This window comes from Semicossyphus pulcher, unplaced genomic scaffold (genome assembly GCF_022749685.1).
Source record: "Semicossyphus pulcher isolate SPU_LCO1_2020_fin unplaced genomic scaffold, fSemPul1.0.p SCAF_6, whole genome shotgun sequence".
Lineage (NCBI taxonomy): Eukaryota > Metazoa > Chordata > Actinopteri > Labriformes > Labridae > Semicossyphus > Semicossyphus pulcher.
In genome coordinates, this window is record NW_027211737.1 from 2,857,348 (window position 1) to 3,001,526 (window position 144,179).

Sequence of the window (144,179 nt, forward strand, 5' to 3'; positions counted from 1 at the left end):
GTAGGAGTAGTGGCTATACTCTGAGCGCCCTCCAGATGTCTGAGCTCTGTACCCAATCTGCAACGCCTGGGACACACCGGACGCAGAAGCACCGCGAAGCGCCGCAAAGTGCCGAGAAGCGGAGCCAGTTTCCTTTCGGTGCCCATGTTAACCCATTGTGTCGTTCACACAGGACGCGCTGATCCACGTGTTTACGCAGGAGCCTGCTCCGAATATCTTTTAGGAGGCCTATGTGTGCGGGGTGGAACAATGGGCTCTAGAGACAGATTGCCACACCTGTCCTCTGCCTCCTTAAAGACTGCCTCAAAGTGTTCTGTGTTTCTTTTGGATTTCAAGCTGTCTTGGACCAAGGAGACTGCAGAGAGCATGCCCCCCATTGACTGAGTGTTTTTCTGGAGAGCTGTGTTTAGAACCTCTAGTTCACTGATCACATCTAAAGCAAGCAGAAGTCCCAGTCTATTTTCTTTCCTGCTAAATTGAGAAAATCTGCCACCTTATATATAATACTTAATCATTATCAGTCATTATGATATGATACTGGGAGGGTTGTAGACAATGGTCTGATCACCATTGTCACAGGCACAGGCGCAGCTACCCGTTCCTCTTTAGGACCCTGGGGAGTGAGAGTCGTATTGATGATTACACTGAACAACGTAACCCCAAAGTTCCGACTTTCGTGTACAACTTGAACGCACCATTAGTCGTAGCACACAAACGCCGGGCTCTCAATGCACGCTGCAATGTAGTCTAACTGACGGAACATTACTCCTCTGTTGGAGGAACAGTGGGGGGGGGGGACGGATCGGGGTCACTATGAATCTGAGGGGGTCATGTCCCCCCCGTCCCTAGTGCCATCTGCGCACATGGGCAAGTGGTCTATTTTTTGCGCAAGCCGCGAGCGATCGCGTCAATCCTGGCAGGAAGTCACACATGAAACAACGAGAGACTCCGATCAATTTTCAAAATTAAAAAAATTTGTTTGCAATGTTATATTTGTGTGCTTTTATATATTTGTCAGTATCTAAACAGAGCACGAGAGAGATGAAGATACACGCACACGCACACACACACAGACACACACACACACGCACAAGAAAGAGAGAGACACAAAGTGGGCTGGCTATGGGGGGTGGGGACAGGGTGTTAAAACACACACGCAAACAGAGAGAGAGAGCAAGAGAGAGAGAGCATGATGAGGAGCTGAGGAGTAGAGGCACTTGTCGACCGGCGCGGAGAAATGTATGACTGTATATATAGATGGACAACGCGTCTCCATCTGCTCTCATTGTACGAAAATAGCCCCTGTGATAGGCGCTGCCATCTTACGATGGTGACGTCATATGGAGCCAGAGACTGCACAGTAGAGATCGGCGAGTGAAGCGGCCGTAGCCACTTCCGCTAACCCAAACACACACTTAACTTACCAAAAAAACAGCAAGGATCCCGCACGCCGGCGTGTTTAACAGCAGAACAGCTTCTCTGTGTTGGTCTGAGGTTCACGTTCACAGGTATGGAAACTTCAATGACTGTAGTGATTGTTTTAGTTATGTTTCCTCTCGCGGATCGTTCTCCTGGCTGCAGGAGCCTAATTTGTCAACAGAGCTGTCAATCATCATTTTGACAGCATCAAATAACTAATTAAAAATAAACTTGTCAGAAAAATGAACACTTAGGCGTAAATCAGCATGATAAGAACTAACTATAATGATAGAATGTATGTATGTATTTTGATTTTATAGTTTGACCCATGTCCCATCTGTGAACATTGAGGAGGCGGGCTTTATGACCTATACTGCAGCCAGTCAGCAGGGGGCGCCCGAAATGTTTTGGCTTCACTTTTAGGGAGCTGTCATGTCGTCCATGTTTTTATACAGCCTAGATATGCGGCTGGTGTGAACGGAAGTGCTCCGGCTCGCGCGTGATTTTCACTTCGCTGCACTTCCTCGTCCGGTGTGTCCCCGGCGTAAAGCTGAGCCCAGCTACCCTGCTGAGGAAACTCAACCACTTTCGGTCACTATCCAGAGCTCATGGCCATAGGTGAGGGTTCAAACGCAGATCGACTGGTAACCCCCCCCCCAGCAATCCTGCAAGAGTCCTCCTTCCTCCCACAGTCCAAAGACATGCTCGTTAGGTTCACTAGTGACCTTAAAATTGACCGTAGATGTGAGTGTGTGCATGAATGGTTGTCTGTATCTGTGTGTCAGCCCTGTGATTGATTGGGAAACTGTCCAGAGTGTGCGCCGCCTCTCGCCCAGTGCAGTCCAGCCCCCCCGCGACCCTGAACAGGATGTACGGTATAGATAATGGCTGGATGGATGGACATTTACTAGATTTTTAATTCTTTATTTAAATGTAATGGTGTCTGCCCTAAAAAATCAGTTGAAAGTATCATCAATTACATATCAAATTATTCAATTATATAAGTCTGAGTGATTTCATCCAATAATAAACATAAAATGTTAATTTCCTGCTGCTGAAGGGATGGCCCAGGTACAGCTTCAACAAGTTTCCATTGCTTAATTGCATATATTTGCAAAGGGTCAGGAAAAGGTTTGAATCTGGAATGACAGTAGCATCCATGCCAACATAGATGTGAAGAAGACAAACAAATCTCACTGTGCTTGGTGTATTTCAGAGTGGATAAGTATCATGTGCAAAGTTAAGGAATCTCCTAATAAATCTTAAGGACATTGTAAGTGTAAGCAGATTACCGTTGCACTTTCTTTGTCCTCCAAAGGGTCCAAAGACTCTTAAAAGCAAGGAAATAAAATAATAAAAACATAACACACGTGTTAACTTGGAAAACGGTAGGTGGGATATGTGATTATTTACCAGAAGTCCGTAAACCAAAGTATATTCCCAGGCCTTTGAAGTAATTCCTAACTCATTTTCTGATTTCCCACCCTAACCTAATTTCCGGTCATCTGGTTTCTTGTGCATCATTTACCTTTCAAACATCCTTCCCACAACCGAGCTGTTATTCAACCCCTGTCTCTTCTCTGTTATCATTTGTCACAGGCAAACTTTCTTGGAGGAGGGTACACTGTGGGTTTTTGAGCCTGAAAGCACCTTACTCCTTAATCTGCTCCTCCCCTCCTCACTTCCGTTATGATGTCCATTCTGCACACAACATTAAATTGTTAGATGTTCTGTCTGGCCTGCAGTGATTACTGCACTGATATGGTCCCCGAGCAGGAGGACTCATAAAAAACATAACTGTGTCTTTTATATGGCTATCAAACTACAATTCCACTTATTGCACTTATGACACACATAACACACCCACCCACTGGCAAGCACACATGTTCAGAAAATATGCACTTAGGAATATAAATTACATCTATCATAGACTCACATATTGGCATGCATGCACAAAAAGCCTACACACAGACTGGTACAGACAGAACAAACTGTACTCTCTCGCAGAGCTACACATTTACAGAGGATACACAAACTCACATTCACTTGTGTGTTGTGTTTAAACATACAACATACACACAGAGACTCTCAGAGAGTCTGAAGCACGCTTTGTGTCATTCTGGGTTTTTATGACTCTTTGCATGAGCTCAATGAGACACAGGACAGATTATTCTTCATAGCCTCACCGACAAGTTCAGAAACTCATTATCCTGCCAGGTGTGGGCTCATCACACTTGTGTCAAGTGTCAAGGAGGCAGTGCATACACATCTTTATCTACACAATCAGACATGTACACACACATACACAACAAATTTGCTTGCAATCCTGAACCACCACAAACACCCAGCTGGGACGAAGAGCAGAGCATCTTGTAATATCTAGGACAGACATCATGGAGACTAAATCTGGACAGTCAATCAAAGTGCACACACACACACACACAAACACAAACACAGAATGTATCTGTATCTGTAGTCATCGATCTTTTCTTTCTTTTGTTCATCCATAGTAGATTACTGTTTACTCGCAACACGAATGTCACCACAGACAGCCAGTCTGTAATAATACTATATACTGCAAATGCAAAGGCTTTCATCAGTGGGCCATAGCCTCAATCACCACTGTGTTTCCTCATTCAGAGATAGATAGAGACTTAACATTTATTTAAGTGAAAATCTTGAAGATTATTACTTTAAATCCAAAGTAACTATTTAAAACAGCAGAAGCACTAAACACCCTCACAGCCTGTTTCACAGCTTGTGGATGAGGTAATCTACTGGAGCGATTTTAAAACATTTAATAACCTGTACCTTGTTATGATAATAAAATATATTTAAACCTGTATAAAAAATACTGTTTAAAATAGGGTCCAGGTTTAAAAATTCCCCTGAAAGATATTCTTGTTCTTTAAAGAAAATCTCTTCTTTATCTAAAGCTGGGTCTGCATCGGTGAACATCCACTGATGTAGACCTGATCTGTGTATGTCATGGTGTGTGTGTGGCGGACAGTACTTATTAAATAGAAACTGAATTGTTTTATTACACAAAGCTGGCTTAAAGATTATTTGGAACTGGTATCTATGGAGCACGCAGCATCACTGCTTGAAGGTCTTGGCAGTGGCCGCAGAGGTTTTCTGAGCCTTATTACATCAGCTTTGAATAAAAGGCCTTGGTGGCAGTTATACAGGAAAATGTGTAATGTTTATCATCCTGAGGAGAGTTTTATCTTACTATCCTTTATCTTTTTATTTTGTTTGTTTGTAAAGATACATTTAAAAATATGCACTCCTCAGTCCCTGCCTCACAGAATCTGGCTTCCGCCTTTGTATATTTCTTATTAGGATGTTCCCCCACAGAGACTTGGATCAGCCGGCATATTGTCCTGCAAACAGGAAAGAAATCTTCATTAGTGATCAATTACAGACCATAATAAAGTAGAGAATAATAGTAGAAATAATCTATAACAACATCTATAAACAAGACACCACCAATGTTTCCAGAGTTCAGATCAGCCTGATCTCAGCAGTGTGAAGCTTCTCCAAGACGAACAGGAGAGCACCAGAGTGTCATGGAATGAAGTGAGCCAAAAGAATGACGCTGAGATCCTCGCTGTCAGAAAGCACATTGACGTGCTTCACATAGAACTTGAGAAGGAAGTCAAGTCTCATGCTGACACAGTGTTGGAGAACCAGCAAGTAATTTCTAACCTGAGGGCTGAAAAGGAAGACCTCCAACAAAATATGGCGCAGCAGATAAACATCCTGCAGCGAACTGCCATTGAAAAAGAAAGTGTTTCCTTGACAGAGCTGGAACAGCTAAAGCTCCAGCTTGACTCTGAGAAACAGAGTATAAAAGACTGTGAGGAAATAAATGAGGCCCAGAACGTCCTCCAGGAGAGGCTTACAGCTCAGCTTCAGCAGATGCAGGACAAACACAAGCTTCTCCAAGACGAACAGGAGAGCACCAGAGTGTCGTGGAATGCAGTGAGCCAAAAGAATGACGCTGAGATCCTCGCTGTCAGAGAGCAGATTGACGTCCTTCACATTGAACTTGAGAAGGAAGTCAAGTCTCATGCTGACACAGTGTTGGAGAACCAGCAAGTCATGAGGAATTTGACTGCTGAACATGAAGCCCTCTGTAAGGAGATGGTGGAGATCAGGACCTTACATGAAACCACTCTGGAGAAGGAAAGGTTTTATGTAAGAGAGCTAGAGGAGCTGAAAACTCAGCTCAGCATCCAGACCTCACTCAACCTCCAGCTTTCCAATGAGCGTGAGGCTGAGAGAGAGAAGCATCTGCCTCCCCAAACAGATATCACCAGCTGTGAGGAGAGGCATGAGAGTGATGCACTGACTGTGAACTTCAGGAGCAGGTTGAAGTCCCAGTGACTAGCAGGAAGTCAGCCTGGAAGAGGTTCCGACACTTTCTGGGGTTGAGGAAACCGCAAGGTGGAAGAGAAACTCATCCACAACTGCTGACCCTCACCCCGATCCCTCTGACCCCTCCTTAACTCCCATCTAGTCCCACTCCTATCAAACCTCCCCTAAATATTATATAAACTACATGATATATATATATATATATATATGATATAATATGCTTATTGTTAATTTCATTAAACTTTTTTTGCTGTGAGATATAAGAAACTTTGTTGTTTAAAAGAACAACAGAAGAACCAATAAAATGTTAATTTTAAGTGTTGATTGAACCAAAAAAAGGTTTTCTGATACCTACATAAAAGAGAAGGATAAATTGAAACAGTTGAAAAAACTATGTGAATGTGAGCAGTAATGACTGATAACAATTGGATGAACCAGAATGTAGGGTTCTTTAATGTGTCTAAATAACAATTAAAAGTTACTGTAAAAACAGGTGACTGTGGAAAAGCTGTTAAAAGGAGACAATAGAGTACAACCTGTAACATTAAAATGAAGGGTCGGAATATCTGTAACTATGATACAGTCATCTGGTCTCAAAACTGTACAAATAATAGTTACAAGTATTGTAATCACAATGATTAAATACTTAACTTAATAGTAGAAGTGAAATCAAAATGAATTGTCCCTCAGTAATAACTATGAATTGTAATATCTTTGTAGAAGACATAGGTAAAATGTAAATTCAATGTACAGTATTTTTCTATTACAGCCCCTACTAGACTCCAATGTATAACAGGGGTTGAACACACAGCTGAGTGTGCAGAAGCTTTCAGTAATAGGGGTCTTTTTAATAACATGAACAAGAAGCAATGCAATGCAACTTAAGTCCCTGACCTTTGACCTCTCTGATGCTGGTAACAACGGGAAAACAAAACTTCTCATGTGGATCAAGAAATCATCAGACTACATGATTGTACAGCAGCGTCTGCCCCAGATCCTCTGTTTGATGAGAAGGAACACTGAAACTGTGAAGTGTGTCAACAAGTGTGTGGGTTATATTTGTGGACTGTCAAAATAAAAGTGCAGTAGACTGTATAAAGGCTGTTTTTAGATTATTTAAAGAAATTTAAAGTTGCGGTCACAAAACTGATTTTATAATAAATGTTTTCATAATTATAAAAAATATTTATAAAGTGGTGGTTTTATAAATTTACTGTCAAAAGGTTTCATTATCAAAGAAGAGACAAAGCAAAGTGTCATAGTTGTCATACAGAAGTTACAGTACACAGAGAATTTTCTGTCATTACTGCCAACACGTCAGATACATAATGTGTTTCATTTTGGTTAAAATATTGTTGAATGTGTGCGCACAGATCACCTGGCACATGAAGGTTATCTGGACTTTTCCCTTCCTCTGATGTTTTTCTCAACCCTTTCAAACATGCTTATCGACTGCCTCGGTCTCTACATGTTAACACAATGAGAGAAAAATTCAATCGCTTCAGACATTTGGTTGTAGCTAAGTTCAAGACAAGGCTATTTCTTTATGGAAATATTACCCAAAAAAAGCAGCCACAGCTCGGTGGGGGACATCTAAAGGGGAATCTACGCCGACACTGTAGCATCAGACGATGTAAGCCTCATGGCAGCGTCTACAACAGCTGCAACTACAGCAAAGATGTGTCTCAAGATCCCTGGCCATAAATAGGGGTGGCAGTGACGCCAAAAAGTGTGCAGTCTGCCAGAAACAGTAGACGAAGACAACTTTGCAACCGACTTGTAGAATTATTTCTTAATTGTGCATAAACTCTATATTTATGTAGGATTTAGAAGTCAAATGAGAATGAATTAATAGGATTGGTTTTCCCTGATGTTGAGGAAATGTACACATTCTTCTGTCTAATTAGTCTTGCCTGCTCATCAATAACTTCAGTAGGAAACTGAAATTGAGGTTGGCCAAAATGAAGAGATCAAACCGTTTAACATGGAGTCCCTGGTTGTGGGCATGTATTTACAAAACGAGCAGAGCTGCAGAAAATGACTCGCGTATTACGCCCGCCTCCCTCTCAGCATATGCAGCTGGTGGAGATTGCAGCATTGAAAAACATTGGAGCGGTTCTGTCCCGGCACACGCGTGTAAAAAATAGACAAAGCACACAGAGTTTATAAAGTTCAGTCTAAGGTTCAGTACACAGTCAAATCAGTTCCACAAACAAATCCACAGGAGAAGGCAGAGGCAGAAAACAGGCAATGATCATTTCATAGAAAAACAGTCGTGAGCACTAGGATAAAAGGCCGGACCAGGTGACAGGAAGGAACAGATAACAAACTGTGAACAAGAGGGAAGACACGTGGGGCATACAAAGAGGGTAAGACGAGACAGGTATGGCCAATTAGGACAGGGCTGGCAGGTTGTGGGAATCACGGGGAACAGGAAGTCTTGAAGACAGACACAGGTAAGTTTCAAAATAAAACAGGAAGCAACAAAATGAAAATACACTGAGAGAAAGACATAACCTTAAGGAGTTTGATGGGGTGTGTTAATTGTGTGGAAATCTCAGATCCCATCGGCTATAGTCTGTGACGATAAAGCCTCTGGGGACACCGGTGAACGTCAGGGGCATTTTTAGGACTTGAAAACATCTGGGGCTTAGCCAAACACATCTGGGGCTAACCTCACACCTTGTAGGGGGGTCCGGGGGCAGCCGGGGGTTGTTGATTTTGTGGCCTTAAATAAATTGTTCATCTCATCAGATATAACATATCTCTCTTACTCAATCTCATACTCACATATACATCTCTCTCTCTCTCTATATATATATATATATCTCTCTCTCTCTCTCACTCTCACACACACACACAGACCTGCAGGTGGTTGGTTTTGATTATCATCAGACATGACTCAAGGCAACTATAGGCCTGCACTTCATTTCTGTAAACAATCACTGTGTTTTAAAATACAGTATAAACAATGAGCGCGAAGATGCTTAAACGTTTCATCGAGCGTTTCAGGGGAACTGTGAGAAATAATTCTAATATATTTCATATTTCACTAAAATATTGACTAGTGGAGCTTCATCAGTTGTTTGAGTTGAATGTTATTTTTTCCTGTTTTTCTTTTCCTCGATCTGTAAAATTCAAACACTTTGCACAAACAAGTGTGAAGCCAGAAGGTGGAGATCAGTGGGAAACCTATTTTTGTCCTGTGGGGGAAGAAAGAATGGCTCTTTTGTTTCATTGAATGAATTGTGCTGCTTGACATTCCTTGAAAGGTTAGGCACTGATACACAAAGATTCTCTGCAACACATGCATGCTAAATGTAAAGGTGGCTAGTAACAGATAAACACTTGTAGCGTTTTCAGGTAAATGTACGTACTTCATTCACTTTGGTTTCAACTCTCAGTCTTCCCCCCCGTACTTTTAACAACAAATAACTGTACTTTCTCCTCCTTACATTTTCACAACAGGCACGTTACTTTAGATTTAATGCATTAGAGGGGAATAATCCATTATTTTTATTTTACGTCATTGCTTTTTTTTACATTGCCTTCCCTACATCAAGAGCTTTTACAACCTCAATAGAAGGGACAGTAACACAGAAAAGGCGATTCCAGGGTTAATCCTTCAGTGTATATTTCGCATTACAGAAATAAATCTGCATAAATGAGGTATGAAGACAAAACAGACAGGAGAGTGAGACTCAACTTCGTCAAAGCATCATCTATTGAAAGCGATGTGTGTGACCAACAGGGACAACTTGCAGCAAAATGCAATCATTGCAGACCCCCTCGGAGCAGATTCAAGGCAGCAGGACATTCCCCATCCAACTGATTGACACATATTTGAAGTTGGAATGATTTTACATGAACTTCAAACATGAGGTTTGGTTAGCGAGTAGAGTGTCATTCGCAAAACTACTTTTTCCTTAAATACTGTCAGCACAATTCGGAATCTGTGCTTTTCACCTTTACTTCATAAAAAGGTTCAATCAGTACTTCTACTTTTTCCTGTGGCTTTTTTCCTCTTAAGTATCTGAACCTCTGCTGAAGAATGCATTTACGTTTGTCGCCTCTGGCTAGCTTTCATAACATGCTGAGAAACAACATGGCTTATACTCACAAGCACTATCTATTACTGACATGTTGGCCATGTTTTTCTGTGTTCGCGCTGACTGAACAGTAACCACGGCTTGACTGTCATGTAAAACAATCGACAACAGAAGCACAAGTTAAATGCTTTTAGACCAGTGAGGCATGTTTAAGACAAAGCAATGCAGTCAGTAACACTGAGTCATCTCAACCTGTCACAGAACGTGTTTTCAACATTAAAGTATGTGTAAGGTAAGTGTATTGCCGACAATATTTTTGTTCTGACATTTCTGCTCTAACAGCCTTCATCCACCTCCATCCACAGCAGAACAAGCTGTTGTGGTTAAGCCAACACTGCCACACTGAGGACAGTCACTGTAATGTCTGGCAGCAGCACAGTGAACAGGATGTGAGTGTTGTACTTGTTTTACAGAGGAAGAGTTAAGTGATATCTTAATATACAACGTATTAGTCAAACCAGAAGGAGGAGAAGGCAACAGTTTAAAACGTTTGTCATCGTTATGAATAGGCCTCTTGCCTTATCAGTGGTGACTTTGTTTCATTGATTGGGTTAAACTTCCGAGGCATAGATATGACTGGCTGTAGATTACAGAATGCATGGCTGTCAGGTTTTGTCTCAGGCATTGTTTTAATGTGATTATCATTTAAACATAAACAAAGCCACCCCTCTGAAAAACATGGAATTCTACTGTCACTCACGGATTTCTTTAACAAGGAAACATCCAACCAAGACTTTTTATACAGACCTTTGCTTTAAACGTCCTGCCACTGACAAATTGACTCTTTTTGGAAAATGTGACATTTCTGCCCTTTTTGAAGCCATGATGCTGGCTGAGGATTTTGCCATTGAAACTTTCTGACCCCCCGACAATTCACAGATGCGATTGACTATATGAAGCAAGCAGTGACAATAGTAGGCTACTTAATCCTTGTTATAATGTGTATATGCTCCTAATTCATTTAATAAAAGATATTTGGGATATTTGCAAGGCAAGGATTCTGATTCTGGGGATGACGTAGACAAACCAGGGACGCGTGAGGAGTCAGGTCCGGCATCAGTCAGTTAGACGTGGTCAGCCAGGAGCCAATAAGAAAATCATCTTGTTACTGTTGTCTCAGACTTCTTACTGTTTGGTCCCAGCCCAAATTTGTATATGAAAACCGTATGTGCTGTACCATGGTTGCCCTTGTCTGCCACCATATGGAACATGTGAGCACTGATCTTAGCTTCCATGTCAGTATGGAACATAGTGGGGAATTTATTCATTGAAATGACCTAACACTGACTGGACATTCACGTTAAACTGGGCGAATATTGCCTTTAAGGCCAACTGTAAGTTTCTATTCTTCTTTAATGAGAGGAGAATTAAAACAGCCTGTCATCCTTCTTATCAGATGAAACAAACCCAGAAAACAAAAGATCAGCATCTGCATTATTCATCCTCATCAAGCATATTCTTGATATGCGGATGTTCTGAAGGGAGGTGGAGGTCAGAAGGAGCATGTTATGAAAGGAGCCATTGAATCTTTCATGATCTTTTGATGTGCTTGTTCGGTTTCTTGATGTCAGGCAGGCACTAAACAAAGCACGACAGGCGGTGCATGACTGAGTGTGTGGACAAAATGAAAAGCTGACAGTCCTGAGAGGCAGGAGAAAATCTGAACAACGAGGTGTTTAATGGAGGCTCAAAAGAATGCTTGGCTTTGGTCCTTTAATTGGAAATACGTCTATCATCTTTCCACATTCAATATGATAAAAAGCTTTGCTTCAAAGACACTTGATTAACATGGTCAGCTGCTCATAGGAAGGTACTTACTGTTCCGATAAGCAGGAGAAAAAAAAGCTGATTGCGAACAGATGTTTGGTCAATCCCAACTTTAAAATATTTAATGGCAGACGTTGAAGGTCATGAGCAGCAGTGAGTTATTATGGAAACAATGTCTGGTTTAAAGCTCATGGAGATGGCACCAATGGAGTCTAATTGCACAAGGCTGTTAAACCCATTGAGTTGACTGGAAGAGCTCCACAAGTATTGGACAGATTTACATACAAATCAGTTTCATGTTGCCGATAATTCCCCAATTTTTCAATGTGTTGTGTTTAAATTTTAACTCAGCCGTTATGCCGTTAATACTTTCATGTGAATGACAAAAAAATCTCACAATTGATGACGCAAGAGCATTAATATGACAATGGGACTGAAATTTTATTTTTTCAAAGAAAAAAGGTTACATTAGTTTTCCGTGATGGAATGTAAAAAGCACTTCTGAATGCTGACTCATGTATACAGTCACTCTGAGCAGGTGATTACTTTAAGAATGCAGAGACATGCCTGCATGAGGTTTCATTTTTTTCTGTCCGTTTCCCTTTTCTGTTGAATATGTGTCCTTGTGGTGTTTTTATGTTTGTATCCAATTTACCATCAGTGGGTTTCTGCAAAAACACTAAACCTGTATCTGTAAAGACAACGTATGTTTCTGTTTGCATTTAAAAAAAAAAAAAAAGGGTAAATAATCTCATACAGAAGTGTGTTTATGGGAATTCATTTTCAATTGTAGCTGCCTGAAAAATCAGTGAGACAACACACAAACCAGAAACTAGTAAATACTGCTAAACTTAAAGAATGAACCCAACAACCCTCACCCCGGCCCCTTTGTGAGCAAAAGGAAAAAGCTTAAATATTCACAGGCACAAATTCAGTTCAAAGAAACTTAATAAACTGAAAAATAATGACCAACCCTGACAAAGCAAAAGGAGAAGAGGACATCAAGTTGCGCATATCGCTGAATGAGTCGTTGAGAAATGTATAGTTATTATGAGCAAAATCTACCAGATAACTCCCAACACAAAGTCGATGCATTGAATGAAGTGTAAAGGTGTAAAAGGTGTTTTTAAACAGCTTAAAATAACAATTAATCAGTCTGAATTGTGGTTTTGAAAGTGCAAAATGTTTTCGACCTTGGCATGTTTGAGGTTTCCATCAACCTCTGTTTCTGTTCATAACTTACAAGACAGCTTTCAATGTCCTCTGCTCCCGAGTTACCATGCACTTGTTGCATGTATCCACGGCTGCTCTGCTTTCTGAAACACTTGTGTCCCATCTGTGATGTGCTGTGATCTGTCCCGGTAGAGAGCAGATCATTCTGCAATTTCCTGTTGGAGAACCGCTGAATCAAATCCCAGGCCTGTAGAGTCAAAAGGGACAGGCGAGCAGATAGAAGAAGCATAAAATACATCAACAGACTTGAGCAGCTGTGTTGTTACAAACAAACAACTCACAAATATCCGAGGAAGAAAGAGAGAATAAAGCCGTTTAGTCAAGTAAGATGCTCAGCAAAAAAAACCAATGTGTATTCACTTCTGCGAGTCTAAACTATAGTTCATCTATACACAAATGTGCCAAAGCAAAGTTTCCAATGACAAGTCAGGGAGTTTCCACTGCCCTCCAAAAACACACCTAGTACATCCGCACAAGTCCAGCCAGTGTGTTGTGCAGAGAGTGATGCCACAGAGGGCTGAAGTATTCAGACATATTCTGGCGTTTTGAGCTCAGGTTCAGTCCATCCTCCTGGCCAGACAGTAAGAAAAAATCCCAACACCCCGGTTTTGTTGCTGGAGAGGTGATGAACCCAGACTGACGACTCAGCTCGTATTGACATCAGATTTTTGCGGCAGCTCCAGACTCTCAGCGACTTCTCCCATTTCGTCCAGCAGCTCTGTGAAGGCTGGCCGTCTGAAGGACTCCACCTTAGATCAGAGGAGAGGGGCTCTGTGAGGGTAGGTCTACTCTTAGGAGTTTTTCTTTTTCATAGGTCAGGAAGTGGTGGCAGATTCTGTACTTCAGTTAAAAAGCACTGCAACACTGCAATATGAAGACATTGCCCTGGATTCAAAACCTTACCTAGGTATTAAAAGCAAAATATGTTTTCATGCAGAAAAAGTGAACCAACTGAAATTTAGAAAGGTACAGTCAAATATACAATTTTCTAAATATATCAAATTCTACATTTTATTAATTCTATCAATTCTTTAATATCCATCCATCTGTCTATCCACAACTTGAAGATACGTAAAGGTCTAAAGGTATGAAGAAAGAGATGCCCTTATAATTTCAGTCTTTACATGTACAACTGTTACAATATGTTTTCATTAAATACCCTGTTTTAACTTGCTAACAGACTGTATATAAATATTCAACATTACTTGCTGGTCCAAAAGAGAAGCCAGTGCAATGTGCCTTAGACCTGCATTCCTTTAATGGCCAGCAGGGGGCGACTTGTTGTAAAAAGATATGCAATTGGAAATTCCCTCTTTTTTGGATGACTTCACACATTGGACACCTTTTGATTATTATTGCATTTTCTGTTTGTTTGTATTTTCTGTATGTAAACCCTTTTATTGTCCTACCATACAGCAGCTGGCAGCTAACTCCAGGAGGCGCTGAGGGCAGCCCGTCACCAGCTCTCTGAAAGCTTCCACATCCAGCCCGTAGTCCTGAAATACATAAACGTAATGTACTATAGCACACAATTCACAAGATCAACAAAAGATGTATCATGTTCAACACATCCATGTACTGTAACAGGACAACAAACTTGTATGTCTTTTTTACAGCTTGGGATAAGCTGAGAACATATCAACATAACGTGCTGCTATTCACAAGTTTTTGGAAGAGGAACACATATGTGTTGGCTAATGCATGAGGTAAGGTTTGACTCGTACGTTTTTTCTTATCCTAGTTTCACTTATACACTTCTAATGGCTGACGACCTTATGCCAACACTGACTATTCATACATTTTTATATTTCCATGGGCTGGAATATAGTAAAATCTGGGTGACATTTTATACACTTATTGATTTTTTGTGACAGGGAGAAAGTACTATTTTGAGGTGAGAGGAGTTCATTAACCTTGCTTAGCATAAAGACTGTAAACAGTTGAATCCTGTAAGATAAATGCAATCATAAATGTAAAACTATTTAGAGTGTTGAAAATGTTTCTTTGCCAACAACAGCCAGTGATCCTCTTTTCTTCTCAGTTTTTCTTTTTTGTTTGAAACCTGTTAACTGCTGCCAACTGTGTCCTGCCTTTAGCTTAATTTTTAGGATTCAAGTTTTAATTTTTAAAATTTAAAAATGTACAACCCTAACCCTTTTTCTTAAATAACACTATAAAGTACAGAAATTATAAGAAGATGAATTATAACTTAAACTTAACAATAACAACGTTTATCCATGGTAAAATATTCCTAAGTCAAAGTTCATTTATTAGCCGTTATACAATGTTAAAATGTCCTCCTCATTTCAACCCTTGGTTATCATGTGACTGAACCTTTTGGATTCGGGCTTAGAGCATCAGAGAAACACCGATTTTTAAACAGAAACTGGTTCATTCAGGGGGCGGCCGTGGCTCCCTCAGGCTACAGGTCGAAGCGTCCTTCGGCAAGACACTGAACCCCAAATTGCTCCCGGTGGCATAGCCAACGGGTATGAATGTGACTAGAAAAGCGCAATATAAGTACAGTCCATTTACCTTTTATTCAGTGTTTTTATCACCAGGTCATTTGTTGGAGAGAAGGAGACTTCTGTATATATATCAGCACATGTTAAAATCCTTGTTAACAATGAACAGTGAAGGGTGAGCCATGACTTTTAGAACACTCATTTATCCCAGATCAATTTAAAAAACGTGACTACCAGCTGTTTTTGTATTAGTGTTTAGGTCTGGAACTGTAGCTGGAATTTATCATTCAGGTCTGGGAAACAGTTTGGGGGATTTTGAGACATTGCAGTCTTAGTATCAGGTAAACAATGCCAACATACTGTAGATGAGACATCCTTTTCATGTGTGTGTGTGTATGATTGCCTGCTGTGATTATGCCTTTGAGCTCTACCTGTGTTCGGGGAAGTATCTCTGGGTCAGCGGGGATCCTGGCCAGGATTTCACACAGCACAATGCCAAAGGAGAAAACATCCACCTGAACAAGTAAGATATGATGCCATCATTTAAATGATACCAAACAAATTGGTTCTTTTGAAACAAGTCAGCCAAATATATATTGTATATTCCCTAATGTGCTTTACCAAAGAAAAACATTATTGCCACAAGGTCAAATAAGTCTGAATAATACTCCAACGATTTTAAGCCGAGGTGATTCATCAGTTAACAAGAAAATAATTGACTGTCCAGCTATCTGACGGTAAATAAACCAAGGTGTGGAGAGGCAGGCAACAGGCATCCAAGGCACTCTGGTGTAGAATAAAAATAATTTGTTATAAATTGATTGATTCATCATGTTTTATGTACTGAACAACATCAGGGTGTTTTGTCTTAGGTGTTTTCTAATTTTAGGGTTTCATTTGAAATGATTTTAATCATCAACATTATTATTTACGTAATTATTATGTTTATGTTATTCTATCTACTGAATAACATTTTACTGTTGATCCATATTTTATTTGTTCACATATAACAGTTTTTAAGTAGTTTATATGGAATCAAGTATTTCCTAATTTAACTTTCTTATAATTATTTATTATGTATCAGTTACTTGTATTGCTTGTGTTATCTTTTACATATGAGTTTTAAAAGACAATGGTTTTGGTTGAACACTGCTGCTACATTTAACAAAGGTTTTTGTTGATCCCTTGTTAAACATTACAGCAGGTACCCTAAAAAACATGAATCTATATCGAGCCGAAAAAAGTCTTACAAGTACACAACACTTTGTTACCTTGCGGTCATACGGCTCTCCTCGGAGCATCTCGGGGGCCATCCAAAAGGCTGAGCCCACTAGTGACAGCTTCCTGCCGGGGTCTTTGACTGGCAGCTCCACCACCTCCCGAGCCAGGCCGAAGTCAGTCACCAGGGCCTCCCGACCCCGAGGTGTCACCCGGATCAGACAGTTCTGGAGAGACACAAATGGGCACCATGGATGACAGCAACACAAATTGCACTTCTTTCTTTCACAACAAGCACTAGTCAATAGTGAAGACACTTTTATAAAACACTTCATACAGTCTGCGTGACATCTCCAAAGGTCATTCAAACTATCAATCACTTCATGTATGCTGTAAAAAAAAAGCTCCTTGGATCAAGATACCGGCAACAATTTTTAAGATCAAGATGCCGATAAGGTACAATTCTCAATCAGAGAGCAAACGTTGTCACAAAAAGACACAAGTTTTTTCACATAAATCAGTATATTTACAGAATAATCCCTCTTTTCTGTCAAGGTTTGTTGTTCACAAAAAGGTGAGGACCCAGATGCAGACTTAAATGATTTAATAAAACAAAAATTCAACTGAAGATCCAACAAAAACAGACGAAAACACAAGGAGCCGGGTAATCCAAAATCCAAAATGGTACAGAGGCAAACACAGGAAGACATACGTATGGTTTTCACAGACAAAGACAATGAACCAGCATTGAGACAAGGGAGCACAGAGACTAAATAAACTTAGGAGGTGAGGCTAATCAGACACAGGTGAGACAATCAAGGGGCAGGTGCATCAGGCACATAATCAAACAAGCGGGAAACACAAAGGCAGGAAGTGGACCAACACGAGAGACAAGGTGACAAAGTAAAACAGGAAATGATCCAACCAAAGAGACACAAGTGAAATACTTAACAAGACTAAATACTGACAAGAACACTGAATAAACTAAATGCAAAACTAAACGATGAGAACTCATGACAATAGACAAAGTGACAAGGTAAAACAAGAAATAATAACTGAACACCGAAATACAAGACCAAACCAGAACTAAACTAGAAACTCATGACATTTTCATTAGTGACTGAACTGAAGTATATGTTTTAATAATGAATCAGAAAGGTAGCACTTTGTCTCAGCAGCACTAATAATAACAAAGACAGTCTTGTATATATTGTATAGTATGATTACTTATACTGTGCAGTAGTGTTAGGGTTCTAGTCCTCCCTCTTCCTTTTGTCTGTTTGGAAACACAAAAAAAAAACTGGGAAGGCTTTCAGGTGAAAGTGCAATTAGTTTGGTTTGTAATGATTAAGATTGAATTTTATTATTAATAATCTGCAAAGGTTTTATAAATATTTTGAAATGATCCTAAAAAAATTGTCATCATTCTGTAGTTAATGCAATTAAAACTGCTTAAAAACAGTGTGTGCATTTGAAAAATGTGCTGCAGATATATAATGTGTTGCAGTTTGTGGAGTTCATGGATTTTGAAAAATGTGTTCCTTGAATGCATTTTGTGTGACAGCAAGGAAATATGGTTAGTACACATAGATGTTTTGCTGACTGTGTAAAGAGTTCTAACTTTTCATTTGACAAAAGTACAACTGCAATGCTCCTTTTTGCCACCAGGGGTTGGTGTAAGGCTGTTGACTGAAAAGACAGGGAACATCAACAATTAATTTTGTCCACTTTCAATAGATTAAAAAGTTTTGATCTTTGAATGTTTTCCATTAATATGCATGTGCTCCCAGGACGCTGAACAGCCAGGTACCAGACAAACAGGCTCTCTGAAGTCTGTACACTAGGATCTGCTGACACCTTTCCAGTACACTGAATAATTCACTCAGACCCCCAAGTAAAGAGACTCAGTACACAACAGAGACTCAGCCTGCCACACTGCCTGTGTGGTAACTGACTGGCAAGCTGTTATCTGATTTTTAATGAAACGTTAGTAATCTGTGGAAACCGACTGACCATGGTTCATTGAATTTACAGGCTAAGCTGGAGGTGTGATGAGAGGCAGACTGTGGGAGAGATGTAGTTGCATAACAGTAGTGGGCGGCCCAAAGTGTGTGTATGAGGGTTTTTGTGTGAAATTTATATGGGTGATGCTGATGCATGAGCATCTGTTTGTATAGAAAGTGTGTTGGGGACTGCATCTAATGGATGTGTCAAATGAAATGAGTGTATGCGTGTATGTAAATCTAGGGGGTTTCCATTTCTGCTTCTAAGGGCCTGTGTGTAAGTGTGTGTGGTGAATGTGTGTGTGGAAGTGACATATCAGCATCTGGCTCATATTGCTCCAGAAGCCTTTTCCATCCAGTATAGCCTGTCATTACGAGGCTCTCCTGGGAAAGACTTTAGTCCCAGACCTCTAAATTTAGCCCCGGACTTCTCTGCCAAGGAAAGCAACAGTTTGAGAAACACAAAATGGAGCACATTAGTGAATAAAGAGAGAGAAAAAGCTGCTTGTAAGCACTAATTAAAGGGGCCTCAACTTTTCCAGGAGCTTAAACACAAAGACAGTATTGGTTCAGGGGCTAAGGAATGTCATTTGCCTTTTGGACCTCTTTAAATGTTAGCATCAAAGGCTTCAGCCACTTAAGTGGATTTGCGGTGGATGCAAACAGCAGATATTGTAACAACATGCAGAACATATTGCTAAAACATTCAAAATATACATTCCCCTACTGTCCATATGGTGTGCTTCTGCTACTACCTTTAATCACTTTTCACTGTCTACCACAGTACTTTTCTTTACACAAGACAGCTATCTCACTAACCACTGTGAAATATATGAAAAGGTTTGTCATCACTGGCATCCAGAAGACACCAGTGTCTTTTATAAGGCCAACAATGCTAACAACCCTGACACAAGATCACAGCATAGGTCAGCTTTAGAAATCCCTCATATCTCCAGCCAGCTTCAGTGAAGGAAAAAGTATTTAGTGATTGTTATTTAATGTGGCTGTGTTTGTGTGTGTGTGATGCTAATGTTAAAGTACAAATTATTGATCAGTGCAGCTTCAACAAAATCTTGCAATCAGTGCATCTCATTCAATCATCACTGTTTATCAGTGATTAACCTTATGGAGAGAGAGCGGTCTGAAGGTTCTGTAGCCACAGTGACATAAATCAACGATGGCCTCTGTGGGAATAAAGTGAGCTGATAAAAGGCCAAATGAGTCGCCTCAGGGTGACGTGCATGGTGAGAAGGTTTGGTGCAGGAGAAGGGGGCCCCATTCACACACAAATCTAGGGTGCAAGTGACTTTCAACAAGTTATGTGTGCAGCAACAGCGCCTGGTTAGCAACCATCTATTAACATGACAATAGAGCAACTGTCATGTTGTCTTGTCTCTTTGCATAACAGACTGATCTTCTGTGAAGCCTGGCAACCAGACAGCACCTACAAGGAGTGTGAACACAAGCACACACACATTCACACCAAGCGGCAACCTCCAGTGTTGAAAAATGAAGCCAATGCGGAAGTGCAAAAAACTGCAGTTCCTCGAGTGGCCACTTGAGGCTGGCTCCAGAAAACAAGAAATAACATTACAGCAGGTGGGAAAATGCCCAGTTTTACTGCAGAAATAAACATGCTTACAGCCTGGTACAAAAAACGGTTTTGTTATAAATGGCTAATTTTATTGTTCACGATAACTGTACAGGGGGTGAATGTTTTTATAACACACCAGTTTTAATTATATTAAGCCTTAAACCATAGGGGCCGGATCACTTGATTGACAGGTGGATCCTGCTGGCTGTCTGCTAGACGTCAACACAGACACACAGACACTGAGCTTAACTTCACCTGTTTGTGTTGTTGGAGACTTTTGGGGATTTTTTCATTCAAAGTTTGGACAAATAATCTCTCTGTGGGATTTATGGAACTTAATGGCTGTGCAAGAAGTTACATGTTAGTGTTATTGCATTGAAATATTTGTAGCACTAAGTAGCAGGCATACTGTGCTCGCTTTAGCTGCTTGATAGCCTGTGCAGTGTTTATCAAACATTTATTTAATCGTCGCCAGTAAATAGGAGTCAGGAGTTTAAGAGATTACAGCGGACTGCAGTGATGAGAAGATCGGTTATTTTTCAGTTTCCTGTTAAGTGTCGGCTCGCCGTTCTCTCTCGCTCGCCCGCTACTTCTTTAGTCTGATAACTAAACACCTGCAGTCAGTCACCGGCAGAATGTCCTCCTGGCAAAGTCAAACTAGCTCATTTATTATTTATACAGTCTATGGCTAATAACCGCTAGCTACGCTGAGGAGCATATAGCCTAGCTTCATAGCCGTAGCTGGCTGATTCATGCGGCCCGCCCATAGAGCTCAGCCATAGGCTGTAGCTCGGTCGCGCTCTGCCTCTTTGCCCGTCTCTGGATTAGCCGGCTCTGGCATTTCCAATATGGCGACCCCCAGCGGCGGTGCAATTCGGGCTTCAAAACGCTTCTTCAGAAACAAATGGGTGACGTCACTGAGACTACGTCTGTTATTTATACACTCTATGATTCACACAGACATACATAGGTACCCACATATGACTATGTAAATGATGATCTGCATGATTGTTACAATTTACAAATAAGAAAACTTAAAGGGGAAAAACAGGAATTTACTATATTAAATTATCAAAATCAATTTAATTGTAAAAAACACAATAAAATAGGGAGTAAATCACATATTTTAGATAACTCTAGTTTGGAAGCTTTTTAAACAATCTGGAATATAGATGGAGGTGGATAAGTAGCCCCTTATTAAATGTCTTTGGAAACTCTATGAATAAATGAAGTTATACAACAGGGAAAAGGGGAAAACGAAACAAAGAAAAGATGCTCTATTCTGAATACTCTAATCAGCTGTGATGGTAGATAATCTAACACTACACACTCAAAAACTGTCAATTGTCATCTTCTGGAGAAGCGATGCATTGACAAATTGCACTGACAAATCATTGATTCAACAAGCTAGATGTAATAGAAATAGGATTATACAATAGCTATGTATCAAATAACACTGGAAACAATGTGACAATGCTTTACAGAGCCCATGAGTGGGCAGCCATTTTTGAGGGGGAATTGCTCTGATGAACCCATTGTACATCAATTGTCTGGGGATACAGGGATGGCGCATTAGTGAAGTGAAAGGATAGATACTGAGGGCCTTACCTTGGAGTTCAGGTCTCTGTGGTAAATGTTCTTGTAGTGCAGGTAGATCATTCCTCTGCTTATATCACAGGCCAGGTCCACCTTCTCTCTCCAGCACAGAGGAACGTCCTTCCAGGCTAGAAGCTCCTCCAGACAGCCACCATTTACATACTGAAACAGCCAACATATAACATATATATATATGTATGTATATACACTGTGTCAGATGAAAATTAAAAGACTTCATAGTAGGTAGTAATCCATTCCTTCTAATTAACAGTAACGCATGTAGTGCATACAATAATATGAAGTGGGGCGGCTGTGGCTCAGTGGTAGAGTTGGTCGTCCTTCAATCGAAAGGTCAGAGGTTCGATCCCCAGCTCCCTCAGGCTACATGTCGAAGTGTCCTTGGGCAAGACACTGAACCCCAAATTGCTCCCGGTGGCATAGCCACCGGGTATGAATGTGATAACTGATTGATCGCACTTTACGTAGCAGCCTCTGCCATCAGTGTGTCAATGGGTGAATGTGATATGTAGTGTAAAAGCAGGTTGCAAAGACTAGAAAAGCGCTATATAAGTACAGTCCATTTACCATTTAACAGGCTGACAATACAAAATCCAGCCCAGGGCTAGTTACACAACAAAAGCCTTACTCAACTAGCTCACTATGAACATACACCTGTGAACATACAATGCAATGATGACTCAGAAAGCGCTATAAGAAAAAAAGACAAGTGTAGGGCTCACCTCCAAGATGGGATAGAGTTTGTCTTCTTTGACGCAGATTCCCAGATATCTAGAATGAGAGGAAATGTTTTTATTACTTGTTCCTCTACCTTATATATCACTACTGACTCTGGTTATCCTCTTTACATGTAATTCAATTGTCAGGTACTTAAAATATGCAAAGAAATACTCTTTGATTGCTACAAAAAATGTAAGTGTACTTCACATTTTGCTCTGGATGAATTGTAGCAAAGTTTCATTGAGCATCATCATCTGGTTCTTAATGCAATGTGTCCAGTACTTTGGTTAGGCCCACCACCCTCAACACATTAGAGATTCAATTAGCCGAAGAAACTTTAATGTATTTTAATTGTAACAAGTCAACAAGGGGATATAATCAGTAACACACATTTAAATGTTTAATTAGTTTTTAGTAAGTTGCTTAGAAATATTTAGCTTGAATATCAAATGTAAAGGCTATTTAGTGACCTTTCCCTTTTCTGTTGTAGATTTTAAACGCATGAACAACAATTGAGCTCCAATGCTGCTTTGGCTCCTGGGAACAATGGTTTTAACAAACATTAAGTACACACTTAGCCTCAACAGTGTGAACATGCTGGTGTGTACCAGACACCAACAGTATGGCCACTGCTTTCATCACAACCTGCTGTAGTATGAGCATCTACCTGAGCAGATAAACTGCACTCTGATAACCTACCAACTGTGACCTTGCTAAATGGCTGAAATAAGATTGCTTAGGCAAACATTATGTCTGCCTGGCTTCACACCTTATGTAACTGCTGCAGATGACAGGGCCAGTGTTAAATAGCACCAAGGTGTCATTTTAAAATGCAGTGCAGTCCCAGCACTGAGGCTGATAATTACTTTACAACTGCCAAAAATACATTAAGCAACAATGTTCATGCATGTCATAAAAGTTCTTGAAAATTATTTTACGTGAAGTTTTTTGCGGAATCAATATTGTCATCAATATTGTCATTATAACAGTGGATTACATTACTATTTTAATGTAAGAGGGGTCACTGAGTTTCAGAGACTGCCCTCAGCTTTACAGAGCGTCCGTTTAGCTCAGCCTCTTTCAGCTCATTGTCTGAGTGTCATGACAACTCTACCTTCCAGGTAATTCACCTGAAAACGTCTTATACAACTATTGCACACTGCCTGTCTGATGTTTGGTACTGCATAGGCAAAGGTAGCAACTAGCTACTGTAAATGGCAGATCATTTAGCAACTAGTAAGCTATTTCCCTTAGTGGTGGGTGAAGACCGAAACAGAGCTAAAAGGTGAGTGAATGTATTCATCAGGTGTTCAAAAGCACCGCCCCACTGAAGGCTGTTGTTGCTTTATGTATTTTAGATGTAAAAGAAAGCAGTTTGATAACAAGTAAGTAAATTATAATGGTTTACAGCTAGCAGCTAAATAATTGAATAAAGGTTGCTTTAATGACATTTTCAGAAACTTTATATTCATACAGATTTTGAACAATAACTTAAAAAGAATACGAGTTTCTTCCAAACTACTTTAGCCTACTGTGAAGAGGTTTGTAACCTGTTATGAAAGAGTTTTGAAATTAATACTGAAGCTTAAATATGACCTACAAAGTAAAACCAGACTGTCAGCCAGAAGATTGACCGTATCTAAATAATTATTTTTAATACCTCTCACCACTGCCATCAGGTCGGTGTCATGAGTTTCTAGTTTGTCTTATTTAGTTCAGTATTTCACTTGTGTCTCATTGGTTGGATCATTTCCTGTTTTACTTTGTCACCTTGTCTCTCGTGTTGGTCCACTTCCTGCCTTTGTGTTTCCCGCTTGTTTGATCATGCCCCCTGCCCTGATTGTTTTCACCTGCCCCTTGATTGTCTCACCTGTGTCTGATTAGCCTCACCTCCTAAGTTTATTTAGTCTCTGTGCTGGTTCATTGTCTTTGTTGTGTTACCCGTGGACTTTTCTTATCTTGTGATTTTCCTGTTCCCTTGAGGCTCCCTGTTGTTGTGTGCGTTTCTAGGTTTTCCTTTGGATTATTCTTTTACCTTGACTGTGAGACTTTTTGTTCTACCATTTGGTTTTTTGTTTTGTCTTTTGTTGGATTTAAGATTTTGTTTTTGCATTTTTTGCCTCAGTTTATTAAACTCCTTATTATTGTCTGCACCTGGGTCCTTTACCTTTTTAATTTTACCCAAAACCGTGACAGTCGGATTGTAATAAAGACATTTACAGCACGCAGACCACAAGAGATAAAGAGAAAAGGCGTACCGCTTTGTCCACAGGGACAATCAAAAAGGACACAAAGTGAAAGTTCCTCACAGCTACTTACACTACAAATGAGGTTTTGGATTCTTTTGCTCCATTTATCCATGTGGCTTTGAAATCATATTAAAGACAATCACAATGAATATCAGGTCTACGCTGAGTTTTGTCCAAGTTATATTTGTGGTATGCATCAGTAACCACTTGATCTGCAATCAAATTACATCATCATGCAACAACAATGATGTCACTTTGACAAAAACCAGCGTTTGTTTCGGTTTACTGTTAATCATAATAATACATTTAACTCTGTTTTATTTCAACCTATTGTTTTTACAATTTTCTATTTGAAAGGTGCCACATGAATAAAGTTGAATTGATGTGAGTGAGAGTGTGATGTGACGGAGAGGGAGGCTGGATACATCGTGAGGGAAATGCTCAAGCAGACTCTTTTGCTTAACTAGTATTTTACCTGTTAGACTAACCAGAAAGGCTCCAGTAAGGAGCGGGAGGGAGTGGACTTTTACCTGACGATGTTTGGGTGGGAGAGTTTCTGCAGCAGGCTGATCTCTCGTACGATGCTGTCTTGGTCCACGTCATTTTTGTAGATCTTCACCACCATCACCTTGCGACTGGTGCTGTGCATCACCTTAAGGATGGAAGCAGGGACAGTGAAAGTAGAAGAAGGAATAGCAGCATTAAAAGCGCTCAACTTTGAAATCAGACATGCATTTTTACAATTTCAAAACACATTTCTAGAGGCTTTCAGGTTCAGCAGTTTTCTCTGTGAAATCAATAAAGTACTTCTGATATCAAATACAAAGTTGTGTTTTCATCAACATCAGTTCAAAATCAGGGAACAAATCTCACTTAATCTGGACCCTTCAAATCTCTGACTTCCTCAATCTCCCATCCATGCTGTGTCCTCTTTCTTGCTCATTTCATCAGGGACAAAGCCTAGATGTATGAAAATCTGCTCCTCCTGAAGCTCCACTCATGCACTGCTGTTACATTAGTTATATAAGGTCTCAGCTGGGGATGAGTATCGCGCCCCCATGGTCTACGAAGCTGGTGGGCCAATCGTGGAATGGCAAGAATGTCCCAATTAGTAGCTGAAACAAAGCAGGCTTTGATAGCTGCTCACACGTAGGCTAGCAACACAGCAATGCGTGTGTGTGGGGGGGATTACCTTATAAACTTTGGAGAAGAAGCCACTCCCGATTAGCTCAGCCGTAAAGTTCTCCCAGAACTCCAGTTTGCGGACGGCGGTGCGGAGCTTCTGCCAGCGGTCCACATGATAGTACTTGTCTGAAGACTCACCGAACAGGGTGGGACTGCTGGGCTCCGAGGACACGTCCACATCCACATCCACATCCACATCCACATCCACATCACACATCCTGGAGATGTCCGCTGAGAAAGTAGAGACATTTATTAATCTTCATGACAGAAATAAAATAAACAGCTGTGGAAAAGAAGTCCCAGAATAGAGCTCTGCTCTGAACCATTACAGCTCTGATGAACAAGGTGCACCACAATCATCATAGCAGAAAAATGTGTGATTTGAGGCAAAATCTTGCTGCCAGTGTTGGTGTTCTTACTCTGTTAGGCTCAGTTGTGGTGATACAATTATTTTGCATTTGAGTTCTTATATTTAACCTCCTTTCTTGCCATAGTCCCGTTTGTTTCTGACTACTAAGTGAACATGCCAGAGACAGTTCAGGAGAATCTGCACTGAGAGTCATTTCCTGTAGTTGATCTGTGTGAAGTCGGTTTTGCTGCTTCCCCGCCAGACTACGAGCAGGTCTTATGTCTATTCACTCAAACAGGAGAAGTGAATGTGAGCAAAGTAAATATATGACCCATTTTCAAATGTATGTAGACAAATAAATGTTTACACATGGGTGGTACAAATTAACCAATAAGTTCAAGTAAGTACAAAACGGATCAGGCAGACTGCACCAATCAGGCCATGAAAAGAACCATACACATTTTGTGCACAGCCATTGTATTGATCTGGTGGAAGTCCCAGGTATGGACGCTTTGAAAATATCAGTAGATAATGGCAGTGTCACTTTTTTTCAACTACAGAATACCTGTGACATTTTCACCTGTGAAAAATGAAACATTGATCAGTATTGTTGGTTCAAATCCCAAATGTATATGCCAAAACAAAAACAGGCACAACAACAAAGCATTTCCTTTGAGCTGGAAGTTCCTATTGAAAAAAAGTACAATGGGGGACAATGGGGTTATTTTACAGTATAACACAATGTACAGTCACCAGTGCATGCCTGAACATTGCTGTGCAAAAAGAAAAGGCAAACAATGGGAAATGTCTAAATGCCTCCTAGCTGTCTACTACTATTGCTTTAAGCAGTCTCCTCTTGACTGACAAATATGACCTGGAAATATAGCATGTCTCACAAGAATAAAAATGTCATCAATGTAGACTAATGTGTAGCACAAACAAGAACTGTTTAACCGTAGAAACTCTTGGTTTCTTTCTAAATCTTTTAACACTGTGGAAACTTTCTTTTACGCTTTGCATTAAATCAATGAAGTAATACTGCTTACATTTGTCAGTTTTGTATGTCATACCAAACTACAAACGTTATCAAGCATAAAAATACGTTTCAACTCTGAGACTTTTTTACCACTTGTAGAATAACTGTGCAGGTTTGGCTGCCACCACTAGACTGGCACAAAGGCTAACTGGACCAAAACATCACACATCAATGTGACCGACTTATTGCTCACTTAGACTTTAAGTTCCTGCAGTTCAAAAGCCTAGTAAAAAAGGAAGACAACCTGTAGCACATATGCTTTTATATATTCTGTATCCACATTTATATCTGTATAAATCAGCCATGCGGTGTTTTAGACACAGCACACGGCTGCTAAACTGGTCACGCCAACACAAAAGACAACAGGCACTTTATGCATTCAACAGTATGAAAGCGACCCTGGATGAAAGAGAGGCTCACAAAAGGTCTAATTTCACTCCCCCACTTATTAGCTGCATGGATGAGGGAGAGTGGCTCCACTTTAAAGAGTGAAACAAAGACAGTGAATAATGTGAGGCTTAAAATAGAGGCCGGACCCATGGATAACAGGGCTGGTCACTGAACACGGGCACCTTCCGAAGTGGTCAAGTGAGCTTTTTGTCCACAAGAGAAGGTATAATCTCATTTCTGCTGAGGGATAATACACAACACATTTTGTGAACATAGAAAGAAAGAGGCTAAAGGAAATGTGCGTCTTGTAGGGTCATCAGAGATTCCTTTTTTCCCCCAAACATTTGAAGAACGTTAGTTGCAATTTAATTTTAACAGCCAAACAAACAAAAACACACCTCCCTCCTTCAGTGCTCCTTAGATACAACGCCCCCTAAATTAACAGACACACTTTGCCAGGGAAAGAACTCTTAACAATAAACTAAAGACCAGCAACATGGCTGAATCCAGAGTGTTAGTCAGCTGCAATAAGAGTAAGCAAGTTTTATTTGCTTTCATGGTGTAGCTCTGCTGGTTTTGAGTTTGGATATTGAAGAGGGAGAGGTTGGATCTCTGCACAAACTTATACTACTTGTTGCATATTGCAGCGATTGTGTTGTCTGGCTCACTCCAAGCTACTCTGTTTGTTTCACATGTACTGAGTCAGGGCTTCGTTCTTGGCCCACACGTAAAACAGACAATAATAATATTGACATATTTTCTGAATTTCACAAAAAATGTTTTGGATTCAAATCGCACATCACCTTTAAGTGCCTGCAGAAAGTTGAAGTAAACAAACCATACAATGGTTAAACAGTATCAAAGCTGGGAATGCAACATCGGAGAAACTAGCAAGAGTAAACCAGATCTGGGACATATCTAAACACAAACAATTCAGAATCAGTCCCCACCTGTTTGAGCAACGCCTCACTTAAATGTATCACGCTACCTCTTTCTGTCCTTCCAGCTGCTGTTTCATTAAGAAAGTTAGGAAGCACCAACAGATAAACTGTAAGCAATGCATGCAGGGAATAATTTGGCAGAGCTGATAAATAATTCTAAAATGGAAGAAACATTGCAGACCTCCCAAAAGAGTTACCTGAACTCCAGTCTATTATCCCTTCACCTGGCTTACATACATGAAGATTTGGGGACTTAAAGATGGAGTTAAATCTGGCTGGGCTATAACAGCCATGTGGAATACAATTCCCACAGTACCACTGTTTCATTACATCTCACAAAGGGGGAAGTCCTGACCTAATTCCAGCCACAGAGGACTGGTGCGACAACAGTAAAGATCAGAGTTTGTTTTTTCCATGACAACAGCCTCTTTCGCCTTTACGATGACGCCGGTGGAAAGCACACACTGACACGCTGACACAATTGGCAGGGTTTTGTCAATCAAGCCGGGGAATCAACCCCGGCTATTCATGCTGCTTTTGTTCATTTAGCTTCAGACTAAACAATCACTACACTCTCAGGTCCAACACTGTCAGAGAGAAACGCTTACAGTGCAGCCCTATCATTTAGCTGTCACTCTCTCTGTCTCTCAACTGTCTATTTTATAACGTCTGAACCCTTCATCTCACAGTAGTTCAAAGCTGTAGCTCTTTTTTTGTTCACTCCACTTTGAAAGCAGAAAACAAATAGAATTTCCTCCAACCATTAAAAGCAATAGTGGGAAAATAAATGTCCTACAGTACAGAACAATCGCAATGTATTACAGCAGGTCAGTAGGTTCTTTTGAGTTGAGAGGATGTTTAACCAGAAACAATGATTTTGTAATCAACATCTGCGGTATTATTGTATTACAGCAGGTCTGTACCTGGAGTTGATGTTGGTCATGCTGAGAGGATGAAAAGAGGTGAATAATGTCAAAGTGTTGACACAAGTTTTCACCTCCGTTTAGTTCAGTTTTGCAGCTGAATATAGACACATTATGCAGTTTGTCTCTTTTCCTATTCATCATTTTTTATTTCTCTGCTCTACGTTCCTTTTCCCCACGTCTCCTGCTTCTCTCTTTTTCCCATCCGCTGTTAGCTCCATCCACACCAGCAAGTGGGTCCCTTAATGACCACAAAATGTGGAAACATGGCTACCCTATCTGTTATGTCATTCTGAACAGTTCAAAGCCTGCAGTTTGGGTTAACCACTCGTCCTGATCCTTCACAAGTAAGAAAATCCACATTTAGACGTAACATCATAAGAATCTGGTAACGCATACTTACAGCTCTACCTCTTCCTCTAACTCAGAGACCTTGCACACGAGCCACAACAGGATTCAGAAGTCCCAAGGTTTGTGTTTTTTCCAACATGTGATGGGAAGGTTACAGCAACATGCAGGGAATATTTCTGTAAGCAGTGGAAGGTCATCTCACAACCCGCTGTGAGTTTGACCTGCCACTGACCAAACACACCATCAACAGGAAATCGGGGCTGGCCATCGCCACGCTGACGTCCACACTGTTGATAAAACTGCTTGTGAAAGTTAAAAGTAAAATCCTTAACACCAAAGCGAGATTTCTCTGTCTCTAAGCACAAGCATCACCTGAGGAATGTCCAAAAGATCAGACTGGGATGTGATGTGAGCTCATGTTTGTGTTTGTGCCTGTGAGTCCTTTAACCACAAAGGGCTGTTTCATTTCCCTAAAAGAAAAATGGACATCGTTATGTGACTTTTAGGTGGTGACTCAGTAAAGAGTTCATACATACACGTCTTAATCTGCTCTTTTTCACACCAGCTAGGTGATAATGATCGTGATGACAATCACATCAGCTGTCGAAACTGGAATGAGCAAGAACACGCACAAAGACACACACACAGGTAATTTCCAGGTGCACTCAATGGAAAAATGTTCCTGACAGCCAAATAAGTGAACTAGAAGAATTAAGATCCTATTCAGAATCAGGCTGAGCATTCTCTGAGCAATAGCAACTCAGCTATTAAGTATGTAGACAACACAGACAAATTGCACCACAGCAGAGCATTAATCCGCCTTCTACAGCCCTGTAGTCATGACATTTTCAGCTCTTGCATCAAAGCCAAGCACTTAAAGTGGCCTGTGCCAAGCCACAGTGGCTGTGAGTTGCTTCATGCGTTTCCCAAAGCAAAGTGACGCTTGTCTCAAAGCTACAGCCACCGAAAAGCTCTGCCTTCGTCTGCAGGTTTTTGCAGGCAGAGATGGCGGGCAGACTTGAGTGATATGTCCGATCGGTTGACATCAGATCAATAATGGACAGCCAGAGCTAGACCACACATAGCTGTGGCTCCACACTGGCGTCACAAATACTCAGTAGTGGCTGCAGCAATGATGAGTTTTTTACTGTTGCAGAACATAAACTCGGTATTTACATATTACAGGGCACGATAATAATACAGTGCTTGGTTTAATACAAATTTGCAGAATACGTTGGAACACTTTCCCTCTTTTCCTTAAAGCTCCTGTGAGGAGTTTTTCGCTTTTTATGAAACAGAAATTAATTATGATTACTCTATATGACCTACAGAAGCAAACCAGACCATCAGCCACAAGATTGATTATTTCTATGTAGTTATTTTTTTAATGCCTGAAACTGCCGGCGGGGGGGTAGGTGTCAGATGAAGCGATTAACTGCACTCTGCCTTTGTTTACATTTTCCAGGGAAACATTTTAAGTGAGTGATACATATGAGTGTTAACAGAAGGCAGGCTGTAAAGACCACCGCTTAAGCACGAACAGGACAAAATCAGCAAAGAGATAAGAGGTACAGCTTTGTCCACAGGGGGCGCCAAAATCACCTAAAGTTCATCACAGAGGCTTTAAAGCAAGACACTGCTACAATCAGAGTCAGAATCAGGTTTATTGCCAAGTAGGTTTACACATACAAGGAATTTGTTTTGGGGATTTTGGTGCAGAACAATTAACACAGAACTAGAATAAAATTAAGTAGAAGACTTAAATAGAATAAGATAAATACAAAACATGTATGTCAGTAGATCCAAGATGCATCATGATGGCATTTGGGCTGCCTTTCTGACCTGCAATTCAATGTGTATTTTGCTTTCATACCACTGTGAGCTAGCTTTCAGTGAACGTGATTCCACCCGGGGGGTTTACTACGAAGCAGGATTTGTGGTTATGAAGGTAACTTCATGGTTAACTCCGAGTTTTCAGTACCACGAAGGTGGTTCACTTCTTACCGGGGTAGATCACCATGGTAACTTATGCTGAACACCTAACCTTCTCCGGTTATGTCCGAGATAAGAGATTAACCTGAACTACACAACACCTGCTGACCAATCAGGTCTCTTAATTTAGGAGCTCTGTGAGCAGATCATGAGACGGAGGAGGCAGAGAGAGCGGTAACACACTTCCACTTTAAAACTGTAGGACAAAAGATATTCATTGTGCTTTACTGGCGAACATCACAACACAACAGAGACTGATAAAAGCACTGAAGCCTGGAGAACTTTCGTACTCATAAAATATGAAAGTAAGAATTCATACAGCCTTAAATTGTGGTTTCATAGGCAATTTATTTTCTATTTGCTCCATGGGTCCGTTTGATAGGCTACAGCTGAGCGAGTAAGGTCTAAATCTGCCACTAACAAAAATACATCTGTGCAACACATGAATCTAATGTAACACACGAGTGTTATAATAAATACATCATGCTCTAATGATGGAGCAGTGATATTATTATATTTGCACATTTACACAGTTTTTTATATTTGTCCTTCCTGCATTCAGCAGCTGCAGCTGAGCTCATTTTAGTCTGGATTATGTGCTTCTGCAACTTCTTCATATCTTTCTAAAATGATAATTTGCTCTGAGTTTGTAAAATATGCAGATCAGCTGACGGCAGACTTGCCCGTGTTTAGTCGTTTGCTGCGAGCAACGCCACTTTAATGTGAATGCACCTGGGTTGACTTTTCGAGTTGCTAACCAGCGCCGTGTGACAGTTTAGCGCAATCTCCTTTGTCAGGTTAAGGGGGGCCAGATCAGGAAAAGAGACCCTGGGTCTGTTGAACTCGCTTTGTAGTATACCCCCCTGGAGTAAGGCAGACAGGCGTTCCACAGCTGCAATGGAACCCCAGTAGCTAGTTAGAGAGATCCTGCTACTGAGAAGAGACAAGCTGGTAAAGCAAATATATGCGGGTTCTGTTCAACCAACACAAATAAACACAAATTATGCAGCGATCAGACTTGAGTAACACAAGGCGATAATTTGCTTTGCATTTGTTCTGAACACAGCATGGAATCAGAGTCATGTGCTAAAAGAGGTTACAACACTAACACACTGTGGCTGAGTTAGACTGCAGAGTTGGATCATAATTCTTTGTTGGTTCACCACTATGAGCAACACATTTAACATTAAGCATGGTCATTTTATCAATTGTAGATTAAATCATATTGATTAGTATTGATTAAAGTATCAAAGTTAGAATCATACATTTTGTAAAATGGCCACTTACAGAATTTATTTTATACATTTTATTTTTTTTATAATTTTCTAACTGATAGATTAAAGTTAACAAGCTCATTCGTTTTGACATTTAAGAGCCTTAAAAGACTTTTGAACATGTTCTGTACTTTGGCTCATTTTATTACTGTGTCCTTCTGAACTGCAGTGACATGAGCATGGTGGTTATGCAACAGGCAACATATCAATAACACATGAAATTACGTAAGCTCAGGCATTTGGTCTGCTAGACCTTCATGCTGATGTCATCCCAAAAATCATACTGCGTTACTAATTTGGGGGCCAGCTTTAAAAGTACCACTATGTAATTTAAACATCACAGATAATTACTTCCACTCAGTGTGGCTTTGCACACCAACCCAAAACCTCTGGATTAATAGAATAACTATCATCTCCCAAATCCTGGTACCCTGCCTTCCATTCACCTTCCCTCTGCCTCTTAAGACCTTACATCCATCAATCACCTAAACCTATACAAACACCATAATGCCATACTTATCACCTCGACCACTGCGAAAAAGGAAATACAGGCACAAATTAACAACATCACAATGGCTCGACTTGTTGGCTGAACATCTCTCAATGGAACACATCACTGCTTTTAATAACAACCAAACAACTACATTTCATGTCAGCTGGGAACCATCTCTTAAAGCTCCATCTCTTCAATTCCTCACATATTTATCTATTTATTTTATAATTATTAGCTTCTTTTATTTTAACTTCTTAACTGTAGATTTTCTGAAACATTTTGATATGTATAGATTTTTTGTTGTTGTTCTTATTTTGCAGTAAATAGATAGATACATAAATAGGAGTTATCATTGGTTCGCTTTTTGTTTTTGGTGTTTATTTATTTATTTTCTCTTTTTGGTTTATTATTATTATTACTCTTTTTTCTTTCACCATGTGAACATATCAAACTATAATCTAGCTATACATCAACAACATCTAGTGGAATTAGCTACAAAGCAATTGTGTTATGCTGTCTGGCTGTCTGTGTCCATCTGTCTGTCCGTCCACTGTCATCTTATTATGGGGGGGATGTTTTTGGGTTCTTGCTTTCTGTTTGCTGTTTGCTGTATATACACCTTGTCTTGGTTCTGGAATGGTGAAATCTAAATAAAAATAAATAAATAAAAGTAGCTACCCACTCTATGCTATTAGCCAGAAGCAACTGCATGTGGATGGATCCATGGAAGCAACTAATGCAAATCAATCCCTATATCTATACTGTCCCTTCACAACTAAAGCAATATTGACGTGGTATCGTAAATAACTCCAGTCTAATACATGCAGGAGATCAAAGCACTGATTCTGTACTTCAGATCTTTGATTCAAATAATGAAAAGATCGGTGCCACAGGTAATGCAATCACCTAACACCATGACTGACTCTCTGTGTTTGGTTAAAGAGCAGGCTACTCAACCAGAGAGTCTGTTGCTTTAATAACCAGTGCACAAGTATAACAAACAAGTGAAGCTCTGTTTTCATGTGTGGCACTTGGAGTTGACGTTTATACGACTTATAGTATATAAATCAAGTTTGGAAACAGTGCAAATGATTAGACATGCTTTTCTTTTCCTTGGATCTTAAAGACAAACTATATTAATACTGGGTCACATTGTAAGACAAATGACATCACTTCTTATAGCTACTAGTTGGGAGTGACAATGTGTTGGTATAGAGGTCCTGGGTCTGCTTCTGTAACTTGGCCCCAAATGTTGCACTCTGAACTGAACAGATCTAATTAACAAGGGACATCTTTAGTTTAGCATCACCTTAGTGTAGCATCATCCAAACACTGGCTCTTGGAGGGTGGTTGTTCCTTAGAACTATCTGATATCACTCAGGAAATGATACATTGTACGTTTCTTCTTCAGTGTCTTTCCGCTCCACTGACCTCAATCTCTATCTTCACTTACCGCTTCTACACTCAGGTTACACTATTTGTTTTTTAATGGTCAACTCTTGAGTCAAACTGTTCTGTTCTTTCTGTCATCCTGTACTTGGTAGGAATCAGATTAGTTATTTTTGCTAAAGGGTAGGTAGTCTAAATATTTCAGGTGAACAGGGGAGGGTCTCAACTGTTGTCAACCCAAATTTGAGATTTAATGTTGAAATATAATAATAATCCGAAGAGAGCTTTTGTGTGTGCTCAATTGGATTGACTTTCATTACTTGGATACATAACCCCTAAGCAGCATTGGCACGGGTGGTTATGCCCAGAGAAACAACACAGATCCTGGTTGAACAAGAATCTACAGCCATGATGTATTGAGATCTATGTTGAAAAATCAAATAGTTCATTCTAAATAAGGCTTTAGTGTGTCTAAATTTAGATTCACTTTTACTTTTTGGAATCCAGACGCGATTAAAATTGATGGGTATAAGCCCCTACGATGCCTCGGTATCGATAACACATTACTTAACGATAGCGTAGGAAAATATACGATATTCTTTTATTAACAACATGAATGTCAAATTTCATGACAACCTGTCCAACAGTTGAAGAGACACTCAACACGTAAACCATAAATGCCATCCTCATATTGGCCGAAAGGGAAAAGTCGTGAAAATCACTCAGAAACACCTCCTGCGACAATCCAGCTCGTTAGATGTTGAGATATTTCACTGGACGTTAAGTGAAAACGTTAACCTGTTGGTGGTGCTCGGGGAAAAGATAAGGACTGATGTTGGTAGGCTTTATCCTCTATGGACCATGAATGTCTTCATGAAATAGTTACTTTGTGGTTTGTTTTCCATACTTTTGGCCATTGTACTTAGTGTATATATGGAAAAAAAAATTTCAACTCACATATAAAGGTGTGTATATCATTGAATCTTTAGCAACTTTTATATTTTATTTCTCAATTGTGAAACAACGTGAATAATAACTATATAATAACTTTTTGCTGAGCTACCGTAACAGCACTGGACATACCAACGTACAGTATTACATCCCTAGACCTACTGTATACAACATCTTTAAATAGTTAAGACCAGCTGGCTATTAAGTCAAGTGACATCAAGTCACAGAGAAGTCATGTGTGACATCCATAGTATATGTCCAATTTTCAGATTCTTTATACCATTCATGTAGATCGCTAAACATCTACAGCCTTCGATAATGTCTGTTTCAGTGAAATTGATTGCTTATCAATGGAAAAGTAATCATATATTGCTTTTACTACTTTGTTATTCTGTTTTGACATGTTATTTGACCTTATTATTACCTTAACCTTTCAAACACTTTTAATGCTTCATTGTAAGTGTATATCCACTTGGCCCCTTCATGCTACATGTGACACTAGAGACCAAGTCCTGTATAGTTAACATGCAGTGGGGTGGGGCTGTGGGGTTGCTGTTCAGGGTTGTAAACAACTCAGTCACTGGACTCTTTCCAAAGGCATTCTGGCCATCTTGGTATTTGTGCCTCACCATACTAGCCAGTATCCCACTTTGATTATGCATGGCATCCAAAAAAACAGTGCAGATTTTATCCCACAATAAGTGACACCCTGACTTTGTGGAAACGTTGGCAGAGTGAGAATCTTCTTTCTACATTTTTCTCTGCTGAGAAAAACTCAGAGAACAACATGTCACTTGTAGGGATGTGTGTGTGGGTTGGAAACTCTGTTGGAGGTCATACAAAATGTGTAAACAGCACAATGTTTCTATGTCCCTTTCTTCTGCCTTGCACCAGCAAACCACAGATATATTCCAGCCATCCGGTCATGTTTGTGTGTCTCATGGCATGCAGGAAAGATGTGGACGTTCACCAAAGACAAACAACATTCCTAAGGCAGCAAAGTTTACATCCAATAACAGGTGATACAGTACTACTGTTGTAGTGGTGGTAGTAGTAGCTAAAGCCAGACATTATCATCCTGGGTTCACGTAAAGCTCCATGTGAAATATCTCACAAACATATCCATGTATGATATGACGACTGAAAGTTTCCTCATAATTATAGAGGTTCGCCAAAAAATGGTTTCAGCATGCAACTTCCTCTAAAAGCACACTATGCTTTCTGTTTATGAAACGCCTTAACAAGATAAAATGTGTTCATTCATGTGTTTTAAAATTCATTCATTTCTAGTACTTAGTAAAGTCTTATTTACTGCAGCTAACTAACTAGCTGCCTAAATGTTTGTAACTGCAAATGAATAGGTAGTAGTTTGGTTATTTGGCAAGTTGCCTCTATAGTAGATGCCTACATATGCTATTAGCTACAATAGCTAACCCAGTACATTCTGTAGTTCATTTCGTTATGTTAAATAATAGTCGTGTTTATTTTGGAAAGCTTGAAGAGGCCTTGAAGAAGCCACATGAAAGCCATTACAGCCTGGCTCGTGGCTGTTGGCTAAAGCTATGAACCAGAGCTTTACAAAACATTTTTGGGGGGGATGGATTCTTTCCTTTGGTTAGGGTTAGGTTTAAAAAAAATCAGTCTGTGAATGTAGGAGTGTGGACTCATCGGGTTCAATAAACAGTACCACGTTAATAGGAAAAACAATTAAACACTGTGTAACCAGTACAAACATTACATACCGATTAGAGACGCTATACCAATAAAGTATACAGGACCTGGTCCCTGTGATAACAAATCAAATCAAAAATCAAACAAAAGAAGAAGTGTGAAGAGGATTCAGAAGGATTTCCTCTCTATCTCTCATCATCCACTGCACTGACTACCTCAACCATTCCATCTGCCTGTCCTTGGTGAGGGATGGAGGTGGACAACACAGATGGCTTGCTAAGAACTTTTTCAACAGCCAGCTGTAACCTACACAGCCAGTGCAAACATAACCCTTTAGGCAAGTAGCAAAGCTTCAGAGGCATGTAAGAGCAGCCAGGAGGTAAATAAAGAGTTGGTAATTGATGACCTTGAGCCAACGGCCATTACAATCTAAACAGCCGCACACAGAATAATTTACTTTTTCACTGATTTTCATTTTCTCAAGAAGGTCATTTACACATGTTTGATATTACATACCATTTTACTTTAAATGTACTTCATTTGCGCCAGGCTAAATGCTAGACGATATCATAGACTACTTACTATGTAGACCATTTCACAATATACATAAAAACAGAAACGCCTGAAATCACAATGCAAGTTCTAAGATTCATTTTGGGTCTTATCTGATTGGCTGAAAGGTGTCATCATCACTGTGGTGAAAAACAACACCTGTATGTGTCATTATGAAAATTGACAATATAAAGTAAACTCACATGAAAAAAGTGCCATTTAACAAGAGGCCATTTGTTTGATGTAGCAACCAAGCTATAGGCGGATGATGTGTTTAACACGGAGAGCAGGTAACAGGACACTCCTCTGACACAGGATGCTGAGCAAAGGTCTTTCTATTATAGAACAATGCAGAGCTCAACACAAATACTGTGGGGAGCAGTACCTGCTAAAAGCTGCAGTTCATCTATGACAAAATCATACACCTGAGACATAATAATTTAACACATACCGGATGTGAGACATCAAGCAAGGCAGCCCTGCACCCACACATCACAGCTCAACACAAGGGAGGAAGTTGTGGTTTCTCCGTTCAGTGTCAAATAACTTTACTTTGACTCTACATTGGCATATAAGTAATCAACCCTTCTTGGTAAATAAACAATCCATGAATGTTAGCATGTACTATCAAAAATGATGTGTGAAACTATGAAGAGAAGAGTTGAAAGGTAGTTTAAAGTATGAATACTTACTCCATTGATTTAATAAGCTATTCATATGCATCTTGTCGGTGGTGGAACAAACCAAGAACTCTTGTGCTGAAGCTGAGGAGGAACCACATACATGCAACAGAAAATGAGCAACAGACACAGGACTTTACACAGAAACAACACATATGGGCGGTCGCGCAACCAACAATGAACACTAACAGAAACACTGTGGTACGTATGACTTTTAGACATCAAAGTTTATTTTAAAGACACTGGACTCTGACAAAGCGTTGGGGTAATGATAAACAACCAATTGTGTAAAATGCATAGAGGTCAGTTAAATATCCCTACATGCGCTCTACCTCACTGATTTTCTACCCCCATATGACAATAGTTCAGGAGCTTGGGAGTCATTTTTTTTCTTCTCATAATGAGAGGCAAGGCAAAGTGTCCAGTACCCTGCTACAGGTTAGCTTAACACTGTGTCATTTAAACATGTTTGTGGTTGTGGATGTGCAGACAGAGCATCAGCTACATTTGAAATTATGTTTCTGTGTGTCTGATAAACTATTTCAGTCCCTTTAGCTCTGCTTTCATTTCTCTTTACAGACAGCTATTTGCAAACTTTGTCTGTCTGCTGTTTGACTCGAGCCAGTAAGCATACAGTTGTGCCTAGCGATATTAACAATTGTAGGGTGGGCCATAAAGCCAAAACACGGAGCTGAAAGGGGCTAAAAAGCTCTGTTTTATATGTTCTGATAAAAGTTTTAACATCTGAAAACCTATGCAGCTATATCTGTGCGACACTATGATGTATCAGGAGCTTAAAAGCTAAGTGATAATTCTTTGTGGGTTTGTTGCTGCAAGTTACAGCTTATTCTAACACTTTATGATCCTTTGATCCCATGTTGGTATAAAAAAATATTGATTAAGGGTGTAAGTGCAGTAGTGGTTATGTTTACTGAAATAGTACCAGTTTTGGAAGCAGTTCGTTAAATACAAACAAATTCAATTCATTTAGAAAATGAGTGCAGTCGTAGCCATCCAGACCACCTTGTGGCTCATGGGGATCTGGATTGCTCTCGCTCCGAATGAACTCTTTCTGGCTTTTTATTCATTGCCATAGCTGCTGACCCCGTTGAGTTATTTTGGGACCCCTTTGGTAATCCCGATCATAATGTTGGGAACTGCTACACATTATCATTATGTTTGTATAGGGACTGCGTACTTAAGTAATTAGTGACTTTGCAATACTCTAGCTAGTTTTTCCTTAATTATTATTATAATATATACGTATGTATATATATATATATATATATATATATATATATATATATATATTTACTTGCAATTCAATTTTAAATTCATGTTTTGCATGATTGTTAGTATATTTACAGTCTGTGGAACAGGCCTAATATTTACCGGACTTTTTGTTCTGATGTTTGTAGTCACAATTTTCTACAGCGTTACACAAGTTGTATGGTTCCTTGGTTTTAAGATAGTCGGATTTAAATTTGTACAAAGAAGACACAAACGAAAAGTAAATAGTCTACTTACATAGATACAATCCCAGCGGGGTCGGTGGAAAGGCAGCTCGGGTTTATATTCTCGGTGAAGTGTTATGCATCATAGTTCCGTTCATGTCTGTGTCCCGTTTATTTGAACACTTGTCCTCTCACCGTGTCTCTTACAGCGTCCAGGCGGTGCATTCAGGTTCCCGCAGCTCGTTTCACTGTGTGGATGCGATGGTGAAAAATGCCTCGCTAATGCAAATGCATGTTTTATGAGTTGTCTTAGGAACCAGCCTCACGAGCGCGTCGGTGGCTGAAACTCCACCCACGAGCAGAGGAGGCCGGCTAGAGCTCAGCAGCAGACACGCAGCCGAACAGAGTCTATGGTGGTGTCAGGAGGACAGAGATAAACCGATGTACATATTTTGATTTTACTGGTGGCAGATGTTTCATATATTAATTTATTCATACAAATAGCCAGTTTTGGATCATTTCAGACCCCACGTTATGAACAGCTCATAATACAGCATTGAGTCTTTGAAAAATACTGTATTACAGCATAATACCGTGGAGTAGTCTCTTGTGAATGCGGTTTGTGCTGATCAGAAGTATCTGGATGCAGCACGGAGGTGGGAGTGTTTTGAACAATGTTGAGTTCTGGCCCAGAGCATAAACTCCCACTCAGTCAGTGTGGGAAATGAATAGACTCGAACAACAGGCACACAAATAACAGACAAATGGGCACTCTGCGGAGAATGGAGAAGAGCTTTACATGGTGAAATAGACAGAGGAACAATACAGGCCAATTCAGACTGTTAAACTGGAGGTTTATGATACTTACGATGAAAACATGGACTGTATAAAAAGATAATATGCCAGCTCCCTACAAGTGAAGCCAAAACATCTCTATCGCCCCCTGCTGACTGGCTGCAGTCAGCAGAGAACCATCTGTGAACAAGCCTCCATGTTCACAGATGGGACATGAGTCAAACTACAAAATCAAAATATACACCAAATACATTTTTTATCAAACATGGTATCTCTCATTATAGCTAGTTCTTATCATGCTGATTTACGTCCAAGTGTTCATTAACATTGAAAGAAATGGGGAAAAGGTCATTTTTGAGTAATTTCTTAGTTATTTGATTTTTATGGAAAAAAGTCTGAGCAGGTATAATTTTTGCGTTTGTTGTTGTGACACTAAAATCTGCCACAGGACGCTGAAGTGCACTTATACCTCATTTTATCGACTAATTCGTGTTTTTCCAGGTGAGGTTTGATTTCTCCAGGAACTCTAAATGCTCTAAAAAAACCTACTGTATATTGTGTATGTATTGTGTGTATGCTAGCTATCTAACATAACTGTCATGTTTTACTTCAGGCTTTTATTTGTAATAACACTTCAGCATATTGAGATAGAATCAAAATGAACTACAGTCATACAGTAACACAATAACAGAAGATTGATCAGAATTGATCCTTCTTTCCAATTTAGGGCATTTGAAATTCAGTTTACTGAAACTTATTAGTCACATTACAAAGGAGAATCCAATGATTGTGCACTTATCATTATTTTCATGTCCTAAATGGATCGAATGACATTGTGTAAAGTAAAAAGGATGCCTTGTTTTTTAAAGACAATCAGAAAATTGTCACCGGACTCTGCAGTTCCAGAGTATTAATTGTTAAAGCCAGATATTCCCCTCAGGGTTTGGTGGACACTAAAACTAAAAATTAAACGTTCATCAGATGGAAAAAGCCTCTACTTCAAATGAACGCTGATGCTGCACCTGTATCTACTGTGTAAATTGGCAACTGTGTGCTCACTCATTAGCCTGCTAAAATCAGCTTAATCAGGTGATTATGTCAATACAATGTTTTTGTGTGTTCAGCGTCTCCTTTTAGGCCAAAAACTGAATTACTGCATCTTCAAAATCAAATTTTGATTGGGATGAGTAGTATGGACTATCCGATATAGTGACATACATTTAAAAATATATATATATTCATATGAAAGTCCCAAACTCAACTTGTTTACAGCCTTGTTACTCACAAGCTGAGGATTATCAGCAGAACCTTAGGAATGTGATTTCTGACAGGGTTTTTGATAAAGGCCCAACACTGGCACGAGATAAAGGATCAGTCTCTCCCTGTGATTGAGACATCGTGATCAGTTTGGTTCAATGCCAAGCGAGAAGAAAAACAAGTTAAACTTGCAGGTCTCAGCTGTGGTTTGGTTTCTGCAGAGCGTAGTTGTGAAGCTGCTGTAGGTGTTGCAGGATTTGCAGGAAGGATGCCATCTGCTGATGCTCAGCCACATTGGTGAACCATGAAGCAGCAGCCGTCTTTTTCAGAGCCCACTCACTCACTGTGCTGCAGGTTTCAGCCAGAGAGCAGGCCTTTAAACGGCATCTAATGCTATTATCTTCCACTCAATCTAGTTCACCATCGTACAATCTGTTGATTTAATATGCAACAGGCCTCTTTTGTGATCAGAAATCAGCCAGTCAACTCACTCTGGTTTTAAGAAGCTGCATTTTGAACACCTTTTGAAATACTGTACATCAACAGTGATTTAATACCTATCATTCTATTTTCTACAGAGCAAACTACGGCTGTTACAAACATAAGATTCATAAACAGACAAAAACATCAAGTCACAATGTAAAGTTGAAAAGAGACCCCAATGCGATGGTTTGGATAACATCGTCATTCAGACTTTGCTTTGGTTTCTTGTTCTGTTTTCTTTGCTAAAGTTTGCTTTTACAAATGGCCCATGAAAACAAAAATTAAGTAAGATAAACATTCCAATGCATAAATGAATACAAACAGAAGTTTGTTTAATATTTGCCCAAGACTTTTATTTTTTGTGGACAAAAACAGCATAGGATACAGCATATGTTCAGGCATGGTACACTAAAACTCTCCAGTAATACCAAAGTTCTTCCTCAAAGGAAGACTGAGATAGAGCGGAAGACAAGAAAGAATTACAGCAGTTAGTTATACTCAACAGACTCAGTGACAAACATTCAACAGTGATGAGGTATAAATCTAGAAGGCATTTTGGTACAGCATATCAGTCAGCACTTTAAGGCTGTTGGAGCTGAAAAGGCAAGGGGTGACTACGTAAATACATAAAAAACTCTTACCGTCCAAAAGTCACGGTCTATCTGCCATAAGCACCGTGGTCCATCTGTACAACAAACTGATATCAACATGCCATTTGATGGCGCATACTACCACCAGCTGGTTGTTACGAGCAACTACAAAACGTGCATAAATAGGCACACTGTCATAACAGTGAATGAATAGGCACAGTAACCTGACAAATACACTGCAGGTTATTCCAGAAGCTCTACATTAAATGAGGCTCTTTAGATTATATAGCAGCAGTGCAATCTAGCAAATTAATTTCTCTACAATTTCTCTATCTCCACATTTCAACACGTTAGCTGGGTAAGATGGGTCCATGTCATATACAAGTGTACTGAACCCATCAGGCACAAACTGAAGAATAAATGCAATGCTAGTAAAACAGATATATTTTAGATAGTCTTTGGTGTAAACTGCAAATTCTGAGAATACATAATGTCATTGGCCTGTAGAAGAGACCTAAAGTAGTTCAAAATGACACGACTTTAACAGTACTTGTAATAAAAAGTGAAGCACCTACAATAAACAGCTTGTTTCATTTAAAGGAGTGTTGCCTTGCAGTGACAGAGGCACTTACATACATTCTTCCAAGGCCGCTGTTTACAGGTACTTTCATCATTCATAAGAGCTGAGAATTGCTTAACAGTTTGAGTCAAGCAAAAATGCAACACACATCTTTTGTTGAGCATTTTTTTTTAAAGTAAACTCCATTTCAATAGCTACCTTCATAACCTGAGATACAAGGTGCTTTGCAGGTGCATGCAAAACATTACACCACAGAATTTCAGGGCAGAGGCCACATGGTCCTTGATGTTACTGATGTGATCATAACCTTAATAACTTAGGGCTGTTCCCCAGTCAGAACTAGGTCAGTCTAATCAGATTTGGCTGATCATATGACTGCATTCCTTTTTTTCACTTTAGGGCCAAAACAAACCTCTTCATAGGCCTTACACTTTTATATAGTTTGTATTTTTTAATAGTAAACTTTGTTATAAGTAAGACGTTAACCAGAGTTTTCCATAGGTGCCCACTTGCAGCCAGACATTAAAACATTTCCAGTCGCAGGTTTCTTAGTGTTTCATTTGAACGGTGATAAGAAATGGAGGATAAAAGTTGGTGGCAGCTCGGCAGCGGAGAGACATTGATATTTTAATGAACACTGCTCTATCGGTGTTTTTACCAGTTGAAATCACAGGGTCAAAGGTTTAAGAAAGGTGGAGACCTCTGCTCCTGGTGCAAAACATGATGAGCTGTCCTTTTGAGAAGCAGTTTGTAAACGTCCAGTCTGCCCTGCGGTTGCTTCTGCATTGCTCTGTGTACAATAATGCAGGTAAGTATAAGTGATGATTTAACTCATAGACTTTTCTGGGGCAGCTTTGATTTGTCTAAAATATTTTCGCCTTTGATTTGTGTATGCATCCCACCTGGTTCCTGACATGGCTCTCTACAAAACCGTATCAGGGTCACGCTTAAGAATAAAATGTTACAGATGTTTTATTTCTTTTTTGTATTTTGAGTTTTAAACAAAAATGTTCATAAAAAAAGTTTTATTTAAGTTTAAGTTTTATTGGAGTGAGATTTACATTTACTTTTATGCAATTTGAAAAATCTTCCTCCACTAATTTCATTTTTCTTTCACCACTTTCAGTCTTCCATACGGCTCTGAAACCCTTCAGGCCTGTGACCTTTAAAGCTGTCTGCTCTCATTCCCTGCAACAGGTTGCATATATCTGTTTTATGAGCAGTTTAATGAAAGGGAAATGTTGCTTTCTCTGCTTATTTCATTTAAATGAATTTTAGAGGCCCGTAGGTTTAACAGACCTTTTTTTTTGCAATAAAAGAAATATGAAAAAGAAATCTAATTTGGCTTCTTGCGCTAATAAAATGAACTAATTGCACTAATAAAATGAACAATTGTATACAAAGAGGCATAAACAATAGTTTGACCCTGACAGTGAGGCATTTACATGGAACACAGCTCATTCATTTTATCATTTACACCTGTGCTTTTCCTACTGTGACAAGTCAAAACGTCATCTGTGGAAACGTTCTGTTTCTTCTGGTTGGTGGGGCCACTCAAAGACTGTAAAGATTATATTTTGGTGATATTGAATTATTTTAGAACCACATTACTTTTATATCTGTGTTAAACTCCCTGATTATAATAAATAGAATTTCCATTGAAGAATCTCTTATTTTTGTTAATAAAACTTGATCTCAAAATCCTTAACCTGCACACACCCACCCTAATGGCTGTGTTTCCAATGACTTTCTTTCCTTTACAGAAGGCTTCTTATGTCATTATTTGAAATCGTGTTACAAGCTCTTATATCTATGCATGCTCTTTCAGCAGCTAGAATGGCTTTTGGAGAAGTCCTGCCAAATGTGCAGCAGTTGTAATGGCTTAAACCCATTGACAATGACCAGTTTGGCAAAAGTGCATCTGTCATACTCCAAATTCCTGATTTCAAACAGGTTCCTGAGGGACAGCAAACTCCGGGAATACACAGGCTGGACATCCAGCACTCGCAGACACAACCCCACATAGACGTCCTCCACAGGGATCATCCGGACGTACCTGGACGCCCAGGAGATCCTGGCAGCGAGGTCTGCAGACAACACATACCCGGCTCCAGACACATACGGGGGGAAGCTGTCCTCGGGATACAGCTCCTCTGACACATGCCATTTGCTGTTACTGTCCCGTCTTGGCCTCCCATCCCATATCACTGACCCTGTGATGAAGCCCTGCCTGGGAGAGTTACCTAGCCATTTCATGAGGTAGAACACATTCACAAAGATGTCGGCATCCACCTTCATGGCATATGAAGCATTTGGACAGTAGGTCGCCAGCCAGTTCATCATCATCATAGTCTTGATTGTCAGGTTATGGTAACTGTCCTGGAAGTTCATCTGGATGATATCTGCATGTTTCCTGCTCTCCTTCTCCAGCTCAGCCTGGGTGCCAGACCCCTGACCCACCTCATGGAACCCCACATAGAACAGAGTAAGGGTGTCCTGTCCTGGAGCACCCCATGTTTTCCTGATAGCCTCCCTTGCTGCAACCTCCAGAGGTGCAACTGGGACCATAAAAACCAGGAATGGGTTTCTGTCCTTGCATACAGCGGGCTGGTTAAGAATATAGCGGTATGATTCAGGAGATATGACCCTGTACTCCTCCACGGTGAGCGGACTTGTCTTTGGCGGATGTTTACCAAGTGTTACTCTGTTTACTAAGATCTGAGCAGAGAGGACGAGCACAGCTGAAACGGCGAGGAACTTTACTAACCTCCATGAACAAGTTATCCTCATTGTCCCAGGGTGTCCTGTTCACTTTGTAGTCTGTGTCCAAGTCCGACATCAAACTGTAGAATCGGGGAAATCACACCGCATTTCTGTCTGGAGGGCAGCGGCCACTCCCAGCAGGGCGAACCAGGAAATGGATGTGCTGAAGACGGCGTGCATGGGGCGGTCAGGAAGTCCACTGCTGTGAGCATGATGTCATAGGAGCCTCGTTTTGATTGGTTGGTTTTTTATATTTATGACACAGGGCGGGTCTTCAAGTAACTACACAGCATAAAAAAATACACCCTGGATGAAATATAATGTAGCTACTGTAGCTAACTGAAGCGAACCTACGGATCCCCTTAAGTCCCAAAAGATGGTAATTTTGTATCTATTACAAGATAATTATTTTATGTAGCAGATATGTACTCTGTCTTGTGTTGTGTGATGAACCAGACATAAACATTCACTTTTGGCTCCAACACTCATACCAATAGAAACATATTAAGTCTCTCACAGCCACCTTTGTAGCAGTAATATGCTCCAAAAGTTGCTAAAACAGAACGACATAATTTAGCTAACTGTGGATAAGTGAGCTACACCACGGAGTGATGAAGCGACGACTTAGCAAAGCAACTTGGTGAGCCGACAGCAAATCATTATCATCACAAAAGTGTTTGATATTGAATTTGGAGATTCTCTCAAACACACCACATGGAAAAAGAACACTTCTTCAACTTATTTTAATGTATTTTAGCAGAGCTTATTCAACACATGGGGCGCATCCCTCATGTCTGCAGGGGCCCCAGCAGTGGGCGCTCATACACACACAATGCCAGTCCCAGTGTAAATAACAATACATTACAGACAGTATTCACACAATTCATTTGGAAAATTCCTGGCAAAAAAGGGGCAAATGATGGCAATCAATGGTTAGTTGAATCATTAACTGCTAATTATTAGCTGCTACATTTGCCAGATATAATAACTTGTGCGCACACAATTAAAAATATCACTTTAAGGGTCTTCAGGGACAAACCAACAATCATTAATATGAATAAATAGGTGTAAGTCATGTTATAAATAACAATGATGAAAAACAAAAAGATGATTTGACCACACACACACACACACACATTCTGACTGAGGAAATAAATACACTGCTCAAAAAAATTAAGGGAACACTTAAATCAAACATCAGATCTTGATGAATGTATAATTCAAGTTGAAAATCTTTACTGATGTACATTGTATAATTTGTTGAGAATAAAATGATGTAACAACGGTCAATGGAAACCAAAACCATCAGCCCATTGAGGGTTGGATTCAAAATCACACCCAAAATCAGAGTAAAACATTGAAATCACAGGCTGATCCAACTCGCGTGAATGTCATCATGGCAACTCATGATGTGACTCAGTAGTGTGTATGGCCCCCACGTGCCCGCACGCACTCCCGACAACGTCTTGGCATGCTCCTGATGAGTTGGCGGATGGTGTCCTGCGGGATCTCCTCCCAGACCTGGATCAGGGCATCAGTGAGCTCCTGGACGGTCTGTGGCGGTACTTGGCGGCGTCCGATGCACCAATACATAATGTCCATAGGTGCTCAATTGGATTTAGGTCAGGGGAACGAGAGGGCCAGTCAATGGCATCAATGCCTTCGTCATCCAGGAACTGCCTACACACTCTGGCTACATGAGGCCGGGCATTGACTGCACCACCATAAGGTCTAACAATTGCTTAGAGGATGTCATCCCAGTAGCTAACAGCAGTCAGGGTACCATTGGCTATGACATGGAGGTCGGTGCGGCCCTCCAAGGAAATGCCTCCCCAGACCATCACTGACCCACCGCCAAACCGGTCATGCTGGATGATGATACAGGCAGCATAACGTTCAACACGGCATCTCCAGACTCTTTCACGTCTGTCACATGTGCTCAGTGTGAACCTGCTCTCATCTGTGAAGAGAACGGGCCGCCAATGGCAGACCTGCCAATTCTGGTGTTCTCTGTCGAAGGCTAATCGAGCTGCACGGTGCTGGGCTGTGAGCACAGGTCCCATTAGAGGATGTCGGGCCATAAGGCCGCCCTCATGGAGTCTGTTTCTGACAGTTTGGTCAGAAACATGCAAGCCAGTAGCCTGCTGGAGGTCATTTTGTAGGGCTCTGGCAGTGCTCCTCCTGTTCCTCCTCGCACAAAGTAGCAAATATCGCTCCTGCTGCTGGGTTGATGCCTTTCTACGTCCCTGTCCAGCTCTCCTCGTGTAACAACCGGTCTCCTGGTACCTCCTCCATGCTCTTGAGACTGTGCTGGGAGACACAGCAAACCTTCTTGCGACCGCACGTATGGATGTGCCATCCTGGAGGAGCTGGACTACCTGTGCAACCTGATTGGGCTGCAGGTACTGCCTCATGCTACCAGTAGTGACAAGGACACTAGCAGAACACAAAACTAAAGAAGAATCGATCAGGAGGTATCAGGAGAGAGCAACTGTCTGTGGACACCACATGAAAAACCATTCCCTTTTTGGGGGTTGTCTTGCTTTTGCCTCTCCATTGCACCTGGTGTCTCTGTAATTTGCACCACAGCAGGTGAAATTGATTCACAATCACTTGTGCTTCCTAAATGGACAGATTGATATCCCTAAGGTTTAACTGACTTGGTGTTCTAACGTGAGGATTAAGTGTTCCCTTAATATTTTTGAGCAGTGTATATATGTGTACAGAATGTTTGGATCAAAATAATAATAAGTCGAAATATATGAAATCAAAACTTGAGAATACTGAAATCTGACCATGTTAAGACACGGACCGTTGTGTTTTTGATGTGCAATATTATAGTACCAGTAAAGTACCAATGTTGCTCGATGCAGTGGAATGTGTTTGTTAGCTGCCATCTAAGTAATAAAGGGATCATTAGCATGCTGGAGAATGAATGGTCAGGGGAAAATAATACTGTACTGTTCTTCTGGGGAAATTCATGTGTGTTGTTAGAGTGTGTAATGTGGTGAATACGATGACTGAGAGACTTCTGCTGGAAGATTCCTCATTAAAACTCTGTTGGATTATGATTGAATAAGGTGAATGAACAAGATAGTCTTTGTAATGTCATTTCTGTATTGATGACCTCATCACTACCTTATGGTGCATTCTATTTTAACTTTTAAAGACACAGAGACGATTTTACATGCTTTCATATCATCACGCCTCGATTACTGTAACAGCCTTTTTAGCTGCCTGAGTCAAAGATCCATTGATCGACTTCAAACTGTACAGAACTCAGCTGCCAGGCTTTTAACCAGAACCAAAAAATATGACCACATCACTCCTGTTTTAGCATCTTTACACTGGCTCAGTATGTTTTAGAATTGATTTTAAGATTTTACTGATTACTTTTAAGTCTCTCCATGGCCTTTCTCCCAGCTATGTCTCAGACCTTTTAGCACTGTACGAGCCGACACGTACGCTGAGATCCTCGGGCAGAGGTCTTCTGTGTGTACCAAATGCCAGACTGAAGACTAAGGGGACAGAGCTTTTGCCGTGAGGGCTCCGAAGCTCTGGAACGACCTGCCCGAGGAGGTCAGGTCAGCTGAATCAGTGATCTCTTTTAAGTCCCTTCTTAAGACATACTGTTATCGGCGAGCCTTTCCGGATTTTACTTGAATTTTAATTTAATTTTGATAATTCATTTAAAGGAATTTTATGTCATTAGAGTTCTTTTAAATGAATTTTATATATTTGTTAAATGAATTGTTATTTTAATATCTGCCTTTGATTTTATGACCTGTTTGTTTTACTTCATGACCTGTCCGCTCTTTATCGCTGAAACTGAAAACTATAACGCCTGAACCTCTTCCTTTTAAACAAACTGTTTTATTGTAATACAGTTTACAGAGAAACACCTGCTGTTCATCCAGTTATAAACAAACAAAACAAAACAAATTTAACTTACACAGGCATTCTTTAGAAGGTCAGTGGTTTAGTATGCTGCTGTAGCAAGGGGTGGAGGGGTGGGAGGGTAGAAACAGTTACTAGTTCTCTAGTTTTGGCCTGTTCAAACACTATCATCAACATAAGCATAGAGACCTTACAATGTCACATGGAATTCAATTGGAAATGGCCTTTTTTATGTTTGAGCATGAGCATCAACATCTTTAGTGTCAACAACACATAACATTCTCTTGTTCCACATATATGCACTGTATTCACATTTTGCAAAAAGAAAGGAGAAAAATGTAATCACCGCATTTCATTATATACTAAAAAAACAGGTCCTGCCTCGGATTCATAAGAGAAACAAAACAAATGAAACATAACAGCTTTTCTTCCCTCCTCTTTAGCTTTTTCAAACACAATGCTGTGGCTTTAGCATGATGCCTTCAGGCGTTCACATAATAAATGGAAACATTTGCCATCCACTTGAACATGGGTTGTAGCAGGTAAAATTCTTTTCCATACAAGATCTTTTGTTGTTGGCTTGTTTTACGGGAGATGAGGGAACCCGGGAAGGATAAAGTGACACTGAGACAAGTAAAGTTGCACAAAGACAAACAAATGGCAAGTTAGATGGAGATATCTGTCATCTGAGCAGTGCCATCTGAGGAATATCCCTTTTCAAATGTTTAATTCAGATACATGTACAGTGAATTGTACAATTGTTTTTTTGTACATGGAATAGAATTTCTATGATAATCCAGTCGAAAGATCACTGTATTATCTGCTGAAGCAAAGAGGCCCTGAATCTTCACAAGACCACATTGTTCTATAAACAGCCTGTCCTTTCTGTAAAACCCCAAACGTGGCTTGGATGTGAAATATGGAATTGTATTAATTACTGTACACAACAAAATGCCCAAACTGCACATTCACCTCCCCACAAATGCTGCAACATGAGAGACAGAATCAGAATCAGGTGAGATGGAGTTGCTCTCTTTGGTGCGTGAGTGGAATCTGTGTGGGCTTGATTTAAGTCCAGTTTGTAACATGCACATCGATTTCCGCACTGGCTGCATTTCCATTACCGTATAACAGAGGGAGGGGCTTATGGACTCGAGGCTTATTTGTGAGCAAATGGGAGGAGGGAAGGTGTGTTGAGCTCTTGGCAGTGGCTTTGGTCGCTGCAGGGTGTGTGGGTGTGGGAGTTATGGTGGTTTATGGGGAGTCCGGACAGAGTGGTAGCAGTGTTGTTGTTCTTGTTGGTGATTGTGGATGGTTTATGATCGTTTCCTCCTGCCCTCTAGGTTTCTGAAGTTGGATGGCCTGATCTTCATCTCGGCGAACTCAATCGAGTGCTCATGGCCTTTCCAGTGGAACCAGTTCACACCCTGGAAAAGATGGGCAAATAGGTAAATGATGTTAGTCCCGTTACTGTAAAGCCACTGGAAGTTTAGAGTCTCATGAAGCATCCATTTAAATTGAACTGAAAATAAACCTTTATAACTTTCAGAAAACCTAGTTCATATAACAGCCATTGAGCTTTCTAATGATAGAAAGAATTTGAATTGTAACATCACATTTAAATCGCTGTGCTTTAACCATTTAAGTTTGTTTACAGAATTTGTTCAAAAGATGCTGAAGGGAGGGTTTTCACACAAAGGATGTTTGTCTCCTTTTCATGACAAGTTGTTCCTATATTATTGTTCATTGTGGACATAAAAGTAAATATCTACACTAACCACTCGGGGAGATAAGCCCTGAGTAGGAAGTAGGAAGCCCTGCAATCTGTTTCAAGAGTCAACGTTTAATTTTTCTTTGTTGTGTAGAAAAAACTGAAAATAAATTACAATAAGAGCACAGAAAGTGAAGTGAAGTGTCTGCAGTCTGATGTTTGCTTGGGCACCAGAGGAACTCCCTTTTATAGCAATCTAGGAAGACCCTCAACTGATGGAACAAAAGGGAGAACCCTCAGTGACCCCAGGACCCCTCAGTGAGCATAACTCAAGAATCCCTCTCCATTTTAGGAGTATCTATAAATCAGTATTGTACCTTGCTGTGACTGTTATCTCCATATCGTCCCATGAGGTTGACACGGTGGCAGTTTTTATACCAGAAGGCTCCCTTATAGGACAGGGCACAGTTGGTGACGGCAATGTCGTTGTCATGGTCATAAGTGGAGAACGGACGGCCGTGATGGTAGGTCATAGAGTCACCTAGAGACAAAGCAGAGAGCGTTGACAAAATAAACCTTTTGGCACATTCTGCTTTTGTAACATCAGTGCAGGTACAAACTGTGCTTTGTTTGAATCTTTTAGAAAGATTTTATTTGTTTGAGGTTAATATTAATTAAAAACATTGAACTTGTTCAAAATGAATAAAATCATCTAAACTGCCGTCCCATATACAGAGGCTACAGTTCTTGATGTGGCGGCCCGGGCTGCCCAATCTCTCCTCTCCTGTTTCCCACACTCCTCTCCTCTCTCTCCCAATAAAGGCATAAAAAGGCCAAATAATAATAATAATAAATAAAGAACTAATTTCATAAAGAAAAAACAGTACAGAGCCAAATGTTTCTTCATAAGTTCATGAAATATAAGTCATATCTATTTCTATGTTCATTGTTTTACACCAAGAAAAATTTTATAAATGTGTAAATTGTACACAGAGAATCTCAACACTTTGGCTCCAGCTCTCCAGCGTTTATTCTTATACTGCCATATTTTGATTAACCAATATTGCATTATGACCTGATTACCCTGAATCTTATTAATCAAACTCTATGATCAAATGTAGGCTTGCAACCTAAACACAGTTTAGATCTTCATAAATAATAAAACCAAAACATTCAAAGGTAGTGAGTAAACTGGAGATAAGCAATCAAAACTAAAACTCTGTTTGTATGCCAATCAAATATCCATAACAATAGAAAGATTTTGTATTATAAAATCACATTTAAATCTCCGTGGTTTAACTATTTGTCTTTGGATACAGAAACCTGTCCAAAGTATGATGACCTGATTTAAAACAGTATATGCCTTTAGTTAGAACCATGGGTTTAAGGTTGGAAACAGACAGAATAGGGAAGTCATAAAGTACAGAGAGACTGAGCAAAGTGTAGTGAGCATCCCACAGAAGGCAGTTATACCTGCTGTTCCACTGTATCCGCCGACATGAACCTTGTAGCGGCTCCGAGGTTCAGAGACCGAGAACTTGTCGTACTGAGCGTAGGCTGTTTCTCCCTTATCTCTCAGGTCTACTCGCAGCTCGTACTGACCTCCAGCTGTGATCTTATGCAGGTTGGACAGACCTGAAAGAGAAAAGCAGTTATTAAAACTGGACTGACAGCTGTAATAACAATCCAGTCATGGCTTTGATACATTATCTTTATCGATTACTACATCATTTTGCATTTAAATAAGAAAAATATATTATTATTTGGCTAATTACCATGAGAAGGCAAAAACCGAGATGGAACTAAGTTGAGAGGGAACTACTCGGCTGGTTGCAAGAGAGGTTAGATTTTAAGAAGATGAGACCCTTTTGTCCAAATATTCAATTCTCACTCCATAAAACAAGAAAGCTATGGCCAAAATAACAATCTTGAGGCTTTAAAACAGAACCAGTGTTCCATAAACCATAGGCATTGTTACAGTGGCTACGTTCACTTATTACAGTCTGAGGTGTCTCCCACAGAAAATTCCACAATGTCCAATGAAACAGAACTTCATAACTATGTTATAATAAATTTCATCAATGTGGAACTCTCGAGTCTGATGAAAAAACATAGAGTGGTATCTATTTTGTACAAATGATCTTAATTCCAGCTACATGTAACATACTATATAAATACATACGCCCATATCTTTATGTGTTGTGGGAAACTGCGTTGTGGTATGATGTTTGTTTATAATTACCCAGCCAGAACTCGTCATTCATGTCACCGAAGCCAGCTGTGTAATTCTTCCAGTTGCGGAAAAACTCCAGTCTACCGCTCTGGCGTCTGAGGAAAACCTGCCAATAGAAAGACAAGAAGATCAAAAAGTGTAAGACTTTATTCGTCACAAAAGATGAGCTCTGCAAATGTGCAATTTATAACTATTGCCAATATTGATTTTCAACACAATAAAAAAAAGCCAAAGAATGTTGAAAATACTCAGGATATTTTTAGAACAAAAACAGAATAAAACTGATTAAGATAGAAAGGCAACGAATTGTTTAGACACTACCAGAGAACTGAATATTTCTGAATATTCTCAATAAATTCTCTGTTAATTTATTGTTCTCTGATATTACAGCTGCATCATGTCCACTTGGTAAAGTGCTGTAAACACAACACTGACATGTTATTAACAGACACAAGCAGCAGTCTATTCATTTGGAGTTGGACTTTTGGGCCTTCACATCAATCACATGAGTCCCTGGGAAGATTATCTGTCCTTAGCTCTTAAATACTGCACTGTGATCAGCAGCTAATCACTCACTTTGTCTGTCTTTCATTTTGTCGTCAGTGTACAGTGGTTCCATCCGTTGCCTGCTTTGAGGTACTGACCCAAAGCCTGTATACTGCAATATCAACCACTGCTTTGTAGCCTTGAGTTTGGGATTATAATTTTTCGCCATGTTTGGGCCAGAAGTCACAATATTTGAAGAAGAGGGCAGAAAAGATCCTGACTCTCATACACAGGACAGCACAAACAAGTCACAAGTATGGTGAGCATGGACACTGTGACCTGCTTAATAGTGTTACCATAGAGATGGTATTGTCTAGATTATCGGCCTAATATTGTATATAGTAATAATATTATATTGATTATATTCTTCCTGCTAGCTGGAGACTTACGATCCATCCACCTCCATCAGTGGTCATATCACAGTAGACCTGGATTGGCTGGCTCTCGTCTCCACTCAGATAGATGGTGTACAGGTCTGAAGTGGTGTCTCCATTCAGCAGGGCCTGGGAACAGTCTTTAGGGTATCTGTAGAGCACGCCAGCTACACACACACACACACAAACATCATGATTAACAAAGTGGACAAGACAGGCTCTGTATAGGGAAAGACAACATGATGATAAAACAATGACTAGTCTAAACTGACCCTTGGGGTTTTCTGAATAAAGGGCAGCGGAGGGAGGGGCAGTTCACTTTGGGTATTTTTATTGTTTCAGACTTGTGACTGAACTGGGACAACCGAGCATGTATGCAAAGAACACTTTGGACAAGTCCCCGGTGATTCACGGGTTAGTATTGTTCAGAAATGAACATTACATGATTCACATTAATACCTACAGAAGACTATAAGGGCCAGGCATAAGGAACAATAATGAAAGGAATCTTTATTTAGTATTATTATGACTTTCTTCCAGCAATGTTAAACTGCCAGCCAGTTTTTTTTAAAGTTCCTATTTAAATGCTGTCAACTGTAGGAGGGAATTGAACCACCTGAAGGAAACCAGTCAGGAAACCAAACACAAATAAATACCACTTCTCTGCTGCATGAAGAGGAGAGGGTTCTAATGTAGCTGAGCGTAAGTTCAAGCAGGAAGACTGTTCATACTCATTCATTCATTAGCATCAATCATTCATGTCACGTTCTCTCTCTCCCGCTCTGTCCTTCCTCTCTGGTGATCAGCTGATTATGGGCGTTTACAATTCAAGTACTAAACCAACCAGATTCGTTTCAGGTGATCATTGCGACCCTCCTCCACCCCGTTCACCTCCAATCCATCTCATCTGTGCCCAAGTCCTCGGCTCATACTGTCTTCACCATCATCACCACCACCTGTGTCTTGACTCTATCGGGGGTTTCCTATCCTGCTCTCGGCCTCTCGACATCTTCAAGTTCATGAAGACATCACGATGGAGTCTAATCGCCAAAGACTTTGCACATTTCATTCTTCCAAACTTGTAATTAAATTATTGTTCAATCTTAATGAAGTCTCTCCTGATTGAAGTATCGACAGGGGAGCTAGCAGTTTTAGGTCATTACTGTGTTTTTGCTGGAATGTTCTCTAAGCCCGAACCAACGTGCATGACAAGTCCCTACCTAGCTTCCTGTTTCTAAAAGAATCATACATATGCAGAATCAAACAGCTAGTTTTCACAGGAACTTTTAGGATATTGTTTTTTGTAAAGTTTTGGATGGAAGTTGGGTTGTGGGTTATTTGGATCTGAAATAGGGCCATTATTCTTAGTATTTAAAATGTATTTTGCACTAGACACATGGCCCACCAGGGCTTTGAGTACTAGTCCACTCACTGGTGGTGAAGACAGTAGTGATGACTCTGCTTCTCTTCGGACCTGCGATGGCCTGCAGCTTGACTGAGTACTCTGTGGAGGCGCTGAGCTGAGCCATGTTATAGGAGACAGCAGTGGGACTCAGGACCACCTCCTGAAGTAGAAAGTAGTTCAAACATTTTATTACCAAACGCATGTTAAAGATTTTATGTACTAGTGACTAGTTCTGAGCAGAATCTGTTGATACTCACACGGACGGTGCCATCTGCAGACTCGAAGCTGAGGATGTATCCTGTGATGTCAGCGCGAGGCGGCTTCCAGGTCAGCAGGCCGTTCTCTGTCTGGATGTTACTGGCTGCAAGGTCCTGAGGGGCGTCCACGTCTAAAACACAGTTTAAACAATTTCACATTTTACAAAGCCAATCCCTCTGCCAGTTGCTGTAAGCCCCTTTTTTGTGATGTCATTTGTGTTTCAATTAATCTCTTATTCACACATCACTTCTGTCATAATGATCAAGAAAGCAGTTTATTTTAAGAATAAGGTTCTCCTATAGTTTATTTATATGCAGTTTGTACCAAAGATCGTTTACAAGCTACGTCAATGATCAGAAAGTCTAAAGTCTATAATCAAACACAAACAATTTTTTTCTTTTAGTTTGAACTTTTTAGTCATGGTTCACAACTCCTTTTTAATGTGTGTTTATCTGGTTGGAAAAAGCCGTCAGCAGCACCAACAGTTCAGCACCAACAGAGAGGAATGGTCTCATATGACAACACGAGTGACAGCTCAAACAAAGTTACTTTTCTTGTTTTGCCTGATCTGTTACAAAAAAGTAATCAACTTTTAGGCAAGAGTCCTCACCAGTGGTAAACACAGTTGTAGTGGCTGCACTCTTGGCTAAGTCCCTCACAGCATAGACCTTCACAGTATAGAGAGTTGCAGGTGTCAGAGAGCTCATCTCAAACTCCACCACGTTTCCTGACACGCGCTCCATCACTGGAGCCACTGGAACGATACAAACATGCAGGCCATAAGCTCACACATGGAGGATGAACAAGCCGGGTCAAAGAGGCTGATTGTAGAGGAGAATGCAAACTCAGCTTCTTGATCATGAGTCAACAATGGAGGGTCAGAACAACAGGAATAATGCAATAGAAAGAAACATAGAACCCACAGATGTAAAACTGTAAGAAAAAAAAAAAAAAAAACATTTTTCAAAAAAGTTGCTTTTTAAAGTACAAAGTGTATTCATTCATATAATTTTATAGTTTATTGTCTGTGTCAGATTGTGTGCACATGCATGTGTATACTTTAGATACCTGAGTCTGCACTGTAGGTGATGACATATCCGTCTACTGTAGCAATGGCGGGCTGCCAGAGCAGCAGAGCTTCAGTGTCTGTGATGTTGACTGCAGTCAGACCACGGGGCTTATCCAGAGCTGTACCACACAAACACATTCAGCACTGGTTACTCAAATATCTCCCTATGGACAAAGGTACATCATATCAAGGGTATAGGCAGCCTCACTGCCAGGTCCTCGCTTATGCCTGTGCCAATCTTCTCCAAGTGGCATTGGGGGCTAATAGTCCTGATGGTGGCTCTATAGTCTAAAGTATATATTTAAAATATTGTAGTAATCACTGATAATAAAATGTAGATCCAGTGGAACAGACAATTCAGATGCTTTAAGCAGTTGAGACCGTCATCATCTGAAAAACCCACCTCAGCCTGCTCATCACCTGTTTGAGCCCCTGCCCTCAGGGAAGCGCTACAGATTGCTCAAAGCGCGCACCAACAGACTCATGAACAGTTTTTACCCCAAAGCCATCACCATACTGAACACAGCACTAGAGGCATCACAGACAAACCATTGTGCAATACTGTCATTTTTACTTTTTGCAAGTGCAATCCTCTTACTCTAGAGTCTATTACACAAGTGATACTCTCATTTATTATACAAGTGCAATATTCCTGTATCTGCTACTCTGTCTATGTATGCGTAGGTAATGTGTATGCATGCTTTGTGTGTGTGTGTGTGTGTGTGTGTGTGTGTGAGTGTGATTTTAACTTTATTTTAAAATGTTTTATCTTACTTTATTTGAGCTCCACTCAGGTAGTGCCACATAATCTGTAGTATATACCTGTACAGACTTCACTGCAGTATGTAAAATGTAATCCTCATGTAAACTATGACTATTGGAAATCAGTTACTGAAGAAGTAATTCATCTTTGCAAGTATACATTACAGACATTCTATGTTGTCGAGAAGAAGTGCACTCATTCTCAGGATATTGTTTTGATAACTCATTATTAGACACTAGATTGGAATCTTCCTTTTCATGTATGGATAGCTGATTCCACAAACCTGCTGACTGCATTGTGGTCACATAAATCACAACTGAGTTGAGCTTGCCCTGGGCACTGTCTTAGTGCGAAACCACCTATAACTTTCCCATTTCTCCAGCTTATTAACATCACCAAACACTGCTGGTGGCAAAGGATGTGAGTTTAAGACCCAGCTGATGCAGTACGATCTATGATCTGGACAATTCTGCTGTAACCAACAAGCAAATTATTAAAAGATAAAAAATCAGAAAAATGAATATTTTAATCTCCCGCTTTAGTTATCATCGTAATGCACAAAGTGATATTGATGATTGTGTGTCTTAGTGCCACATACCTGTGGTGACGCTGTCTGATCCAGGCTCACTCTCTCTCTGGCCCTTGACAGCGACCACAGTAACCTCATAGGTGACCCCGGGCGTCAGGTTGGGCAGCACGGTCTGAGACTCAGAGCCGTCCACCGTCAGTGTCTTTGCATTACCTGGGAGTCAAAACAAAGGTGTAGATTTTAGCACTTGTTAGGATAATGGCATTCTTTCACGTTTCAAACTGCATTTTTCCTCACAGAAGGACCTTTGCTCATCTTCAAGTTTTTTTGTTATCTTTGAACACACTATCTTACTCACACTGATGCAGTTTTGTCTTTTTATATCTGCTTTTACTTTTGAAAGCTGTTTTAAGGGTAAATCAGAGCTCTAGTTTCCTCCAAGCAGAACATTTAAATGTAACATTACCTTGATAAAAGACACATGAATTCAATTTAGAAAATACAGTTTAATAGGAAACATTTTACTAATAAAGATTGTATTAACTTCTTAAACCATCAGATTCATATTGTTATCAGCTGCCCCTCTACGTCTGTTATTTTAGCACTGGAACATTTTCCACATATTCTCCTGACAAACTTTTCACATGTTCAGAAACTGTGGTCTGCAACTCATAATGGAAAAGTCATCACACTTGGTTAGATAGAATCTATTCTAACCAGTATTAAAGTGTAACTGCACCCACAGGTCTGACCATAGACTGTATAAAAAGATGGACGACATGACAGCTCCCTAAAAGTGAAGCCAAAACATTTTGGCATCAATTTCGTGCAATGGGAGCAGATAGAGACGCATTGTCCATCTATATACAGTCATTGGGTCTGACCATAACTCCACCCACTGCACAATTTTGAAAAATGCTCAAAGTGGGCAAGGGGCTGAGGGGGGGTGGGTGTGTCTGGCAGCTCAGTGACGGCCCCTCCCCTGGCCAGAGAGAAATAGAGAACGACTCAGAGTCTCAAGGCACACATGCCACAGAGGGCACCTTTTGAGGTGGAAGACTTCTCCCCTCCAGAGTCCCCTGAGGTGCACTTTAGTGTGGTGGAGGACCGTGGTGGTCCCATCCCTATCAGTTCGAGCCGTTTGCTCCAGCCCCACTAATGCCTGACGCCGGAGGTTTCGGAGCCAAGGCAATGCAAGTGGGCATGCACCGACCGCATGTGCATTGACAGGCGTTAACATTTTTTTTGTAGAAATCTCATGATGTAATTTTGTCCCAAACAGTCGTCTCTATTTCACCATCAGCTGGCAAGGTCCAGGGCTGATATAAAACGGCCATGAAATGCCAGTTTTTATACGTTTGGTAAGAATTGTCAATATTAACACCAGCATTGATGCATTTCATCACAGTACAGCAGTATAATTAATAGGTCACAGTGTGCAGTTACTCTTTAAGTAGAGGTCCCTTATTAAGTAGAAGTACCCATAACTTGTCACTAGGGGGCAGAATCAGTCTGTCCTCGGAGAACTTGCCCTGCAGTGTTTGAGCATTGAACTGATTGGTAGTTGATAAAGCAGCAAGAAAGTCCATACTGGCAAATCAATAATAACCTTATGCTTAATACCAAATCCAAACTTTTTGGAAGAAATCGAAGCATCACATATTAGAGTCCCTTTTCTTTCTGTAAGTAGGAATGTATGTGATGGTAAAACAGCTCAGAAGCTTCTTCTTTATGTTGTAAATGCTTCCTTCCTTTAGTTTTTTCCCAGTTCAGTTTGATTTTGGGGTATTTTAATGAGTCAAGGAACAGTGCTGCAATAAGTGGGCAGATTGTTATTTTCACTTGAGGATACTGACCTCCATGAGCAGGCACATAAGTGACCCTGTAGCTGTCCACTCGAGCTCTTGGAACCACCCAGTGCACGGTGGCAGATGTGTCGGTGACATCAGAGAAGCGGATGCCTTTGGGTGAGCCCAGGTCTGGCCCAAATAAAGAGGAGACAGCAGGCCGGACAAAGACAAAACAAAAAAAACAGAAGGTTTAGTCAACATGTGTACTTCCCTTTAGACTGGTGAGGACTATTGTGGTGAGTTTTCTGCTTTAGAGTGAAGCAGCGGACAACAAAAGACACACGTATACTGTTATTGTAGACAGAGCAGTTCCACCACTGAAAGGCACTGGTTTTAGAACAGAGCAAAAGAGAGAGTGCGTAAGAGAGAGAAGTAGACAGACAAAGGGGGCCAGGAGAGGCCTGGGCTCACGGAGAGAGACCCTTCCCAGCTAACAGTGAGCCACAGTATCTTGCGTGACAGACCTGAGGAGATTAACTTGCCCCCATTTCATGGCAACACAAAAGTGAAACATGCGCCACGCAACCCAAGAGTAAAGCCTTTGCCCCCAGGGAGGACAGGGGACACAGCCATAGACACCCGTTGTATGTGACACAGACAACAGCCCCCCTTCAACACACACACACACACACACACACACACACACACACACACACACACTTTACAAAGAGCGACTCTGACACATGGGGCCAGGCAGTCAAAAAAGACAACATTTGGGAGGACGACCGGAAAGAGACCACACAAAGAAAGGAGCAGAACAAATGTCCTGAGTGGGGGTCGACTGATACGAGTTTTCAAGGGCCTTTTTGGCAGCTCAGGTTTGAAGCTGCTATACTCAAAGACCAATTTTGTGCAGATGTTAAAGCCCCTGAAAATATATCTGAAAATATTGAATATGGTATAAAATCATATAAAAGTTAAGCAGTTTCATGAAGCATCCACTTAAATCTGAGAGAAAATAGCTATTAGAAAACCTGGATAAGAAAAGGAAGAAAACGCCTCATTGTTCTGCTAAGACCTTTCTCAAGAGTGTGTGGGTGTGGCAGATCACATTTTGACTGACATCTCCCTAGCTCAGCACAGCCCTAAACAGTTCGTTTGAGTCGTGTGAGTCCGAATCAGAGAAGGCAGAAGCCCTGCAGCCTGAAAATGATTCATTTCAATGAATAATCACTGAATGGTGAGTTACAGAATCCTTGTCCATCCATATCATAAACAGCAGTTATACACAAGACCTTCCTATTTGTCCTCAGAGCTATGAATGCAACGCTAAATGATGACTGTGTAGTGTTAGCTAGTGCTGTATGATAGCTAAACTCGCCCTGCGGCCGAAGAATCGATGATCATAGTCACTCCAACATCGACGCCAGTTAATACTCGACTCTAAGACTTGTGTAGCCAAATAACTCTATCTACTCTAACTCGATAAGATCTTTCAATCTACACAACATTTAGACCATCATGGCATTCTAAATTCTCCATTGAAATGAGGGAAACATTACTGTTATAATGCATGATTAACATAGCTGCTTCATATCCATCATATCAGACTGCCCACAACCCATTTTTAAAAGAAGATTGATACCAGTGAAACCACATCAGCCTTAGTCTTATCCAGCAGCAGTCTGGTGCCCTGAGATCAGTGTGTGTTCCTGGGTATGCTGCAAACCTTGTGTTGATGAGAAGACCCTCTGCTATCTGCTGGATCCACTCAGGAACAGACAGACACATTTGAAACACCCCAACGTATAGCCGTTAACACAAGGCACACAATGCAGTCAGAGCTGGACATGATTGAATAATATTCAGCATTAAATCAGATAGATTTTTTAAATGTTTCGTCAAATTGCAGCATTGGGTGCCTTGGACAAATACATTAAGCTTTTGTTACCAGGTTAGTCAACACAACATCTGTGAAATTAAGGACAAATGTTAGATCACAGGTATTAACGACCACGTTTCATGCTGTTACCACTAAGACATCCACATTGACCACGTTGATAAGACCAGTGCAGTTAAGATTTCAGCTCTGATTTCTTGTTTCCATCTAGTCACGTGTACCTGTTCTCACCCGCTCCGTCACAGACTTGGAGCGTCTCCCCAAAATGAGCCCAAAGATTTCGACTTTGTATTCTGTGTCCTCGGTGAGATCTGTGATGGCCGTACTTTGCTCCTCCGCTCCCAGCACCAGCTCTCTTGGTTGGCCTGGGCCCTCAGCCTCGCTGACCATTATGACAAAGGTGTCAAAGGCATCCTCTTCAGCCATCCAGGCCAGCCTAAAGCTCTCAGGGGTCACTTCGGAGACTAGGAGAGCCTGCACCACTGGTTCGGCCTCTGAGTGACAGAGGGAAGTCAGTTTTCCTTGTCTGTGACAAAGTGCTTTGACATTTGAGGAACATTGCAGTGAGAGAGAGGTTATCAGTCATTGTGCAAATGCCAGCATTAGTTGTTTGGAAGACCAGCAACAGTTAGAAAATCAAAAAGTTTGCAGAACGTAAAAAGAAGAGTTTTACTGCCATCTGATGGAAAACACAGAAGGAAGACATGAACTGCAGGCAACAGGGAGAAGGTTGTTGAGCCAAACCAAAATGTACCTTTTTATAGTAAAAAAAAGTCTGTTCTGTTTAATGCGGGGAAGGATGAAATATTGAAACTTTTAGGATCTGTTTGAATCACAGTGTTTGAGAGCAACAGACCCTGCCTTTTGCTCCAGAAGGGGGCGCTTCTTTCCAAGTTTCCCTCTACCCACTGAACATGTCTGTGTTGGGTTCTAGACCACTGGTGGAAATTTTTGGATAAAATAAAGGTTGTTTTTTTAACTCAGACTTACATTAATGCTCAGGTAGGCAATTAATTACAAAGCTTTTTCTTTATATTTATTGAAATAATCTGCACCCTCGAGCAATCAGTATGCTGAGAAATAAAGTCATCTGTGGCTGTCACTTGCTTATAAATATACATATATATATAAGTAATAAATAATTATTTATTTTAAAATTACATAATTCATTTGAATTCTACCACTTATATATCTATGTATATTCTTGGGCAGTTCAGGGATTTCAAAGTAAAGAGTCTTTGTAAAACAACCGCTGCCTCTCTTAGAATGGATCTCCAATTCCATACAGAGCAGACATATAACTAGGTGCATACAGATGGGAGTGTGTGCATGTGATGCTGGAGAAGCTGGTAGTTAAGCAGTCATTAGCAGCAGCTAATAATGGCAGTGATAGGAAGAGAGGCCGAAAGACAGCATGAGCCTACAGCTGCTGGAGAAAAAGCTCTGTTTCTCCAGAGGATGAGTCTGCTGAAGCTAATTAGCCGGAGAAACTTCCGGTAGCACAGATGGATGCATGGACCGGACAGAGCTTGTAAAGCAGCCTGGATAGAAGCAGATATAAGTGGGCTCAGGAAAGCCTCAATGACGCCCAGCGCCACTGCTCATTAAAACACTACACCAAATGTGAGGGTCTCAGGGGTCCTTGAACTAGCCTGAAACCCCTATTTTTATTGTGAGGCAAAAAACGCATGAGGCATTTGTTGTGAGAAGAAGCGGAGGAAATGAGAAGCAGAGCAGACCAATCCTAGGGAGCTGTCACTCTTCATTAGCCGCCGGGCAGCTTTAGCTGGTCAGTGAGGGAGGGCCACATCCATCGGATAACATGTGCTAGCTTGCTACTGATTTCCCCCTCCCTCCACCACCACTTTTCCCCCTCTATCCCATACCCCCCCTCCAGGGCCTGGGGGAACACAATCCATGCTCACAAAAGCGAGGCTGTTACTGGAGGAGGTAAGCGCCGGCGCCAGCTAACCTGCTGAAAATGGGGTCTGCGAGCAGAGCTGGTTCCAGTCTCGCCTGATAACTTTACGAGAGCAGCTTGTGGTCACATGAATCACAGCTGAGTTGAGCTTGTTCTGGGCGCAGTCCAAATCTCTTTGTGGTTCCATCAGTCATTCGTTGTATTAAACTCCCTTTCTGTTTATCAAAGTTTCCTTGCTCCTCTTTAAGAGAAGGACTTTATTATTCCTACCCTCCTCCAGTAGAGCGACAATGACCACCATGCATAACATAATCAAATTAGTCAGCGCTTGTTTTCACAAGTGCGAATGTTTTATGTATTAAGTGATGCTAATGAAATATGTTAAGATGGTTTCACCAGTCATTAGCATGCAGACAATGGGCTGTGTTGAGCTCATGCCATTTTCTACGTGGCCCCAGAAGCCCCTGGCACCCTAGCACCAGAGCCCAGGGGCAATGGCAGCATGAGAATGAAGAGCGGTCCAGGCTTGGGGGAACTGGGGATGCATACAGAAGAGAGGCCTCACACAAAGTGACAAAAGCGCCTCAGGGATTTTTTTGTCCTCTGTCAGTCCTCCCATCTTTCTTTCACTTGACTGATCCTCATCAGTGAAATGCTGAATGATAATTCAGAAAAAGTTGCTCACATAAAAAAATGTCAGCTGACCCAAAACTGGTTATTTTTGACCTTCTAGTCTAGTCAAAAAGGTTTTATAAGGTCACACGAGGATGTCAGTCCTCAAGAGGTATTTTATTTTGCTTACGCTGACGGTGCTCAGAGGCATCATTAGCACATTTTGGTTTCACTGTTTACAGCCTTCTTATTAGGCACATACTATAATTGACAGCATGTTAATCACTGGTAATCACCAGGATTGGTGGAGAGGGGTGGAAACCAGCACACCTGTTGTGCCCCAGTTAAACAGCACACTGAGCTTTTTTATGTGTTTCAGCTTGTTCACAAAACAGACCAGGTGCTGTTTCAGGCTGGACTCGTACCAACAGGCAGGCTGAAAGCTTCGAGGGGGATCAAATGCGGATCTGCAGCTAATATAGATTGAATGGGATTGTGTGTGTATGGCAGTGGCTGTTAAACCATTTCACAATCCGCTGCATCAAAGGAGTGGATATGTGCATTATGGATGGCTGAGGAGGAGGATATTGTTTGAGGATTTAGATTGTGCAGACTGTCTGAATGTCAAGAAGATGTTGTTCACCCTGTTAACAACTACTTTAACCATGATAGCTGATACAAAGATGGTCTTTGTGTACATTGTTTTAAACAGTTCTTCCAATGCTGTAGGTCAACAGTTTGTCCAGACAGTGGGAGCTGAGTCGCTGCCTTGTCCATGGTGTTGAACAAACTATTAGTCACAAAGATTTGTCAAATCAAGATCTTTGTGATGACAGTGCTAAAAATGTAAGGTTCAGTTAATTATTTAGCTTCCTTTGGTTTCATTTCCACTTTTACTGAATGACTTTTTCTAGATTATTCTTAAAAGTCATTGAACTTCTGATGAGCCAATATTTCGTTATAATCTTCTCCTAAATCTTGGCTTGGTAAGGTTTTGTGGCCTTTTGAAGGCAGTCAAGTCACCTTACAAATCTTATGTCTGTTACAATACCTCAACTGTTGCTCTCATAGGGGACAACCTCTGGTCTCCTGAGCAAGTGTTATTTTTGTGTTACCCATCCATCACCCCCACAACCACCACCCCAGCAGACTCTGTACACTTCCTCCCCTTCCTTCGTCAAGGCTTTCACGTTGAAGGCGCAAAATATAAATTCAATTTGTGTGTTTATAAAGTCTGAATGGAAAAACACTGGTTAATTCACTTTGTTTAGCAGAAGAAGAAGGAAGCAAAGGAAAGAGCGAGTTGACGGCGTTGATACCTGTGATGGTGTCTGCAAAGACAGGGTCTAAGAGGGCCCCCCTGTACTGCCCGTACAGATTGGCCCTGTACCAGGTGGTTGGGGAGAGGCCAGAGATGGCGAGGCTCCGAGCGTCGGCAGGCACTGTGTGGTTTTGCCACTCAGCACCTGTCTCTGCGTCAGTAACCTCGATCAAAAAGGCTTCGAAAGCCCCGTCCTCAGCAGACCAGGACAGGAGGAAGCTGTCCCACGATACACTGCTGACAGTGACGTTGGTCACTACAGGCTTCTCCTCCTCTGGGTGATGACAAATACATCAACATGAAGTTACAGGACTGGTACAGACATACACTTTTTTTTTTTGATAACATGTGAAACATGTAACACAGACAAGACTGAGCTTTCTTAAGCAGGATGAGTCCTTAGTGACATTGATGAGCTCTTATTTGTATTTCAATCATTACATTTTGCTGTCAGTAGGGAAAAAGGAAGAAAGGCTTTCACTTTGTCTGGGGATGAAATATTCCCTGATTTCCACTACAAAAGGCCAGAGGGAAAAAGACTCATTATGAACGGCTGCCTATAGGCATCTCCTCTATATTTCCATATAAGTGGTAAGACTTAAAGGTAGAAGCAGCAGGCAGACATGCTGATGCAGCTCGTGAACATTAATGGCTGTGAATGAACCATTAACATTTGAAGGCGCAGCGTAGCCCGGCCAGAATGGCAGAAGTACGCCGTCCACTTCAAACCTATGGAGAGCCACGTGCAGCAGCCTGTAATTGGAGTCCATTGAGTGTGCAAGCATTCAGAGAGCAGAGTAGAAAGAGACGGAGATAGATGGTTCAGGTAAACATCAAGGCTTCCATTATCCTCTTTTCATCGTGTGGCAGAGTGGAGCACAAATGGGATGGTAGACAATAGGAATGTAATGGGGTTGGGGGGGGGGGGGGGCTTTGCTGGAATCAGCTGATCATCACTTGTGAGAGCTCACATTGACAAGGATAATGCATTTACTGTCCAATGTATCTGAAGAGAATCTGGCCCTGTATCGTGAGGATCGGAGTCAGTGTTGTGTTCACAGCTGCACACTTTTCTCCTGAGAGTTCTTCTGATTTTTTTTAAGTGTGAAATAATATTTAATAAGCAGTTTCACAAACATGGTTTATAAAATAGATATCCTGTATGCAGAATGTCAACAACTATGACCCCCATGGATGCTCCTAAAGGAGGATAGTTTTAAATAGGCCTTATAGTTGTACACAACAAAGCTAAATGGTGCTATTATACTTATTAAGGTACGTAAAGTCACAATGTTGTTGTTCACATACAGTTTGGCATGGAGCCAACAGGGACGAGGGACAAAGAGAAAGTAGTTGTGTTGTGTAAGGGGATACCAGGTTACAAAAAAGATTGGTTTTGATTTTAATATCCACAATTAAAAATCCAGCTCCAAAAACATTTTCCACCAGCCAAAGACAGCTTAAATTCTATTTTAAGTCCCTTCACGAAAACATATTTTCATTCAATAATTGACAGGTGTTACATTTATGTTTTACATACCCAGAGGTATCTCGTTGTGCTGACTTGTTTTGTCGTGGTTTTTCGGCTCAGGCTTGGCAGTGTCAAGCTTGAGCCTCAGTACAATGGAAGTGAAAGCAATTTCATTTGTGCTTTTTAGAAAATGAAGAAAATAACAACAGCAGTCTCTCTTTTCAGAAGCATGCCTCACAAATCTTTTAATGGGGACTTTTCCTTTGATAGAAAGTCGTATCACTGACCAAGTGACAACAGCAAGTTCTATGGGTAATGAAAGTTTAAATCACCACAAACTCAATTAAATTAACCTCAATTGTAGTGAAGTGAAGGCAGAAGGTGGCTATGACTAGATACCCACAGGGGTAATCAGTGAACCAATCCTTTAAGCTAGCCTTCAGTTGTGGTTGTCACATGCAGTTGAAGATGTGTGTCCTGACTAAACAAATGGTCTCCTGAGATATCAAAGCTCATTCTGATATCTGCCATTTGATACATTCACATCTTGCTACAGCAGCGCATTCATCTCAGGATGAGAATCAAGCCTGTGCTCTTGTGTACTACTGCACAGATTATGTCAGCGCATGCAGGACAGTAATCATGCTTTATGTTTTCTCTGCAGAAGAATCAGCTGCTCATGCAAGTAAGACACTCAAAATGATGGCAATAGATCCTTAAATTGACTGTTGTTCAAGTTGTTTTGGGCTGGTTATCAAACACAACATATACACTTGATACCTGACGATAGTTTAAGACTCCTCTGGGTTTTTAACAATGTTATTTACAATGGCAGTCAAATATTGACGTTCAGTTCTATAATTTGTGTTCGGACAACTGCTGAAGTTTATCTTTTGTTCTGCTTCTGTTTCTCTTGATCTTCAGAAGCACATTTTGGCCTGGTATTGATTCTCAGCAGAAAAAAAAAACTTGAAATCCTTTTTATGATTGTCAGGCAGAAGAGGCCCCCACCTCCCTCCAAGCTTGTCTCACCCCTCCTCCTTTTCTCAATCCCTCCTGTAAAACCAGTGTGATCAGTGTTTGCGCTACGTGTCTGGAGATGATAAAGACTGCAGATCGTCCGGGCTGGCTGTGGATTAGAGGGCTGCTGATTCCGGAGACAATGTTTTAACAGGAGTCCCAGCATGTGGCCTTTTATCTGACAGACCCACAGTTCATCGTGGTCAAATCACACAAAACCAGAGGGGAGCAGGGCTCACGCCAACAATTATCACATGAATGAACATTGTGCAGGGTGCACACATGTCCATATAAACCCCCCCAGCCTTCCCCCCAACACACACACGCACACGCACACACACACACACACACACACACACACACACACACACACACACACAGAGTTTCACTCAATCTCAGTCTTTTTAGCCACTAAGTCTCTCAATCATATATGCCACACATGAACACACAGACAAGTGGACATCAGGGTTAGACACACATACTTGTGCACTCACCCACCCACACACGTACACACACATAGACACAAACACACACAGTTAGAAGTCTGTATTCTGTTCTTCCTGGCAGCGTGCAGTCCAAAAAATGCAACAAAAGACAGCTTTTTCCGCTGCTCACCAATTTCTCCCTCATGCCATATCGATTTTTGCCCGTAGCCATGCGTTTAATGGGCAGTCGTTGCATAACTAGAGGATTTGCTTGTGAAATGTTTGTCTTGGAGGCACCCTGACCGCAGCATGAAAAACATGCCACAATCACCTCATCTGTCTTTTCTTGTTTTGGTTTTAAACAAATTGGGAAAAAAGAAATAATAATAATCCCACATGCTATAAATAAGCCTTTGGGGAAGGGAGGGAGGGGGGCAGAGACAGAGTGACTTACATTGAGTAGCTAACAATGAATTCGATTCATTGCCTCGGTTTGGCTGCAGTACTGAAGGACAAAAAAATGAACCTTTGGTTAATAGGAACTTCTCTTATTTCCTCAGCCTGCGCCACCAGCTAGAAACCTCATGGAAACAGTGGGCTACATTCAGAGCAGCCTCAGACACATGGAAAGGATACTGAATATCTGACATGCCATGTCGCAGCCTAGCTACTGATAGTCACGGGTAAAACTTTAACTCCTTGCTATTCTTTTAAGTGGTCAGCTCACTCAAAGATAAAACAATTCTCACTTACGTCCAGTGACATGTAGCAGTCTAGAGGATGTTTTTATCTGGCCCAGATTTTGAGATATTTAAATATGACATTCAGGGCGACTTGAGTGAGTCGCAGAAGAGCCTTGACTGAGATCAGCGACCATGAGGTACAGGAGTACAGGAGTAGTCAATGTCTAGATACAAAAAGGCACCTGGTTCTTTCACTACCCTGCTGGCTAGCATCTCCACCGGAGGCTACCACATCCGTATTATTAAAATTCTGATGATGTTTAATGTATGTTAGTTACATTTTATTGATCAGGTTTTTAAAGTTTTTATTACATGGAGGCAGAACTCCATACAAGTCTAAAATCACATCAGTGTGATCTTTATCATACATGTCATTTCCCAACTATACTAAAGATAATAGTGCAGCTTTCCAGAGATGATACTGTGGATACACACTATAAATAGTTCTCATGGGGACTACATTTTTAATAGAAACAAGTTCCAACATTTTTGGTATATCTTTAACTATCTGCATCTTTACCACTTGAGGTAAGTGGGAAAAGAGGGTTTTGTACTCTACTGGATCGACCTTTCACAGTCAGATGTACTAACCTGAGTGTTAAGCATCTGAAAGATTTTTGTTTAATAGTGGAATAAATGCCAAACTGATAACTATAAACCTCCAGAAATTTGTACCCAAAAAGTCCTCAGTCTTTCACTGTTTCCTCCCAGACATTAGGGAGATGATAAAATCAAACGTGGCACGACTGCTTGATCAAAAACTTTTTTGCTTTTAAAGATGGAAGGTGTGTTTTTACAGTGCTGACCTGTGGGGGCTGAGATGGAGGTGGGTGCACTGGTCCTGCGGCCCCTCTCAGCGGTGATGCTGATGGTGTACAGCATGCCAGGTGTGAGGCTCCTGAGGGTGTGAGACTCAGAGCTGCCTGGGACCACGTCCTCGTCCCTGTGGCCGTCAGCTGATACATAAACCAATCTGTAGGAGTCCAGTTTGGCTAGCGGGCGCTTCCACTCCAGCATCATAGTGGTCTCTGTCACCTCGGCAACAGTCAGGTCCTTGGGAGCATCCAGGGCTAATAGGAGTGGTAGAGGAGAACAGGGGGGTTACCTATAGGACATGATGAAGTGTCTGCAGCATTAAAAAAAGATCCAGCTAACGCTTTATGAAACGGATCATGGATTTAAAAAAAGAAAATAATTGAGGAAGAATAAATATATTTTATCTGTATGTTATATAATATGTAGTTATTAATTTTATGAATATTTAGTAGTCTATTTTTATCTTTTCATTATTTTAATTGTTTCATTCACTGGTTTATTCTTACTAATCTCATTTGTTTTTATCCCTTCCCTTATCCTCACGCTGTTGCTGTTACTTTCAGCTGTCAGTTAACTGCCTTCAGGGTGGTCCTCCTATGTCTCTTTATATTCCACATTTATTTTTAATTGTTTTACAGATGTTTGCTTTGTTTTAGCATTTCTTTGAGTCCTTAAGGCAGAGACTGACTCTATTAATAATTAAGAATGTAATTATTATAGGATTAGAGATGTGGGTTTTGTCTCCATAGCCACATCAATAAAACAAATTATTTCACATAATTGAAAAAAGATAATGGGTGAAATATGAAGACTTGCAGTGACGCAGATGGAGGATGTGACAAACATTTATTGAAAGGCACAGATATAATGTGATTGTGTAGCTACAGTTTCAGTGAAAGCATCTTACCAGTCACTGCGTTGGTGGTCGTGGGCAGACTCTCCCGCTCATCCTTCACCGCCGTCACGCCCATCCCATACTCTGTACCGGGTCTGAGGCCTACATAACACAGCAAAATAAAAACACTGTGATACAGAAATTAAAAGCAATGTCATGTTCTGTGTGTCACCAAATGAACGATGGGGAGGCTCTGTAGTCAAGTGGCCAGCTGTTTCTGCTAATGGCTCCAGTGCCTGTGGCACACATGAAAACACTCTCATGTGGCTTGATTGCACAATAGATTGCAGCCTAATTGCATTTCATGGTAAGCCTGTGCTCACTGTGTGTTGTATTTCCATTGATGGCTCTATAGGGCCCTTGTCGTGGAGCAGAAACACTACTTGCTATGATACAGCAGGCTCTGGAGGCCCTTTGGTCTCTACAATTAAGCCCTCTCTCGGCCTGATCGCCTCTAATTCCTTTATTAACTCCCACAGAGGTCATCACACACAGAGTCTTGCAGCATGAAATTACACCTAATGCCCAGGAAACTCATTATCAATAAAATCACGAGCGTGAAGGCAATTACAGATAATAACTGTGTGAAAGAAGTGCTGAGGTGTGTGTGGAGCGGAGGGGGACGTCGGCTGAATGGACACAGTGCTTTATTTCCATGGGATGGGCCCCCCAAGGACAAAGAATTGGTCCAGACAAAGACACTATGAGGACGTTTTTTAGAAGCTTTTTTTTTCATGGTGTCTAATCCTGCCATGCTGCAGTACACAGTGCAGAAACAAACAGAAAAAAACACATCCGCCTCAAAGCATGGCTTTATAATGTCAGCGGTGCAGATAGATGAAACGCACCCGCTTTTTCCGTTTAAACAAGATCTCACAGTGAAACAAGCGGCAGTGTTATTCCATTTAAAGTCTGAATGCCAAACCCCCCTGGGTGGTTTTCTAATAAAGTGGGCCTTTTGTAGACGGGCAAACATTTCACGACACTAAACAAAGGCAGCCCATTTTGGAAATGAGCAGGCTGAGTATAACACTGACCATTTAAGCACAACAAACACTTGCCCGCAGAATTAGGAGAATAAACACTTCACACTGTATTTTTTTTCCCACAGACGCTTTTCAGCTGTGTCATTTGGATGCAGAGTGGTAATGTGCTGATGTGAACCAGGGCAGACAAAAGAGTGAAAACACTGAGCATGTCTGCTGTGAAGCAGCTAATGGTTTTGCCCTAGCAAGATGTAGCTGTTTTTAACTGTAGCTGTGATCAGCACTAGTCTTGGACTAATTGCTCTGGCGTAGCGAGTCGGTTATAGTTAAACATTATCAGAGAGGTTTCTAATATTTTCACCTCCCTATTGACCACATGAGGGGTCCGAATATTAGAAATACCTGTATGTAATATACAGTTTAATACAACACCACCGTTAATTATTACCAACTTTTAAATATTGTCAACAAAAATGACAATGACCTCTCAATGTCAATGAAACTGAGTGAACTCCATCTGCTAATGAAAACAATGACAAATGGTTGAAATCTTGGGAAATTTAGTAGGTGGACCTTGAATTAAGGTGGACCTTATTGAATTTAGTCAATAGAATGGGATTTGGCTGTTTAATACAACAAAACAAATCATTGAAGGGTCATTCGGAGACGGGTTGGTAAAGTTTACAGCTTATCATGCTGTTGTTTGTCCATTGCTCTGTTTTTAGCATCACAGCTTAAAAAGACAAAAGTGCAGAGATGTGACTTAAATGATCAAACTGACTCTGTGATTCAAGCTGTCCACTTTTACTGGGGTAGCTCTCCTATGAATGGGGCAAAAACCAGGGCCAAGTTTGTATCTTTCACGCTGACATTAGTTATTTTAACCTGTGTGGACGTGTGTGTGTGTGTGTGTGTGTGTGTGTGTGTGTGTGTGTGTGTGTGTGTGTGTGTGTGTGTGTGTGCGTGTGTGTGTCTGTGTGTGTGTGTTGTACCTGTGAGCTTGGCCTGGGTGCTGTCCTTGGGTCCTGGGGGAAAGAGCAGCTCTCCATGATCGCCTCCAGACAGAGGGCCGTATTTTATGCGGTAGTTGTCCACCTGAGCTCGGCTGTTCTTCCACTCCAGGGTGATGCTCTCATCTGTCAGCTCCACCGTCTGCAGGTCTGTGGGTGCGTCCAGGTCTGAAACACAGGATTTTACACGTAACCTTTAACTAGTTGAGATTTAAATGTAAATTGAAATCCCCAAACCTCAGTAGTTCTTTTTAAAAAAAACAAGATTGGGGATTTTCCTCATTATTCTATCCTTGGGAGGACATTCTTTAAAGAACGCACACATTCAGGATATCCTCCCTCATAAACATATAGCCATATGTAAAGTGTGTGTGGTCCAGTCCCCTGCAGCTGACACACAGCTCGTTAAACCCAGCTATAATACTCAGTTAATGGTTGGGACTGTTTGTTTATTTGGGAAGAGGGCTGTAATATTTCATGTAAAAATTCAGGTAGATCTAATGTTTGGCCTGAAAGCAGAATGAAATTACCTGTGAGGAAAGACTCATAGACGGGAGCGCTGGTCTGCTCTCCCCTCCGAGCAGTGAGAGACACCTCATACTGGGTGTCGGGGTTGAGGCCTCCAAGGTGGTACTGGGTGTCAGTGGACGACAGCTCCACTGTGTTACGATCAACGGGGTTAGAGCTGGGCCCATAGGCGACGCTGACCCCATCCACCTCAGCCACAGGCTGGAACCAGGTCACCAGTGCTGTGGTGTCCGTCACATCACGCACATCCACCTGGCTGGGGGCGTCGATCACTGCAGAGGTAAGGGGTGACATAGCCTGTTATGCTAATGCAAATTTGATGACGTATGGTAAAAATGAACTTGTTTAAGCAGCTGGGTTGAAAGTCATTCTGCATTTTGTAGTATTTGAACTGAAAGTGTCTCAGCAGGTGTTAAGATGCACTGTTGTTGCTGCTATTGTGAGTCACCTATGATGATCTTGTATATTCACAGAACTCATAAAAAATGAAGAACAATTAAAGGATTGGTTCTTTTTATGCTGTCTTTATTTGCTGAGACAATGGCCTTCATATCGCAGGTCGTCACATTCCGCTACTTTGTTGTGCCCCTCAGTGTCTCATAGACAACAGAAGCAGAGGTAGTGTCTGTTTAGCATCTTGTTCAGTGTCTTTTTCAAGGTCTGTTTTCTTCCTTCCTAACAGCTGGTTAAAGGGAAACACCTGTTTGGTTAATTCTAGGCACAAACTCTACTTTGTTAAGTTTAGGAAATACATCATGGTGTGGGTTACAATCTGCTATTCTCTCTTTCAAAAGTGAAGCCATTGTGAATGCCTGAAACCAGCATTCCTTCTAATGGCTAGCAGGAGGGAACTGCACTGGTTGCAAAAAAGAATCCAGTTGATGATAACGCAGTATATGGTTTTTTGTATTGGTAGCTATGATTAAAAAGTTGCTACCACGGCAACCCTCAACCAAGATAGAGGCGACAATGAGTATCCAGCCTGTTGTCCAAATAGGGTCACTTCTGGTTCCCAAAAGTCAAAACGACCAAAATGCACAACTTCAGCCTTCAAAATGTGAGTTCACAAACCACTGAATAACATCCCGAGTGGCTTCTCCTGATTTCTGACGGCCACAGCAGTTGCTCTATGTGTCTAGCATTGCTGTAGAAGCCTGGTGCCTCTGACGCAGACACTACACAGTTCCTTGTGTGTCTATGTAAAACACTGAGGGATGGACAAAGCATTGGTATTTGGCAACTTGGGAATCAGAACAGGCTGGCCTCAAGCTCCTCTGAGATAAAAAGCAGATGTTTATCCATCCATCTATACTGCTTATCATGTTCAGGGTTGCTGGGGGGGCTGGAGCCTATCCCAGCTGCCATTGGGCGAGAGGCGGGGTACATCCTGGACTCAACGCCAGTCAACCACAGGACTGACACACAGAGACAACCTTTCAACCTCACATTCACACCCACAGGCAATTTTAGAGTCACCAATGAACCTAATGAGCAATGACTGTGGGAGGAAGCCGGAGTACCCGGAGGAAACCACAAATGCATAGGGAGAACATGCAAACTCCACACAGCAAGGAAGTCCTATGTCCAAACTGTGATTCAAACTAGGAGCTGTAAGACAATGTGAGTTTATAATGCATACAGGTGCTGAATTGTGATAGCCCTCTTGCCTGTATAAGGGTATTCCAACTATTTAAAGATCAAATCCCTGGACCATGAAGGGTGCCTTTTTACCAACACTTAAATGGATTTGTCACATGCAAGCAACTTCAGGGAAAGTCAACCCTCTGTGCAGTGCTGATAAAATGCAAAATCTGCATTTGAGCTTTACTCAGATTTGTCTTCTGGGGAGGCTGAGAGAGTCTATGGGTCATTGCCTCCAACACATGGAGGGTTCGGTTGGAGGGGGAGGAGGAAGGGGAGAGATGAGAGAGGAGGGCCCTGCTTCACACAATTAGCCCCTCAGCGTGCAAATCCCACACAACGATTTCACAAGCAGGTGTAATGGGAGAAATGAAGGGAGCCTGAGTGACACAGCGAACTCTAAACCTCATAATCCAAGTGCTACTGACACGTGGGCAAACGTGTGTAATCACAAGTGTATCCACAACAGTGGATGAAAGAAACATTTATCCCCTTTGACCTTTTGACCTTTCTTGCATTATGGGGTGTGTTTGAAATACATCCATTAGGAATTTTAGACAAAAACTTACAGAAAATAATTCAAATAAAGAATATACTGCCCAACTTTTCCATCTTTGTCAGATGTAAAATGGCTTTTTTCCATAATAATAATAATAATAATAATAACAATAAGCTCTACGCTTTGTTTGTATTTTACCAGCCTGCTCTTACTGATGTGTGAGTACAATAATAGGGAGGCTGTGATAGTGCGGACATTGCTGTGCCTGTTGAATCTGCTTTGTTAAACAGAATCTAGGGGTAACTGCTCGCACAGTGTGAGTTAAGGTTTAGGTTTCAGCCGAGGGAGCCAACCACTGAGGCAAGTATGTTAACCTGCCACAGAAATGACTGGCTTAGAATTCACCCCTGTTTCTCTTGTCATATTGATCCCCAGCTCCTAGTTCTTCAGTGTTACCAGCCATTGGCCTTTATAGCCTGATGAAGATATATAGATATCTCATAACCTGCCAATAGGGCTGGAAAGTCATATCTCTTTTTACTACCCTCGCTAAATCACAACAATGCAATGAAATTTAATGAGCTAATCACTCAGGGTTGACAAGTCTGGCTGTTTTCAGTACTCTGTGGGGGGCTGTGAGATGGATTACCCTGATATAAAGAAACCAATGAACCTACCCAATGTGTGAAGGTGTTTACCTGCTTTTACATTCAACTTTAATACCTCTACGTGACAATTTCTTCCACAAAACCCCCCAAAAAACACCTTCACTTTCAATCTGCAGTGCCGTGTCAGAGTGGTAAAAAGGACATGATTCTCCTTCAGATATGTTTCCATTGCAATGGTTAGGTTGATTTCCAAGGTGGAGAATTCAATCTCTTAATAAACTGTTTATCTTTATTTTTAGGATTGGTAGTCAACTCTCATTGCTTTTTCAGGATCCATCAGTCAGGATATATTATTCTATAATATACATAATATCTATATTATTTCTAATCATAAAAGTTCTAAAACTGGGGCGTTCACATCAACCGATGCAACGCAACGCAGATGACCACTCCATAGCAACGACGCCATGACATACCCCACTACTTCTGCGTTAATATGTTAGAATTAGGCCCAGGTTACATGAATTATCTGGCTGGATTTCTGTTATCGTTATAAAAAGAAGTGGATGACAGTGACAGTGACATGCTCACACTGTTAGCTGTAACACTGATTAATAAACGTCAAAGACAGAGAGTTTGGAGAAAGAGGATTTGGAGCCATCTTTGGCTACTGCAGCGCCAGAGACAGGGTGCCTACACCAACTTATGCTGTTTCCTGATTGGCTGAAGTGAAACAGGTAAATCATTCAGTTCTAAAACTGCAATTGGAGATTTGACAAGTCAAATCTTCTACAACGCTCTGCAACTAACCAGTACACTCTGCTGCAATTTTCTCTGCACAAAACTGTTTTGTTGCGTTGCGAAACATTGATCCAAACTGGGCGTAAGACTAAACCAACTAGCCTCCTCGCTGCACACAGGTTAACACTGCCATGCAGGTAAAAACAAATTCAAAACATGAGTTTTGGGCAAACAAACAGGCAGAGAGAGACGGGAAGGGGGACTAGAGGTGTTGATGTTTGTGTGAAAAAAAGAGGACTGAATGGAGCAGAATAAAAGATTTGGGCGAGAATAAACTACAGTTACAACAGTGAAACAAGAAATAATGTTATGAACACTGAATTAGACTACTCTCAACTGCTTCTCAAAAGAGTTATTGATATGTGCAATTCTTTTTGATTAATTTATCCCAAAGCCTGTCATCAATTTGATCACTTCAGGGCCCTAATAAATATGCAGAATCTTGTTAATTTTTTTATAATTAAAGCAGGTAAGTTAAGGATTAAAATAACCCAAGTCTGGTTAGCACTTCAATATAAAGCTAGCTGGGAGGCATAGCACGTTTGTCTCTGTTTGTCTTTTGTTGTTTCTAAATCATTGGTTGTTGTTTTGTGTTTTATGTATTTCTTAGTGCTTTTAAATGCTTTTATTTTACTGTGTTTTTAAATGTATATATTTATTTTAACGTTTGAATTTTACTTATTTACTGTTTTTATCTGTTGTGCAGCACTTTGGTTACCTTGTTGTTTTTAAAATGTGCTATGTAAATAAAGTGGATTGGATTGGATTGTTCATGCAACTATAATTTACAGGTGATCAACGTTGTGAAATGGTGGTTATTTCAAGGCAATAAAACAACTTGGTTCAGGAATGAAAAACTGCTTTGTTAGATTAAAAGAAAACATGATTTGGTTTTAAATAAATATTTACTTATGTAGCTGAGAATCATATGGTACGTAACTCTTGTAACTAACATAACTAATGTATGTGGGTAGTTAAATTAACTTGCTGATGTTCTTAGAAGACTGTTAAACCAGAATCTCTTGGATAAAATTCCCGTGGTTTATCCATCCAGCCCCCCTCCCCAAACACCTGACCTTATCATCAAAACAATAAGCTACAGGACAGCATTAAGATATGACTCCAAAGGGCGAGCAAGATCGTCATATATTGACCAAGCGCCAGTATTCGCTGAGTTAGGCGTGAGAAGCTCGGGGAGACCAGCAGTCAAAAACTCAACATTTATTTACGATGTTGTTGATTCCATTCACTTTTTGTTTCACAACCATCACTGACTACTTCAATAAGAATCTACTGCATTTTGTGGCATGAGGCAACAGGGCACAGTTGATACATACTGTATATATGTGTCTGTGGTTTAATCATGCAGTTGAAGGTTAAGTAAGTATACGTTCAGCCAGTTGGAAAGAAACCATTGCAGTAAGTCTGAAACAAAAGAATGGTAAGCCAGTTAGCAGCGTGAATGCGTAAACTTACTTGTGACAACGCTCTTGGAGGCAGGCCTTCCAAGCTTGTTGTTCTTTACCACCTGCAGTTTGACCTCGTACTCCTGGCCAGGGCCAAGGCCTGACTGCTCAAAGGTGGTCTCTGGACGGCCGAGGGAGTTCAGAATCTCACCATCCTCCTCTTTCTGCCAACACCAAAAAAACACCAGTCATCAACCACTACAAAGACTAGCCCTGGCATCATGTGTGGAGTGGGAGGAAAAGAAACAGTCAAATCATACATAATGGCGCTCTGGGTGGCGTTTGGACGCAAGAGTTGACAGCGGGTTCAGTTTAATAGAGTGAGACTTTGAGCTGAACCCAGTAGCACAGTTTGAAAGAGTTTCTATGAGCACTCAAAAAAGAAAAATAAATAGAGTAACATTGGCTCTGTGCTGTATTGTCACTGGAGCTGTTGGGACTTGCTAACAGCTGAAACTGCTGTGTTTTTGCATTCTGGCTTGGCCGCACGTTTTTCCACAGAATACTCAACCTGATCCTCGTGTATCCACATTAAGCAATTACTGGATTCAAGCAGGGGGTCTGCAGCAGGTCGTTTGTGGTTTTTACCAAAGGAAAATGTTGATAATGATAGAGGCTCTAGAGTTCAACCAACTCCTGAATACAAAAGCTCTAAAAACATATTTAGAGCAGGACTCACCGTGTTCCTGAAGATGAGGTTCCAGCCATCAAAGGCAATGTCCAACGGGTCCCACTGCACCTCCACGGATGTCTCCCGCACTGATTTGAACTTGAGTCCCTCAGGCTCAGGCAGATCTGGGAGGGCACAGAATAAACCTCTAACTAAGTTACATCTAGATTTATGCACTGTGTTTTGTAAGCCATTGAAGAGAGGATAGACATACGTGTAGCCACCCTGGCACTGACAGGTACACTCCTCTTGTTGTTAAGTACAGCATAAACTTGGATCATGTACTCCACGCCAGGCTCAAGCTCCTTAATAGTAGCCATCTTTTGGTCCCCAGGCACCTGCATGTCCAGCTCCAGACCTCCAGGGGCAGTGGGCATGTAGGTGATCAGATACTCGGTCACACGCATCTCATTCTCCCAGGACAGGTCTACCGTCTCTGGATTGACCTCCACCACTGTTAGATCCTTTGGTGGCGAGACTGTGGAGAGACACTGAAAATCAGTCATTTGCAGCACTGTACGGTTGTACTGTCTGGTGAGAAATGTCTCACTGGGTATTGAATTGACTTGCTAAAAATTTTTACACCAAGTAATTGATAAGATAACAGATGACGCCTGTAGATATTCTATGGAAAAGGTTACTTTATCTTAACTCTTGTTTTGCATATGTGAATGTCACAATGCTTTTGTTGTTATCTTACACAGGTAATTACATTTCTATATGTTTATCCTGGTTCCATGCTTTGCATGATTCACAGTTAATATATGAATAAATTTAAAAAATAATATATATACAGTATATACAGTTAAAATGTTGAGAAAATTATGTGATATGAAGATTGCATTCTTTGCCTTTTTCACTGATTCAGATCGCCTTGCACCTATGTGAATTGTGAATCAATGCACAGCTTCTAGTGTTTCTTAAATGCCACTTTTTGGAGCTGTGACTTTTGGAGCACCCGTAGCTCATACAAGAAAAAGACAAAGCATGGAATTAAATCCTGTAGACTGTAGTTCATGAACAGCACATTTTCTAAGAAGGAATTCTATTACAACTCTGCAATGGAACTGTAGAAATGTGCATCGTGTTCATGAATTCTTTCTTACCTCTGGAGCAGTCCTCCCCAATGAAGCCCTCGTCACAAACACACACCCCGTTTTCACAGCGTCCCTGGTTCTGGCAGTCATCTGGGCAGGTCAGTGTGGAGCAGTCCGGCCCAGTGAAACCTTCATAACACACACAGTTGCCATCGACGCAGTAACCTCTATCAAGACAGTTCTTGGGACATGTCTTCTCACTGCAGTCCTCACCAGTGAAACCCTTATGACATACACACTGTCCATTCACACAGTGACCGCGGTCCAAGCAGTCATTGGGGCAGGTCAACTCTCCACAGTCTTTCCCAGTGAAGCCAACAAAGCACACGCACTTGCCATCCACGCACTCTCCACGTCCCATGCAGTCTTTTGGACAGGTCTTGATGCTGCAGTCCTCTCCAGCATAGCCTTTGTTGCATATGCACTTTCCGTTAACACAGCGTCCACGATCTTGGCAGTTGTTTGGGCAAGAGAGCTCGCTGCAGTCTTCACCTTGGTATCCTACGTCGCATACACATTCTCCGTTTATGCACTGGCCCCTGTTACTGCAGTTGTCAGGGCATGAGACAATGGAGCAATCTTCACTCTCAAATCCTGGATCACAGATGCACTTTCCATTGAAGCAATGGCCTCTCTCATTGCAGTTCTTGGGACAGGTGAGCTTCGAGCAATCCTCTCCACTGTAGCCGGTCTGGCAAACACACTGGCCATTCACACACATGCCACGGTTGTTACAGTTGCCGGGACAGGTGATCTCTCCACAGTCTTCTCCAGTGAAGCCCTCTTCACAGTAACAGGTTCCATTGATGCAGCGTCCACGGTCATAGCAGTCGTTTGGACAGATGAGTTCCGAGCAGTCGAAACCTGTCCAAGGCTCATCACAAACACACTCATCATCCACGCAGCGTCCGCGGCCCAGGCAGTTGTTGAGGCAGTTGGTCTGGGCGCAGTCCTCACCAATGAAGCCATCCTCACAGAGGCAAGAACCATCGACACAGTGGCCATAGTCACCGCAGTCCAGTAGGCAGAGCTCGACAACGCAATCATCCCCACCAAAGCCCTCAAAGCACTCGCATTTGCCATCCACACAGCGGCCCTGATCCTGGCAGTCATTGGGACACTCAGGTTCAGTGCAGTTAGGGCCCTTCCATCCAGGCTCACAAACGCAGCTGCAGGTGTCTGTGCTCCAATTCCCACGGCCATTACAGTAGGGCTTTGTGGACACTTCACCTGAGAGAAGGAATGAAAGGAAAAAGGAGTTATTCCAAAGTGATCAGAGATCATTCAGTAAAACAGGCTGTACACAATATACACAAAAAAATACTCATCTCATGTCTCAGAGCTACATTTACTGTTTGCCTTTACAATAGAATAACTTTTCCATAGCATCATGCACATTAAGGTTGCCAGTGGCATGCACGTATGACTTGACAACCCATAAATACTAACTAAAAATGTATGACAGGAAGCAAACAATAAGCACACTTTAACATTTTGAAAAATATAATGAGGATAACATCAGTGATTGCATTTAAAGGTTCAACTCTGGCACTAATGTAAATACAGCCAGTTTGTGGTTAGTGGGATAAAAGATATATTGCTATGTTTTTATATGGAACATCGCCAGAGGCAGCTTTAAAAGTTGTGTTCCTTTTTCTCTTACATGAAATCTGTATTCATGACCTTTCTACTATCAAACACAGTTTGCTGAAGGCACTTTAAAAATCGATTCCAACTGAGTTTACTACATGCATTGTAAATTGTAAACACACTGCCATTGTAACACAGTCAACAGCATATAGTCCAATGCATAAAGGAGTAAAATATGTAGACTTACCTGTAACTGGAGCCCCACAGCAGCCAGACCCACTGCTGCACTGCTCCCTCAGACTAGACAGCTCCGACTCCAGCATCTCCAGCCTGTTCAGGATGTCCTTGATGTCTGGCAGCTGGTTGTCGCAGCCGCATGCCTGCTTCGGGATACTGATGCGGTGTGTGAAAACAATTTGATTCTCGCCATCCTCCGTGTGCTCCATGTGTTCAGTGTTCTGCATGTCCATCGGAGCACTCTTGTGTTTGAGCTCGGTGCCTCCAGGGGAGTCGAGGTCAACGGAACAGAGGGATGTGGAGGGCACGTTGATGTTGTAGACGTGGTTGAACACTACCGGCTGGTCTGGGTTGGGCAGGGTGAGGTTCTCCTGGGTTTTCTTGGGCATTAGAGCCTCTCTACGGTGGCGGATTATCTTCTTAACCAGGCCTGCGTTGGACAGCTCGAGGAGCAGGACCACAGTCAGGCAGCTGAAGAGCAAGCCTTTCATCCACATGATGACACGCTGGCACTGCCGTTTCTGACGAGGTAGCAGATTAAAGTTTTTTCAGGTGTCAAATAGGGGTTCTTGTTTTTAGTCCTAGAGGGAATTAAAGTAACCAAACAAAAGGGAAAATTAGGAATTAGGAAGTTACATCTCAGACACATAACTTTGTCTCACATTGTTTTTTTACTTTAAATACACACAACATAAAGCAATCCACACTCAATTCTGTTGGATGTTCACACTTTCCTATTTATCTTGCCATTCGGGATAGATTTATCAGCATAATCACGCCACACACACATATATATCCACAATAGGGACTGAAATATTATAGCATCCCACTTCAAAGCAATTCACTTTTTTTCTGGTGCCCCTAACAAAAGACCACTTCCAACGCTGTGGCTGCCTCACTCCCATTTCAGCCCTTCTCTCAGTGGAGAGGACACACACGTCAGATTCCGATCAGGACCAAGAGCAGCTATTACTGCAAGAGCAGCATACAACCTTGGGGATCTAAAGCTTTCTGTTTCTAACCACATTGTGACAGGTTGCCACAAACAGCCCCAGCAACACCTGCATGCTGGACCTCCTCTGTTTTCTCTGCAGTCCAGACCACAGGCCAAGCTGAGGGATTAATACCGGTGTATGGTTAGACCATCTGTAGGCTCGCTGTAAAGCACGTAGGTCTGCACAAACTTGCCACAAACGGGCAAGTCAGCATTCCCAGACTGCTCTCCTTACAGCCACTGTTTTGTTTTTTTATTGCTATAACATGATTCTTATAGCGTTTATTTATTGTTTTTTACCAAACGCTTGACATGATGGTTTTCAAAGGTCTGCAAGGAAAATGTGCTGACGTTGTTGCAACCTTAAAACCTAATGTTTGTGTTTGTGCTTTGCTCAATATTAAATGTTATTTCCCCAGTAGTGGACTGATTCTTAAAGTAATTTTTTATCTAATAGGTTTTAGTTATTTATATGCTGACAGATAATAAGAGACAGAGTGAAACTGTTGGCCTATCAGAATTGGAGCCAAAAGAGCCATAAGAATTGTGGCGTATTTTAGCATCTGGCTAACTCTGAGTTTATTTAATCTGACTTCTTACCTCACCTTTTCAGAGGTGCTGACACCAATCATTTCCCACTTCTTATAAAACCACTGTGTGCCTTGGCTGCTCTTAAGGTTAATATTAGCAGTTAGCAGCCAACAAAAATGTCTGAATAAGCAGACGTGAAAATCCATGACTGCAGGCACACATAGTGTATTCCATCTCTGTGGTGGAATATGTATGAAGGGGTTTAATCTTCTCTGCTACACCTGACTTAGTCCCACTGATGTGGATGTAGTAAAAACACAGGGCATCTTTGCTGGCCGTTTTCATGAGTGCAGGAACAGCGAGGCTGCCAGTCAGCAGGTAATATTCCAGGAAGAGGTGCTTGGTCTCCTCATCCTGGCCTGACGTGTGATTAGGCAAGCTGACAGATGAGCTCAGCTTGGAGGGATCCCACAGCTTCACATCACCCCCCACCACCACCACCCCCAAGCCCTCCCCAGCCCCCTGATTAGACAGGCAGGGATGAGCGCCTTCATGATGGGTAGACTGTAAAAGTGCTAATGTAACTTGCTGATGGGAGTGCTGAGGATCTGGGCCCTCAGGGGTCCAACCACCCCCTCCCCACACACGCACACCATTACAGTCACACTGCTGTGCCCAAGCATCACAAACTAGGGATTAAATCAACAAAATAGCCAGAAAATTGCTTTGAGGTGCTGCTAAGGTTTTAGTTCTGGGCGGATGGTTGGCTTTCTCACTTTGAAGGCTGGCTGCTCTCCACATGGACCTCTGAGCGAGGCAACCCTGAGAGACCAAAGCAGGCTTTGTGTGAGAATCTGTGGCTCTGGCAAAACTAGTCTTTATTCAGAAATAGACGAAGAGAAGAAACGAAAGAGTGTTGGAGAACAAATCTGATTAGAATGATCTCTTCTCAACTGCAATCTACTATTCTTAATTTGAAGCATAATAATCCTAATATGTGAATCTGAGTGTGACCCTGAGAAACAGAGCTGATCCATCTGTTTGGACTTCCTTCATGAGCACCCTGTGGCCCTGGCTCTTAGCTAATAGAGCTGGTAGCTGGCACTTTAGACAAGGGCTTGATACAATCTGACTGCTGCTGCTTTGTTACTTCCTCACTTGGTTTTGGTCAATAGTTAGCTTCTCAAACAGCAACAAAGCTTATTGCATGCCTTGTTGTTGAATGTGAGGTGAATTTTACTCATGCTGGCAAACACACATTTGGTGCAACTGGTCTAAATTACCCTGTTGTGCTTCTTGAGTGCTAGGGGAACACTTGAAGTTTTATACCTCACACAGAAGAGAGCCCAAAGCGCTTTCAAGTTCCATTTGAGGATCATTTCAAAAGTGATTAGGTCTCTCTCTATAAGGAATGTTAAATTAATTTGATGATATTTTTGCTGTAGGATTAAAGGGAAGTGGTGTGCCAATGATACAACCAAACCTAAACCGTAACCTTGATCTCAACCAGCCCTAAATTACCAAGAGATTATGTGGCTTTATAACAAGGCAATCACAGCATTTTAACTTTTCAACTAGAGTCTCAGCGTAAAAACATAAACCTCGTGGAGTATGAAGTAAACAAAGTTAGCTTAGGCCCAATGGCCCATGGCCAAATGGACAAAGCAGGTGTAGCAGACAACACCTGGGCACCACTTACACTAGCTCTGTTGGTATTTTGGTTGCAAAAATCCAAAATGATTTTGTGCTATTGATAATCTGTCTAAAGCCTTACATCTGAGACCCAGTGTTAACCAAACCAGCTATGCTATCATTTCTGTAGTGAAGAAAGTCTCACTGCACAAGGATTTATCATCAGCAGATCCATGTACATGAAATGCAAGTCAGTGGTTTGCACAAATCTTCCAAACAGGCCAAATGTCATGCTCCTCTCATCCGTGTGTGTGTAGGCCAGAAGACACAGTGAAGTCCAACGAATGTAAAATCCACAGAAGAGCCTCTTTACATAACTCTTCTCATACAGCCCTGACTTTCACATTAGTGTAATGTGAAAAACATTGCATCTCAAACCAGCTGAGGCAGCTGTACTCCCCCTGCACACACACACACACACACACACACACACACACACACACAGTTCTTGCAAGAATGTGCAAGAAAGTGTTTTTCACCGTGTCACTAGCTCATTTCTTCAGTTCTGTGTTGTACAAGTCTAGAATGTTAAAACTATAATAGTCCAGTAAGTACAAACCCTCATAAGCTACTAAACACCCCAAACCCAACATGGCATGCAAAGATCTATCTTGTCATATTGCTCCATCACTTAGCATTGATCTTATTTCCATTTGACGTAGCTGTTTTAGTGGAAATAAATGAATCCCAATGATTACTTAAGCAGTGTTCCTTTCCGCCTCCTTCCTCTCATCTTTCAGACACACGATTTACTTTCAGTTGGTTGAGAGATTGATGAGCAGACTCTCTGTCTGGGGAGGATTGTAGGCATCATACGCAGAAGTCTGGGTTTCTTTTAAAGTCAGCCAGGGCCACAGGCCGACAAACTTAATCGTCACTGTAGTTCACCTTTGCTGAGACTACCATATGGCAGGTCCAAGATAAATGAGAAAGAAAAACTCTTACTCTGCAGGCAGCCCGTAGTGGTTATCTGTGTAGCTGTTCTGAAGAGAAAAAGCAATTTGTTTTGGCACAAAGTGTTATCAGTCTGTACAACAGCATTGTGTGGTGGGTTATTTAAAGCACACCAACATGGAAGCACAGTGAATGGTTTTTATGTAGGAAAAAGAATAATTAGCCAGCTATCAGTGGATAATCGCAGCAGTGTGAACAGACAACGCAGCATCCGTCTGATACCTCGACAACAAACAAACTGAATAATGAAGCAGCGTGCCCCAGTTGGTGTGTCGAAGCTGTAAATATTCAATGACAACAACTACAACTCAAGTCCCAGGACTGTATGTTAAACAGGTTTGATAGGATGCACATGCTTTCTTTTCATTTCTGAAGAATTTATCAAGCTTGCCTAGTTTTGTAGGTCACCCATGACAAAAACTCAGCTTGCCTTCTTTGATACAGATTCCAAATGTGGGTCGCTGGTATAAGGACTCAATGTAGGGTTATTGTCTGGGGCTCTTTTCACCTTGAGACATTGTCAAACTGTAACAAGAAAAGAATGATCAGGAGATAGGCCCCAGTAATGGACACTCACTGACATGTCAAGAACCATGACAGAGACTGATTTTTTAAATCCTACACAGAATCAAGAAATCCACGAGAAATGAAATCTGCTGATGAACATAGTCATCACAAACAACCTGCCTGCAAGGAGAATGAAACCTTCCACATATGTCCCGAGCCAGAGCAGGTGAGTATTGATTTGGTTCCTGTATCTCCACCAAGGTCATAGCCAGTGAGATAGCGAGTTGCTGAGGACAGCACTATGGTTGTGAGTTATCATCATCAAACACAGAAATGAATTTCCAGGAAGAGGCATAGCTTGAGTTGACTGCTCACCGTGCGATCAATGGTTCAGTTGTTGCTGCTTTCAGAAAAAGGTTTTTCAAGTTTTATCACCTCACGCTCTGGAGGACACATGCCATCTTTCTGCCTTTTATGAGCGATGCAGCCATTTGCTGTTGTGCTGAACTAAACACAACCCCTACAGCAGAAACATAAATAAACTGCCCGCTTAATAGCTAAGGAGATTTAGAAAACAATACTAAGAGGCTATCTGTTTCGACTCTTTAATGTGAGGGAAATGACTGAGCAGGTAACGCAAGGCTGAGTGCAGGATTTGGTTCAGATACAGCTGTGATGTGTTCAGGTCATGACATTTAAGCAGCTAATTGGGGAAAGACTAGCCTCCTCTCAGCCTGCTCCTCTGGAAAATCTTCCAGCGTCTCTGACAGATGGATTTTTCTGAGATGCGTTGGGTTCAGCAGGTCAGTGCTCGCTTCACAGAACAACATGAATGATATCAGATATGATCTGAGCTCAAACATCTCTCATTTCATAATGGAACCAACTTCATGTGTTCTTTGTAAAATCTGTTTTAATATAAACCCATGCAGTCTGTCTCCCTTACACTTTTCAAATAATGCAGCTCGGATAATGGTCCAACGCTTCTAAATATCATGTTGTAGGTAGCGCAAGAGCATCACTTCTGGACACTGTTGTCCACTGGCTGGTTGTTTGCAATGTGAAAGCCCTGGACAATGTCGACATCTTTTAAGACATTGATTCTTCTTCATCCATTTGTATATAACAAATCAAATGATTGTGTGTAATGTGAAAAGGTCACTCAATGTGACACCAGACTCTGCAGGTTCACCAGAGCGCTACGAAGGCTTTGAGCCTCTTTCACCTTGTTGTTTTGATTTTGCCGTTTTATGTTGCACAGCCCTGCTGTTTTTCAGCATTCAGAATTTGATGCATAACAGTTAATCCTCAATAAACAAACATTTTGCTTATGAACTATGTTCTGAATTATTAGTTTCAGTGATCCTTTAATACAACGTGATATGCAACTTCTAACTTATAACACACTTAGAGTAAGATTGATGATAAAGTATCCCTTAAGGTGTGGCTACCTGTGATTGACAAGTCAACGTCACAGTGACTACACAATAAAGATAGAGCTGTAATGATCAAAAGACTGTCTAACATTAAAAGTGTACCTTCAGCTTACTATACGCTAACTATGCAGTTCCTCTCAGCTCCAGCATTTTGGTTTCTCTCAGTGAATTGAAGTTCATTCTTACAACAGTCAACCTCATTGCCAGTAGCATTAGCTGTTTTCAGTGAGAATGCTCTGAGAAACCCACTGTACACTACCATCGTCAATCATTACAAAGACAAAGCAGACTAGCTGGAGATGCAACTGGACATATAGCTTCCAAAAATGGGCTTACTTTGGCCAGGTGACCACCAATCCATCTGCAAATGTCTATTGGCTGTGTAAATAGGCACCTGTTTGCACATTTAAAACTGAATAGTTAAGTTGATAAAGATTCTGCTTAAAGGCTCAAAAACATTTGAAGAATAGCATCTTTCTATCCCTCTTCCCAACAAAGAAATCTGACTGAAGGCACTGATGTGAAATCATTAAAGCACATGAATAGTTTCACTTTAACACTGTCTCAGTGTTTTCCAATGGTTGAAAATTAAATAGTAATTTGACTTGCTAAACAGAAATGAAATGGGGGAATGTGCAGTTTTTTTGATGGATGAAAAGAAGACTGGTTTCATCAATCCAAGTCTGCGCTCATTGGCTCTCTGCTGTGACCCCATTGGATCAGATGACACAGATAGCGGAGGAGTGGTGGGGGTTAGTGTGTTCATGGCTGATAAGGCAGACGGGGAGGCTGGATCTGAGATACCAGCAGAAGCACTTATCTAGATACTCGGAGAAAACGCTCTACCGAGGCTGAGCTGTATCACGCTTGCAGAACCGCCAGAGTGATTTGGAGCCAGAGTTGACGTGTCTGACTGATACTGCCCCAAAAAGTCTATTTCTTCTACCAAAACCAATTTCCGACTTTGACACTGAGATACGGAGAAAATGAATGTTGAGTGAAAGAGGTCAATTGTACAGCAGACAGTCGTATCTCAATTTAGTTTCTACTGCATTGTGATTTGACTCGCGGCTTGCTGTGACGCCCATAAATATTCTTTATGGCTCTTCCCCTGCGCCTCCTCTATCTAGTGCTGCTGTTCTCGTAGGGTCCAGATGGAGAGGTTGGATGCTAGTCATTGTTCATGAGCTTCTTAACATGCTGGGTGCTGGTGACCCACTGTTTATTAGCCTAACCCCAGGGTGGCGTGGTGGCTCCTAAGCCCCGTGCGCTGCCTTTACTGCACATCCACCTGCTGTTTTGTCCAGACACTTGTGATAAAGTAGCACATCGTCTACCTACTTCCTCAGCTTTCACGTTGCCCTGCAATTACTATAAAATTATGGCTTGTAACTGGCAGCTGCCTGTGTCACAATGCTACACAGAGGTATTGATGTCGATTTCAGAGACTCGTCTAAACTTACCGTGTAACTAACACCTTACCTGTCAGGTAGTCAGCTGAGAGGTGAGTGCACAATTTCCTTGAAGGCTAAATAGAGGTTTTGGCTGGCTTATTTTGCATGATGTCCCTTTCAGTGAGCTTTTCAAACTAGTAATCGCATACACTGTGAACCAGACCTGTCGTAGATTTGTCAGAAAGCAAGAATCAGAGGGAAAGTTCTACCAGTGAATACAGTTAGTGACTGAGAACTCTTGTTTGGTTTTCATTTGTTTTTCTTTGTAACATTGGTGAAAGAGGTTTTTTTAAGTCCCAAAAAATGCTGAGTGAATGCGCAAGAACTTTAGCAAGGCCTTTAAAGGAGTGCATATTTCAGCACTTTACACTGGAGGTTGATTGGTTACTTCCATTCAAACAGGATTTTTTTTCTCTCCCCTAGACATAGAAGCATGTTGGCTGTGGTACCCGGACATCTGTTTGTCCTTGTCTGTGATGAAAGCCTGAAGCGTGTTGCGTGTCCAAATTGGGAGTGCCTTCCATTCAGACACTTGTATGAGCCTAATGACCCCCGGCCCCGGTGGCGGCTCTTCATTGGCTTCCCTGTTTTTAACCATTTTCACCAATTTAAATTGTCTGTCCCTCTCAAAAGGGCCCCTATCTTGTTCCAAGAACATTATGGCTCATGCATTCCAATGTGCGAGGTCACTGGTGGAGGCAAAGTGTCAGAGCAAAGAGTCTACCACATGTGCTCATCTATTGGATGCCTCCAACGGAGGGCCAGGCAACACAAAGGCATCCCGGATCCCACAGCTCCAAGACTTCCACTCCTTTTTCTTTGCACATTAGCATCTGAGGAACATTAAAAACCATCTGGGATGCTTAAAACACAGGATTTCTTTAAGGGGAGGTCTGTGGTGATGACTCATCTGAGTGGGACAGAGAAACTGTGGTGACTACTAGTTTAATTACTGTTGCAGGTCACAAATGAAATTATAGGACAAATTGAAATATTGACCTGCTGTTGTCGTGAGACCAAAAGTCAGGGGATCCGCAGAGTCAGTAGGATTCCTTATCTCTGTACAAAAAGGTTTTGATATCTGAACCTAAATCAAAGATGACTTATTTACTGTTGGACCAATATAACTGTAATGCTGCTCTCCTGCTATGTGTCTTTAGGTTTACTACATTCAATGTATTGAAAACCATCTGGACCACAGGTGGTCATAGGCACTGAGCAGCACAGCCCAGGTAAAATGATCAAAATGTGTACTCATAAATTTGATCAGATCTGGCTACTTTTTCTGGAATACCATAATGTCAAAAGCTAGCAAGACATTTCACCAGAAACCAGCGACAATACTTAAGAAGAGACAAAGGCGAGAGCAGAAGAGGAGGCAGCAATGGGAGTTCTGATCAACCTGAATTAAAGATGACATTCATTTAGTCCAACCAAAACATCTTTCCTGAATCTTGCCCAGTGTGGGTCATCTTGAAAACCCACGATTACTGTTTGCTCTCAATCACCAGTGGAGGAGCTAAGTGGGGTTAAAGACAGTCACCCTCTCAGAGAGCTTTGTAGGGCACGGAGCGCTGGGGCCAACAGCTGTCCAAACAAAGGCCCGTTTCCCACTCATCGTTATGCCGAGTGTCACTGTCAGTGTCTACTCGTCTGCGTAGCCAAAGCATCATGAAATATTAATACACCAAGCCTGCACTGCCACCTACGATCAGATATCATGCCTGTCAAGCAGGAGTAGTCAGTATATGTGAGAAGATGCTCATGTTGAACATGTTCATGTATCATTAAGTTGTGAAAATAAATTAAAATCAGCCAAAAAAATCTTCATAAACAAATTTCAGATGAGGCTTCAGTGATGCTGAATTCACAGCTACTAAAACACAGCCTGCCTCCTTCATTGTGTCAGCACCTCCTCGTCATACAAAATTACCATCCAGCAGACGCTGCCCTGGTATCCTGTGGGTCTCCTCCATCACAGCCCACCCTATAACTTCACACACACACACACACACACACACACACACACACACACACACACACACACACACACACACACACACACACTTCTTTCTACCGCTCTCCCTCTCTTGCTAAGATGTACATAGGGCTTCTGTTGTCATGAGGTTATGATTTTCCTCAAACAGCTCCAGGGGTATTCAGTGTAATAAATCCCGCTTTGCTCTGCCTTAAAGAACAGCAAACTTACATTTAAGAGGTTTCAGTGGAGAATCCCACCGTGGTCTCGAACAGAGACTTGGTGAGAAAACAATTTGAGGCTGAAAAAATGCATCCTTTCTCAATTTAATATACTTAAGGTTATTATATTTCACATACTTGGTACGGTATGACCAGTAGTATGTTGGCTTATGATAATGCCGAAAATATGCACAATGACAAATGAAAGCTATTGGCAGCACTCCAAAAATGATATCTGCTTTAAAACACCTGTATCAGTGAATAACACTTATTTACTAATCCATCAAACACCCCCTCCTTCATATTCTCTTTCTGCAATCTCTGTGTGGCACACAACTGACAACAAAGTGACCCAAAGAAAGGAGATTGGGAAGGACACGGAGATGAACAGTCACTGAGGGTGTGCACAAGTCTGTATGTGTGTGTCAGTGAGGCTGCTAGTTTACAGGCGGCAGTGTGTAGGCTGGAGAGGAACCAACCAGCAGCATCTAATGCAGAGCAGCTGTCTGTCTCCTGGGTTACACAAGCCTACTGTCTGCTGGCAACCATAAAGTGTACAGCTGGACCTACTCCGGCAAGCAGCACACACACATACATATACGGACACACACACACACACACACACACACACACACAACCCATCTCTCCTCTGCTATCCCATCAGATGAAAACTCAGCATCAATCCTAATGCAACAAGAATAATTCAGTAGCTCATCACAGACTTCCATCTCTGCACACATTACTTTTTTTCCTGCTCTGACAATAAATAGAAAACAGCCAGCAAGAGGGAAAACTTTCACAGTAAAACATAATTGGCATCCAGGTGCATGCAGTAAAGAGCCAAATTACACCGGTCTCCTACGCTTGTAAAACATGAGGATGAATTACAAACGCTGCTTTGATGAATGGAAACGATCGTTTCATTGCATCCGCCACTGAAGGTGAGAAAAAAGCATGCAGCTCGGTCACAGACAGGAAACAGTCTGTTGATTAATTGATTTAATAATCAATTAATAATTAGCTTTATTCATCAAACAAAAATGTTAAATGTTAGTTGCTTTTAGCTTTTTAAGTGGCGCTACTTGCAGGTTTTCTTCTGTGTCTATCATTGTAAACTGAATATTTTGGGTTTTTGGTCAATTTGAAGACGTCTCTCTCAGCTCTTTCTTCATTTGTAGCCTAAACAATTAATGATTGACAGATATTTCTTAATGAATGTGATCCTTAGTTACAGCCCTACAGTGCATTTCATAAAAATTCTTAAACAGAAAATATAAAAACTTTTATTATAAACTCATATAAAAGTGGAAAAGAGAGAATGTGCTAGAAGCTATTAAGTTGTTGAGCTCTTCAATTCAATCGTCACGTATTATCTTAATTGGATAAAGCAATCATCTCTTTCATTCGGCTGCCATTCACACACAACGGCTCCATGCAGGTAAAGAAAGTGACTTACCTCACACACAAAGCTCACAGCCTTCCCACTGATTAGAAAATTGAACCAGGAGCAGTGTTGAAGAGAGCCTCGTCAGCCAGCCCTGACAAATGTTCTCACCAGTCTGTATCTCTCAGAGCGCTGACAGCTCTGTCATCTTCCCTCTCCTCCCTGTTCTCTTAGAGTGTTTACTCGAGTCTACCTAGAGAGCCGGCTGATGTTGTGCAGCCAGTGAGGAGAGAGAGAGAGTGAGGAGAGTGAGGAGAGAGAGGAAGAGACAGAGAGGGTGAGACTGAGGGTGGTAGAGAGACGAAGAGCAGCAGAGAGAGGGGAGAGGGGGAGAGTGAGTGAAAGAGAGAATTCCCTTTCTCTTAAACAGTAGACCCTCTGCGGTCAGACTCCACTCCCACCTACTGCTCTCTTAAATGCCCCCCACCCATTCACCCTCTCCACAGCATTGTAACTGAAAGGGAAGGAGCTGAAACGGGACGCCTCAAGGCTGGAAAGAGAGAGGGTGACTGAGAGAAAGAGAGTAGGAAGGGAAAGGGGGGGGGGGTCTTGATGGAGGGGGGTTGTTGGACCATTAGCAGCAAATTGCAGCAGGCAAGCCAATGGAAAGCAAGATATGAGTGAATGCAGTGTCTGCATTAACATAGCGTTTAAAAACTCGGGAAGCTGGGAGGAAACCAGGACCAACTGATGAGGATGCAGATTCCATAAATACTGAACTTAAATTATGTACTGAACAAAACTTGAAAATATGACACTAAAATAAAAGTTTTGAAAATATTCACTTGCTTATGACGACAGCTTTTAGTCGATTTCTCTTTCAGTAAAAGCTCATTCACCTGAAAATGGCTCTGTGATATCAGGGAAGTACACAGCTTCAGAACGTATTCACCTTGAAGCTAAAGTGAATACTTTCAGGGCTAATGTGTAAGCAACTGTAACCAACGGCCCTAATGGCTAATGGCCCAATCTAGTCTAACGTGCTAATAAGCTAGCATGTGGGCACAGTTTTTACTTTCACAGTTTATCCAAAAGATTTACCAGAGCCAACCATGAATATTTACTCACAGGATGTTCTGGACCAAAGTTTCAAATATGGTACTAAAATGAAAGTTTTGAAAATGTTGAGCTGCTCATTACTGCGATGGTTATATTTGTATAAAAGCTGTTTTACACCGTAAACGATATCTTGATATCACTGAAGTTAAAATATTTGGTTAGAAGCTTGAAAATATCGTCTACTCGCAGTGCTAGTTTATCAGCATTGGATGACAACCCAGTGGCTCACTAATCAGCCAAGCAACATGAGAAGCTAGTTAGTTAGCATGTTGGTACAGTTTCCAAAGCCTGTATAAGAATGGCTCCGGAGCCAATGGTGTTGTCAACCATTGGTTTGTGGGTTACTGTTTGAAGGCCTGGCACAGGCATCATCATCATCATCATCATCATCATCATCATCAACAAAGTCAATATCCTATTCGACATCATCCCCAGTATCCTCATCATCCATATTATCAACAGCATATCATTAAGTGTGGAGGTGTTCGTGAAAGAGCAGTGCACACACGTTTGTCCCATGATACCCTTAAACACTCATTGCTGTTCTCTAATCGTGTGTGGCTGGTCACTAACTGCCAGTCCAACAAATTCATATGCTGCTGAGATGATTACATTCATGAATAGCTGAATAGTGGCTTTTCAACAGACTCATCCATTTAACTGCTCAGGCAACGACCACCAAGTAGAAATATGGCACACTGCATCAAACAGTCGAGGCGGTAACCATCTCTTGTCTACAGATTGCTTGGGGAAGTAAATGTATGCTGGTTGCAATTACCAGCCATTGAGCACTCAAGAATGTGATGTAAACAGTCAGGACAGCTTCAAATAAACGCACAAACAAAGAGCTCAGGAGCCTCCTGTTCCATATGGCTCATATCGACCTCTAGTTCCAAGGGGAAAAAAACACTGACTTCAAAGGGCAGAGAAATGCTCATCAAAAGATCTTCCACGAGAGCCAGCCAGGAGGATGGTGTGACTCTCATTAAGTCAGAATCTGACCCCTCACACTGATCATATGGAGCTTTGCTGGTGGGGTTGATGCCGGGGAACGATATAGATGCTTGATGCATGATTTCTTGAGCCAACATTGAAAGTCACCAATGATTCATGTCCAGGTAAACTAATTTTGAAGCTAAATAAATACATTTTTGTCTAATATATATGAAAAAACCTTTGAGGAAATATCTTTTTCCAACCTAAAATGTCCCACATGGTGATGGTATGCGAGTGAAGATCCGAATTGAACATCAGTGGGGTATGTGTGCTGAGGGCTTCGTCTAGAATGGGGGAGCTCAGCAGGGGAAATGATCCTCATCTTGTTGCTGAGAGCTGGTAGCTAGTCAGGCAGAAAAGATCCTCTCTAATCCTATATACAGCACAATGGCACATATGTAGCACGGCTATCTGGTGATAAAAAGCAAATTCAATGACTTGAGGGGCCTTAAATTCATTTTCATCCCTGCTCCCCAGGGAGAGGGAGGAAATCTATACAGTCTGGGGGCATAGATCTTTTTTTAATGACTTCTGGCTGTAATGATATCATTTAGATGAGATGATGGGTTGAAAGCTTGGCTATGTATAGCACCTGTTTTAAATGACTGTAAATGTAGATGCCACGCATCTCTCCATCTGTTCCTCTTCTCACCTTCCTGTCGCAGTCTTTCTCTCCCTCTCTCTTTCTCTCTCCTTCCTTCACAGACTTGCCAGGTTTTGCAGAGAATTGCTGTGGGAGTTCTCCACCTCCCTGTTTGTGAAGGCGTACCTGTTCACCGACTTTCAGAGCAAGTGAACTGAGCAGGTTTGATTTCCCAGATGACACCCCATACGTGCATCCTCGCCTGTCATCCAATTTCTGCCACTCTGGAACCAGACGTCTGCTGGAGGGAGCCCATTTTATTTCCATTAGAGCAACAACAATGTTCACTTTTATCGGCTGTCATTTAACATATACACAGACCGAAAAATGCTGCAATAATATGCCAAGCAAAAAAAGAGAACTGTCTTCTATCTGCACTCAGTGTTATAGCACATATGTTGCATGTGGTTGGAAAGCACCGGAGACTGAGAAAGACCAGGCTATTTTCAAAAAGTGGTTTTAACTGGACAACCTATTCAAAATTCCATTTATGAGCAGGATAGTGCAATAAAATCAATTATGACACAAAATACAGTAACTTAATTGCGGTGCTGGTATTCACAGAGTATAACACACTGCTGAAAAACTTAATCTAGTGGTAGCTAGGAAAAGTGAGGCAAAGGTTGCCCGAAGCACTTATAATAAGGTCTTCTTGCCATGGTATAATTGGTGGCGTCTGACTTGAAGGAAAGGAAAGGGACTCAGTGGGAAGAGAGACACGTTCTGTCAATGACAGGGAGACCTAATTATACTATGGAGCCCCTGCAGCCATGGAGGATGTCAAAGCGGGCAGCAATAAGGCAGCCGATGGGGAAGACACACCACCCGCCATGGGTGTGTGTTAGCTCGCAGGTGACCTGGAAAGACCTGTTTACCTCATTAAAAATGAATCACAAGGTAATAAGGGCCCCGCTCCCATTCCTCCCCACCCTCCCAATGTCTGTCCTTCATCCATAATGCAGCAGAGAGCTGGGACAGTGTGGGTTAAGTCCTCAGGGAGGGTCACTTGGCCCGAGATCTGCCTTACCTCCTCCTCCCAAAACATCTGAAGCCCCTGTATCTATAATTAAATAATCAGTCAATAACATACTGATGGGTAGCATAATGTAGGTGATGAGCACAGAGGTTGGGAGTCCAAGTTGAAGCAGCTATCAGCAAAAAGCCTGTGGCCACAAGAAGTTAAACAAGAGAGAAATGGCCTATTAGCAGTGATCCATAATTCATAACTCAGGGAATAGATGAGCCCCACAATAGTTTTCATGAGACATGGAGGCACAGAGAAGCCAAGCGTTTCTGTTTTGCTATGAAGCATGTGTTTGCGCCGCAATACACATATTTGTAAAAGAAATTGTCTAATCTAAGAGGGATTGTAGTTTAGAGGTCAGAGAGATGGATCTGAAATGTGAAGGTCACTGGTAGAATCTGAGCTACATGTTTTGTGAAACAGATGTATTTGTTCTCTCTGTGAGAGATAGATCAGAAAATCAACATCCATCTCATGTCTGCACAGAGTCAGGTTTGTTTTAGATCACAAAGACTGAGGTAAAAGGAAACAGCTCGCCTGTGGCCTCGAAGTGGAAAAATGTGCCTACTACATCCTCTAAAGTGCTTTAAGCTGTACGTTAAGAGAAATGTGTGTGCATTATCTGCAGTTTTTTCTCATTGGAGAACAACAGCATGGTGCGCTGATGGTGCTTTGCCAGGCTCCATGCCATGATGCCAAACTAGCGCTGGACATCTGAGTCTTGAGTTGATTTCGTATGAAACTTAACTCGGCCTCTAAATATGTCAAACTTTGGAAGTGTGTTGGAGTTCAACGTGTTCAAATACTTTGTCACTGTGGAGTGTCCGTGGTACAGTCTGGATGTGGTACTTCAACAAGTACTGTAAAAGATTGTTAATTAAAATGTTGTTGCCAGAAGTTACCAAAACCTGTGCAAGTGATTTTTTTTTCTTGTAAACCAGGCAACCAGCCAGAGCTACTGCACAGAAGAACTGGGCTGATGGACAAACAACAAACTCCTCCTAAAAGTACAAGCTGTAATTTTTATGTTTGGGTTACAGAACACATGATCCATCAGGATCAAGCACGTAATAGAGAGCCAGGCTAGCTGTTTGCCACTGTCTCCAGTTAATGACAAGCCAGGCTTAACACAGCCTGACTCCGGCTCAGCAGGAGAGCAAATCACTGTATTTTACAAATGTTTGACTATTCCTCGAAAGATTAAAAGAATAATTTACACAAATTACATGCATATGAGATTCTCTGCACAATGTGGCCGTTCAGTAAACAGTGTATTCATTACTTTGTTCATACTGTCATTTCTCAACTGAATAAAACACTGCAATGCTTGGAGCATGCAAAGCAGCTGACGTTTCAGGCCACACACACACTCACAACTGTTTCAGCCATCTGTATTAATGACCAATAAATGTTCTCAACACAGTGTCAGGACCTTGTATCTGTGCTGTGGTCCCTGACCTTTGACCCCATATCCATTCTCCACTCACGTTTTGTGTTGCTACAGTTGGTACCCTGTTCCCTTTGACTGCGGCTGCATGTGACAGCTGCTTCAAGCTAACAGCGCTCATGCATTACTTGTACTCTCTAAAATTGTTTGATACAAAAATAATAAAAATATATAAAGAAATTGAATAAGCAATAAAGCAATGCTTCCTAATTTACACGCCACAATTTACGATAAAAACACTGACGCTGCAATTACTCCTCTCTTCTCTTGCACAATTATATATATTTGTCTTTTTATAATAAATGGACCATTTAAGCCCTGAACACCACATCCTTTCTATAAACAAACAGCGGTCTAACAGAAAATGTCAAGGCAAGTAAATATTTCCTTCCCTCTGGCTGTCCACTCTGGATTTTAAAGTTGAATGTTAATGATTTCACCGGGGACCTGCCAAAGCCATCAGAAGCCATGTTTAAATATTTGAATCATCCATTGATACAAACGTTGCTCTTGTCCGGCCTAAAACGTTGGAAGAGGATTGGCTGTCCAACAAGTGATAACAAGCGAGACTTGATGTTTTCCACTTAATAATAATTGGGTTTGAAAAGTTGAATTGAAAGCTCAGTGAGTAAAAACAACTGTCCTGTGCATTCACACACAGCATGGAGTGGAATGTGTTTACTCAGAGCTGGTGACCTCCTGTGTGAAATGACCCCCTGAGGCCTGACCTCACCCAGGAGACAGGGAGAAGGCGATTCCACAAATACACACTGGAACACCCAAGTGAGCCCAGCTTACAAAACTCCTTTCAACTCCTCTGTCCTCCTGCAGGCAAGTTGTGGAAGTGATACTGAACTCTGCCAAACTTCATGAACTGACAGACAATAAGTAGTAAAATGTATTATTTTATTCTAATTGCTCCTCTAAACAAATGTTGACAAATTGGTATCAAAAATCTCACAAAACTTTGACTGGCCCACAGAATGACTTTGTTTTTGTGATTTTAACTAAGATCAACTCGCCAGAACAGTTCAGAATCAATACGTTTGCATTCATTGGATGGCTTTTATTTTGAAACTTCTCTTCTTAAAATTTATAAATCTTCATGAAGTTAAACTAATGTGAATGCAAATGTATGAGGACTAGTTATTACATGCAATTAGCAACATGTTTTTTAGGAGTTGGTATCCTTAAAACAAAGGGCTTGTTTGATTCTCCTCTGATTCTTCCTCCAAATTCCTACGTCATGCACAAGGGCGAATGGTGAGACAGTGGGCCCCTTGCATGTGCATGGTTTATGGGCATTTGTGTCTCAGTGTGGTTGTTTTGCTCATCATTGTGGTCGTTTTGCATCTCATTATAGCTGCTTTGTGTCTCTCTATAGTGCTTTGTGGTTGTTTTGCTTACTTTGTGTTTGGTTTGCATATCTTTCTCGTTGTTTTGTGTCTCATACAAATTTGTGTCTCTATACTGTTTTGCTTACTTTGCATCTTGTTGTTGTTTTTTTAATGTTTGCTGTTCTTTGTGGTCATTTTGCACCTAAACACTTTTGCCTTTAGACTACTGACAACACGTCTTCAAACTACTTCTTTTCAAGTATGCAGCATGCAAGTGCTCATTCAGCAATATAAGATGTGACAGAATTATCTTTTTTATTAAAACGTCAAATACAGAAGTCCTGCAGGGGGCTACCAACTTATCACATCTTCCCATATACATCAGATGTAACATTTACTTTACAAACTGGGAAACATCTCCATGTCTTCGTAGCAATTACAATAATCAGTGGGATTTGGAATGGCAAATGTTGAAGGTATGTCAACACAAGTGGCTGACTGCAGGAAAATCCAACAATGGAGCCAGATCTCAGGTGATTCAGTTTGTTTATGAATTTAATGAGATGAGAGGGATGAGCCACTGATGCTGTAGGAGGATAAATTACTTCATGAGTTTATGAAACAGATTTTTATTTCACTCATGAGTGTTTTATTTCCCGTGGAAATATTCAGATGTTCAGCCGCTTGCCATGCCTGACTTCATTGGGTATTCATTTCATACCGAGGTAATTGGTGAATATCTAGGATGCCATTTACTTGTTGGTTGTATTTTCACACAAACCTTTTTTGCTTGAGCAGGAATGATCTCTTCTAGAAAATGGATATCTCATTTTAAAACCTCATTTTCAGCTAACAATTCTGCACGCCTCAATCCTACATGGAACACATATCAACCCACATCACTTTTTTATATTTTGTAATATGTAACAGCATGTATGCCTCCGGAGACTCGGTCCTTATCTCTGCTATTTTAAGCTGCGCATGAGGAGCCCCTATAGAACAGTATGGCGGATCCCACCCGTCGTCTCCTAGCTGAACCCAAGCTCATATTTAACACCACACAGGTGGAGACAGATACACAGCTACTGCATTTGTCAGCCTGCAGTGCTTTGTAGATTAACATGACGACGAGTTCAGATTATTCCCACAAGCCTATAAAGCCTGAGCTACAGTTATATAGCTTGTGGTTTAAATATGATGTGATTTGTGCTGCAAACCATAACAGAAGCGTAAGCTGCAGGATTCAATCTGACAACAAGGATCCAGAGTTGATATTTGATATCAGAAGCTAGTTGCTCTGTTGGAAAAAAGGATTAAAAGTCTTGTATCTTGCTTCCTCAGCATACTGACACAGAGCGCACACACTCATCACTGTTTGCTGTGCTGGCCCTGAGAGCCTCTTTAGAAAACATGTCTAAATAGACAAATCACAAGAACATGTAGACATAATCTTCAACAATTTGCATTAGCATTTAGAAAAGAACATGGCAGAAATGCAGTTGAGCAACATGTTTGTTGCATTGACATTTCACAGTACAGTAGCAAAAAAGAAATGTGCTGCAAATAGATACAGATACAACGTTCAATATAATACTGCAGTAGTCATTTGTAAAATGTACAAGCTGTAATTTGAACAGGTTGTACAGTAATACAGATCAGAATCAATGTATATCCAACCAAGCTTCTTTCTGACCAAGCATGAGCATCATCTCTTTTTCACTTCCCTATTGTTACTGCTCAGATTCTGATAATATAAGCAGCTGTACTTATTCTCATAATCATCTTTTTAAAGACTCTCTTTCACAGTTATTGTGATTGCGGCAGTTGTTGAAATAGTCTCTCAATTATTTTACATAAAATCGTGTACATGGACACTAATTTCCTTTCTCTTTTGAGTCAGTCAGCATGAATTTCAGATGAATACAGTATATATCAACTGAAAGCATAAACACTCACAATAGCAGGAAACCAGAGTCTGGGTCGCCTGCAAGACTAAAAGTTAAAGTTGTATTATTTACTAAAGCTGACCTTATCTATTTTCTACCTATAAAGGGCACCAAAACTACTCTGTTAGGTTCAGGAAAAGATCAAGGTTCAGGCCTGATGAAAATGTCAGTGTATCTCTGGTTTCACCACCAACAGCCGTCTCTGGGTGAAAGAAAAAGAGGTTTCCAGCAGAAAGCCTGAAGGTTACCCAGCACTGAATTTGTACCACCATATAATACAGTTGTGCTGACTGACTAGAAAAGGCTTTCATGTTTAGGGCATCGCATATTTGTGCTTTAAATTGAAATACAATCGTTTAAAATTTGTGCTGACCAACAAAGATGGGAAATAGGTCCATCTACATAATTTTATATATTACATTTTACAGTTTCTCAAACACTGCCATGACTCTGTGCAGTGCACTGAAGTCTTACACCAAGCTGAAAGAACACTCATGCAATAACCCAAGCTTCCTTCAAGACACATTGCATATATGGGCAGAAAGACGGCATCCTCACAGACAGAGGCTATAGTTCAAGATAGAGAGCTCCCGTCACAGCGCAGCTCCATTCAAGCTCAGCATCTCTTTATGGTCGCTTTACCACAGTCTGTCTGGGCAAAGGGTTCAGGCCTGTGTCTTTTCCTCTTTTGTCTGCTCTCCTGGGGGACATGAATGGGAGGTTGGGGCCCGAACAAAAGGCAGATCATGGGTCTATTGGGGGGGACAAATGAGCTTAGTTTGGGTAATGGCAGCCAAAAGGAAAGGGAGGTCTGGGGAAGTATTGAGGCTCACCTAGGACCGGAATGGGTGGGGAGATGAGTTCCCCAGGATGCTGCTGAGATTCTCCTTCCCACACTGTACATGCTCCGTCACTATCTGACAACAACAGGGCCTGTACTGTCTTGAGGCAGATGACGGGAGCGAAATGGAGGGTTCTGGTGGGGAATGGGAGAGGGAACACCAGCTGATTGCATGTTTCTCCATGGTAACCGTTAGCACTGATCAGTGATGTTGGCCTCATAAAAAGGAGGGTGAACTGTGACCCCTGGCTGGTGATCATCAAAACAAAATGTGTTCGACAAAACTATTTCTGCTTTTTACACACTCGCTCCTCTCAATACAACTACTCTAATCAATACTTGGTGATAGCGGATACTTCCAGTTTATCACACCCTTCTCCTTTCTCCACCAAACAGCCTTAAAACCTTATAATTCATTTCTTAACAAGCTTTTAGGATCATAACATGATCCCAAATTTTTAAATGTCATATTTATATTCTGCTGTATATCCCTTTACCACGACAGCTTGTGAGCAACAGCCAGACCTTTTTTCTGGGATCAGGGTAAGACCTTTTTTCATTTAAAGGAGATGGAGTTGAGATTTCTAAATGTCACCTTATCACAAATGCCATTTGAATTCCAGCCTCCATTCGCCTTTGTTGCTTCACACTTTCTTTATATTGTTGTTTGTAAAAAATCTATGTGCACTTCCCTACACCTCTAATACACAGGCACACACACACACACACACACACACACACACACTACCCTCATCTCCCCGGTGCTTTTCCTTGTCTACTGCTCCTTGCTTATAACCCCGTCTCCTGCAGCAGTAATCCAGCCTCAGAGAAAGCAAGTTTCACTGCAGACCACAGCATGTATAAGCAGAATATGAACTGTTAGTGGCAGACAAAGAAGAAAAACATCAATGACAAGAAGCACTTAATAGTTTTTTGCATATCCTATGTTGTTTCACACACATTATCTAGCTCCTATACATAAAAATATTAGATATTGGAAACTTGATGTGGTCCATCTCAGCTACGTCATCCTATATTTCAGCAGTTAATGAATTGATCCTGTTTTTTTATCGGCAACCTGTAACCTGAGCAGACTAAGTATTCTGAACAGGTAAACATAATTGGACATAGCCACCATGACATCACTAATTGGTTTGTGGACTTGCATTTTGAAGCCTTGGTTGAAGCCAGGGTTTTTTGGAGCCTAAAGTGAAAGTTTCTGGATGAGAGGGTGGAGCTTGAGACAAGTGGAGGATTGGCAAACGCTAAGTTATCAAAGCTACACAGTGTATGCATGTGGCTAATTCATTAGCTGGCTATCTACGTAGGTAACAGCACAGTCTCCCACATAAAGAGCAGTGATTTGTGAACGCAGGTGAACGATTGAAAGTGGTCTTGTCATCGCTACAGCCATCTGTCACCTCTGTGATTAAAAAAACAACAAAAAAAACAACAATCCTGGTCCCCATGCATAAATGTATAACAAACACTGAACCGTTAACAAGCCAGGTATGGTTAGCCCCGGCCGGACACCTGCTCAGCAATGCTAACATATAAAAGAATATGAAGATTTTACTGACAGAACAAACTGGAGCTCAAACTTGTTGGCTGGACTTTTAGTACAATAAACAACTTAGCAAACCATCTTATTAACCAAACCATGAGAGCAGAGATTTCAGACGTTGCTAGATGTTTAAACTTTGTCAGAAAAGTCGAAGGTGGCCAGGGGCGTGAATGATAGGGATATTAAAAAAAAATGTATCTCAAAAAATCTTTTGGTTCTTCATTTATATTTGATGAAATGTTATTTGTTAAACTTGTAGAATTCACTGTTGTCACTGGTGTTAATTGAAAGTCTCTTACAGTTCTGTTCTGCACTCCTGAGTGACATCTAATAGCACCTTGTTAAACAGATGAAAACAGTCTAGAGCTGGCTGTAATGATTTCGGTGATTTGACTGATGGCCGATGGTGACCTCTGGGTACGAGGCTGGCTGACGGGCTGACAGGTGATGTGTGAAGCGACAGTAAATGAGCTGCTGAATAATGGGCCCTTGTCAAAGCCTATCTTTGCCTTAGAAGAACTAGCACACAAGGCAGCGTAGCCTGGGCTCCAATGATTGATGCCCAGGTCAGGACTGCGCTCTGATAGGCTGTTGGTGGTCTCTGAATGTGAATGAAATGTAGCTCTTGTTTCATGTCACACAACCACAGCCATCAACATCTTCATTTGCTATAGTGGAGAATGCATTAAAGAATGCCATGTTTTGTGAATGTATCTAAGCTCTGTGAGGATATCTGTTAGAGAAACTGTGGCGCAATGAATTTTAATGAAGGCCATTATCTTAGAAATACAACAAGAGAGGTATTTGTAATGAAAACTGAGGCATGGGGATGTTAACTTTTATAGCTGATCTCCAGTGTTTCTATAACCCAGCAGTAGAGCTGGAGGGAGATACAAAAAGAGGAAGGCTTGTTTTTTCTTCTCCAACTCCCTCTCTTCTTATTTCCATCCTTACTTTCTCCTTTCTTACCTTTACATAACCATCTTTTCTCTTTTTGCTTTTGTCCAGCAGGGAATAAACCCAGCAGGAGACGCACCTTACAGTATTTCAGATCTTATTTGCTCTATGTTATTAACCATTATCTGTCTTGAATAAATAACTTGCAGCAAAGAAAGGGGCATTTACTTCTGGAGAAAACTCCAGTCCATCATAGCACTACAGCAGCTGTGATGGATAGAGGTGAGAGGTGACGGTGGGCAGGTCAGTGGGTGCAGAAGGTCCAGCAGACAATAGAGTGGAGAGCCTGGCCTTAAGAGGTAGCCTTGGAAAAATCACATAGGCAGCTGTGAAGAGGTTCGGGTGCTGCTCGACCTCCTACATCCATTACAATTTCTCAGTCAGTTTAAAGGATGTCCCATTATATGTGTTTCTGAGTGTCATCATTGTACTGCTCAAGAAAAACGCCAAAGGGGAATGCTCTAAAAATTGTGGTAATTTGGTTCTCCTCAGCCTCTAAACTGCATATTCTGCCATCTCTGTCCAGTAGCCTACGTGTTAGTCATAATAAAATGTTTGAACTCAAACCTATAAAGTTTAGGCATTCAGAGAAGTTTTTTTTTACTTGTTTTAATGAGTTTAATTTTAATTCTGATGCCTGTATCAGCAGGGTCCTCTCGTCGGATTCCCACAAGGCAATTTATAGAGTTTTACTCGAGGAAGCAGGAGGAGATTTTACTATAGAGATGCTCCAGACATATACGGGCAAGCGATTAAACACAGAGAGTTAACTGAAGAACAAAAAAAGACAGTGCAAGAGCGTGTGAAAGAACGAGTCACTGCTGGTCAGGAAGCAACTGAATTTGACCTCTTCCTCCTTAACAGGTATGCATGACTGTACAAATGAATGTAAATGCTCGGTATAAACATGATGAAGCCTGGTGCTCATTGTGTTCAGATCTTAGGTGCAGCAAAGTTTGGTGTATAAGACGCACTTTCAATTAATTTTTTCCATCTAAAAAGTGGGCTGCATCCTGTGTGCCGGTGCGACTAATATATCAGTATAAAATGCAGAGACAGGTATTCTATTTTGTTATGGTATTTTACCTCGTTGTGCATGCGTGGGTTCCTCTGGGGTCTCCGGCTTCCTCCCACAGTCCAAAGACATGCTTGTAAGGTTAATTGGTGACTCTAAATTGCCCATAGGTGTGGGTGTGAGTGGAGGACAGGATGTGTTAGCCCTGTGATTGACTGGCAACATGTCCAGGGTGTACCCCGCCCTTCGCCCAATGACAGATGGGATAGGCTCCAGCCCCCCGCGACCCTGAACAGGATAAGCGGTACAGATAATGGATGGATGGATGGATGGTATTTTACCCAGACGATGGAGCTTTAAGCTAGCTATAACGCTTTGACATCATGCAGCCGCTACCCTCTCAACAATCAACGTTAATGTACACTGCTAGCTACTACACCAGTTGATAGCAGCACCAGTAGCTAGCAGGATTGCAAACTCGACATGACAACCCGGATGGTAGGCTATAATTTGTGTTTTGAAGGTGTTTTAACTGAAAATAAATTGAAATAGTGTTGAAATAACGTTGTTATTAATAAACAGAACCATTTTCCTTCAGGTATACCTCCCCAAAAAAACGAATATTCCAGATTTTACGGTAGGTGTAAACGCATTATGTACAACATGCTGGTATCAGAAACTTCATCATCTGACCTCTGACAGAACAGAGATCTGATCTAAATGAGGATAAGGTAAACACATTAAAATAAAGATGCAAAAAGGATGCAAGACCTGATAACATATCCAGATACAGGTCAGATAATAACAGGTGTAAATGGGGATTTCGCCACATCACATCAAGTCTGATCTTTCTGTGCCATGTAGAGCCCCTACAGTAATGCTCTGCGGGGAATGTAAATATGTTGAGTTTTGACTGACAATATTGGTACTGATAAATTTTGCGTCACATCCACTCGGTATGCATTAGAAGTTGTTTGTAATATCGCTGCAGTACTAATGGCCACACATGCAGTTTATCAGCTGAGGGCTCCATGATGTTTGCATTTTGGAAACCCCTCCCCCCACACAATTTCGATAACATCTTATCTTTCAAATCAGACAAATCATCATTAAAGCTCCTGTGAAGAACGTCAGTTTGTGTTGATTTTGGCGCCCCCTGTGGACAAAGCCGTACCTCTTATCTCTTTGCTGATTTTGTCCTGTAAGTGGTGGTTTTTACCAAATCTCATCCTGCTTTCTTTAACAGTCATATGTATCACTCACTTTAAAATGACAAATGTAAATAAAGTAGCGTGTAGTTAATCGCTTCGTCTGACCCCCCAGCAGCGGTTTCAAGCATTAAAAATAACTATAGAAATAATCTTCTTGCTGATGTTCTGGTTTGCTATTGTAGCTCATGTAGAGTCATCACAATTAATTTCAGTCGGTTTCATTACCAGCGAGAAACGCAGGGTTTAAACCTTTTCAGTGGAGTTGCATGAGTCGGCGGGTGTTACAGAAAGATGAATAAAAGGGAACAACTCCGATTTCTTGAAGTATGTAACCAACATTATATGGGCTGGATGCACACTGGCACAAAAATACTTCTTCCAGTTGACTTTAATTGTGAAAGAGATGTCTGTAGATCCCTGGATACATTTTGTAAGATACATTACTTTCTCAACACAAACAATTAAATAGCCTTTATTATAAATATTAAGTTCTGCTGTTGTAAAATTCAATAAAAGCTGAATTTAGAGATGTTTTCCCACAATGCAGCATCGCCACAGGAGCTGGGAGGCGGGGTTAAAGGAAACGCTAGTGCCTTTGCTCTATGGTCTGACCAATCACAAACTATCTGGAACAACCAGGTGATTTAGTCAAACTCTTTGGCTTAATTCACCACTCAGCAGCTTTGATAAGAATGAACAGGACTTGTAGTCCAACGCTGTATCCTGTTCTCTGATCTGTTGGTGACCACCTTCTTTCTCCCTTCTGATTTGATCTCATTTTTCAAACAATATTGTGAGCTTTGCAGGAGTTCAGAGATACATTCACTTTTCTCCCATTTTCATTCATTAAACTGTATCTCAAACACAAAAAGTAAAAAGGACATTTTTCAGTTAGAAACTGAAATATTTTGAGTAGTTAAGTAGTTTGATATAATTTTTATTTTGGCCTTCTTGCTTCAGTGATGTAATTTATGATAAGGCACTGATGGAGACATCTTTATTCTGCTTCGATGCTACTGTAATAATTGTTTGTGTGAGATTAGTGAAACTGCTTTGGAAACAACAAGTTTTTTCAGCCCACAGCAGTTGTTTTATGGCGCAGTGTCAAGCTGAACTCATTTCCATGCAGATATTGTGGCATATGTAGCAACAGACTGGCAGCACAATGGTGCTGCTTCAAGGTCACAGTTTCCACCTTCACAGCAGCCTATCAGCTGCCAAAGTGTCCCTGGGAAAGATACTAACGCTTACCTGATAAGACAGCATCACAGATGGCAAAAGCTGTTGTTTGCAGATAAATGAGGTCTTGATATGGAGACTTTTTGCACTGTGTTGTAGATTGAAATAATAATATACAAGTGGTTTATACCCTCAAAAATGTTCTCGGGTTAAGGCACATTTACATGTACTTCTTATGTACAGTCTATAAAGTGACCATTTGGGATTTCTCTATTTCATGAAATGTATATTTAAAACAAATCTAAGGGAACTGTGGACAAAGCGTTACATCTTATGTCTTTGGTGATCCTGCCCTATACATGCTTGTGTAGTATTACAAAAAAATCATATCCTCCTTTTCACTTGCTGTGAAAGTTTGCCTACGCAAAAATGTAAACAAGTCTGACGACGATGACGCCTACGGGAGTGAGGGCAAACAAGCGTTCCGTTTGTCCAGCCAAGACTTCCTTTTCCTTGTGCTGCATTGTTTACAGTCTGATTAGCAGCTTGATCCGTGTGTTCAGATCAAAAGTAAATTGAAATTCGCCTCAATAAATGGCGTCATCTCTTGGTTCATTACATCCCCTGGAGGAGGAGCGCCCGTTCATCTGTCTGTGCTGAGTCTCAGCTTCACTGTAAATACTAAGTTACACAGAGGCTGCAGTCTGGCTTACTTCAACGGTATGAACCCGAAAGAGAAACAACTGAAATAACATCATGATGCAGATCAGTAAGTAAAAATAAAGCTTTGTCAGGTCTGTCCTCAAGAGGAGAAGAAAGCTACCTTAAAAGCGCTTGTTTGTTGCCGTATCGATCGTTCTGATGCATTTGAGGAAGTCAGGGAAACACGACATAGTGCCAGGTGAACTTGTTGCTCAGTAAAGTTGATCGAGAACGGATTGTTAGCTGAACTTGTTGCAGATGTCTGTTTATAGAGATAATTAAAAAGCTAAATTAACTATTTTTAATTTAAAAGTTATTGTGTTCCGTCTGCTTTTTCTCTCCATATGAACTATTTTTCCTGGATCTACTGCAGCCTGCTGATACGTGATTGATCAATACTACTCGGACTATGAGCGGATCACAAATGGAAACCAGAACACTTCCCGTACTACAATCCGGTCACGTGCCTACAGATTCAACATTTTTCTGTAGAATCGGTAAATAGAGATTATAGTTCACATTGAGGCATCAGTTTTATTTTCTCCATGGTCTATTCGAAAAGAATGTTAACACCCACAATGTCAGTAAGCATCCCGACCTCCTACATCCACAGTCGTACCTCGCCCCAAGTCCCTTGCCCACTTTAGAGGATTTTCAAAATGATGCAGTGGTTGGATTTAGACTCAGACCTCGTGGAGAAGTTACACTTTAAATGCCTTGTTGGGATCGGATATTTCTGTATTCCTCCTAATGTTCTATACTCAGAAATAATGATGCCTTTGCTGTATAGCAGCATATAGCACTCTGTTTCCTCTTTCAGCTTGTAGGCATGCTCCTCTGTAAAAAACACTGTTAATGATTCATCTCCTGTGCAGAGATGGAGAAAGGAGGTACAGAAGCGGAGAGGGAAGGATGGAGGGAAATGGGGACTACTAAGTGTTTATTAATGATAAACTAGCTTCAGAGACTCCAGAGGGCTCAGTGATCTCCCGAGGTGTAGAGTCTGCTCTATTTATTCTCACAACCTGTCAGCCATTTGAAACAAAGAGAAATTATATCTGGATCCATGCTGTGCTCACTTATAGAGCCTTGCAAACATGAATTACATCCAAATTTAGCCCAGAGCTGGTCTTTAACGATGGCAGGTTGGTTTGAATTCTAATGGATTCAAATTATAGATGGAACCACGGAGTGAAGAAGAAGACGAACGCAGGCTTCACTTATAATGGTGGGCTTTCTTGCTGTAGAATGGGAAAATAGCTGAGTGGTCAAAAAAAGAAAAATCATTCATGTGTTTATTTCATGTGCATTGATCATTCGCATTATTCAAAACAGTGGTTCTGAACTCTGGTTCTCAGCAACCAAAGTACCAGTAATTTCTGTCCCACCGGTTAAATAATAACATCCCAAACATAACATGGGGAAGTCCATGACACGGAGTCCTAAGGACCAGAACGGACATGAGCTAATCCTGAGTAATGACACTGACCTTTCAGCACATATAAAAAGAAAAACAATTAGTGTTCTTATGTTTGTCTGACTTCCTGTGGTCATGAGAGTAAACTGTTGTCTCTACGAGACAAAGGCATAACGTTACTTAGCTGTACCGCCACTAGAATACATTGGTGCCTATTAGTCATGATAATAATCTTTGAACAGAATGAAGTTTATTTAAGGTTTCTTTTCTTTTTTGGCAAAATGACTTATAGAATACAATTAAATCATATTTTATTCACTGGCATATATGCCAAGTGTATTGCCTTCATATGGGGGAAAAAATTACGAGATAAAGATCACCTTATAACAGGAAAAAGATATTCTTCCCCCTGCTTCAGGGTGGTGGAGATGAAGCGGCGCGCAAGATGGAAATAAAACACAAGTTTTTCACCGACTATTTGAAGATGTTGATTAAATATTTATGCTCAGACCAGATTTCACCTGTTTCTGTCACAAGATTCATCACACATTCACACACATATTAATAGCAATTTTCCAGTCTCATAGCGGCCAAAAGTGAGCGGTCCATCACAGTCACCAATTTCAAAATGGATCAAGTTCGCTGCGATCTCACGACCGCTGCATTCAAACCGAGCACTCCACCCCGTCGACTACAGAATTCTCTAAAGAAACATGTTTCCGTGAGGTATTAATGAACTACGTCAGCATCCAGGGGGAGTTTACAGTCAGAGCTGCACAGCCTAAGAACCTGGGCATGCGCAGTCTTCTTTTTTCTTCTTCTGTGGAAAATGTTCAAAACTGCTCCCTTTACGATGTCCCGGAACCTTCTTGTTAACATCACAGCCCGTAAAGTGTATTTTTTTGTATGAAAAATAAAATGCACTAAAAATACGTCTTTGTGTAGACAGGATTTCACCAACCACTGCGAAATGATTTTGGAGAAACGCCGCTACAATCATCACTTTCGTCACCCTTTGATTGCATTAATGAAAAAGATATCAAAATTATAAAAGAAGAATGTGTTTCTGACACTGATGATTGATAACAAAGAAAAAGGTTGAAATGAGGTCTTAGACGTTCAGAACTGATTACACCCTTTTAACAACCAAATTTCAACGTTGAAATCCCGGCTGGTGCTCACTGGATAGGCTTTCTCGATATTAAGTGATCTCTTCTCGTTATAACTTGATATTTTTATTGTTATAACATGATCTTTATCTCATAATTATGAGAAAACGCAAAACAAATATTGCTTATGAATGAATGACCCTTCCTTTAGTTTGGTTTTATGTTCTGGTTGTGCTTGTTTCTGCTCCCTGAACATACCTTCAAATAAGTTTTGCTGTTTTATTCCTTTCACATCTCACCCTTGTCTGACCTGGATCTCAGCAGATATGCTGCACATCTGTATGCCACCAACACTGCCAGCCTGAAACACAGTGAGAGCAGCCTGAAAGGAACACAGAGAATAGCTGAAGGTTTCTGTGCTACACGTTCAGGGTAATAATCACACACTGCTGAAATGCACTCTTTGGAACAGTAGCTGGGGAATGTAATGGCTTCCATGTGCATGTATAACATGTGCTTGGGCTGCTGCTGCTGTCTGAGCTCTCTGAACACTGATTAGTGTCAGCCATATTTCCCCCCCTTTATGTTCACACTTGCAGCTTATATGCATGGCTTTTGTGCATGTAGAGTTTGCTTGCGTGAATGCTGTGTCCATAGTTTGTTCACATTCCTCGGCCTGCTGTGAGTGTGCATGGACATCTGTGTTTGCATGTCTATGTTGCTTACGCAAGTCTGGTCTGCTGAGAGCGAAGCTATAGCCTCAGTACCAGCAGCCTGTAATTACAGAGGCAGCTTCAGTGTGAGAGCAGAGAGCCTGCTGGGTAATTGCCACTAAGAGCAAGAGAGGAAGTATGGCTCCTTTACGTCCAGCACTTATTCAAATGGATCAGCTCAGCCATTACAGAAACTGAGCAGGGCCAGAAAAAGCTCTGCAGCCCGACGAGGCTGATTGCATTTGATTGGCAGAAAAAGTCAGCCGAAGTAAAAAAAGAACATAATACTGAATACTTAATAACATACTGCTCGAGGTGGTTTGTATCAGAGACGGCAATCTGAAGACAATATCCAGTGAGAAATAGGTTACAGGTAGGCTCAATGAATAAGAGCTTGGTTGAATACATTTGGTGGAAGTAAAATGTACCAGAATAATTGAAGTGAGCGAGTTTTTGCTCACGTGGGTGTTTGTTGGTTTTGATGTGACAGAAACACTTTTGTTAATGTTTGCAACGCGTTCTCCTACCTACCTCTTTAACATCAGTTTTGCTTGTGCAGGACTCAAGCGCTCAAAAAAATAAATATATATATATGAAAAAATATTAAATATGCAACAGCCAATTAGACTTTTATAATAAAATGGTCAAGTTAGCATAATAAACTACGTCCAATTAGTCCAATACAGCCTGGCGACAAACATGTAACATTTTGAGTTTTGGACGTGCAACAAAAACATGGGTTAAGCTTGTAAAAGGGTCATGTATTTGGTTATGTTAAGTCCCCAACACTTGGTCAGTGAAGCCAAAAAAAATCATGGTTTAGGTTTAATTCAGTTTAAAAAAGAATCAACTTCATCAGCAAAGTCAGCATTGAATATTTCATTTCAATTTGAACCTGCATCTCCTGGATGACAGACCCATGTTGGTTTGACTCTTCCATCACCCCCAACTTTAGAGCTTACCTGATTACCTAAATCACACAGCATGTGGAAACAAGCTGGAGTACAGCATGATGAAATGACTTTACAGGAAAACTAAACCATCATATTTAGAAGCGTACGGCCTTTTATCAAGCTTTGACAATGCAAGGGAGCAGGGCCTTAAACATGTGTCAACACATATGAACTGTGGACGAGTTTAAGAACAATCAGGTCCTGACATTTTCCGGACTTGCCCTTTCACACATGTTGCACAAAGCTGGAGATTGTCCGTGTAAGACATGTCTCCGGCTCTTGGAATCCTCTGTTCTGTTTAATTAAGGGGGCACCTTGTTACTGCATGCTGGGAGGGGTACTCTTCTGTAATGGGGAGGGTTAATTTTACTACATCTCACCATATAAAGGACCTATCTACAATGCAAATGCAATAGTGGAAGAAATTATACAGGCAACTGAGGCAAGCAGAAAACAGTATGAAGCAGCAAAACTCTGTGGAACGTGAACAGCGTCATCAACTACCTGCTGCGTTCACACATCAGCTCACTCAGACACTAAACCCACTTTGTAATAAGTGGCTGGCAGGGTAAAGACTGCTTATTGTCAATCTATACAACCAGTAGTTGCTATACAGGAAGTAATCCACACTGCATTCAAAATATACGACTTGAAGAGAAATGTAGATGAATTTGACATATGGTGTGACATAGTGTCAGTGATATCCTCATCCACTTAGTGTGGCCTCTTCAAAGCATGCTGGACAGTTAATAATAAAATGTACATTTACTATAAATACATAATGTATATTTGGTTGTTATTTGCTCAAATATTATCATCGTGGCTTGCTAATTTACAGAGAAGTTTTATATAATATGATTTTATTGGAATTTTCCCACACAACAGCTTCTACAGATCATTGTTGTTCTCACTCTGACAGCTGCCGCAGGCTCTTTGTACAGCTTTCTGCTCACTTCTACTTTTGTTATGTTGTATTTTGCTGATGTAAGAGCATGACTTCAGGCTCAGAGGAGTTCTTCTTCTGACTCTTAGGCTACTTTGTGAATGAAACTTGGCCACAGATGGAGCACAAGAAGCAGCCAAAAGTATTCAAAGTTTAATTCAAAGGCCACATTTTAGGGGTGCCAATAATGACTGTTTGCGAGTTTGGTGACCAAATTTGGTTCACTCATACAAACAATACAATGAGGTTACAATAATAACCTGCATGAGACACAGTGAATGCAAGTCCCTGCGAAGGACCCTTTGGAGGACTACTGGACTAACCTGACAGTAAAAGTAGTTACAGTATATAATGAGTTGGGCTATTGAATGATGCTTGAAAATAAAAATGTTCTCTTTAACTTGGATAGACATGGTACAGACGCATCCTGAGCTCCCGGAGTCCATAGTAACATTCAGACACAGGCAGTTGATTTAGAGCAGCACAATAACAGCAGCCACAGCACAGAACAGACAACAGATATCCATCTTCAGGGAGCACATACACTTTTCCCAAAGAGTTGTTGCTGAATGTATTGGTGCTGAAATGTAGCCACAGAGATACAGCCGTCAGCCCTTGTAATCACCAGCCAATATTAGATCTTATTCCATGTAAACAGCGGAAGTCAAAAATCTTCAACTGGAATGATTTCAATCATCGTGAAAAAACATATGAACATAACTGCAGCTAGCCAAATGCTAATAACACACTGATGCTGCAGTACTAACAGGTAAATACCACAACATCATAACTAATGTCAGTAACACTCAAGTCTGTGATATCCCAACTCCTGATGTTTGTAACGCAGTATGTTTTGGTTAAACATTGTGTGCGAGCCTGATGATATTGAGTTTGTTTAAGGGACTGCTTTTGATTAGCTTTTAATGTGTTTTGCACTTCACCCGGTGCCTCAAATGAAATACTTTCCTCAGAGTGGTTTATGGTCAATAATCTTGTATAAGAGTATCTATATGAGCTGTGTGTAGTGTATGTTCTATAAAACGTGGGGGGAACACACATTAACACACACACACACACACACACACACACATCGTGAGGAAAGGGGCTCATTTGCACCAACACACAACCACTCAGCCGGGTTTGTCTCGAGTTACCAGCAGCAGCCTTTGAGCTGCGTGAGCAATAAAACAACACAGAGTGACCTCCATCCTTCCCGCTCTGACCCTGAACCATTCCAACAACCCTGCACAAAACTGGTTCTACATCAGGACCCTCAGTATGTGCAGCAGTAAATTGTATTCTACTGCTCTGCCCCAGGAAGACAAGCAGGGCTCTGAAACAAAGATCCACACAGGTTAGGCCGATGCCCTGTGAGGATGAAGGAGATCAGGTTCAGCACTCGTATGAGGGATTTATGAGAGACACTCATGTGAATGTAAAACACTGAAGGAAGCCTGTCTCAGCTTTCAGCAGCACTTTACGCCCTGCTGCAGACACAACTCTGTGACCCTCTGACTTTTCTCACTTCTTCAAGTCCACCATTTGATTTGACTTTTAATTATAAGTCACAATTCAAGGGGATTGATTTACACTATTCCACGTTTGATAAAAGCCATTATTCAGTTTTACATGGACAGCGAGGGCAATACTGTTAAGATGCCTAAATTAGCCAGAAGGCTTTAAAACAACAACCATAAATATAAGGAGGCGAGACAGACATGGGCAGCAATAACTCATGCATTAGATAATAATTTCTTTATAAGAAAATCATTGAGTGAAATCTCATTTCAATCAATTTTTGATTGTATAATCGGATATTTAAAATCGTAACACCCCTGGTCCACACTGACTGATTACTGGAAGGTTGACAGGCTCGGAACCTCCAAACACCTACAGTCCAGGAGTGTCAAACTCAAATTAGATAGTTGGCCATATTTGTGCAAATGACGCCTCATAGGGGCCATTTTTTGTCGACATTATGATGTCTTAACACGTAGATATATCGGCTACTAGCAGTTTTATCATTTGAATTCATTCAGTAAGAGCCAACAGATACTTGCACCAATCAGTGAGCATTTCATGTTGTTGCATAAATAACAAAACATGTAAGAAAGCATCATGCAATCCATCCAACATATTAACACAGATTCAGTTCTGAATGTCTTTGTCATTCACTGATGATACATTTGAAAGAATGTAGGTTACAGCTATAAAACCCTACATTTATCTCTTGTCAGTTGTGCGTTAGCTCATGAAAATAACAATAGTACATAATAATACGAAGTGTAATAAGTGGCATAGTAAACTTTTTCCTATTTACACCACTCTTAACAACAGTTCATTAAGAGTTTCATTAATTATTTATTTCAAAAAGTGCTGGTTCAGGCTATGAAACACCTATTGTACGGAAAGTCCGATCTTATATCGGGGTTAAACCAGTCTGTAGTAACCCTGTCTGGCTTATCTTACTCGCTTTCCTCTCTGGGCCATGAATCGAGCGATTTCCGTGCATAATTGAAAGAAGCGTTTGAGCACCACTCCTCGACAAAACCAGTGGACCTCAGTGTGAGGGCAGCCCGTGCGTAATATCGGGATCAGATAAAAGAGTGTGTAAACAAAGACATTGCAAATAAATTTTAATTTGACCTGAGTTGGTTCCGTCAAGGAAGCTCTGTACCAATGTGTCTATCACTATGAGTACTGACAATGTGGACGGGCTTGAAAAGCAGAACACTGCAGCAACATTGGGTATAGCATGAAACCAGCAGGGATTCGTTGAATCCAAATATTTTCAGGAGTTCAGTTTGGCAAAGTAAGTCTGCGATGGGCTTTAGAGCCTCGCGGCGTGATCTCACCCCACTGAGCCACAGCAACAGTTGAAAGCGTTAACTTCGCAAACTTCTGCAAAACCCTGCAGAGGCAAAGCAAAACTTTCCCCTAGACTTCAGCACATTCAAGATAGCACAGTGCTGCATGACGATCTTGGCTTTCCAAATCGTTGCCCTTAGATGGCCAAGCTTGTGCTTAAATCATCCTTTAATATTTACGCCTCCTTGTATGAGTGTGTGTTCTCTGATATACGCCTCGACGAGTCTGCATATTTCATTGGAATGAGGAGAAGCATCTTTTGCCTTTTCATCTCTGAGAGCCCAGGAGGGTCGGGTATCACTGCGGCTCCTGTTGTGTGATTGGCAAGCGCTGCTGCTTCTGTAATCTCATTGCATGGCTGACTGGCGCGAACTGTGGAGTCAAACAGAATGAGGCCTTTACATTGACATGCCAGGAGAGTCCCAGGACTGAATGGACGGAGACCAGTGGTTTCCTCGCTGTGATTTCCCCTTCTGTACTATACAGCCATGCTAGTGCCTGTTGGGAGTTACACAAAGAGTTCAGTGTGTAAATGTCTAGGTGGAAAAAGAGGGACAGGAATGATCTCGGTGTATACAGTACATGGTGTCAAACCCAAACACAGACGCTCTTAACATGAGGACACATGACTGAACAGATGGTGAAAAGATTTAACACCCCACAATACACTCCCAGCGACTAGCTCTTTTGAGAGATTTGGAGATTTTTCACATGTTGCAGCATTTGATTTCAAGGTTGGTGGATTTAGGGAACACACACTTAATGACGAGTTGCATTTGAGGGTTACATAACAACTCGCGTTCTGACCTTGCTCAACCTGCAAATCTCTGGAAAAACTCCTGATGCCTAACCAAATGATTTAACTCTGTGACCAGCTCGTGCTACGGATAGAGATAGCAGGGCAACTTGTGAAAACAGAATATGTTTGAAATAAATGAATTGGTTACAGTGGGATTAGCCAGGAGGAGATCAGAGACTTTTCAGAGACCTTTAAACAAGATGTCCTGTCAAACTTACTCGTCCAACCTTAAGAATCAGATTTGGCTAAAATGTGGCCACAGTGCCTTAACGTTGGGAAGGTGTTTTTTTACAGTTACATTCAGATACATTATTACCTAATTAAAGGCTTTGAAAATAGTACTTGCGTGGGCATCCTTGATCAATTGTTCACATTATTCTGTCCCATTTTTCTAATTTGAAATAAAAACTATAATTGCTAGACCCTTTGTTGTTTTTGCAGCAGAAAGCTAAGGCCACCATCTTTAAAAAGTGGTCAATACTCATGGACGACATTGGGCAACTGCAATCTGGCCAAGGGAGATTTTTTGTTTGCATTGTATCGTACCATAGTAAGACCAAAATAACCATAGTAGCTAGAGCATAACTTAAAACAACTGGTGTGGGACTTGTATTTAGGTAGGCTGTAGCAGGTTTGCTAAGGGGAAAGAAAAATCAAGTGACCAAAGATAAAGACAGACTTCTGCAAAAACACCAACAACCACAATGTTCATAGAGCTCAAAGTATTGAAAGATGCGCTTGGTAGTGTGTGCTCAGTGTTTCAATAATTGTCCACCTTCCTGATGATGATGCCTATGGTGTTTGTATGAGCATATTCATTTGTGCAGAAACATGTTACACACTGAAGTCCCCCTTCAGATTGGAAAAACGGCAATACACAGCAAACACATCGGCTCATTCACTGGGGCTACCTCCCACAAGATGATGGGTTAAATCATCAGTGGAGAAGACCAGTTGACTTGCATTAGCTGCATAATTTACACAGCATGGCAGGCTGTAAACAAACAAACAGTCTCAATATTACCTGTCACTGTTCATCATAAAACAGGATGGTTTTAGTGGCAGCCAAATTATCCACAAAGGTCTCCACCTGTCCAAAACAAGTGGACCGCTAATAAAAAAAGGGTAAACACCAAATACAGCGTTGGGATTCAGAGGTTGTTAGCTGAGCTGCCTCCAGCTTAGGGAATGCTTCTTACTCTGACTTCTCTGATTGCCTGTTAAACAAAATTGTTAAACACTACAGTGAAGTTTCTAGAAACTGTAAGAAAGAGCACACAATGCATTAGTGGAGAACTCTGATAATCATGAGCCCTAATGGTAAAACATGACACTCATGTAGGCTAATACAGGAGTTTGTTGTGCCACTGACTCAGAAAAAAAGAAGAATGAACAGTTAAAGATTTACACATTCATTTGATTCAACTGACAAAATTGTGAGTTGGTGCAAAACAAGTATTTGCACATCTACTAAGTGAAGTGGAACATATAGTCATGTTCCTCTTCACATCATGAACTTAGTCTAATACTTATTCTTCTTTTAGCTTTACTGTGGGCTCCAACAGATCCTAAGAACTACTGTGTATCTGTCTTTTTAGTTGCTCATCACTCAAGCATGTTTACCAATAGAACACTGATAGTCTGGATAGCCTGGTGTAGATCTCTACCAGCGCCAGCAGCAGAATAGAAATGGGATCTCCAGTCAAATAGCTGTGAGCACCGAGCCGTGGCTGATTGAGGGGCTCTTCACTGGCTAAGCAAATAGCCTTTTTTCAGAACTGATCCTCTGTGATGACATGTCAGCCTGAGCCTAGATGGATGACCCAACATCTCCACAATGCCCCATGACTATAAGACTGGATCATTGATTTAGAGCCCCAACCTCATACAGGTATAGTAAAAGCATTTATAAAAGTTAGCAATCTGAAATGTGGCACCAGAGCTGAAATATTGTGCCATGTTGTGTGTTTCCTTCTTCACACTAGGTACTCATCTTTTCCTCCTTCTTTCTGAAAAGAAGAGAAGTGATGGAGGACTAGCCCTATACACCCTCATTCCTGACACTCATACGCATTTATACCCGCGGAGGTCCCTCTGGACTGGCACAGGGCTGTAATATACTGCCTGTCTGGACTCTGAGCAGGACGTGTGAAGCTATTGGATCCCTAAAGCTATTATTGTATCAGTGCTGCTCCGACCATTTATCCAACTGAAAACACATAGCCAACCTAAGTGCAGCCTGGTGACAGCTTTGTTTTGTGCATGTTTGTAGTCTGTGGGTCTGATGTAATGTTCTGTAGAACCAATGTTAATATACAAATTTGATAAACTGAGCTATATATTCCAACTAATTCTAGCTGAAATATTAAACAGGCTAACATATGATTAAATGATATACTTTTTATATCATTTAATCATCTTAAAAATAAGAAACTATTGTAATTACATTTGATTGATTAAAACACTGCTTTACTTAGTAAGATAGTATTTATACACTCTGATATTAGTACCTTTTTAAAAAAATAAAATGTCTCAGTACTTATGCCATCAATGCTAACAAATTATCCACAGTCATTTACAAGCTCCTCAGTTCTGCTAGTGACCATACTGTAGCTTAGCTGTTAGCAACAGCCTCTGCTGTCTGCTGCTAGGCATGTCAGAGGTTTAGCTTCTCCTCTGCCTCCTGTAGTGACAGTGGTACTCGTTAGTACTGTACTTTACATGCAGTGATGGCGAGGCTACGTGAATTGGAAATGTGTCTCCACACCATGGAAACTCAATAATAAGCTGATGTAGCCAGTCCCCTTTAGCCGGTGTGAGCTACTCTAATGTAGCGTCGGCTCCCCTACCAGCAGCCCCTGGGGTGGCTGGATGACTGTCCAATAAACGCATAGTACTTAGCACAGGAAGCCTACGGTTCACCAACGACCATTTCACATTTCAAAAAGCTGCTCTGTTAGTAACCTGCTCAATTTCAGGCGCACTGCTGTGACCAGTGAAAGTGTAAACTTGTACTTATCAGACTGATATTTGTAGAGCCATGCGCAAACTAAATAAAGGAAGCGTGAAATCGCCAATGGTAGTCAGCGAGGGTCAATCAAAGGATTGCAATACAATTATTCACGGTCACACGGCAGTGATGTGCAGAGCCGTTGAGAGCGAAACGTCAACAACTTAGATAAAGTTATGTAGTGATGGGAGCACCTCCCAATGGTGCTCTACCTCACTTATTTTATTCACAATAGATTTTTACCTGCATTTTGCGAGTGGCTTTACACATGTCACATTAACCCTTTCACACAAACATTTACAGGCTGATAGCAGGGCTGCAATGCAAAGTGCCACTGTGCCTATCAGCCCTGATCTTATCACATTCATAGACAGATGGCAATGCCTTAGAAAGCAATTCTAGGTTCAGTGTCTTGCCCAAGGACACTGTGACATGTGGAATGCAGGAGTCGGGGATTGAACCTCCAATAAGAAGAGGAATTTACACATGGTTGGGATGTATGTCCTAAGCTTTTAGGCACACAGTTATGCTATAGAGCAGCACCCCTCATATCTATTCTGTGATGTAACACATGCTAATAAGAACTGACTGTGATGCTTCTTCTTCGATATACCAAGCACTGTTGTGTCTGAGTTTATCATCACCCAGAGGTGCACACAGGTCAGCTGATTTCACCTCCTTCGCCTGTGTCTGGATTAAAATTACTGACACTTTTAGCTACTAGTTGACCAGTGATGGTTTGATGACCTGTTAGCTGGCTCAGGCTCCGGATGAAAGAGTGGTTATATTAGACTCCTAAACCACGCACACAGACATCTATAAATGTCTTTATAATTGACACTTCAGCAGTGAGTGGAGATGTACTACAAGGAAATTATCAGTAACAACCTTTCAGGGCAAAAACATTATACATTATGCCACACTGCTGGCATCCCTGGCACACTGGTGGCTACACCATGGCTTTATGGATGCTGTAAATTACAATTATACCAGCGACCTGATGTTACACTGAAGGTATGTGGAGGCACAGAGATCTTTTCCTGCCTCCTGCTACGATTACATCCCACATTTATAATAAGTTATGATATCCCCCAAAGGGATATAAACATGTGGTAGCTCTGCTTTGTGCTGAAGAGGAGCTCTCCCAACATCCAAGTGTGACTTAATGATGACAGAAGAAGATTTAAAAGCAGTTTTAGATTTGGACCCTGTGAGGAGATGAGTCATGCAGCTGCACATCTGAATGTAGTCTGAAGCGACCGCAGCATTGTCATTTCAAAGCCAGGTTTGAGCTCACTAATTAAGTCTGGTTAGTAAAATATACACTCCTGTCAAGAGTTAAAGTGTGGATTCACAGACATTGAAAGCATGTCTGGTAGTAGTCTAAATCTTATTACGCCATCTGACCAGTCACACCAGTTAAAAGCAGCCTTGGAGGATAATGACCTCATAGGGCCGTCGCATATTGTTCAACATTTTAAAATGTGTTTAATATCTGGGGGAGGGGGGGTGACAAATTATATTTAAAAATTACAGTCTACATGTAGAACCTCTTGTTTGCCCTATTGACCAATCAATACAATTAAGTTATGTTGTTTGCAATAAAAAATAGCGGTAACTAGTAAGCTGAGCCGTGCTGAGGGAGAAGCAGTGTGGAAGTATTTTGGGTTTTGACAAAGAAGCTTGCTAAGTAATGAACAGAAATTAGACTTTTTATCGCCTTTCTAAAAAGAAGCTGTCTTATTCAACAATGCCAACAAATCTGCTTACTCTTCTTCTAACTCGCCCCCCAATGATGCAGCGAAGGAGCCACAGGGTAACTTCAAGTATACAACCTCCTCTGACTGCCTATTGTTTAGCCCACTCAGCTTCAGCAAGACTCTGGCCAGAAGAAAACAGTCACCAATTAGATAGCAAGATTTATATGCAAGGGTATGTAGTATCTATTATAATTATTATTATTACAGCTGTTATAAGAGTACAAATTTGATTGGCAGAATGTGATGATCAGACAGGTGCACGAATTTTAACATATTGAGTGTTTTTTTTCAGCCCTATGACCTCATCAATGCAGTTTGCCAGCACCAGATCCATCTTGACTGCTTTGTTAGTAAAGCAGAAACAAATCAAATCCTGGTTGACCTTTGTAGCAGACCAGACACTCAGATTATATCTGTGAGTGCAGCGCTGCCCAAAACGTGTATGCTGATGGCACTACAACAGTGGGTGGAGTGACACTGATCAGCAGGCAGGCAGGCTGGTCGCACCGACACACACTGGGCCACTGGCATGGCAGCCTGACCGTCTGACCTTCCGCACATCATCACTTGGCCATTAACCAGGCTAAGAGGAGGAGAAGGGTCGTGTTTTTAACAGCCACTTAGTGAGAGTGCACAGTGAAGCCGAGTGTGCTATGTAAACACATTTATCCTCGGATGTGTGTGTGTAGACATGCTGAAATCTACTTCACTGGCTGTTTGCTCATGTTGGTGGTAAAGTGCATCAACACTTCACAGCAGCACTCAGATATCACTCAGGCTTATCACTGTCTAATAAATCAGTTGAAACATCCAGCAAGGCTGGGGTTAAAGTCTGACTGATCCTCTGGTATGTTTTCTGAAACATGCCTTTAGAATAGCGCAGTAAAGTAGTGCCTGAAATGGACTCTGCTGAAAAGATATATCTTCTAACAAGAACAGCAAACATATCTGTTGGTAAGTGTGTACCCAAGCAGCCTGGCAGAGCGATAGACGATCCATTCTACAGAGATGGCAGCCTGAATAATGCAGGCGTTTGTTCTTCTGAATGAAAAGGAGTTGGCACTGGGGCAATTCTGCTGGCAGATTATCCGATGGCAGAGTGCCGCCCTCTCTCACGGAGAGGAGAGGGGGTAAAAAAATAGTTCAAGAACAGTATCCGCCTTCAGACCAGAGGGGGAATGGAGAAATCACACATTCCAGCAGTCTTCATTTTGCAAAGTTTGCAGCTGATAAGTGAAAAAAAAAAACCTACAAAGATGTAATTGAGCTCAGAGGAGGTCACACTGTGGTAGCTACCTGTTAGGATCTGACATCAGCCCCCAAGGAGAGCTTGTGCCCATGGAAACAGGAGCCTGAGAAAAGCGCTGTGCAAGGTGCTTTTTACTACCCTTCTCCTTCCCTTTTGCTAACATTAATTGGTTGCCAACAGCACTTGACTGTAGCGAGTTGAGGCCTCCATCTCGGCAGGTCTTTAGCTCAGTCCAGAGAAAGCCGGGGGCCAGATGAGTCGGGGGATTTGCCAGCTCCCAGCGCCAAGCCACCAGGGAGCCGGATCGTTTGCATTCAGCGTGATTAGATATCTGTTTTGTGTAACACAAGCCAGAGCTAAGCCTGGTTCTGCTCTTTCTTCACGTTTTGTAAAGGAGGAAATTATTTCATCCGTTAGTCTCAGACCAGTGATGACAAGGTGGGGGAGATCATCAGCTTCCTCCTAACTAGGTCACTGTGCTATTCAAGTCCAGCAGGAGACTGGAAGCAGCTGAAGGCTGAATGTTTAAACTCCTCCTCACCCACCGCTGGAGATCTTGTTAAAAGATGACACACAAAACTGAGAGGGGAAAATGGAACAACCTAAATTTCATTTCTAGAACAAACAGACAGGAACCTTGACTTATTTAGCACTCTACTCCTTTAACTTGGTACAGTTTATCCAGTGGATCATGAACTGTAATTGGTCCAGTATGGGTCACAGGAATAATAGCAACTCACCATTATATAAATCTTTAAACTAATATGCTGTTTTGGCCCTTTCTAACTTTCAAAGATAAGTATTCTCTTGACACGCTGTTGTCAAGCTGAGGATCATTTTACATAAATGTACCCGGTGGCTGCCACTGTCTCGTCTGGAGTCTGGAGCCAAAAGCAGAATCATTAGTCTGAGCAGTCGTCGGCATGCCAGTCAAGTAAGCCCCATTTTTCATTTGAAACATTTATGATAGAAAATACACCTCTTCAGAACCAGCCGACTCAACTTTGGACAGTCAGCGGCGGCTGCTTGAAGTGCCGGTGGCTCTGAAAAGAAGCACTGAATTGCCTGTAATAAGGTCCCTCTCAAGTTAAATGGTGTGACTCTCTGCACGATCAACTTACCGCACAATGGTATGAGGTTAAAATGAGACACTCGGGCTGAAGATGTGAGCACCTGCAGAACCATTAAACTTTTAAAATGATCCTGGTAATTTTCTCGTGTGCTTTAACACTTCCATGAGTGAGAAACTGCTTCCCACAAGACCTACAAGGGCAGTGAAGGGAAACTAAGTTTGAATATGCTTTATGTAGTAGTTTATCTCTAGGAGTCTATATGTGCTTGTCCTCTGAAACTCTGCTCATGTTTACATCAATAGGATGGGGTAATTTTTCCTGACATGACACAAAATTTCAGTAGTCCATATTAAATATATATACTCATGGTATTTCTGTGTTAAACAGCATCTTCTACTATTCTGATTGTGGTTCACTCCTACTGTAGTATTTACAGTCATGTTCATCCAAGGTTGTAACATGCCACAGCAAATGTTTTTTCATTCTGTGTCCTTCAATGTTTTATTTTTATAAAGTTGAATGAATGGACTTTATCCCTAACATTTCAACTTTCAATGTCTGACTTTATTTTCACATTATAACTTTATTCTCAAAATGCTACATTTATGTTAAAAAAGATATTACCCCATGCTTGGCACTGATACCCTTCCATGACCTTATGCTGCGTTCACATGGATTCAGGCAGATGGTAAACAGCAGACAGACTACACCTTTTGGACGGCACGGGAAAAGCAAACACTCCATTGGAATGTCAGGAGGGCAAAAGGAAAAAGACATGACGAGATGTTGCTATGGTGATGTTGAATAAATGATATAATGAATACATTTATTTCGTGTCATCATTATATGTAATTATTCAAATTGTTGTCTATAAATGCAGCTTTCTCTTGATAATGTACTGCAAAAATAAAATTCTCAGAATTCACTCAAAACGTAGGTCATTCATTCATTTCCAATATGTATAGTGAAAGGAGAACTGCACTTGGTGTATCCCTTGTTTAACTTCGTCTGAAAAAGAGACAACAAAAACAAGTTTGTAAAGTAAGAGCACCGGGTGAACCAAAATGATAATCTTGTTGTTGTCCAGATCGGCCATGTTTTCTTGTTGCGTGAGGTACGTAACATCTGGTTGTGAATTCCAGAGGACGTCAAGAAGTTACATTTTTTGGACTTTGGACGGCAATGCTGTCTACCGTTGCCGGTAGAAATCACACCACATTTTACCGTCCTGCTCTCCTCCACTAAAATGACAGTTTGCCGCAGCATTACAGTCAGGCAACGGAACACAAGAAACGGCGTTACTGAATTAGGATTTCTTTTTAAAAGGCAACTGCATTCTGTTACAGTTACAGAAAAAAAGTGGTGATTAGATTACAGGTACATTTATTAAAAATGGGGATTACTAGGAGGATTACAATTTTAAAATGAAGACGATATGATACCGAAGATGCTCTATAACATGTGCCGTCTCATTTCTAAACCGTCCATCTGACCGTCTCTTATAATACCCTGCACCAGCGCACACATGTTACAACACTACACGACATGGCTCCTCAAAGTTGCCATCAACAGTCTTTGGATGCCACGGCCTGTGGCCAAAATTTCGCCATTGTTTAGTCTTCAAAGGAGAAAATGGGAGCAACATTGCAGTACACCCGACCTCCGAAACTGCACCACCCTCCCAATTTAAATCGAATCTCAAAACTCATCTGTTCCGCCTCACCTACTCTCCTCAACTCTAAGCACTGTCCCTCACCCACTCTTAATGTATTTTATCTGGTTTGTTTTACTCTTGTTGGTGTTTTTACTCTTGTTTGTGTTTTTTGTACAGCGACCTTGAGTGTCCTGAAAGGCGCTTATAAATAAAATGTATTATTATTATTATTATTACAGTGCAAGTTCTGCCTTCCAGCCGTGAAAATGCTGTCATCATCCAAAGACTCTACATCTAATTTAAAGAAACGTCTACAGGTAAGACCAACCGCTAACGTTAGCTGCACAGAATTCCAGTTAAAAATGTTAGCTAACCTGTCGTCTTCTACTACTACTAAACAATAGTTTGTGACTCTGGTGATGGCCGTGATCCGGAAAGTGTGGGTAAAAACACAAGCCCCAGACTGTAATAAGTTTATGACAGTTTAAGTGAAGTTTGAGTGTGAAGTAGTGTGAACAGCATACTTAATAAAGTACATTTAAATGTGCATAGTTACAGCTGTTAATTAAAACGCGTTTTTGTGCATTACAAATTTTTTGAAATTTATTTTCTCTTGAAACTGAAAGTAATCAGTTACGTTACTTTAAAATTGTGATACTTAGATTAGGTTACTGATTACATTTTTTAACAGGTAGGCTAATTAGTAATGAAATACATTTTAAAGTAATCCTCCCAACACTGCTTACAGTACAAATATTTGTTATAATGCATCAGCTAAAATATCAATGGCTCTGTTTGTCAGCACATTTATGCTGTCAGGGTTGTCTGCAGTCAGTTGATCCAATCATGTTTCATCTGAGTGGAATGAAAAGTGAGGCAGTTTTTTAATTGTGCATTTTCTATGATACCAAAGTGTGACGTTTAGACGGAAACACATTATTGAGTCAGTTTGACAACTTTATCCCATAATGTCACTATAATATATAATAATATAAGTAGAGAAAGTAAAACATCAGCTTGCATATAGTAGTCTGATTGATTTTGACTAATTTTTTTCTCTCTTTAATGAGTCTGATTAATGCAAGGGTTACAATTAATTGCTGGAGCATCCCTTTAAATCAAATGCCACATTGTACAGATTACCCATAATAATAATAATAATAACAATAATGTTAAATGAAACTAAAAAGCAAATACCTTAAATATTGATGTCATACCATGTGTAATTTTTGTGCCATTTGAGTTACTTTGGTCTTCAGTTAGTCTGAAGTCTGACTGTGATCAAAGCTAACTGAAAGGAGAGCAGAGCTTTAACAAGTTATGTCCTACACTCCCCAGACTCTCTGTAAACATAATGCTAGCTAATGCTTTGTCGCATCCCAAGCCAACACTGCCTCCCTTCAAGGCAGCCCGCCCCCAGAAGTGGATGCAGCTTGGAGGCATACAAAGGTAATGTGGGGGAAATTCTCCAATCAAATAGCTGTGAGGGGTTAGCTCTGCAGAGCGGCGCGGGTTTCCTCTGCCTGCGGCGCTCTCCCCAGCTTTGTTCTGCCCGTTATCTTTGGCGACAGATAATCCTGAATATGCTGCATGGATCACAGCTGCTTCGCCAGGAATCAACCACCAGCTCATCATGCATGTTAAACTCATTACATATTCAAAAGGAACTAAATCTCCTGCATATCTGCTTGCTGGAGGGGCCTGTGTATGTGTTTGTGTGCATGCATCTGTGTGTGCATGCCAGCCTCCTCCTCCATCCTCAAACAGACTTTGCTCACGGCAATTTTCACCCCCCATTTAACCTTCCCCTTTCATCCCTCCTCTTGTTCACATCTTCTCATGCCCAAAGACTTGGAAAACACTTTGACTCTAAAGTTCACTTTGTAGATTCTTGAGCTAAAACAAAGTCGCTGTTGACACACAACTAAAAATATAAAGAGATAGATGAGTGTGTGTGTGTGTGTGTGTGTGTGTGTGCGTGCGTGCGTGCGTGCGTGCGTGCGTGCGTGCGTGCGTGTGTGTGTGTGTGTGTGTGAGAGCTTGTGTGGGTGTGTTACACGGGGTCAAGGCTCCAAACACCATGTGCTCCCAAAGGACATGGCAGTACCTGGGTGTGAACAGATTGGAGAGTAACTGATCCCACAGGGGTCAAAGGTCAAACTGACCAACCTCTGGGATACACTTCATTAGGTTTTGGAAATTTGATGATGTGCGTTGTGTGAAAGTGAGTTGTTGAGAATATGACTGAGACAGGATCTGATAAAACAATTTGTTTTATAAAATGTTATTTCTGTAGAGCCTTGGAGCTTATGTGCCGTCCATTTCTCACCCTCACATTCATCATTTTGTTTAATTTGACATCTATAACTTTTCTGCTCATTTTCACTCTCCAGTCAAACCTGTTTCCAGCTGCAGCAGGACGGTGTTTTCAGATACTTAGCTCTGATGCGCTAACTCTACACTACCTGCCATCAACAAACAGCAAAAGCATATAACATTACAAGATGCAGAAACTGCCCCCCTGGAGCAGGTGGAGACTACCCGTGGTAAAAGAGTTAAATTGTGATGCACATTCAACATTTTTCTAGAAAGAAAGATTACTGTAGTCTTTGCAAGATCGACTACTCGAAAGGAATGCTAATGTTGTTCATGTTGTCTGCCATCAAGTGTTAATAGATACTGTAAAATGATTGCTGACACATTAGCCAGTGGTAACAGTACGTTCAATTGCCCCCACGTTCAACTGTTGCTTCTGCAATATCAGGTAAAACTGGAGTACATTTCAAATTAGGAACCATCAGGAACTGAACAGCTACATCGGTTGAATCTTGGATCACATTTACATTTGGCAGCGACAGAGGAAGGTATCCACGATATGGATCTAATGGGAAATGGGTGAGAGGAAAAAACCCTTACATTTCTGTCATGTTGTGTAGAATTTGGGATGTGAAGCATTTAAGGAATCCAAAGAAATGATTCAAATACGCTAAAACACTTATGTAGGCACCCGTTTAAATTGCAGAGAGGGTCAAACAAATTTAAATTAAACGTATGAACAATGATACTTTGCATCATTTAGTTAAATATTTCTATACACAAGTTCCATTGAATACTGAGCATCAAACACATCTGAAAACACTCCAGACAGTAGCTCATTTGTGTATTTTGTTTAATTAGTTACCAACATGCTTTAAGATAAGGATATTCTGGCTATTGCCACAGAAACTAAATTAACAACGACAGCTAAATCCAGCCCTAAATGGGATAAGGTGTATACACACTCAGTATCCCATCTAATTACACTATATCCCAGCTATCTTAATTTGGATTTCTCATAAGCAGGATGAAGGCTAATCTGGGCTTTTGAAACAACAAAATGATAATGACATGGGCTAGCTCTAAAATGCAATAAGTGGATGTGCATGAATGAATTCTATTGGGTTAAACAGGGAAGACTGAGTATATTTGCATCAGTATCAACCAATCTGGTGAGAGATCAACTGAATCACCATAGAATATTCAAAGATAGACTTCCTCTGTCTATTTTAACACATGGCTTGTACGGTTTACCAAAAGCTCATACGTTTTCTGTGCTTGCAGTAATCACATCACATTCTCGGATCTGCACTGAGGGATTAGGAGCAGATCGAACTACAGCGGACATGTGTTCAGCAATGTTAGGCAAATTAGTCCTGTTGATAATGCGTTTGTTTGCATGTGCGGCTCAGTCACTGGCCGTTTATCTATCTGCAAGTCCTCACCTCCACACTCAGCCCCTAATCCTGTCCCCAGACAGGCTGATGCCAGATCAGCAGTGACTTCAGGCTGGAGGGACCCCTGTCTCCACAAATAAGCCCTGAGGATCAGCCTCCATTCGTCCCCACTGTTTATTTGTCAAGAAGTGGCTGAAAGAAGTCTGTCTTTTATGAAGCAGTATAACATTCAAAACAGACCTTGACAAAATGATCACTGTGAAAATGTATCTCAAAAATAAATATAACAATATTTTTAACTAATGACATAAAAATGATTTTATAGTTTGACCTTGTTTGTTTTGTGTTGTCAAAAAGATTCCTGTAAAGAAAAATACAATTATATATTATTTAGCATTATTATCTTAGTCTTCCTTGTTGCTCTACAGCGATCAGTTAGTTGGTATTAATTATTTCAAGGTATCGTCTTGCTTATAATTTTACAAATCCACCAAGCTCTTTGAAGGAAATATTATTGAAAATTATATAATTGCAAATGAAATTAAATGACAATAATTTGTGTTGAAAATGAGCTGGAAAAAGTTGCAGACTGAAACAAATAAAGTCCTAACATATAGAATGAATGCCTTGTTTAATTATCTCTTACCTGTTCTGAGTATAATAACTTCTTCCAGAGCAACATTCTGCCTTCTTGGCCAGTAACACCAGCATGCAAATTAGTAGAGCGGCAAAATGTGTGCATGGAATCGTCACACTTAGCAGAGGTTAAATAAATCTGGGCAGACTGATAAAAGCAAGCTAAGTGAAGGAACAGAGCGCTCGGGAGTTGAACAAACACTTTCGTAGTTCATTAATGCACACATGGACTACATTACGAAACCCCTGCTTGACAAAGTATGCATTTCTCCACAAGAAACATGGTTTGCAAAAGACGATGACATGAATACTAACAATTTGAAAGGAGCCAAGAGAACAGTTATGATTTACATAGCATGTGTCCTGCAGTGCAGTGTAGCATTCAGCTCACCAGCTATCAACTAGCATGAGACTTGTCCCTACCTCATCTAGCTTTCAGAGTCCACTATTTCATTAGGATTATTTTAAATATTTGATTATTAAATATAAAACCCCCTTGTGATTTCTAAATTGTCAAATACCAACGTTTTTTCAAAGCCCTCTGCAACTCATACAGACACACGAGGTACTCTTTACATCTAATCCCGTCCAAGGAAATAATAATAAGGAAATAATGCTCAGAGCAACTTCTCCTAGTAATGTAGTAGGAAGCAGGGGTTCAGGAAATTAAAAAAAATCAAAATTATTATTTTAAAAAACAGCCACTAATGTGTCTGTAGGAGAGGTTGTGACAAAGCTTTGATATTCCACCACCATTCTGGTATCAGCCATGCTTCCAGACACCAGATCTCTAATCTACAGGCTACCATCTGAAGATTCAACATTCTTTCCAGGTTTGCCCAGGAGACTCTCTCTGCTGTCCCTCTGCTCACTACAACACCCATAAGTCAACACCTGAAAAATACCTGAGTCTGTCAAAACACACTAAGCAAAAGTCTGTAACCCAGGTTTCATTTCACCTCCCGACATTTAGCTTTACCGGCGCTTTTTGGCTGCTAAGAGATAGGCAGTGGCACTTTGCCAGTAAGAAAGTCAGTGTGTGTGTGTGTGTGTGTGTGTGTGTGTGTGTGTGTGTGTGTGTGTGTGTGAGCTGAGTAAAATTGTCTTTAACACAAGTCCAAAGGAGGTAACAATGGGAAAGAGAAAGGAAGAACTGCCTCAAACACAAGTCTGTACAATTTCTATTGTGTGCAGGACGGATTAGACCTCCCAGCTCAGTATATCTGAAGAAGCTGTTGAAATAACAAATGCTGCATGCTTGTTCTTTTTAAAATCAAACAGCAGGTCATCTTCATTGAAGACTTCCTTCTCTCTGAGTTTTTAAAATAGGTCAGATTACGGTGATAAGACGACGGAATCATTTACAGGACACATATGGGCTGGGATTCACTGCCGACCCAGTGCATGCTCAGAATTTCTATCAGGTACTCCTGTCAGACAACCCCCCCCCCTACCTCATCCTCAGCTCAACATAAATCTATGCCTCCACCTCCACACTTGCCATCATACTGTTGTCCTATTATAATCTATTGTTTGAGGAGCTCACAGGAAGATCAATGTCCGATTAAAGCAAACCCCCAATGTAAGGCGTTTGGATGGGAAAGCCCATCAGAGCGGTATACAATCTGCAGGAAAATAATATAGGCTACATCTGCTATATCTGCTGAGCACAGGTCAGGGAGAAGCGAGGGGGGTCCACAGAGCCTTTGATTACACTACAAAGTCTTTAAAAATGCACTCGGGTCAATTGAACGCAAACTTGGATCAATAGCACGTCTGAATCAACAGCCTTGTGGGTTTGTCTTGTCAGCCTGATTGGATTCAGAGGAAAGTGGGTTGATGAGTAAACATGACAGCATCAATATTGCATGAGCCTGAACATCCAACGGTTTCTTTCTTTAATGTTTGTAAGAGATCTGGGTCGAATCCTCTTAATACTTTGACATGAAAAGGCTTTTTTTCATGGATTAAGCCGCCACGTTGCACATGAACACGGAACACAGAATTTGTCAGAAACGTGAAATGGCGATATGTTAACCACAACATGTGAAATGTGCAGTTTCCACAAAGTCAAGTGCTCTAACTTTGATGATACAGCTGCAAAATTTCACCTCCAGAATCTTATATTAAAGAGCAAAGATTTGTAAAATAATAAAAAGCCTCAAACAGAAAATGTTCAATAAAATGAGGCATCACCCCTCACCCTCATAATTCCAGAGCCGTAAGAAGAAGTGGAAAAGTCTACCTTGTTTATATGGAGCCGGGGCACTTCAGTGGCATTGTCAGTGCTGAAGCTGCAGGGTGCTTGTGTTTCCCCAGTGAACTGAAGCAGATGTCAGCAGAGACACCTGCTCTGGCTCAGCCTCCTCCTCCGCTGCCTGCCAGCCCGGGTGTCGGGGGTCGACGCCCTGCCCCAAAATACACCCATCGCTCAGCCCCCTGGCATGCTATTGTCTTAAGCACAGCCACGGATTAATGAACTCATTAAGACATTTTTCACATTTCTCATCTGTTGCAGGACTATTAAATGTTGTAAACTGAGGAATGATAGCTGTTAATTTTGAAGCAAAGAGGGGCATCATGAGTGTTATTGTTGGTGCAAAAAATATGACCGTGATCGCTTTAATGAAAAGACCTAAATTAGTGAGAAGCATGAAAAAAAAAATCTAAGGAGCTTACAGTCTCTTACCAAGGGACTAGGTCCGGGTTAGGGCTGGGTGGGGGTGCAAGCGTGTGGTAGTGGCTGGCCATCTGTTTGGGATGTTTCATGGTGGGCTTGTATCAGCACCCGGATGATTGATTGACAGTTGGGTAATCCAATCTCTGCTTTTCTAAGTGGTAGTTCAGGAGGTGCGGCGCAAGGATTCTCTGTGACGGGGGGATATAGAATCACGCAGCCTTCACAACTGCAAAAAAAAGTCAAATGTTGTGTAACTCTGGCTGGGCAGAGATCTTAGGCCATGGGTTGCAGCTTTAATCAGACCCCTGCTCAGCAAAGACACCAGGAATAGTGACCTACATTCATCCTCATCTGAATGACAGATGTCCCCAGTGTCTTTGCTACAGAGTAGTAGTATGTGCTCATTCTTTAGTGATTAATGCTGCACGCCACACAGCTCAGGCATTCACAGCTTCTCCAGCAGCTAAGACTCTGAACTATCTGAGATGTGTAATTACACATGTCACTCTAAAAGGTAATGCTGCATTGTGCCTGGATGATCGAACGGCACACAAGCAGACATGATACTGTAACAACATGATAACACAATAGAGAAATGTTCTGTGAATTCAGATGAGTCTTTAAAGAAAGATGCAGCCTCTTATTTCTCTGTAAACATCTAAAGCTGAATTAGCCAATTAATTAATGGGTAAATCAAGAGAAAATCAATGACTTTAATGTCTGACTAATTGTCATAAACAAACCGGTCAGTACTGTTTTCTCAGTTGTAATGATTGGTTGGTTTCCATTGTCCTCTACAACATTAAACTGTGTGGCTTTGTGTTGGTCAGAAAGGATTCTGATTCTGACATTTGAGTCATTTGCAAACTTGGGCGTTGGAGACTTGTGATGGACAGTTTTTTTTCAATTGTCTGACATTTTATTTATGATACATAGTGAAATCATTGAAAGTAAAATCAATAATGGTATCATCACTTATTAGGACCCTATACGCATACCTAAGGAATATAATGAATTGATATGGTGGGCTGTAAGAAGTATCTGCTTCTGGGACCTTATTCCAAAGTCTTCAGTGCTACAAACTGATTTTACTTAATTTGTGCTGAATCAAGCCAGAGCAAACTAATCACTAATAACTATCCCAACAACCTTTACCCTTACCTTAGGGGGTTAATCCAGTCCTGCTCGTTGAAATTACCTAAACTTTGATCGGCTTTAGCATGATGGTACCAAGTGCTGATGGACCATCTCTGTGCTGATGGTCCACTTCAACACCACCTGATGGGAATATTAATCACAGCTGAATTTGATCAAGTAGTTAACGTTTTTGTAATCCATTTAGATGTGGTTGAAGTGCCACAGGTGAAAAGATTGATACCTCAATCTGCCAGATTCGGTTTGGTACCATCCTGGCAATCTCTCTGAGATGTTACTACTGCATATAACAACTACACATTGTCATATTTATAGTTCTGTTAAGACTAAACAAAGCAGACACAACAGGTTAATCATTCAATTCTGTCCTGACTCCAGCTCTGTTTGAGCCCAGACTTTAGGTTCATAACAATGCTTGTATCAGCTTCATAAAGAAAGTCTTTAGGCATATTATCATTATGTTATGTAAGTTGAATCACAAATGTAAGTGAATACAGCTTTTTGCCAAGGTAAGGGTGCTTCTTTAGAATCTAGTTGTCTTTTCCATCATAGCCACAAGTTACTTTGAGTCCTTGAGACAGAGGAGTCACTTATCCTACAAAGCTTTAAAAACTTTTTAAAAGGTCCACTGTGCAAGATTAGAGATTCTATTGACAGAAATGGTGTAAAATAAAAAGTATGTCACATAATAACCTGAAATTAAGAAGCGATTTTGGTGCCTTATAAAAAACTCATTTTATTGACAGAGAGAGACATTAAAACACAGTATTTGACCAGGGGGGCGATGCCTCACGGCCTGCATCAGAAGTGTTCTGTGCCTGATGAGTGGCTCAGATTGGGTCTCCTAACTTTTAGAATAAGCTTGCAAAAACGCAGTCTGCAGAGTTCTGTATTAACCCAATGTTTGCCTTAAGCCCAAGATTAAATCACAGGAGGCCACACACGTAATTGTAACAGAGAGGATGTTGTAGTTGTTTGTGATGATCAATTTGAGAGTATGCACTTCATTTATGCTCTGTGTGACTTGTCTGCTGGCTCGGCTGTAACCACGACGGCCAATGACAGCTGGGATAGGCTGCGGCCCCCCAGGTCTGTGAACAGGATAAGTGGTATAGATAATTGAGAAAAGTAACAAGTGGCCTTACTAAAGATGACTAAAAAGTAAAATGTTTACCTCTGAGATGTAGCTGAGTAGACGTGAACCATCAAGAGGCAGAAAATAGACAAACCCAGGTAGAGCACAAGAAGGCTGCTTCAAATTTGGATAGTACTTGAGTTAGTTACTTTCCACCACTGGGTCAGTAACTACGCTAGTTAAGCTAATATAACATATCTGTAATGTGGTGTCAAACATTCCGGTTGAAACGTTATTTATATTGCATTGCTCTGAGAGACAGTTGTTACTGTGTTGTATCAGCTGTGATAAAGTGTGCCATATAGTGTTTCCTGTAGTGGTGCGCTCCACACTTACTTACTATCAAACCTGACTCAAGTCCAAACCTGATTAAGAGAATGCAAGCTAATGTAACCTAAATAGAGCTTACCATACACTGGAGTGGGCAGTCTTAACCGGACATCATGTGGCAGACCAGATAAAAGTTGTGATTGGCACAGGCAAAGGCCACAGAAGAGGAATACTACAATTGTGTTGCATGAATCCTGAGAATGACCTGGCTGACAGTAAAAAAAAAACCTCAATTTTTTCCCCTCCATTTTTTTCTCTGGTCAGGTCAACATTGACCACAACTATCATTCAAAACATCAGATTCGTTGTAGCGAATGAGAGTGTGAATATTTTAGCCTAAACCATTATCTTTCCTAGATGTAACCAGACTGCAACTGTTTTGATTTGTTTTGGTGAAAGAATCAGTTTGAATCACTCAAACTACTTAGTTAGGTTCCTTAGTCAGGAAAAGTTCACGGTTTGGACTAAAACAACACATCATTGCTTGTATTTTGGTTTCACCATGGACACCATGCCAAAAAGAAAAACAAACCACAGTGCCGGTCACAGAGCTTGTTGTTTCTACAGTAGCCTAGAACAGACAAACCAGCAAGTGTCACAGCGTAGGTTCTCTTACACGCTTACAAATGGTTTGAGGTAAGGGGAGCGCTTAAAGGCATGAACACAGCTCCTTTAAAGTACGAAGAGAACAAGAAGAATGGATTTAAAAAAGTCAGAAAATCACACTGTTGTAAGACAATACATCTGCCACTTTGATATGGTTTTAGCTTCTATACCTTTTAACCACCCTTTATGACTCAGCATGTGAATCCCAGTACGCTTCATAGCTTTTTTTTGACATGACAAATGACTAAACTGGTTCATTCATCAGAAATATGTCTGTCCAAAAGGCCCGGCTAATCTGTGGGCGTTCTAGTAAGGGGATCACATCTATCACGTTACACACCTGTGCTGCTGTTCTTCTCTATAGAGACAAGGTCAGATATCACTTACACACACACACACACACACACACACACACACACACACACACATGTACTAATAGTTAGCTTCAAGCAGCTGGTATTGTAAGACTCTGAACCCTATACATTGCAGAAGGCCAAGGGCTGAAAAGAGCAGTTTTTTTGGTTTACAACTTATCCTTCAAAATACTTGTGCAGTTGTTTACCATTTATCATTGTAAAGCACATGAGGTACACTGTACTGATATCATTCCACTTTCAGGTTTACTATCTTTTTGACTTTAATGTTCAGTCCTAAATAACATCAGGTTTTACATTTCAGTTTCATTAGTAAAATATTTGGGGTTTTGGTATTAGTATAGTATTAGAGCAATCTATAGTCCCATCTTGTGCTCCAAGTCAGTTTGTGTGACAGTTGTGTGTAACTAGATGTCCATGCTGGTCTGTTGTTAATGTTTATGTCAGCCCTTTGGTTAAATTTTAGTCCACACCGTCCATACTCTAGAAGACAGTGAAAAGACTGAATAACTTTTAAAAGACTGAAGTCTGACACACACACACACACACACACACACACACACACACACCCAACTAAAGAGATCACAGACATCATTGTTGTGCAAAGCCTGGGTACCTTGCTGGGTCATTATTTACAAGACTGCAACTAGATACACAGCTGCACTTGTGTGTGCAGTCGAGTTTTCTGTGTTGATTGGGGCCCAAACGTTGGGCTAGCTTTACAAGCTAGCAGGCAAGTCGCAAGGCAATTCATTCCTCCCTACTTCAAGCTGTCACCCGTTAACCGTCAACGCTACCTGCTGTTGTGCTACAACCTCACCCTAACAGCTAGCAGCCGTCTAGCTGTCCCGTCACATTCGGTGCAGGACTTTGACTTGCTTGAACTTTACAATAAAAACTTAATCATGCTTCAATTGGCAGAAGATGTTGTACACTGTCAAATTGACAGTGAGTTTTTCGTATGGCCTAAATTCAAGATTAGCACATACTCTCAATGTTTTTTAAAAAACCTAATCCAAGTAGCATAACCCTTAAAAACATGTTAGCTCTCACTGATAAGTTGTTAACACATTTTGAAGAGACAGGGTATAGTTAAGTAGATTGCATGCAGAGAAAGAAAGGAAGTACCAGTGCCTTTTTTTGCTATGTTGCTTTAGTGACTACTCTCCTCCATCTTGAAGTTGTCCGGTCATGGTGGCATTGCACTGCGTATAATGGGAGTTAAAAGGTGATTTGACCATTCAAGACTGATGCCAGGCCCACAACACCTAGTGAAAATGTATTCCTCCCATTCCCATCTGCACAAGCACCACACGCCTCTGGCAAAAGACTTAAAAGTCAGACACTTTGACCTTGTGCTTTGTGCCTGTGTTGAGCCACGCACCATTAGTTCACAGAACCCCCCCACACACACACACACACACACAAAAACACAAAAACACACAGATGTGTTGGATTTATCTCACAAGATTATATTTGTAAAACCTAAGGTGCTATTTTCAGTAATTTTCACTTGCAGTCCTATTCCTGAGAATTCATCCACCATGTGCCAAAAGTGGAAGACTCAGCAGCCTTTGCTGCTCAGCCATGACTGCAGGTCGTTGGTGTCCTGTCACAAACTGGCCAAGCAGATGGTCATTTGTTTAAATAAATTACCCACCATGCATCTCACATACGGGATGACGAGAATAGGAGAGAGTGTGTCATGTAAGAGGCCTGCTGTTCAGCTCATGAGCCTGTTTGAAATTCTTCTTCGAGAGCACTTGTAGAACCACAAGGTCAGAATGTTGCTCATACTCCTCACAGGGGTCACAGAAGCCTTTTGTGTCACTGAAAATCATTTTGTATTTATATAAATGCTTGCCATTTTTAACTTACATATATCCGAAATGATTCATGCAATATAAAAAAAAAACGTGTCAGAAGCATTCCCATTGCTGTTCGTCCACTGCCGAAGTCTTTTGCATCTCATGTAGACTCACTAGGTAGCATCTCCTTTAAATCTGTTTTCTTCCTTTCTGTGGTCTGTTTTGTTTGTTACATGTGGTTAAAGTGCAACAGTCAGTGGGGTTATGTTTACATGAATATAGTAATTCAGGAGGTTCAGGAAACACATCATGGTGTGGCTTAAAATAATTACACAACAAAATCTTTATTTAACGGGACCCTCACCCCCGTCTCACCGGTACAAATCCTGTGTTAGCCTTTACATAGAAGTATAACAGTTTAATGTTTATGTAAAGTAGTTTAATGTTTAATGTTTGTGTAACCTTGTTAAGTTTATTGTTGTTGTCTAAAGTGTATGTCTATTTCTACGTACATAAAGAGCAGTGTAAAACCAGAGTCATATTCCTTTATGTGCACACATACTTGGCCATTAAAGCTGATTCTAATTCCTTTAAATCAGCTCACAGGTACATGGTTTATACAAATTATATTGCATCACTCTATATAGGTATAAATACTTACAGTGAATGAGAACAGCCTGATCTCTCCAAAGAAAGAGATGTAAAACGAGTTACTCAACAGGTGTTACACATACGTAGTGTAATGTTAGGTCCAGTAATTAAATTGTCAAAAGCAGATCTATACTATACTGAGGCTCTCCCTCATAAATCTTCTGTAATACACACATTACTATGCCCAGGAGGAGCATCACAGGTCATCAGAGAAATAAAAGTAAATGGTAACTGGGCTGTACTTAAACAGCGCTTATCTAGTCTTCCCACCTTAATGAGATAGGAGCCAGTCCATCTCTTACAGTCTATGGTTGAAATTGAGAATGCAGATTAACTAGCGATCAAGCGAGCTGAGAAGTTGAAACAATCCAAATAGTAAGCATAGTGTAATGAACAAACAGTCAAAATATACAAATAAAAACCTGCTCACACTGACTACACATTGACACTGACTACACATTTGGTATATGGGTGGTGTTAATGAAGTGGTTCTTTCTTTCATCTGTAACGTTCTATGTGCGTACCCCGGCCAGGCTCATTGCAGTTCTGGAAATAGTCAAGAAAATCATCAAAATGTATTTCCTTTTTATTTTGTGTCAGTCAAAACGAATATCAAACTTACATACTACAAGGGTAAGAAAATGTGGTGACTGTAACACAAAAGCCTGTCAGCACCCAGGATGCCACTGATCGTGTCCTGTGTGCAACATCACAGTGGCTATGCTTAGGCTCAAAAACTACTTACTAGGTTTAGCAAATATATTGTGGTAAGTTAATTTTGGTTAATTAAGTGATTACTGTGACCACGTCAATCAAATTTAACAACTCTAACTCAACTAACACCCCAGACTGTGACCCAAGCGGACTATTCTGCCTCTACACCACCTGGCTCACTAAAGGTTTTGTGTTGCAGGCAAAAATCTTAGAATTGTCATTTCAACAGAAAACATCTCTTATGCATCAAACTATTTCTTCTCTTTTTTAGGAATGGGAAATCATCAGTTTTGGGTATCATTACTTTTAGAAGTAACTAGTTACATTACAAGATTACTGCCATTAAAAAGGAACTTTATGTTACAGCGTTACCTACTGAGAAAAGTAACGCATTAGATTACTTTTGCGTGACCAAAAATTAAACCCCCTTTGTGACTCGTTAGGCATGTGGGTTATATACTATCAGGACGGTGTGTAGTCTGCTGTACGTCTACCTTTGAATGTATCGACTCTACCGTCATTGCAGAGCCTCGTTTATGGCCCATAATCTGTAACTGTGTAGCCTAATAACAGGAATGACAGAACAGGTGAACAGTGAACAGTGAACAGGGCAGACGCATACAGTATTAGGCACAGCTGTTTCAATGACAGCAATACAACACGGGTTCTTAGCCCCACCAGTGTTGTGGAGCTGTGTTTAGCTGCAGATGCTTCTTCACATTTGAAGTCGAGCTCTTCACAGCTGACGAGCACTTATCCTCCAGACACAGCTTACATTTCACCGTCATGTTGTTCTCGTCCCTTTCACCATAACATTCAAAATAATGTGAATATTTCCACAAATTAAACGCTGTCCTCTCTGCCACCTGGTAGTTGAATTAGCTAGCGACGAATGCACACTGACACAGCTGTATTAACCTTCTGCTGGTACGCAGCTACCCGCCAAGAAGTAGGAAAAAACAGAAACAGTGCTTCAGGGATTTCCCCTTTTTTGTGGTGACAAAAGGAAAAGAGAAATAAATAATCCAAGTACTCTAAGAGATTAGAACGCATTACCCACAACACTGGAAATCATAAATATTACACCTAGAAAAGGGGAATCTCATGTTTCTTTTGTTACTTTGTAAAAAACCGACTCCAAAACCTCGTCCAACATTCTTGACGCAATTTAATCCGAGGCTTGCCATGAACAACTCAAAAAGCAGTTTGACCTTTAATGTAGTCCAGGATGGATTTACATTTTAATTTAACTGCATACCTGTGCTGTGACTGATTAGATCCAAATGTGTCCATAATGTGTTATGGGCGCATTAACTCCTTTATTTATTCCCTACGCACTGGTGAGAACAAGGCCATTGTATATCAATACCTTGTGTGAACAGTGTAGTTTGAAAATAAAACTTCAAAGAAGCAACACAAAGCCACTATAAAATATTTTTACAATCAGTACGGTTCAGGTTATAGGGGGCTTTGAAGACTAGCGCCACTGCTGCTACGTCTGTATGGATCTTAACTGCTGATAGCTGACATTTTATGCTACAGCACTTTGTTTTAACCTTTAAAACAGTACAGGGGCTGAGAACAGAAGTAGAAAGATTAATTTTAACTGAATATTCACCTTCTGGGATCTTAGAAGTTGTTGGTTTTTTGCAGTGCTATTTGTATTAATTTGAATAAAATGGTTTCTCTTATTGCATTGTGCTCTTACCTTAATATCTGAGTGACTCCAACAGTTTCCTTTTTTTCCTACTGGTCTGTTATTCTTTTTTTTTTTTTTCTTTTTTTTTTTGCATCAACATTAATGTCAAACCATGTCTCCTTTCGAACATGGCTTTAGAAATGGGATCTCAAGAGACATGACATTCACCACCTTTGTTATTGCAGCCCCGGTCTAATTCTTCTTTACTGACATCATTCACAATGTAACAATTGTAAAAAGTGTGCCTTTTCCGACTATAATTTTATTATCGATGTTTTTATATGTATAAGTACGTG

General features: G+C 41.1%; 3 protein-coding genes across 4 annotated transcripts; all 3 read right to left on the minus strand.

Annotated features, from left to right (window-relative positions):
- Nucleotides 1–12,091: 12,091 nt before the first annotated feature.
- LOC138610979 (dual specificity testis-specific protein kinase 1-like) lies at nt 12,092–40,691 on the minus strand. Of its 2 annotated transcripts, XM_069683874.1 has the most exons (10): nt 40,476–40,691; nt 38,961–39,032; nt 25,964–26,187; nt 25,302–25,423; nt 22,525–22,573; nt 21,797–21,946; nt 16,645–16,818; nt 15,805–15,888; nt 14,318–14,404; nt 12,092–13,657 (listed from the first exon to the last, which is right to left on the minus strand). In XM_069683874.1, the coding sequence occupies exons 2-10, from the start codon at nt 38,989–38,991 to the stop codon at nt 13,553–13,555; spliced, it is 1,026 nt and encodes a 341-aa protein (XP_069539975.1). In that variant the 5' UTR covers nt 38,992–39,032; nt 40,476–40,691; the 3' UTR covers nt 12,092–13,552. The 2 variants fall into 2 exon arrangements, with proteins under 2 accessions (XP_069539975.1, XP_069539976.1); XM_069683875.1 differs by lacking the exon at nt 38,961–39,032.
- A 2,595-nt stretch (nt 40,692–43,286) lies between these two features.
- On the minus strand, nt 43,287–46,998 carry b3galt8 (beta-1,3-galactosyltransferase 8). Its single transcript, XM_069683172.1, has one exon. The coding sequence runs from the start codon at nt 46,895–46,897 to the stop codon at nt 45,932–45,934; it is 966 nt and encodes a 321-aa protein (XP_069539273.1). The 5' UTR covers nt 46,898–46,998; the 3' UTR covers nt 43,287–45,931.
- A 3,841-nt stretch (nt 46,999–50,839) lies between these two features.
- On the minus strand, nt 50,840–95,095 carry tncb (tenascin Cb). Its single transcript, XM_069682810.1, has 23 exons — nt 94,926–95,095; nt 83,713–84,283; nt 81,885–83,105; nt 80,993–81,256; nt 80,788–80,903; nt 80,119–80,272; nt 75,096–75,365; nt 74,548–74,733; nt 72,582–72,671; nt 71,665–71,928; nt 67,198–67,473; nt 63,567–63,839; nt 61,512–61,634; nt 59,725–59,868; nt 58,363–58,482; nt 57,905–58,048; nt 57,294–57,424; nt 57,064–57,196; nt 55,647–55,798; nt 54,721–54,817; nt 53,952–54,113; nt 52,856–53,019; nt 50,840–52,194 (listed from the first exon to the last, which is right to left on the minus strand). The coding sequence occupies exons 2-23, from the start codon at nt 84,197–84,199 to the stop codon at nt 52,084–52,086; spliced, it is 5,082 nt and encodes a 1,693-aa protein (XP_069538911.1). The 5' UTR covers nt 84,200–84,283; nt 94,926–95,095; the 3' UTR covers nt 50,840–52,083.
- Nucleotides 95,096–144,179: the final 49,084 nt, after the last annotated feature.

What these genes read in the sequence shown, in the direction of transcription:
- tncb (XM_069682810.1), bottom strand. Translation starts at nt 84,199, where the DNA reads ATGTGGATGAAAGGCTTGCTCTTCAGCTGCCTGACTGTGGTCCTGCTC. An exon ending in CTCCAAGAGCGTTGTCACAA is followed by an intron (nt 75,366 to 80,118) that starts GTAAGTTTACGC and finishes TTACCTCTGCAG; the next exon opens with TGATCGACGCCCCCAGCCAG. An exon ending in GAGATAACAGTCACAGCAAG is followed by an intron (nt 52,195 to 52,855) that starts GTACAATACTGA and finishes CATCTTTTCCAG; the next exon opens with GGTGTGAACTGGTTCCACTG.
- LOC138610979 (XM_069683874.1), bottom strand. Translation starts at nt 38,991, where the DNA reads ATGCATATGAATAGCTTATTAAATCAATGGA. An exon ending in TCCCACCCAAACATCGTCAG is followed by an intron (nt 22,574 to 25,301) that starts GTAAAAGTCCAC and finishes CTCTCATTCTAG; the next exon opens with ATATCTGGGAATCTGCGTCA. An exon ending in GAGAGCCGTATGACCGCAAG is followed by an intron (nt 15,889 to 16,644) that starts GTAACAAAGTGT and finishes TTACTTGTTCAG; the next exon opens with GTGGATGTTTTCTCCTTTGG.
- b3galt8 (XM_069683172.1), bottom strand. Translation starts at nt 46,897, where the DNA reads ATGAGGATAACTTGTTCATGGAGGTTAGTAAAGTTCCTCGCCGTTTCA.